The sequence below is a fragment of the Cydia pomonella genome, chromosome 8 (assembly GCF_033807575.1).
Source record: "Cydia pomonella isolate Wapato2018A chromosome 8, ilCydPomo1, whole genome shotgun sequence".
NCBI classification, from domain to species: Eukaryota; Metazoa; Arthropoda; class Insecta; order Lepidoptera; family Tortricidae; genus Cydia; species Cydia pomonella.
The window spans coordinates 3,782,089-3,926,267 of NC_084710.1; the positions used below are offsets into that span (position 1 = coordinate 3,782,089).

Sequence of the window (144,179 nt, forward strand, 5' to 3'; positions counted from 1 at the left end):
CGGAATGTAGGAAAAATTACAATAGGTACTTTTACCGCTGCCTTTTACCGCGTAAAACAATAAGTATACAACCATTGAATTATCTGATTTAAAATGGGTGTACCGCAAACGCATCGCGTTTAACGCTGCATCAATTGCATAAAACAACTGCGCGCTTAAGGGCATTAACCATCGCATGGCCATCTCGCTGGTCCAGTGCTGGGTCATCGTGTAGAGGAGCCATTAGCCGTTCCGATAAGGTCAGTCGGGCCAAGTCGGGCTTAGGCCAACTGTGCGTATCTTAGATGCAACCGATTTATTTATTTAGTATAAATTTAATGTTGACACTTGGAGATACTTACAAGTTTACACCTTCAAATTATATTAGTATTCTGACATTGGGACCTTTTATATCTCCAGATTTAATGTATTTATAACTATAGAGACTATACATCTCTGTTGTATTGTAGTAATTACTTATTTTAAGATTATTGTAATATAATGTTTACCCAGGTATTGGCTGTTGTATTTATAAATGTTGTTATGTATTTTTCATGTCACTATATGATGTTGCTATAAATGTTGTATTAACTTGTAAAAGAGCCCTTGAGGCCTACTTGCAGAATACATTTTTGAATGTCGAATGGGCCACGTGTAAATGCGTACGCACCATCGCCCCACTACCTTTGATGTGCGGACGAAAAACCGACACCGTGGCAATCCCATCGCCATCGCCATCCACCTTTTCTACACGCTGGCCCATCTTAGCGGGTCAGTATGATGGCTCATCGTGTAGAAGAACCATAAGCCAACGCCGTGATAATAGATGCATTTCCATGTTCAGATATTTGTAAGCACATTAGCCGCTCTGGGTGCGTAGCCAACGTGCCAATCGTTAACGATCCGTAGTGAACGAAACGCAACTGTCACTGTCGCACTAATATTGAAGAGTGATAGAGAGAGATGACTACACTACGTTACGGAGCGTTAAAGATTGGCACGTTGACTAAGCACCCTACTGTTGTCTGGGGGCCTACCGGGAAAATCGAAATTCGCAAATTGCGGGGATATTTCTCTTTCACTCTTACTAAGGCGTAATTAGAGTCACCTCCTGATGTCGACTGTAATAAAGGCATGCGTGACTTAAAATGTAGCAATAGCCTCTGCTTCGCCCGCGTAGCGCGTATGTCGCTAAATTGCCCTCACCCCCTCCCGCTTAGTAATTTCGTACTAAACTACCCCTTCAGGCGATTAAGTCAGGCAGGCATGTGTGCTAAAATTAGGTAATTGAAATCCGTCAAGGTGTGACAGAGGAACTAACATCCAAATATACTAATTTGGACATTTATAATACCCGTAAGGATGTTGGCTTTTGAGCTAAACTAGCTATAAAAAAATTAAATATCGGTTTGGCGCCTAACTTCTGGAATGACTTACTGTAACTTGAGTAGGAACATGTTCTAAAACTTGCTAATTTCAACTTTTTCACAAAGCAAAAAGTTAAACCCCAAGCCAGAGGCGGCGTTAGGCGTGGGCGACGTGGGCCACCGCCTAAGGCCTCGCAGTCCGAGGGGCTTCGCGCCTCAAATAAGTACCTATATCTCGGCAACGTAAAAAAAAAAACATTATTCCATGCGCCACCAGAGGGCCTCGCTAAATGTACCTTGCCCACATAATATTTTGGTCTTGCCCCGCCACTGCCCCAAGCGTCTATAACATTTTTCGGGTCACATAATGAATAAAAATTTGGCTAGGAACAACGTGTCCATGAACATTTTTCGGGTTGTCAGTAACACTTACAGGCTCCGGCACGCTTCAACGAAACGCGACGCGTGTTGAGTCGTATCAAATTGTATTATTTTCTATGAACAGAATCACACTATGAACATCCCGCGCGACATCGTGACATTCATGACGTGACGTCGTTGTCATTCACGAAACGTCATATACGGCCAGCAACTTAAGGGGAGAAGTGTTAATTTTTCTATACAAACGTTCTGGACAATATCCTCTCTGGATTTTGGCCATAGATGTTTTTTTTTTTTATATGAGTTGAAAATTACCAGTACCTGTGTCTGCACGTTTTGCTTTTTGCGATATTCGTGCTTCTATAAGAACTAGGTTACTTTAAAAAGCACTAAAAACGGCCAATGAATGCGCCGTAAATACACGCTTAGCATAGAGAATCGGCAACAATAAATGCAAAAATCAAAATGGTCAGACACAAATAATTTCTTTCTCATTCCGTTCCCAAAATTTCGTTATGATTGGTTAAGGTTTGGAGCTTCATATTGACCCTATTCAAATTATTGAAAAGGATGAAAGTTTAAAAGTAGAAATAGATAAGAAAATTGATGAGACCTTTCTTTAAAGGTTAATCAGTAGAGACATCCTTGAAGTCTCTTAGTTGTGCTAGGTTATATCAGGGATCAGGGGCATTGCTCTATGGCCAAAAGAGGCGGATACCCAGGGAGGTGGGCAAGCCCAATCTCGAGGTCAGTTTTGGAAGCTTTAGGGTGGAAAATAAACATTTTAAGGTTACTAGAATTATGATGTTGTGAAAATGATGACAGTTACTAAACTAAAATTACAATGTCACGGGAATTACTAGTCAAAATAGTTTTCATTTTTACGGTTTAGTATCTCAAAAGGAAAAAATGGACAGGATCATTTTCTTGTCCTTCCGTCTGTCTGTCTGGCGAGACCCTTATTCTCGGGGACGCGTGGGGGTATCGAGTTGAAATTATATATTATACTATTACTTTTTTTATAGGTAGTTGACAATAGGTACCATATTCTTGTAACTAAAATCGAGTTTACTAAACAGTAAATAAACACCGCATATTATGCCCTTCTCTGTGATCATAATAAATAAGTATGAAAGATGACTTGAACCTACATAGTAATAACATAGAATAAAAAACTTACAAAGAAATGCCCCATTTTTTCTAAAGTAGAAAAATCCATGGCCACCAAATAAAATTCACTGTAAACAAAAACAAAACGAAAAATCACTAACAAACAAATATAAAATAAAATTAAATAAAACTTAAAAAACATGAATTTATTTGGAAAAATACAAAGGGTAAGGGTCTAAGTAAATAAAAAATCAAGCTGTTATTTAAAAAAAACTCGTACCTAAAACTTATTAATATTTATGTCGATACTTACGTATGAATTTTAATCCAGCAGGCACCTTGTAGTTCCAGAAACAAAGCACTTTCCTTACTGTCACTAGAAACTATTAGCAAAATACATGGTGGAGCTGGAGCTTGAGCTCAAGTTTAATCGGTCCATCAATATTTTCACTCATTTTATCATAAACACCGCAATATTTTTGAACCATTTAAACCAAATTCATTCACAAACAGACCGAAACAACAAATCAATCAAGAGATGCGTTCCGACTTACGTTATAAACCGTCACTTATCATGTTATATTCTAAATATCCTTTAAAATAAGTTAATAGATCAAGTATGTATCATAGAATATTTTGTTGATAAATGCTACTTTAAAATGTGGCTTAAATTAATCATCACTTTTATAGTTAATATTTTTGAACAATCTTTGGTTTCTGACGTGATTTTGACGTGACGTGGATTTGCGTTTAATGAAACGAAGCGATGATGACAGTTTGCGAACGTTTAGAAATCAGAACGTCTAGAAATTCTACCTTTCTGGCAACTAAGAATTACTTAGGTACTTTTTCCTTCTTTTTTATCTTCTCTATCACTCTTTAAGAGTGAAATCGGTGAGTTTCTTTTTACTATTAGATAATAGTAAAAAGAAATTCACCGATTTCGATGTTCCTTGATAATCGATTAGTAGTTTTCTTAAAGAGCTAGTCGATTTCTGACTTATCGAATTGATAACAAATCATGCAGCCGCAGCCCTCCTCCCTCCCTAGTGATAACATTGCTGGGCGAGTGCGTAGGTGATGTGCGAATAGCCTAGGCTAGCTGTCTGTAGCTCTGTAGCGAGTGTAGCGGCTATCGCAAGTATCGCATAATCAGTTGCTACGTTTATATACCAGCAGGCTGACGTCCACTGTTTTCTTTTTATTTACACCCTTGTATTAAATTAAATCAAGTTTCTGTGCGATAACTTTACAATGGCAGAGAAGCAACTGAAAAACAGAGTTTGCATAATCGGTTCAGGAAACTGGTGAGTTTCAGTGTATCCAATAAATAATATTCATTATCTTTGTTTGTTTTTTCTGTGAAACTAATGGGCCGTGTAAGATGATTTTATAACCTTACGTTACAGTTGTGATGACATAACATGGATCGTTTATACACACTTTTATTTAGCCATGCGGAAATGCAGTTTATTTTTGACCTTCAATTACATTCTGCATTCTTGCACCTTCACATAACTTCTGCATGGTTAACCTTGTTTATAGGTCAATATAATAATAGCCAACTAAGTAAAATAATATTTTTCATTAAACAGGGGATCAGCAATTGCTAAAATCGTTGGCAAAAATGCGGCCCGGCTACCTAACTTTGAAGACACAGTTACAATGTGGGTGTATGAAGAAATTATAGAAGGGAAAAAACTAACAGAAATCATTAATGAAACACATGAGAATATTAAATATTTGCCTGGACACAAGCTACCTGAAAATGTTGTAAGTATTCTTTTTGTAATAAGCATTTACTATATCTGAATATGCCTCTATTGTCAAGGTGTTGGAGTAAGTGTTCAGATATTTTTGAGCACCTTGGCCACTCCAGTATATCTGATGGTGACTGTATGGTTCATATTAACTGACACAAACATTATTTAACCCGTTAACAGTAAACTTCAATTTTATATGGCAAAAATAACCACACTATAATAATGGTTTTAAACTTCATTTCAAAATGTCAGGATTAAATTTACCAAATAGCAAAGTAGCCAAATAGTTCAGTACACCATATATTTAGTATGGTATACTGAACTATTTGGCCACTTTGACTGCTACAAAGTATTTGACGCTGACTGTACATGTCATTAACTTACTGTAGGTACAGATTCAAGAACTTATTTACAAAATCAATGTGCCTAGCAGATTTATGTTAGCTAAAGTTTTGACAAAGTACAATTTTGCATCTCAGTATCATGTCACGTCTTATGCATCAGGATGTGTAATGTTGTTTCCAGTTAGAAGTGAATGGGTAAAGTCCAAGTTTGATAACCTCTAATTAGATTCTAATTAGACACATAACTAATTTGATTATTCGTTATTAATTGATGAATATCATAGGAACAGATATTCCTTTATGTGGCATACATCGTTTTAGAGTTGTTGTAATTATAACATTCTATTAATTTCTAAGAAAGATTTTTTTTTTAAATATCTTATTGTAATAACCCCCAGTATCTCACGGTGTTTAATATGATATAAATCATTATTAAATGGAACAGAGTTGCCTTTGTTTGGTATTGTTCGATTTTAAAACAAAACAAATTCAATTCTATGTTCTAATATCTAATACTATTGAATCAAATTTATGGTGCGCCGCTAGGAGGTTAAATTGCAAATGCACCCAGAAAATTACACTTGTTCTCACAAAATAACTAGTATGTCCCCATTTATGGCCTTATTAAGACCAATAGTGTTTATAAGGGGAATCAACTTTCTCTTGTTTAACTAATTGTATGGTATTTAATTTTACTAAATATTTTTTGTAATAGTTATATTATGAGCAATTTCCATAATAGTCATCTACCTACTAAGCTTGTTAGAATGTGATACAACAACTTTGGCACTATTGTCCCCTGGATAATGGGATAGAATGTCAAGAACAGAAAAAAAGTAATCAAATTTTTAACCTATTATCATATTGAGGCCTTTTTATTTAAAGTAGTGTCCAACCAAAACATGTTTTTTTGCCGAAACCGAACGAACCGAACGAAGGTGCAAACATGGCTTTAGCTTCAGATGGCTATGGCTTTTGTAGACTTGTTTAAATCGATGAAAAAATGTCATAAAACCGCTTTTATACACTTATGAATTGGGAATTATGTCTTCCAATAAATCAATTAATTTCTGAATACATAAATTAGTATATTAATATTGTTTTCCTACTTGTTCCCCAACTTTTGGTCTTTGTAACATAAAAAAAAGAAAGAGAGTACCATTTCGTAAATTTCGGCCGTTTTTGGCCGTAACCGAAACTACGGCCGAAACATGATTTTTGGCCGAAACTGGCTGAAACTGATACCGAATCTTCAGTCGGACACTAATCGACGTCGAAGATATGCTTACACTTTTACGCCGCGCCGTACTCCCTTGTAGAGTTTGTGCGGAAAAAGAAGAGTCGTGGAATGTATGGGAACCAATACAATCCATGACTCTTCTCTTTCCGAAGTCCGAACAGACTAATAAAGTGAAAAAATGTAACATTTTTTTTAAATTGTTATTTCATTGATCATTTCGAACACTTTTCTTCACAGTTAAGGATCGACTGAGCTCGTGATTCTGAGTACAAATAACATAAAAAATACTAAAAAAAGTATAGTGTACAACTTTAAATACCTAATTGTCTATTGATTAACAATAAAAAGTTACCATTCGACAGAAACAACACTAGTCCCAGGTTAACGTTCTAATTTCAAACGTCCGTTGGCACTGCATGCGTTCCGCGTATGCCATCTATTTCGGGCCTACTACCTTACGCGTTCACTGCCAATGTCGCTCAATACTCAATGTCTCGTTATGTAACTACCGGCTACGTAACTTATCTATTTGTATGCATAAGTGTGATTAAGATGAAGACATGTAAAAGGTAAAATGAGGTTTGGAATTTTCAATCTTATTTTACGGCAATCGAAAAATAAGACGTTTCCTCATTTCATGTGTTTTGAAGACGATTCAAGAATTAATTAGTTTTGATAAAGAAGAAAGCGATTTTGAGTTTACAATATTATTTTGAAATACCTACCAAAGTGATGTTCTCAGTGCTCGTCGACTTTTAATTTAATCTCGCACTTCTTGAAAAAAAAATAGTGCACAATAAGAAACAGTAAAAACCGCTTGGTACAAAATCCTTAAAGCTCGAGTCCGAAGTCCAAATTCCACTTGACTGGTTTATCTTATTATTTATTACCTTGCAGTGATTAGTAATATAATTACCTTACTATGATAACCCGCTAATCGTTTCATCAACATCAACATCTGGCAATGATATGCATATTGTAAAATGTATAAATTATGGACGACCAGTTTGGCCTAGTGGGTAGTGACCCTGCCTACGAAGCCGATGGTCCCGGGTTCAGATCCTGGTAAGGGCATTTATTCGTGTGATGAGCATGGATATTTATTTTGTTCCTGAGTCATGGGTGTTTTCTATGTATTTAAGTATTTATAAATATTTATATATTATATATATCGTTGTCTAAGTACCCTCAACACAAGCCTTATTGAGCTTACTGTGGGACTTCGTCAATTTGTGTACTAATGTCCTATAATATTTATTTATTTATGGACATATGTTCGGATTTTTGGCATAGGCACCATTTCAGTATTCTAGAGCATTTTTTTATACTACGTCGGTGGTGGCAAACAAGCATACGGCCCGCTTGATGTCTCCGTAGCTTATGTATGCCTGCAACTCCAGAGGTTTTAGTCTTCTTTTGGGAACTTAAACCCTCAACTCTTCGGTGACTTTACGGCCGACACAAACACCCGGCGGTGGGAGTTGAGAGGTTAATCGTTATTTCCAAGTTATCGGTTACATATAGGAAATTTCCTTGAAAGTTAGGAGTTAAACACAACTAGAAACTAATGTTTGTTTTATTAAAATATGGAGGAGTCGAGTACAAAGTACTTTTTGAGTAAGATAAACTATCTGCGAACTTTGTAAATAATCCATGAAATTGCAAATTTTGCGTAGGCATATTGGATAGCAAACAACTCGATTGTTATGAACTGATAAGCATAAATATTGGTACTTACCTATTAAGGTCTTAGTTGTTCTCGGTTTATTTATGCATGTCGGCATTTATATTCGTTTTACCCAGCCTCAGGACTAGCATATACGAGATACTATTTATCCTTTTTAACTTTAGCAATTAAGGAAGATACAGCTTATAGTATTTCTTTTAGCCTAGCCTAGGCTTAATTTGATTACAATTTTTTTTTCGTGTAAGATGATCCTCTTAATATTTATTTATATCTCTATTAAACAGTATTCTGCGAAACATATTTACATGTAATTTTTTAATAGAACTCTCTTAAAATCAAAATAAATTCAAAAACCCTTTTCACAAAAGTATTTTAAAACAAAACGGATGATTGACTCTGTGCGCGTCAGAGGTATCCGATTGTATTGCCACGTGACTGCTACATATGTGGACGTTGCGGAGAGTTTCCAAAAAGTTTCTCGAAAATTTCAGGAAAACGTCACAGGAGAAGTTTTCGAACTTTTATTATGTGGAAATTTCGCAATTTGGGAAATTCCGATGGCACGACTATTGACCCAGCAGGCACTTCACTTAGCTAATAGGTAGCTATTAGCCTTAAATAAGTATAGTGACTAGTAACAATTTAATTATCCATGCCCTCCTTTCCACCAGGTTGCCATTCCAAACGTAGAGGATGCGGCGAAAGACGCAGACATCCTCATCTTCGTGGTGCCCCACCAGTTCGTGAGGACGATTTGCTCCACCCTCCTCGGCAAGATCAAGCCTACGGCAGCGGCGCTGTCTCTCATAAAGGTAAGGTAGGAAAGACGCGGATATCCTCATCTTCGTGGTGCCCCACCAGTTCGTGAGGACGATTTGCTCCACCCTCCTCGGCAAGATCAAGCCTACGGCAGCGGCGCTGTCTCTCGTAAAGGTAAGGTAGGAAAGACGCGGACATCCTAATCTTCGTGGTGCCCCACCAGTTCGTGAGGACGATTTGCTCCACCCTCCTCGGCAAGATCAAGCCTACGGCAGCGGCGCTGTCTCTCATAAAGGTAAGGTAGGAAAGACGCGGATATCCTCATCTTCGTGGTGCCCCACCAGTTCGTGAGGACGATTTGCTCCACCCTCCTCGGCAAGATCAAGCCTACGGCCGCGGCGCTGTCTGTCATAAAGGTAAGGTAGGAAAGACGCGGATATCCTCAACTTCGTGGTGCCCCACACACCAGTTCGTGAGGACGATTTGCTTCATACCAAGTGGTGGTTTAAGTAAAGAGAGTACCAAATGTTCAAATATAACGTACAACCATCATTGGACCTTACGCATCTCTCAATTATATTACTACTACTAGTCTTCAATTAAGGAAAACGGTGTGTAATGTGTAATTGCAAATGCCGAAAGCTAAAAAAAATAATGTTTTCGAGACCCTGTCTTTTTCACGAGTTGGAATTTTTTAAACCAACGGCTACTTTCTATAACAGCTTGGTAAATTTTCTTTATTCCAAACGAAGGTTGCCTAAAAATATAAATTAATCCATACAACTGAATCACTTCCTACATTTTCAGAATACAAAATCTTGTAACGAAACTAGTGCAAAATATAAACTTTTTATTAATTAGTTGATTCATCTGGACACATTACGAGTGACTTCATTCATAAAGTGGCCATGAAATTTTAAATGTTGTGTATTTTTGTATAGTCTTAGTCTATCGATTTTTATAAAGATAAAGATAGTTTATTATTCAAGTAGGCGTATTACAATGCGCTTATGAACGTCAAATAAAGCTACACCAGCTCTAACCCTACACCTCTGACCCGAGAAGATTTAAATCCCCTCTCAATTAGAGGAGTGTATCCCAATATGGACCGGCAAGAAACTCGGCGGGACATATCTTCTCAAAACATTACATCTTATAATTAATATGCATTAAGTAAGAAAAAATAAAATTACTATAGAAATCATGCAATTACTTTTCTTTATAGAAAATTGATGAAAAAATATATAATATGTACCTCAAATCGTACAAATACATTGTTCTTACAAGTGAATCGCTAATATTGAAACCTTAGGAAGTAATGTGATTTGGCAGGGCTTCGACATAGCGGAAGGCGGTGGCATTGACCTCATCTCTCACATCATCACGAGATGCCTGAAGATTCCTTGCGCAGTGCTGATGGGTGCCAACATCGCTTCCGAGGTGAGTCTTAGTTATGTAAAGCAAGAAGCTTATAACCGAATTTAAACCGTTGTGTGTCACTAACATTAAGCTAATTGTACGGTTGAAAGCAGAGACCGCTACTCATGCACGGTTATTGTTTGATAATAGAGACTTAAGGCTCCCCGAAACATGTCGCGCGAGTCACTAAAAATACGTGAGTTAAACCGTAAAATTAGCTCAATGTCAAAATAGTATTTTATGCAATCGTTGTATAAGATGGGTGAAAAAAGGCCAATGGCGTGGGCTACGTTATTGTAAAGGAATAAGTCATGACCATTTTTTGACCTAATTTTTACAACGTTGTATACAAAACTTTTTCTACGACTACTGACTTGTATATAAAATACAAAATTAATTTTATATGCGTGGGATGCGTGAAAATGAAAAACATTGTAACTTGTATTTGATTGACGTTCACTAGACGGTGATGACATAAAAAATAGTTTTTGTAAGTTGGCAGCAATGCACTTATAAGTAGTTTGTGTTCGTGATTAGGCGTAGCTTGCTGGAGAAATTCGACTTTCTTGGATGGCGAAATAAAAAATCCGAAATTTAACGTGCTTATTCTTGTAATTCTAAATGCTTAATCTACGTGTACATGTTTCAAGGAATTGGGGTAGAGGGGGACAATATGTCGTGACGTAGGGTGACGAAGACGTATATCGGGCTCCGTATTGGCCGCGATATGTGTGACGCGACATACGCAATTGTATCGCTCCGCCCAAAGATGTCGCGGTGGGTCTCGTACGGAACATGCCCCCGGCCTTGAAAGATCTGGCTTTCAAGAGGATTCTTGAGCTTCTCTCCTCTCTTCATCTGGCTGAGACACCAAGGGGCAGATTTTGGTGTAAGCGCGTCTTATGATGCCGGATGCGGTACGGATGTCTGCCACTCTTGACACACCGTCTCTGCCAGGGATAGTCTTCACGATGCGTCCCAACTGCCATTTTAGTGGAGGCAGATTATCGTCCTTTATAAGTACCAGTGTGTCTGGCTTGAGGATTTCACAGTGGCTCCTCCACTTGGATCGCGTCTGTAATTCGGAGACGTACTCTTTGGACCAGCGGGCCCAGAAATGCTGCCTAATCTTCTCCACCATCTGGTATCGGTTGAGTCGATGAGCAGGCGCGTGCTGAAGGTCCTCTGAGGCGGGCGACGTCAAAGTACGACCGACGAGAAAGTGCGCAGGGCTCAGAGGAAGAAAGTCGTGCGGATCCGATGACATGGCGTATAAAGGACGGGAGTTCAGGACGGCTTCAATTTGGCTTAACGCCGTGCTAAATTCTTCGAATGTGAGATGAGCGTTTCCAATAACACGGCGTATATGAAATTTACATGATTTTACTCCAGCTTCCCATAAGGAACCAAAATGGGGCGCGTAAGGTGGAATAAAATGAAATTTAATATTACTACTAGTAGCGTAATCTATGATGTCAGGACTACATTGCGACAAAAACTTGGCAAAATCATGCATTAAACCCACAAAGTTCCTACCATTATCCGAAAATATTTCGTTAGGCTTGCCGCGTCTAGCTATAAAGCGTTTGAGAGCTAGGAGGTAAGCGTCGGTAGTCAGATCGCTGACAAGCTCTAAGTGGATGGCTCGCGTAACAAAACAAACGAACAAGCAAATATATGCTTTAACAGTTTGAGCACCTCTGCCTTTGCGATTCAATATGAAAACTGGCCCTGCATAGTCCACGCCACAAGTTAAAAAGGGATATGTAGGCGTAATTCTCTCCTCGGGTAGGTTTCCCATGAAAGGAGTAAGGGTTTTCCCTCTTAATCGCTTACAAATAACACAATCATAAAAAATCTTTCGCGCGAGGTTCCTACCACCTAGCGGCCACCAAGCATCGTGCAGTTCAAAAAGAAGGGCTTGAGGCGCGGCATGTAAAAGTTTTTTATGTTCGTGGCGGAATAATAAAAGCGTAAAGTGATGTTTGCTTGTTATTAATATCGGATGCCTTTTTTCGTAAGCAAAGTATTGCGAATAACCAATACGACCGCCGACTCGCATGACACGATTTTCATCGATAAACAAATTTAACTTACTTAAGTTATGCTTTGTTTTAATTGTTTGTTTATTAGTCAATAGCTTGTACTCATCTGGGAATGATTCCAGTTGAGACAGCCTGACCAATAAATTTGTTGATTCCCGCAGTTCCTCGACGCTGATACGGCCCGTACGCTTATTATTCTTATTGCGCGCGTTGTGAATAAAACGTAAAACGTAAGAAGTGGCGTGTATCATGCGCGAGAACTGAGAAAACCGCTCGAAGGGAAATAATGCCGCTTCTGTAGTAGCGGTAAGCGCTAAGTCTACGTTAGATTTAACCTCTGGCAGTATATCGTGTGAATCGTCCGAATTCGGTAGTTTTGGAATGTTTTTAGGGTCAAAATTAACATCCTGCAGAAATTCAGGTCCTTCCCACCATAAACTGGATCCAGCTAGGTCTTCTAATCGGACGCCTCTCGAAACTAAGTCAGCTGGGTTAACTTTACCGCTGACGTGGCGCCATGGAAGCGCTTTGGTCAGTTCATGGATCTCAGTGACCCGATTCTGCACAAAAGTTTTTAATAAATTAGGTGACATGCGCAACCACCCTAAAACGCAAGTAGAATCGGAATAAAATATGACGTCATCAAATTGGCAATTAATACTACGTATGACCTTGTCATATAATTTAGCACCTAGAAGTGCGCTGCAAAGTTCTAATCGGGGCGTACTTAGGACTTTAATTGGACTTAATTTCCCCTTTGAACATAACAATCGTGAGCATACTTCCATTTTATCATTTATTGTGCGAATATAAATGCAAGTGCCATAAGCAACCTGTGACGCGTCTGTAAAGATATGCATTTCTATGCGCGTATAATTACTGCTACCCATTACATAACGCGGCACACGGATTGTACTTAGAGTAGCTGATAACGCTCTAGTAAAATCATTCCAGGTGCGCATGACGTCAGAAGGGACTTCGTCGTCCCAATCAAGTTTGAGAAGCCATAAACGCTTGAGTAAGACCTTGGCGAGCATAATTGTCGGACTCAATAAACCTAAGGGATCATAAATTTGCGAGATATGTGATAAAATAATGCGCTTAGTTACTTTATCATTGGTTTTCATCAAATCAAGTTGCGAGTTAAAATAAAATTGATCATAGTAATTATTCCATCCTATGCCCAATGTCTTTGAATTGCAGTCTTTATCGAACGTTAGTTTAGTTTGCGCGTCAGACAGCAGTGCGAAATTAGACTCTAACGACGGCTCGCTAAAGTTGAATACCCACTTTCGTAACGGGAAACAACCCGATTGCAATGTTCGCGCGGTTTCATTGCATAATCGCAGTAATTCAAGTTTACCCTGTGACCCAGTTATCATGTCATCTACGTAAAAATCCTTGTTAATTATTCTTTTAACGTCGGGATCGGTGCATTCAGTGGCTAACTGTTTTAAACAACGGACACTTAAGAAAGCTGCCGACGCCATACCGTAAGTGACACGATTTAAACGATAAATTTGTATCGGTTCGTCGGGGCTGTCGCGCCAAAGGATCAGCTGAAGGTCACGTTGATTTTCTGCCACTAATACCTGACGATACATTTTGGCTACGTCCGCGCATGCCACGTAACGATGCTGCCTAAAGCGTAAAAGAATCGACAGAAGGTCGCCCTGGATTGCGGGACCTACCATTTGAAGGTCGTTCAGAGATGTACCAGAACTAGATGCCGCACTAGCATCAAAAACTGCCCTTAATCGTGTTGTTGTAGATTCACGAAAAATTCCATGATGTGGCAGAAAGAAATGTGGTGAGTTATATGAAGAAACTTTACTCATGTGCCCTAAATCGAGGTATTCGTGCATAAAGTCTGTATATAATTTTTTGAACGTTTCTGAACGCTGTAATCGTTTTTCCAGCGCCAGCAAACGACGTTCAGCTTGAGGATACGTTTCTCCTAGCATTTCGGGTGGCTGCTTGAGTGGCATGCTAACACAGAACCTTCCTTCGCTGTCGCGTGTAGTGGTGCGAACGAAATGCTCCTCGCAAGCCTTCTCCTCATCAGACAATGCGTCCCGAATGGTAGGTACCTCCTCAATCTCCCAGAACCGCCGTAATAACGAATCTGTTGTTTGCGTAAAGTTACATTGGATGTGGCCTTCAATGCGTGCGTTTAGATTGATAGGGCCTGCTACTACCCATCCAAATTCGGTATTTAATAAGTAAGGACCGTTACGTAGTTTTATTTTTTCCATCGTAAACAAATCCCAAAACTTATCACCACCTATTAAGATATCGAAATCTTTGTAATCTAAAAATTGCGGATCTGCCAGTTGTATATTATTTGGAATATCGAATTTTGCACAATGTTCATATACCACTGGCATTGATGTATTTATTTGCGGTAAAACAAAACAATGTAAATTTGTAGTGTAGGCGTTAATGCGCGATTTTATTTGGACATTGCAGGTTTGCGTACACTGCGTCACGGTACGCCCTACACCGCTTATTTCGTGAGTGGACTGTACTAATGGTGCGCCTAATAAATCACGTAAGGATTCTTTTATAAAACATCGTTGCGCGCCGTCGTCAAGTAGAGCGACGACAGTATGCGGTTTATTATTTTTATCAATCACGTCGATAAGAGCAGTTGACAACAACACCGGCCGCAAAGCCGGGCGCTGCGAAGGAATTCGCTGACAATGCGCATTGACCGACACGGCGGCGGCCGAACTGGATGCAGCAGCGGCCGAAGTAGGTGTAGCGGGGGCCGTGACGTCAGCGGGGGCAGGGACGCGAGTGCACTCATCACTAGGAGGATGGATAATCGAATTGTGTTTGTTATTACATTTGCGACACGGGCCGAATACGCATGACTCCACGGAATGACCCGCTCGTAGGCAGTTAGTGCATAACTTGTTGTCGGTAACAAACTTAAGTTTAGATTCGTAATTAGTATCAAGAAATTTGACACAAGAATAAAGTGGATGACTTAATTTACACATGGGACACGCGAATTTTGATTTGTGTTGTGATTTTTGTGGTTTGCTGTTGGTAGAAACATTGCAGTGTACTTTGTTGTTATTGTAATGAGTGGAGCTAGGAGTGTTATATTTTTTGCTTACTTCGTGCTTATCGCGTACACTCGTACTCGTACTTTGTGGATGTGATGCCTGCAATGTTTCTAACATATCTGCACGGTTTCTTAAAAACTGCAATAAATCATCCAATTTAATCTTCATCTGAGTGTCGCCGCTCGTAAGACTACTTTTATGTTGTTCCCACTCGCGTTCAGTGGTTTTATCGAGCTTTGACACTAAGATGTAAATAATTAAAGTATCCCATGACGATACAGGTTCGCCTAGGACCTTAAGAGCGCGTAAATTCTTTAATGTCGTGTCAATTAACTTTCGTAGAAGTATGTGCGATTCTTTAGGCAGTGACTGAAGCGAAAATAGTGCCTTGACGTGATTGTGAATCAATAATCTATTGTTATTGTAGCGATCAAGAAGGAGCTCCCATGCCACCGCGTAGTTACTTGTCGTTAGTTCGAGCGCTTCTATAACTAACAAAGCACTACCAGTCAGTGATGATTTTAGGTAGTGGAACCTTTGGATGTCACAGAGATCCTTCGAATTGTGAACTAATGATAAATAAATATCCCTAAATGCGAGCCAGTTTTCATACGTGCCGTCGAAAGAGGGGAGTGATAACACTGGCAGTTTAATTGCCTTCATTGTTGTGTTTTGCGAAACAGTGGGACTTTTGCTTTCTGTACTATTAAATTTACTTAGAATAGACTCGGCGAGGGCCTGCGCACTGAAATAACCATCCTCAAACTGTTCTCGTTGCGTTAACTGGTCTTCGAGATTCGATTCGAACACATTCGCTTCGATTTGAGTTTGAAGATCGTTAAATTCAGTGTACAGGCTCTCTGCTCCTTGCACGCGTAGTTTTAAATTTATTCTACAAGGCTCAGTTAAAGCGTCTAAGTTATCGCTACAGTTTTGAATGTGGGTTGCGAACTTTGTCAGTCTAGCCTTTATAATGCCACGTTTTTTAACCAATTCGCGAACATGCGGTTCAATTGTGGCCTCACAGATAGCCCTAGCCGGCGATTTATCGCGTGATTTGTTTGGTACTACGATATCACCTGGTCCCATTTTGGTTAGGATTAGTATAGAAAGCTGGAGTACTCACGTGTGGACTTTGGACCCTGATGCAACTCCGCGTTGTGTAGCGGCGAAAAGGTGTCCTAGGGTACCGGTCACGCAATGATAACTCGTCACGGGCTCACTGGAATTGATTAAGCACGGCATTAAGCAACTGAAGACAAAGGGGTTAGGTATAGGGTGGCTGGATGTCCGTACCGAAATATGCGCGTTTAAAATCGTTGGATATCCAGTTCTCGTCCTACTGGTAACCGCAGTTCCCAAATTAGCGCATCCTTGGGTGTCTTCTTGCTGCATACGCGCCTTCCGTCCAAGAAGAAATGTCGATGTGCTATTTCTCTTCCAAAGGTGCTGCTTCTCAATAACCTCTCAACTCGTACTCGACGATTGGCGAAGAAGTCGTTGATATATTTGGCGAAGAAGGACCAATATGTTCGTGATTAGGCGTAGCTTGCTGGAGAAATTCGACTTTCTTGGATGGCGAAATAAAAAATCCGAAATTTAACGTGCTTATTCTTGTAATTCTAAATGCTTAATCTACGTGTACATGTTTCAAGGAATTGGGGTAGAGGGGGACAATATGTCGTGACGTAGGGTGACGAAGACGTATATCGGGCTCCGTATTGGCCGCGATATGTGTGACGCGACATACGCAATTGTATCGCTCCGCCCAAAGATGTCGCGGTGGGTCTCGTACGGAACAGTTTGAAAACTATTAATATTAGGTTGCCACTCTCCCACCTAAGGCACAAGTGTTGTTATGAGGAATAGACAATATAGACTTCAAACCTACTAAATATGCTCGTACATTAATATTTATGAATGTATAAATGACAGATAACACTAGAGGAGTAGAAAAAGCTTATTTAAAGCACTGGAGGTTGCATGTTATTTTGAGGCTGAATTGATTCCCTACCTTGATATTATATTGCTCCCTTGCTCAAATGCTCATAACGTAAGCTACTTTCCAGGGGGCCTAGAAAAGGCGATAAACAACAAGAAAAAGTTACATGAAAAGTTACGTGACAATTTCCATAGATGATTTAAGTTTCGATTGGCCTTTTCTATCTATGATTGTCATCTTGGCCAGGGAATGACCTTCATGAAAAAGTAGACGTTGTTCCGTACACGGCGGTAACTTCATAACTCAAGAGAAAAAAAAAATGTTGTTCTATTTTAAGTTAAAATTTTCTCGAGTTATCAACTTTTTCCCGCCGTGTACCGTATGCGCGTATCGTAATAATTCAAGGTCAAAATTCCATGCCTTAAAGTTTAGTTTTAAGTACAACTCCCAGAGTGTATAATAGCTTTTTTTTAATGTGTCAATGAATTACCTACATACTGATTTATATATCAAAACAAAATGCTTATCGAATCGATTATTATTTTGTTAAATATTACACAAAGTTATTTTAGTATTTCGAGATATCTTGTGTCTTTATTTGTTAATGTTATTGAATCATGCAATGCACTTCGTACTATTGGACTTGATGAATGGAGTACAAGGTTTATTAAATAACATAAACCCCATATTGTTCTTTGACTCATGCGACCTTAATGGACTTGATTCGATTATTGTCATTTATTTTCCTCAAACGTTATTTTAATTTTCTATGTTTTCCTATAGGTTGCGTTTGTAATGTATGTATGTATGTATGTATTTATTAGCAAAGAATAAGTAGGTACAGTAGTGTCTTAGGTGGTAAGTGACAATTGGTTGCTTATTCTGCTATTTGTATTAAACAGGTTGTATTAGCATGCAACAATCTTAAACTACTACAAATCTGGCTTTATATCTTCAGAGAGGAAATCTTTTACACTGTAATAGCTTTTATCAGACAATAGCTTCATTAATTTGTTTCTAAAATCTATCTACAGGCAGTTCTATTATAGAGTTTGGTAACTTGTTAAAAAATTTCATGCACAAAATAGTCACAAAACACAACAGTTATTGGAATATAATGCTGTCCTGGTCCTGCTGTAATTATGAACCAACCTTCCAGGATCCCGTTGATTTCTGGTAGAGGCGCTTTCAGCTTTTGTAAATAAATACATATGCCTCTTTACAAACATGCCGATTTCTAAAATGTAATTCTTTCGAAAGATAGTTTGCATGTCTTGTACGAGTATGGGGCTAGATTACAAATGGCACGTATACATTTTTTCTATGCTACGAATGCAATGTTGAAATTCGTGCAGTGTCCCCACAAAATAAGCCCATATCTTAACAATGAACTAATATTACCTCTGATACGCGGCTAACGAACGGTAAAAACGAACACTTCATAAAAAAATGTTTCTCGGCAAAAGGAACAATAATATTGAACGGAATTAACGACCTTGAATTAATCACGACGATTACAGAATAATAATAATAAATGTTTATTAAGGCAATAGTACTTTACGATACAAGTGTGAAAAGTAGGAAAAACTCGTGTCGATTTAGAATCGCCGCTCGTTGCGAATTACTTCGCACGTGTATTGTACAACGTTTTACAGTACAAATGTCCCTTTAAATTTTCGACACACGCACGTATAGTGCTAGTTACCGCACTAGGGCGGTAAAGTAGCACCGTATGTACTGTAAAAAATATTACATTAAAAAAATTGACAGCTGTCTCCAAACTACGTCGAGCATTGGGAACTATTGATTGAACTAAATTTGAAGCTCACAGGGTTAACAAAATAACCAGGGGAATTTGTAACAAGACCACATCAGACATGTTATTTTTCAAACAGCTGAGGTACGTTGAAAAATGACATCTCAATACGATTTATATCTAACCTAAAAACTCAAAATCTCGCAAAATTGTGTGGAGATGACATCTGTCACCGTACCTAAGCCGTTTGAAAAATACTATAATATGATGTATATCAACAGGTCGCCGAGGAGAAATTCTGCGAGACGACGATAGGCTGCCGGGACGTGATGCTCGCGCCGACCATGCGCGACATCATCCAGACCGACTACTTCCGCGTCGTGGTCGTCGACGACGAGGACGCCGTCGAGATCTGCGGCGCACTCAAGGTAAGTGTCTCGTCAGAAGATTTTTTTTATGGAGGATAGGCAGACTTTTGACCAAGATCTCACTTGATGGTAAGTGATGATGCGGTCTACGGTGAAGTACGCTTATCTAATAAGATATCTATTTACTCTTGCCTTGAAGAGATCCAGATTGTACTCATGCGGAAACACAGACTCGGGCAGGGCATTCCACTCCTAAATCTACTAGTAAATCTGCAGACTCCGACCAGGCCATCCTGACATTTTATCCGACCCCGTGTGCACTCTTCAATGACGCGCACCCTATCGAGTTCAACGACTACAACAGGTTGGCAACTGCGGGAAATCTGCTGCGCGCTCAAGGTATCTTGGTTCACCCTTTTTTCAAAAATGGCATTAGTAATCTCTCTCTTCTTCACTGGCTCAGTGATCCAAACAGGATCTTGGCCTCTGACACAAGAGAGCGCCACTCTGCTCTATCCTGCGCCACTTCACGCCAGTTGGGTATTCCGAGGGCGAACAGGTCTTTTAGGACTTCGTCACACCAGCGGTATCTGGGACGCCCAGACGGACCTTTTCCACCCGGGTGCCCCACATACGCTCTTCTCACGGCACGATCCTCACCCATCCTCTCTAGGTGACCGAGCCAGCGGAGTCGTGTGGCTTTGATCTCGCCAATTATATTGGGCATCGCAACCAGCTCCTCTAGCTCCCTATTCTTCCTTATTAGTAATCTAATTACAAAAAATGCATATTAAAATGGCAGCGCAATTATAAGTTAGTAGTAGTAGAAAAAATTGGCTAGACTGTTATATCCTGACATTCTACGCGGGCGTGTGACCCTGTGTGAATATTCTTTTGGAAAATGTTAAAGCAGCTGATAGAAACCGTTTGGTACATTGCGAGTTTGCAAACTTATTTTTATACGCATATAAATTGCTTCAGTGGTTTATGTATATAAGTAAACATGCTCTGATAAATTCTGTTAGGTGCACAACAGAATTTTGTTGCCAGTAGATATTGTACAGAAACAAACAGCAAAGTTTGCACTGCATATGTTTTCATACTCATGTTTATTTTGCAATGAATTCTCATTTACGCAACTGGTTACTAAGTGCAAGTTTCAATTTCAAACCTTCCCCTTTGACTTAGAGTTTCAAATTGCGAAATCAACTTCAAAGTTAAAGGAGAAATTGTTCTGAAAATATATGTTGACATTGATTGTCATCATATACTAGGGTTGAATATCTTTTACTCGTGTCGAAGGAGTAGGTCGAATGACGTCATCGTGCAGTTTAGATTAGTTGACTGCATCGCATTGTAAATTATATAACACTTACAATAATATAATAATAGGGTATTTAAATGTGCTTAATTTTTTTTTCACACCATGCACGAAATACCACAACATAATAGATAAACGTAGACAGCAGTTAGTTTTAGATACTATTTCTATTTTATAATTCTTATAGAACTATACAAAGTAGGTAACTGGACCGTGACGTCATTTTATTGTGTTTCATATAAATTTCATAGTGGCAAATCGTTTTGACAGTTCGAAAAAAGAAACTGATTTGACTAGTAGTCAAATACGTACCCTATATCCCAGGTAACGTGAAACAACGCGTTACGTCATTATCATCTTCATCATCTCAGCCATAAGATTAAGCGTTACGTATTCTTTATTATTAAATGAGTAATGTTTGTTTATATTCTCGAAACGGTTTCATAAATTTTACAAAATTAAATCCACCAGAAAACAAAAATTAATTGTGATTCAGAAATTCTTAGGTGTTTTTAAACATTAATAGTCAATTAGAATTTAATAGTGAGATCAGAAGAGTTAAAAAGTTATTAAAGTCAATGCGCATTAAATTTACAATGTTGATTATTTTTGTGATTTTCGTTATCGGGTGTTCTAAAATCTGAAGCCATTCTTAAAATGGACGCGAAGTAATCGACAGTTTTAATGTGTATTGCATAAACTCTTTAAGCTTAGTTTAGACACAGTTGCAAATTTTGCACTGACCGGTTGTAACTGGTAGAAACAATTTATTCCAATTAATAAATTGTGCATGTTGCTACTGTTTCCTTTCAATCTGTCTGTTGTATTCCGCAGTCTAGCTGTCATTAAAGGTTTAACTTGCTTTAATAGCTTCTAGAAGAGTCTATTAGGTATAAAGCGATTTGAAATTTGCATTTCCATGTGTGACAAGGTAGCTTGGCTCATTTAACTATGAACTGGAAGATCTTCATTTACTTTTTTGTATGCAGATATAGTTCGTGATAGTGGGTTTCCTAAATGAGGCTAGGAATTCGTCTCTAAATACCTACTACATACATAGTATGTATAGGAATTTCAAGCATTTGACCATGTAATGAGCATTCCCTTGAGATTATATCAAATCAAGTACCTTGAACAGTAGAAATAGCATTAATTAATATTTTATTATATACCAGATAACAAGTTAGTCAGTTTTTTATAATTTATAGTGCATTTGACCTCTACTGACCCTTGACTATGCGTTAGAACGGAAAGATCCGTTTTCAGAAATAGAGCATTCCTTGTACTTCAAACAATAGATAATTCTGAGTCTAAACATAATTTGTGATGCAAAATACAATAGTCGATAACGTGACGGTGTCTATTAAATTATTATCACTAAGCGCTTGATAACTACATTATAGCGTTATTCCACTTTGCTTTATTGACGACTTGTGATAATGCAAACCTTGTGACATGGCCATGGCTGCCATCTATTTCGCTATACAGCTTGATAACTTCTTCTCAAAAAGGAGTACCTATCTGATATTGGTCAATGCTTGAACTAAATATAGGAATAGTTAGCACACTAATTTAAGTAAGATTGTAAGATTTTTGTACCCCCGTTTAAAATTTATGTACATTTACAATAGATACCCATTATGTGGTAAACAATTGTACCTTAGTGCAGGGTCTGTACACCAACATGTGAGCAATAGAGTTTCTTTTTTATTATAAAGGAAAAATTTAATAATTCATTGATGTGGGTGAGACTCAAACTCACGATTTCGAGATATGTTTAAATATGCAATATTTTTGCTGCTACCAAACCAAAAACGTTCTAACAAAACATATAATTAATCTGTTTTGTTTAAAATTAAAACAATGGTTTAATACCTTTGACGATCGGTCTGGCCTAGTGGTTACTGTCTACCTATGAAGCCGATGGTCCCGGTGCGAATCCCGGCAAGGGCATTTATTTGTGTGATAAACACCGATATTTGTTACTAAGTCATGGGTGTTTTTTATGGAGATATATAAGTATGTATTTATCTTTATACGTATGATCGTCGCCTAATACCCATAGTCCAAGTTTTGCTTTGTTTGGTTGGGACTAGTTCAATCTGTGTAAAATTGTCCCCAAATATTTATTTATCTTATATTAGAATTCAAACAAGCCGTGATAAAGATTGCTTGACACAGTTGAAACAATCTAGCGCTAATTAATGTGACTCGAGTAATACTTGAGTCATATTCTAATTTTAACGTCAGTATGACTCACGATAGTTTAAATTAACTTCTTAAATGAGGTAATAAGAACTGGCAGCTGTATTTGTTTACGTTTTTCTATACATATAATAAAACAGGTTAAAAACACAATAAAAACAAAATATATACAATGTATATGAGGGATGGCTTCCAGTCAACCTATTAGTAGTTCTTGTTATAACCAGGGATGTCACGAATGTGGCATTCTTCACATTCGCGAACGCAAATGCGAATCCGAATGTTCAGGATGCGAATGCGAATACGAATGTTGGGGAATATGTAGTTGTTATTATCTTTCCTAATTAGAAAAAAATCTGTTAGTACATAAAACGTGTTACCTTGGAACGGGATGTTATAAAGTGTTAAAAAATGCTGTCAAAATGCATTACTTGAAAATAGTTAGCGCGCACTGCCCATACGCGAGTCGACGAGACAGGACACGATCCGCCCACATTCGCATTCGCAAAACATTCGCTACATTTGATGCAAATGCGAATGTTTAAAATGATGCGAATATTCGCTTATACGAATTCGAATGCGAATATTCGTGACATCCCTAGTTATAACCGTTACTCGAAATAAAAAAGGCAAATGTCTTTGCTTTTAATTCTTGTGTTTGTATATATATTCCACTTACAGAAGGTCGGTAGAGCAGGAGTGAAGCTCTTCCTTTCTGTGCGTGAGTGACGTTTGTATGCAAATACGTGAGTTTTTGTCCCAAGTCAGCCTTGCCTGCAATACATTTTTTTTATACTACGTCGGTGGCATCAAGCATACGGCCCGCCTGATGGTGAGCAGTCACCGCAACTCCAGAAGTGTCACATGCACGTTGCCAACCCTAGAGTCAGACCAAAATAAGTTGGCATCGCTTTTGACTGCCCAGGCAGTGCAAGTGTTATTTTAAACGCCAAACACTTCTATAAAATTATGACGTTTACTTAACACTTGCACAGATTGGGCTATCAAAATCGTTTCCAACTTACAATTAGCTTGGTATGTCTCTAACACTCCGCACCCTCATTTATATGCCGGTCACAAATTGGTCTTATTAAAACATATTTCAATTTGTACAGAACATCGTAGCGGTGGGTGCCGGCTTCGTAGACGGCTTAGGCTTCGGCGACAACACGAAAGCTGCCGTCATCCGTCTCGGACTCATGGAGATGATCAAATTCGTGGACGTCTTCTACCCCGGATCCAAGCTCAGCACGTTCTTCGAGTCCTGTGGGGTTGCTGACCTTATTACCACTTGCTATGGTGAGTTATGACATATCTTTCTATCGATGTCTCAGTCATTTTAGCGATAGCACAGCTGCTGCTTTGGAGCTTCGGGTCCGCTATTCTACTTTAACCTAGTAAGTCCTTCCTATAGGACTTATTCAGTTCCATGAAATTTAAATCATATTCGATTGGAACAGAGTTGCATTTGTTTTGTTTTGCAACAAAATAAAATCAACTGTTTTCCCTGCACTATAAGTTCAAATTCCAGTAGTAGTATTAGGAGGGTAAGCATGTATTATTCCACTGTTGAGTACAGGCCTCTTCATTACGCACCTCTTCGGTTATTTTTTATTACCATCCACTACTTATTCTGCATATAATCTATGGTGTCCACACAAAGCGTAAATACTCGTAGTATAGGTACAAGTGGTACCCATATTCTTAACTTTGGGAACAGAACTGTCACCGTACAACACAAAAGTTAGCTGAACATTATTTTGACGACACAATGATGTAACTTCATTGTGTCAATTTGTGTCGTCTGGTATCGAAACACGTAAACGACACCCTTTGACCAGTGCTATAACCGCGAAAATCGAAGTTCGCAAGTTGCGGGCATCTTTCTCTGTCACTCTAATTACGCCTTGCTTTGGAGTAAAAGAGAAAGATCTCCGCAGTTTCCGCGGTGGGCCCTCAGAAGTCAGGGTTCATAACAAGTAAGGCGCACGATACTATTGGAACATATAGCGCGATTGCGTGCAACTGGGGCATTTGTCAAATTGTATTTTTTTTCGAACGATTATAGTAATAGCTCACGCAAATAAATGACTGAAAGCCATGTCATTTACATAATTAAACATCCTTCCGAAGAACTTTTCTGTATGCATCCAAATTTATAATGTCCAAGAAGAATCAATTGTAATAGAGAGGTAAAGTCAAGTAAATAACCGGCCAAGAGCATGTCGGGCCACGCTCAGTGTAGGGTTCCGTAGTTACTCTTCCGTCACAATAAGCTAAACTGGAGCTTAAAGTGTAGTAAATGGTACCTTTCACCCGAGTTAAACAAATAGGCAAATTTGCATAATCAGTACCTAATTAAAGTAAGTCTTTTTACTATGAAGGGAAAACTTTTTGCGATACCTCAAAAACAGCTTAACTGATTATGTCCGCTATAGTTTTCATTTAATGTCTTTCTTAAGCTCTACTTCCACGATTTTTTTCAAATTTTTTGGACCTATGGTTCAAAAGTTAGAGGGGGGGGGGGGACATTTTTTTTTTCTTTCGGAGCGATTATCTCCGAATATATTCACTTTATCAAAAAATGTTTCTTGAAAACCCCTATTAGAAATTCTTAAAAATTCACCCCCACTTTACGTGTAGGGGAGGTACCCTAAAAAAAATTAAATTTTTAGATTTTATTGTACGACTTTGTCGGCTTTATTGATTTATATATCCATGCCAAATTTCAGCTTTCTAGCACTAACGACCACGGAGCAAAGCCTCGGACAGACAGACAGACAGACAGACAGACAGACAGACAGACAGACAGACAGACAGACAGACAGACGGACATGGCGAAACTATAAGGGTTCCGTTTTATGCCATTTGGCTACGGAACCCTAAAAACGTGCCCCTTAGTTTGACATCCAGAACATATTGCGCAGTACTGTACTGTACTAAATTGTTAAACGTCAACTTTTGACAATCAGAGTTACCGCAAAATTTATGGACTTATGGAGCTGTACAGCGCCATCTCGTTTACCTGTCAAATTCGAAACACGAAATAGTCTTAGATTATACACATCTCATTCAATCAATGTGTCTTTGACAATGTCTAATTCATTGAAAATCAATAAACGTACATCAGGCAACTATACCTACTAGTACTAATGAAATAATGAGTACCACTTAACCATGTTTGTAAATTGGTTGCATTTATCTCTTCTACACAAGAGCAATGAATACGGGTTACCTTGTATGGTAATTTCTCTACAAATGACTCGTTTTCATTTCTAATGAATGTAGCTCCTTATCGGTATCGGGGCATAGGTTAGCGTGCGCTATCTTGTTCTTGTTACCTTACACGGGTATTTTATAGGAATATTACTAGAGCTCACTCTGCACTAGGGAATGCAATCTCGCACCAATATTGGCGATTCGAGACCTGGCACGAAAAATCTGAATCGAAATCTCGAACGTCAGACTTACGAGATCGAGATTAATCTTGACGAGATCGATTTGAAAGAGTAATTACAAACGTGTTATTTTGTTTTTTATTTTCCTATAAACTACTTAAGTTATTACGGTACGACATGTTAAATTTTGTGGATAAAAACAACAAGTGATATCGACATATAACAAAAAATATAATTCTACTTGAAATATACTGAGCAACTTACAAAAAAATTTTGGTACACAATAGCACTGCCTCAGCAACATAAATCTCAGGTCAAATAAATAACTCAAAACAAAGTAATTTACGCGTATTAATATTAAAATCTCGTCTGAGATCTCGAACATATTAATCGAGATCTCGATCGAGATTACAAAAATCTAGATTTCCTTTGAACAAGATTGAATCTCGAAAATTCGTGCGAGATCTCGCGAGATCGAGATTGCATTCCCTACTCTACACCGACTTCGCAAATCACAGAGTGAGGCAGTGCCGCCATGAACGTCAAATCCCTATGAAAATATGACGTTTACGTTGGCTAAAAAACTTACCCAATCCACTTACAATAATGGATATCCATCTTATCCCCTTTAAGGCCACCACACACTAGCGTCTTATGAGCGTCGGCGTCTAGTCAGCGCTATGGAAAATGGCGTCGCTGCGCGGTTGCGCCAGCGTTGCGTCGAGCAGCAGCCATAGAGTTGACTACACGCTGACGCTCGGGAGACGCTAGTGTGAGGTGGCCCTTACAGTCAAACAATTTGAGGCAAATAACCCATGAATGGAACGGAATATTTATAGCAGGAAAGTCAAACAACCCAGTCAACAAACATGACGTTTTACGAGTTTTTCCATTCAGTTTCATCGTATAACCATGTATGTAGTGTGCGTCTAGTACGCGTATCTCAACGGCGAAGTAAAAATTGTCATTACTGTAATTATTGACGCTGCGATTTTGTTACTTTCGAGAAATATTTTGTTGATACTAAGTCAGTTTAATCATGAAACGTCACATGTGTTTGATATGTTGAAATTTTGATGTGATGTTTTCTTATCAAAATTTGTTTCAGTATTTAGACGATCTTTAATGAAATTTGACATAATTTTGGTTTCTTTTTTAATAAATTATTACTCTCAATTTTTTTTAGTTATTCTAAAATAGTGGGTAGAATAAATAAATCACAATTTGAAATTATGAAATACAACTGTTGCCATAAAGTTAAAACTTTTACTTGAAAACGTAGCATTTATGGAATATTACATAAACCGATGTAAAACCATTCCCACAACTGTCACGGCTATCTAATCACAGATTAATTTTCAAATAGAATGCGACGTTCTCTGCAACCTCTGAAGGTCGATAACGGTTTAAATCCATTATAAGTAGCTTATCCTATATTACTGGTGTCGAACATGATTGTTATTATCTCGACGCTATTCCCATATGAATGAATGAATATATTTATTACATGTAACACATGGACACATATTTTTATTAGTAGAACTTACAAACTAAGGGGTTAGTAGGTACAGCAAACATTAATTTAAATAAAAACAACACTGATGGGGGAATGCAATCCCTCACAGTGCGACAAGATATATTATCAAGCACTTGGTAGAATTATTTTAAGTGTGATCCCTGGCTCTGGTTACACATCATTATAAAAGCCGCTTTAGACAAGTTTATAATGACCCTGTCCGTAAAACTGGTTCTCTTGGGTTCGAACCCTGGAATGTATTTGTCTGATTAATAGGTATAATACGGCTTAGCTAGTTTATAAAGTTCGATATTTTTTTTATATTTGCAGCGTTTGACGCCATTTCACTGTCAATTTTCATGATAAAATGCGTTGCTGTCGTTGCGTCTTTGCTGTCGCAACTAACCGTTCACACCGTCGCTTGTTTGTATTTTAGTAATTTTATGGATGTTATTATGTCGTAGTCTAGAACCCACAACACAAGCTTTTTAGGGTTCCGTGGCCAAATGGCGAAAAACGGAACCATAGATTCGTCATGTCCATCAGTCCGTTTATGTCACAGCCACTTTTTTCCGAAACTATAAGAACTATACTGTTAAAACTTGGTAAGTAGATGTATTTTATGAACCGCATTAAGATTTTCACACAAAAATAGAAAAAAAAAACAATAAATTTTGGGGGTTCTCCATACTTAGAACTGAAACTCAAAAAATTTTTTTTCATCAAACCCATACGTATGGGGTATCTATGGATAATTTTTTTCTAATCTAAATAGTTTGCGCGAGAGACACTTTCAAAGTGGTAAAATGTGTGTGTGTGTGTCCCCCCTGTAACTTCTAAAATAAGAGAATGATAAAACGAAAAAAAATTATGATGTACATTACCATGCAAACTTCCACCGAAAATTGGTTTGAACGAGATCTAGTAAGTAGTTTTTTTTAATACGTCATAAATGGTACGGATCCCTTCAGATAAGATAAGATAAGATAAATGTTTATTTGCAAGAATGTAGGTACATAGGTTACAAGATGTTAGGGTGATTATTCGGGTTTCCATTTACATTCAGCCATTTATTGGCGTGCAAAATTGTGTCGCATTTTATACACACAGTAAATAAATGTCAACATATCATAAGAGACTAATTAGCAATCATAACACTATCTTATATAAATTAGAAATACATACATCAAATTCATTTACAATTAATTATATGTCAAGTTACCAAATTTAAATTATAAAATCAATTAAAAATAAAATTATCATAGTATACAAATAGATCATGTTACATTACCAAATTTCAATTAATAGTCACAAATTTCATATAATCAAATGTTAATCTAATAGAAATTCATTTACACTATAAAAACACTTATCAATTAACCACTTAGTAAGCTCTTTCTTAAAGATTATTTCTGGTAATTCTTTGAATTTGTCCGGTAACTTATTATAAATTTTTATGCACATGCAGTAAGAGTTTTTCCTGTAAATATCTGTCCTTTGTAGAGGAATGTAAAGTGCATGTTTGTGCCTCACTTGACGTTTAAATACTTCTGAGCTCTTTTTGAACATGTGTGGGTTTGTCTTGACATGTCTATGGGCGAGTCCGACTCGCACTTGGCCGCTTTTTTGAGTTTATGGGACTAGATTTATTTGTATTGGATTGTTCCACAATATTTATCTCGAAGTCTTTCCTGCGGTGAGAGTGCGCTAAGCGATAAGAATAGTTTTATTGATAGACATCAATCGGTGCCGAACAATGTCTAAATCTGGCTGTCAATACGCCTTATTGTTCTATCCTTGTTTACCAGTCGGTAGACTTGTAATAATATTACCGTTGTAAATGTATGCAATTACGACCAGTTTGGCCTAGTGGGTAGTGACCCTGCCTACGAAGCCGATGGTCCCGGGTTCAAATCCTGGTAAGGGCATTTATTCGTGTGATGAGCATGGATATTTGTTCCTGAGTCATGGGTGTTTTCTATGTATTTAAGTATTTATAATATTTATATATTATATATATCGTTGTCTAAGTACCCTCAACACAAGCCTTATTGAGCTTACTGTGGGACTTAGTCAATTTGTGTAATAATGTCCTATAATATTTATTTATTTATTTAATTACAAGTTTAGATTTCTTTAAACACAAAATAATATAGTTCCACGCTTAACTCAATATGGTGGGTTTCTGTGGGATGAAGAAACCGAACACAGCGTTGTTCATACGGCGGTTATTCCAGAACTGATAAACACAATTACCCACACGATATTTTCATACATAGTTGACTCTACCCCAAGTAAATATATAACACTCGAGAATCAGGAAAACTGTTTGGTCCGAGCGAGTATCGAATCCGCAACATGTAGATGGTGCGACTCGTATGCAGGTTTTGATCGATTGCGTTATTTGATCGATCGATTAAATTGGCTGTACGTAGTAAGCATAACGCAGTAATCGCATAATTGAGCTTATGATACCCTCAGTTTCGGCAGAAAATGTACCTATGTGCAGTTAGAGATCAGCAGATAACTCTCAGGTATCAACCCTTACTAACGTTAGACGTTAGGGATGAACAATCTTATTCCTTACCTTCCGCTATCGAACATCGGTTTAGAAAGGCAACGACAATTCGGTACGCAGGTGCAATACTCGTATCTATTCTGTGCCGTCGCGTTCGGATTTAACAATTATAAACAATATGTGTCCATTTTCTCATCATCTTCCCGACCCGGGTACGTCCTTAAACTACGTCCAAAAGAGAGGTACGCTTTGTGTGGTAGGGAACAGCGCAGCGGATGTCATTCCAGATCTAGAGCAGAGCCCAACTGGGGAAGTACCTCCACCTTACAGAAAACAGCAGCCAAATAACACTAGACCCTACTCATAGTGTTGTGTTCCTGCCGGTGAGTAAGGTTGCCAGAGCTCAACGAGGGGGGGCGGGTTTAGGGTCGGCAACTTGCATGGAACTCCTCTGGAGTTGCAGGCGTACATAGGCTACGGAAACTGCTTACCATCAGGCGGACCGTATGCTTGTATGCCACCGACGTAGTATAAAAAAAAATCTTCCCTTTTTACATACAGGTGGCAGGAACAGGCGAGTGGCAGAAGCGTTCGTGAAGACCGGGCGCTCCATCAAGGAGTTAGAAGATGAGATGCTCAATGGACAGAAACTGCAGGGCCCCATCACCGCCGAAGAGGTCAACCACATGCTCGCCAACAAGAACATGGAGGCCAAGTTAGTATCTTCCGCTCTTTGTTTTTTTATCCCAGAGATTATAATAACAGTCTGATTACCCAATCTACCACCTAATCTACCTAATCTGTCTCATCTACTACCTAATCTGCCTCATCTACTACCCAATCTGTCCAATGCCATTTTAGCACAAAACGTGTGTCGTGTATTTGGGATAGTTTCCATGATAGGTCGACTCGTGAGGAAATTGACGCGCTTGATCCTGCCTTTCATTCCTCACTTTTCCTATTTATCGCACGAGCGGTAGTAATCGCGCGTGCGTTTACCTCAACCGGGGTACGTCTTTGCACACCGATGTACTTCGCGCGGCATGAGGCTAAAAATCCACAGATTGTAAATTGTTCCCCTAAATCTGTAGTTTATGATTCCTTGTTTTTTTTTAACGTTTACATCGCAATTTGCGTTAAGCTTTAATCCTAAAAATAATAGCTGAACGGTTTGATTCTGTTATTTTGAGACGATTTATCGAATTGCATGTTCACAAACATGCAGTTCGGTAGATCGGTCACAATAATCAGCAATCTAAACTATAAGATACTAACAAATATGGACTGTAGATATTGTTTGTCTGAGAATAAATAACTGTTATTTTTTTTTATTTTTCCGCGTTTATCCTCATTTCCTTACGTTCTGTATGGAGCCTACACCGAGCAAACGTTGTTAAAAACATAAACAATATACATACAATAGTATCCATACTATTAGTTGCATTGCATTGCCTCCATTATTACAGTAGGTACCGAAATAGTCGATCTTGGCGTGTATCCATGTAATGTAAGCGGAGGTCATTCGCCGTCGACAGGAGATTTAGCTTGATTGCATGATTGTAATACTTTACACGTAATAATGGATTTGTTTATCAAATGCCTTTGTCGACGTCCGATAGAATGTCCTGAATAACAAATCCACAATACATTATCATTTCGTTAGAGGCGTTTCAATCGTCGAGTGCGAGCGACAGACTTTAACTATCATTTCTGACCTTTGTGTCACTTAAATGCCATGAGTTCTTTATAGAAATTATTTACAAAAAACTGTGAAGTAGCCAATTGCTTTGTCAGAGTATATTTATTACTGTATTTAAAAAAATATCCCTATTTGCAGATTCCCCTTGTTCACGTCCGTGTTCCGCATCTGCCGCGGCGAGCTGAAGCCCAGCGATTTCATCGACTGCATCAAAAGCCACCCCGAGCACATGTAAGCTAAGCTTATATCAGCCACTTGTTTAATTCATACTCGCCTTACTTGTCATAGGAATTTAAACTTTATACGCAGGAATTAAGTTTCAAATTTAAATGGCAGCGCCACGGTGCAGCTTGCGGTCATTGGAGTTTCTCATTGGAGCAGTTACAATCTATTTAAATATAGTCTGCTGTCTTAAGCTTTTTTCAAACAAATCATAGTTGCATTTGTCCAGGTATGTTTTGTATTGTAGGTGGCTAGAGGCGAGCGACCATCAAGGGCGTCGTCTAGGGGTGGCAGGGGGCAGCTGCCCCCCTAGAATTCATTTATAGAATAAAATTAGTAACTAACCCCCTTATTCATAAACGTGTACTAAAGTTACGATGCCGCTGATCATCGTTTGTCCCTTTCCGACGTATTGGTATGATGGAAAGGGACAAACGATTATTAACGGCATCGTAACTTTAGTACACGTTTATGAATAAGGGGGTAAATGTATACTTCACCTCCTGTTGGCCATCAACTGGCGACGCCCTTGGCGACCATTGACGTTGCCATTTAAATATGTACTGTACCAGGTGTGTCATTAGGTTCAAATTGCATACATTATACCGTGCAACCCTTTACGCTGGCATTTAAATATGGGTGGGCTTTGTATACAGTTCAAGTTCCCTTGACTTTAGTAAGATGCTACAATCGTGTATGAATTATACATAAGCCATAGTCTACAGTAGAATAGCTTAACCGGCATGCATACTACATTACATGTATTAAGGTGTTGGAGAGTAGAGAGGGTGAGGTATTATTATTAATCGTATTAAGTCTAAGAAAAAATCTAACTTGAAATTGGTCAACCGAAATTGGTGGCTGTTAACTGCATCATATGTGAACGCGGCCGGCAAATCGTCCCACTTTGTCGCTTGCCATAAGGACGTGATATGCTTGTATGTTTATACGAATAATCTGACAATGTGTCTTTATGGCAAGCGACTAAGTGGGACGTTTTGCCGGCCGCGGTCACATAAGTTTTGTGGTAATCTAAATGTCAAATTTAAACTTTTGTTAACCAAAATTACCGTGTAATACGGAGCCGTGCAGCGCCATCTACCTACATCAGCTGTGAAATTCGAAGCACGAATTTTTCTTAGACTACATTTTTTTACTTAATAAAGAACGCTTAGCAAAAAAAATTTCGTACATTGTCTGAGGGCCTACCGCGAACCACGTTCGACGTGTTGCCTCTCTGTCGCACTAGTAAATTCGTACGTAAGCGGACAGGGAGGTAGGCTCCCTGTTCCTATCTATCGCTCGCGTCATTATATTGCTGTTCCGCCCATGACAGTGGTCAATGACACTGTGCGATCGATATAGCAATATTGCATATAAGGGTAGTCATATGACTATGAGCATGCGAGATAGGAACAGGTCAATGTACGAAATTCCTTGTGCTAAGGGTGGTTACAGACTAGCGTTTTGAATGAATGAATGAAAATCTTAATTCAGGGAACTAGTGGCCCATAAATAAATACCTTAAAACATACATATTATATTATAACAATATATTTTAAAACTAAACAATACAAATCACATTATGGTTGCGATGCATTACGTTACCTCGAGTGGGAGCCGGCCTCGGAACCGCCGAAATCCGACACTCTTCGGCCAAAACTCCTTCTTGTTGAAGGTCTAGACAAAAGCAGCAACTACGAGCAGTACGTTTTATACTAGCGTACGCGTATAGTCGTTAGATTTCTAGCTGGCCCCCAGCGCCTTATCCATTGTCTATTGTTAAGTAAAACCGCACGTGTCACTACCTGCATAAAAATGGTCCGGCCACTTTAACCGGTTATTGAATTAAAACTTCTATGGCAAATGAAATAGAATTCAAAATGAACAAATGGAAACATAATTTGCTCTTTCTTGTGTGCTCCCTCTACGGTTACTGAGTGTCGGCGAGTTGAACGCTACAGATCCAGTCTAAAATGTGTCCTCGAGATGCGTAACAAAGGCGCGTTATCGGAGAGCGCACCTACTCTGGTCTTTTGAGCATTGGACTGGCCCGCGCTCAGGTGCCAATTAGAATTATACGACCCTTTTTTGCGGGTAGTGGCACGTGCGGTTTTACTTAACAATAGACAAAGGATTAGCCGCTCGGGGCCAGCTTCAAATCGAACGACTATACGAACGTGTAAGCTCGTATAGACCAAAAGTAGCGAAAAAAACGCGCGCGTAAATACGCTAGTCTATAACCGCCATAAGCGTTTTTTCTTTATTAATAATTATTTGCCTGTATCTACTCTCCGACGTATGTATCATTTACAGGGTGCTAGTACTTAGATTTGTTGGTTATACGTACTTCGTCGGGATGACTGGGCTAGGTGCCGTGGTTATTGATTTGTGCTAAAGCCTCTGATATGATAGTGGTGGTGGTGTAGATAGTGACTAACGTAGAAAAATAAAGATTTTTCATTCGAGCGTTCACTTTCGAACCAAACTTTGGTTGTAAATTTTGACCGTGATGCAGTGATCGTATTCGAGCGTTGGGACCTCGCTCTCATGGGTACATTTTCGACAAAGTGGCTGTAGATTTTAGCAGCATGCTATTCGATATAGCCGGCCAAACAAGTTTGTCAGTAGAAAAAGGCGCATTTAAAATTTTCAGTGGGACGATACCCTTTCGCGCCTACGTTTTTTACATTTGGCTACGGCGCTGTTTTCTACAGGCGGAATAGCTTGACAGACAATAGAGGATACCTTATCCTCCTAATTCCCGAGTTCCTTTTAAAAGGAAAATAGAAGGTTCCAAATTCAAAAATGAAAAAATTACTCTCTATGTCTTAGAACTTTCTTAGGAGGATATTATTGAAAATGTCTTCAAAATCTACTGCCACTTCTATAAAATTGTTCACGAAAGCGATACGTCCCAAACGCTCCAGTAATAAATTAGCGCAGTCAAACAATAATAATTGCATGTTAAAATTGCAGCATCGCTATAGCCTTGCATACATGTCGTTGTAATTTATTGTATATTGTCAAAAATACGTAACATACATCGGGTTCTTATACTAATTTGATTAGAAATTTTGTTCTTTACGGGTTGGGGGAATGCCCACGTCATGTAAAATTGTTATGTACCTAGTTACCTACAGCTTTTGTAAGACTTTATGTCTGGGGGCCTACTGATACCGATTTTCTATGTTTAGGCCTTCAAGCTCCATCTAGCGAAGCTACTTTTTTAACGCTATTTTTGTTTGATGCTACACTTCTATTTTCTTGTCTGACTATACTTACTAATATTTTTGCTTTGCGCATTGAAATACACAGATTACCTTCAGAATGTATGTATAAATGATTTGTATGAGACGGTGATAGCCATAGCTCCAGTCATACGATGCGCTAATTGTTGTAATTTAAAGCATGTTGTATTATTTATAATTGTTACAAGTTACTGACATCTGTTGTTTTATAATATATGTATATGTTCGCTAATGTCGAGTAGGTAATATACACCGTGAGTCTACATAAACCGACAAAATCTAACCACGTGCCTATGTATGGGTTAATATTGTTTCGTTAAAATAGCGATAGCCTTGCCATATTAAATTACTTTTTAATGAATAGGTCATTAATAAATGAATGTGCGTTTCTAGTACTTAGGCTAAATGTGACATTTTGTAGGAGTAGGGGGCTATAAAAACTTAATGACAAGCGTTTGCTTGAAAACGGCATACAACATTAACTATAATAAAATTAAATAAATTAACCTATATTTACTATTTGTTGTGCAAACAATGCCTTAGGTCCAGTTGTAACAACTGACAACGAGTAGTGTAGTCATAGTAGTAAGTAGTAAGTGTGTGTTAATCTACTTTAGATTAAGATTTTGGCAATGAGGATTATCTTTTAAACGTTTTTATTTCTTAAACTATATTATGACTCTAAATAGGTAATATAAAATGCGCCCACTGCGGTGCCAGTTAGTTTTTTTTTTAACTTTGCTTGACACGATGTCGCGAAGTAACGTATCTAGATAATACTTGGAGATCAACTGGAGACGCTTTGTCTGTAATTTTCTGTACAAAACAGTCCGATTTTTGCGACGGACGGGCACGACAAAATAACCATGTCAGATAAACGTCAGTGAGGTCAAGGTTTTCCACAGAGGGGTAAGCTCTTAAGAGGAAAGCGGACGACCGATTCTCCATTCAAACGTAGTCCTCATTTTCCTCCCTGGATATTGACATTATGTAAAGTATTTTTACGGAATTTTACGTATTTTATTCATAGCTATGCCGGACCGTTTGCATTTTCGTTTTATTTAAATTATTATAAAAGTTAGGAGCGAATAACAGGTTTCATACAAATTTTTAAATGCTCCCAACTCTTATAATATTGAAAAAAAAAACGAAATAAATGAAACGGTTGGGCATAGCTATGATTAAAACACATCAAATTGTCTAAAAATGTTTAAAAAAATGTTAATATTCATGAAGAAAATGGTGACTACGTTTGTATGTAAAGGCGGTTTCGGGGCGGTCGTCCCCTTTCATCTTAAAGGCGACTCCAGTTATTAAATCCTCCAAGAGAAAATATTTCGATTACATATCATGCCATTTCAGTTTGTGTTCCAATTACGAATTGGAGTCTATGGTTTAATATTGTCGGTTCATTACGGCCCACGGTGTAGTAGTTTAATCAGTTACGATGTATTATCTGTCGAATAAGCTAACACCAAGCGTTATCTAGTTTCGGCGAGTATTTGCAACGTAAATTAACAAGCTCGAGTGCTTGTACATTCAGATAACATTTTATTGATGTTGTGAGTTCAAAGTAGGCGATAAGTACAATATTAGTAAATATTATATGTACAAAGAATCGATTATTATATCTTTACTATCACTTTAACTATACTATGCACGTTTTGCTTTATAAAAGACAAATGTTTTATCCATTCTTAAAGGTAGCTCCCACGTACTATGTGGAATAAAATATATTTTCGAGTAAACTATTTTTCATTAACCTTGTATTCCATGTTTTAGTCCTTATATGTTCCATCCTATATATTTAAGATCTAACATATTTTCATCCCTTTTTCCAGCACTACAAAACCTTTGCCCTAATCTTAGAATAAATGTAAAAATGGAAAAACCCTAATCTCTTAGCTTTGCCCTAATCTTTTGTGTGTTCTTGATTTATTAAAAAAGTCTATCTAAACAAGTTCTATTGGTTATATGCACGTCGTTACGTCACATGGGCATAAGGCGTTAAAATGACGATGGGAAAAAACTTTAAACTCATGCATACATTAATCTCCCGAACAGTCATTTCACGCAAAACTATCGTTATTAAAAAAAATTTGGTCTAATGAAACATGGCCAAATAAATGAAAAAAAATGTAAACGAAAAATCACGTGACGCGACAAGTGACACATTTTGTATCAATAAAATTTATAATAGGGAGTATTACTGCAATGTTCTGCCGCCAGAGTGCAGCACTAGCACCTATCGTAAACCATAGAGTAACTTATACATGCTGTGCCTTAAACTGATTTTTGACAAATTTTCACAGATAATAAAATATGACATTGATACATCAAGGCGGTTTGTTACCGGGAAAAGCGAAAACCAAAATTTAGTTATCTGTCTCTTTATCGCTCGAATATGCAAGAGTGATAGAGAGGTTTGACCCTCAGATTGTGGTAGTGGCGCCCCCTACGCAGTGTTCCTACGTAATATTCCCTATTGCTCGAACCATGAAGTCCTGTGTTTTTTTGTACCGAATGAAATAGACAAAAATGGGCAAAAGTTTTTGTATCTAGTGAGGATATCCGCCTAACCCCTCTTACTTGCATTTTACAGATTTGCTCCTAAGAATATTAGTATTTACTAACCGCTGTGGAATCAAGAAATTTACATTAACGTTTTTATATGTTGTACTTTTGATATGTTTTTATTTTGAGACTGTCACTTATGTACATGAAATGTTTTTAATAAATCTTTATTCACTGCCTCTCTTCCATTTTGTGTTAAATTGTAATTAAAATAATATTTAATATTTTTATAACTAACATTTTATCTTGCTTTCTCTTTTTTAATCCACCTTACCACCCGTCTGACACTGACATTCGCTAGCGTGAGCGTAACTTACTTTATTTGCATCTCGCTCGTACTGGCATATTAGTGCGAGCGAGATGTATAGAAAGTAAGTTACGCAGACGTTAGCGATATGTCAGTTTGACACTGACAAGGCAGTCATGGCAGGCTACCTTTTATAGCAGTAGAGGTTTTTAAAGTGTTTTATTTGTTGCATAAATTGCAACTCTCGACATCTAAGTAAAAATAATATCCGTTTTTCATTTATTTTGATGCTTATGTAAAGCCCGACCAGAAATATATGATCAAGAGGGCGCTGTTATTCTCATGTATAGGATGACAGTTCAGTTCAGTATGAAAAATTTAGTTCCAATGAAATTCCGCAATATGGCGCGTGATCATATATTTCTGTATCAGGCTTTAACTGGTCTTCAGTAGAAGTGGCCAAAGATGTAAACCGAGTACGGTAAAGCAAATTTATCAGTTTTTAATGCTTTCATATGTTATGTTTCTTTTATTGAAAAGTTCGTTCTTTATTTAATATAAAACAAATGTGAGCGAAACAGTATCTACGTGTATTGCAAATACATGACTTAACATGACATATTTTCAAAGTGTTCAAACTTAGCTCCAAATGTACCATCAATAAGGAAGCTAAAAAAATGTTTACACGTTTGGCGCCCTACATTAGAAGCCATTTAACATTATTTTTACTAACTTCTAGGAAACAGCAAGCGCCCAAATGCTCTCTGTGACCTGAATGAAGCTTCAAGTGGCACCCATCTGATATTCATCTGATATTCACCTGATATTCATCCGTCATCTTTGTTAGTCATTTATACGTTGGATCATTCCCAGTAGTTACTGCCATACCACTTACCCTAAGGTACAGTCGTGTTCATAAATTTTCATTCATTTCGTTCATTTTTTCACCTTAAGGCAATGGATTAAGGTGACAGGTACATATTTATGAACTTAGACTGTATAAATAATAGCAATTTGTGATGCAAGTTCGGAAAGTACTTAAGTAATTATAAACCAGTGGCAATATTATAAATATCTCTGGAAATTGATTTTCCGGACGTTTTCCGCGTCTAATAATGCATTATAAGAGGAAATATAAAAAGTGGTACAATCGTGTACATAAAGGGGTATGTTGACTCATAAAAAGGCACTTTCTGTGCCTATATGTTCATTTCGAGTTTATGCATTGAAAATTTTGTGAATACGCGTCGTTTAAATCGAAACGTACCTTTTTCTGTATTGTCACAAGAATAACACATAAACTAATTTTACGGTTTAAGCTCACGTGTTTTAGTCACTCGCATGACATATTTCGGAGAGCCTAGGTCTCCTTACTCAAGCACTAACAGTGCTAGCCGGCTAGACCGCCGTGCTTCGCGTACTGCTGCGCTTTGTTTTCGTTAGTGCTTGAGAAAGGAGACCTAGCCTCTTTGAAACATGTCACGCGAGTGAAAAAAACACGAGTTTAAACAATAAAATTAGTTCAATGTTTTCAAAAACTTTATTAAGGTAATAATCATTAATGTCATTATGTAGACCTAACTACTGGGAATAGTCCTAACCATCGAGCACGTGTTTTAAGAGTACTCTGTTAACATTAAGATAAATACAATACTGTTAAGTCCAATGCAAATCCAGTCGATAGATCATCTAGTCTATTGCATATGAAATAAGGTTTAATTTCGTTTATTCGCTAATAATGAAAATTTGGATATCGTAATGCAAGCAGAGTACGTCAAGTGATTCAAAGCATTGGCGACGAAATAGTACATTACAATACAAGTGAGAAAAATAGGAAACCTAATACTTATTTGCACATGTATCGTACAACGTTTTACAGTACATATGGCCCTTTAAATTTTCGACATAGTCATGTAATGTGTCAATTATCGCACTAGTGCGAAAAAGTAGCACCATATGTATTGTAAACGATATTTTTTGTTTACTCGTATATGTACTAAAAACTAAAAATGCAATATCATTTATTAACGAATCTTGAACGCATTGCTTTGAAAACAGTTTATTAAAATAAAATTAGGTGTCGGTTGGCGTAAGAGGAACATTATGACAATTAACAAATAAAAAAGTTCGTCTTGTCCCTGTGTTCCTCTTACCCCACCAGGCTTTACACAGTTGTTCTAAAAGAAGTGAGGCAAAGGTACTTAGAAAACGAGGAATGTAATTTCTAAATGCCTTCAACTCAATCGCATATTGCTCAGTGCACAGAAACTTGTGACGTATAATTTAGCACTATCTGTCTCGTCATTACTATTAAACAGAGACAACCAAATAATAAAAACTATTATATTAGGTGCACCATCTTAGATTAAAGTCTTGTGCACAAATCACACGAGGTTTTTTCGGCTACTTTTTTCGCGACCCCCCTCTTCCCTATCGAACCTCGCGTGATTTGTGCACAAGCCCTAAGAAGTTGCGCGGTGGTTTCTAATGAAAGGGTTTTGGGAGTAAAATTTGTTTATACTGAGTGATTTTCTTATGTCTAAACAAAGAGAATATAAGTAACTCCTTTGTCTATGGTCTGCCCATACTCTGAGGGATGAATATGTAGGTCATACTGAACAACTTTTACTATGGGATCATCCCCGAAAAGAATACACTACCTAAAATATGAATACACTACCTTAATATATACCTTAAAATATACAGGACTTTATTCCTGTATAGATGTTTTGGCACTTTTTTCGTATCGATATTTTCAGACGTGACCGTACGTATAATAATAAAAACCAGATACTTGCAGCTAAGTCTCTAAGCCTACCAGTCCATACCAGGAAGTCTACCACGAAATGTGAAAATTGAAATTTCGTGGTGGGCCCTCTGACTGTAATAACTTTTTACTAACGGCCTCACTTAAACGGTAAATTCCCCATACATCGTTGCCCCTCCCAAAATAAGATTTCACTACTTTTATGGCCTCGCACGCAAAGCTAGCGCCATATAAATTATATGGAACAAGACACCATCAGCGAAACTACTTATAGAAGTACAGAGGAATGTGTTTGTATTTTGTATGGATATTAGCTGTTTTTATTATTGGCTGTCTTTGCTATTTAATTGAGTGCACGTCTGTTTTGATTGTTTCTCACATTTCTTGAACTAATGTGTATTATGTTTGTCTGCTTTGTTTGGGAATCAAAAGTAATATTTTGTGTTAGAAATCAATACTAAATAATTGCGATAAACGACTTTATCGCTTTATGATATGGTTTAAATTCGACTTAGCCATTAAGCAGCTTTGAACTATGAACGATTATCGTGCAATACACAATTTAAATATTAACATTAATTCCAAGTTAAAGTCGATTAGGGTTAGATTAATCTCACTTTTATTCATTGTTAGGTACATAATGTACCTTATGTACTTTATATTATAGGTATATAATATTTGAAATTATGAACTTTATTTCAGATATCATTGAGTTAGTATCAAAAGAAGATATTGCATTCTAAATGTTAGAAAGTGTCTAGTATGTTTGCCATCATATCCTAGTCTTTGTTAGATTTAGTAATTCTTAGGTGTAGGTATTGGGGCCTTAGGTCTAGATTATATAATAGTCTAATCGAGGAAGTTAAGTCTTCTCTCGTTTAGTTATTTTGCAGTTTAATTTTTGGTTTGGGGGTGTTGCTAATTAAGAGCAATAGAATTAAAGGTTTTTTTGTCTTGTCTTGGCGGGAGCCTGGCTGTGCTTCCATATGAGAGACAACCTATTATTTAAGGAATATCCACGTGTTTCCACATTGAAATCACGGGAGTAAGAGGTTAGATAGAGATAGAGTAGCGCGTGGTTTCAAATCAATTCGATAAGTAATAATTACATAGGACTGGACAAATTGATAGGGAAAATGAGCTTGTCAGTAAACATGCTTTTGCTCATTGGACTATTATTACTACGTATAGAACCGGCACAGAGAACCAGTATTTTGCGCCATGAGATGTTGTCGGCCAACAAACTATGAAAGCGGAGCGTGAATCTCGCGACCTAAACGCGTAAGCGCCATGAATTTGATGGCGCTTATGACGTTTTGGTCGCGTGGTAAGACAGCTACATTGTTTGGTATAGCTTCTTTCTAGTATTATAGTAATAATAATCAATGTTAACCCTTGCCTTGCAAGCGTAGATAATGTAGGTAGGTAATTATACCTGACCTACCTTATTCATAATTTAATCAAATATCAAGTTCGTCGCTTATATTTCTTAGTTAAGTGCATGAGTCACTGTAAACATGTTAATTGTCAATAAGAGTGATCACGGGCTTTACTATAAAATATTCCAATGACATTTTCATAATTTGTATAAAACCATCATCACCAGTGAAGTCATTTTGTTGAATTGGAATGAAGAAAAACAGAAGCCTTGATAATTCTTAAAAGTATAATTACTTTTAAAAATTGCGATAAAGGATAAATAATTTATTTTCCAGGCTACGGATAGTTAGAAAATCGCATTGCTGTATAAGTTAATAGTCAAAATTGAAGAAGGTAAGATGTATCGGCAGGCTTCTGTTTTCTGTACCTAGTCTTGTCTGGTTCACGTAAAAATATTCCTAATTCATTTATCTATAAAGCCGTGTTCACATCGAATGCGGATCCGCACTTCAGTATACGAGGACATCGCTATATATGCGCATGACGACTTTGAACCTTATCTCATATGGTCATAAGGGTTACAGTCCATTATAGTTTGTGCCATCCTCTATTCCTCCTAATCGCTTACAGTACAAGCGTGAAACTTTTTAGTGGTGTAGTAGTTCTGTCTATACACATAAATGAGCTATATGCGCTAATGAATGTGTATGGACAGAACTACACTTCTAAAAGGTTGCACACTAATTGTACTATAAGCGATTAGGATGAAGAGTGGGGCGCCTCTTCGTGGATGGCATAAACTAGGAAGAAGAGTGGGGCGCCTCTTCGTGGATGGCATAAACTAGGAAGAAGAGTGGGGCGCCTCTTCGGGGATGGCACAAACTATAACTGTGTTAACGATGTCCCTATAAAAATAATAAAATGAAAGCCTAACCTACTGAATTAGTATTTTCATAGTAAATAAAGAATTTGAGATTTTTACGTGATCCTATTTTGTTATATCTACACGCAAATGTATTGTCATATTTTACATTATTACACGTTGCATTAACAATTTTTTCAGCCAATTGTTTTATTTATATCCGTAAATACGTAATAAAAAATTCAACAGGAATATCTTTTGTAGGTAATTCATTTAAAATAATTCCTTAATATAATTATTGGTATAATGATATAGTTTGTGTAGTGCGTTCTTTTATAGTCTGTCAGTAGAAAAAGCGGAAAATTTAATTTCGCGTCTTTTACTATTGACACAGTTCTTTAACAGACTATAGGTTTGCTTATCATATTATACTCTGGCACACCTAGTTTGTCAATAGAAAAAGGGCGCGAAATTCAAATTTACTATTTATGGACAAACCCGCGCGTCTATAATTTTTAAATTTGCCGCCTTTTTCTACTGGCAAACTGGTTGTACCAAAAATCTACCAAAAGCAGTTCATGTGAAATAGTGCTAGCAAAAGATAAAGGCAGTGTCAGTTTCATATATTTTCCGTACCATATTCGTCTCTGCGCTTCATAGAATAGATTGTGATTAACCCACTCAGTAAGTATCATACTTTCATACATATTTACTTTCAAAAATTTTCGGTGTCACACTTTCATGACCTTGTTCGTTCGTTTCTTATAAATTATAGTTTTAAGCTACATGGGTTATCTTACGATTTTTTTTATGATTTATAATCCTGTTCTATTTGTTTCTGTATACAATATCTTCCGTATATACCTTTCGTCTACTTTTTCCTTCAATTATTATTTTGCTATAGATATTTCTTCCTTCTGTTTATGTGCGATTTTAAATTACATGTTTATTAATATGACTATTTTTGCTTTTTCAGGGTAAAGTCGCAGTGAAGTTAGCAATATATTATTAGTGTAGGTATATATTAATTGACCAAAGATTTTAATCATATTTTCATGTTCAATATTATTCACAATTGTAGTTACTATAATAAACTGTACAAAGTAGTAATTTAAGTAGAAAATAAGGCCATTATGGGCTTTTGCAATAAAGACATATCTTGTATGATTTGTATAATGATATAGTTTTTGTAGTGCGTAGTTTTATTATATTTTTATGTGATAAATAATTATTAAATACTATTCAAGCCATTTTATGATAACATATATAATTAATAATAATTTATAATAAATCTTCTTTCTTAGTCATTTTCATTATTTTATATATGTAAAAATAAAACCAGTATATTTGTTATATTTATTTATTCTATTTAACCACCATACATTTTCTTTTCTCTAACGGCATATTTTTTATGTATCCATTGTAAAAATCTAGTGCAGTTATTTCTTTTTTCCCTACTATTCTAAGTGATCTAAAATATATGTATGTTTTATCTTTACACAGCACTCTTATTGCATTTTTCTTTTCGCAATATTCGAGGGAGCCCTCTGGTTTGCTTACACTACAACTATCTACAGTTTCATCTAAAAATGCGTCAAACAGTTTTAGCTGTTTGTTTCTAAACGTTGTCGTGAGTGGGTACAATCCATATATGGCTCGGTATAAGTTGTAGACCTCTGTCGCAGTCATATCTGACCATCTGACGTCACTGATGCTTTTATTGATCTTCTTGGCTGAAATAAATGACACGCAAGTTAATAAATAAGAAATAACTGCAGCGATATCATGGTCGCATTTTTATCCCCTGTCATGCCATGCGTCACTTTCGTACTTACATACTTGTTAGAACGTGACAGGCATGGTGACAAATGATAAAGAGCCGACCATCTTAGCTGCAGTGTTTAGGATAAAAATAAGATAAAGGCCAATAAATGCAAAAGTAACTCTGCCTGTAAAAGTACCTCTTCACGCTGAAATGAAAGGGTCTAGCCGCAATCCTATAGTGAAACTGCCCCTGGCTGAAATGTATACCTTTCTTAGAAGCGTTAATTGGTCTTATTATAAGATATCATTTTACAATATTTCAAGCCTGGAATCCCCTTGGTTTGGATAAAAAAATATATATACATAAAATCTTTTTTAATTTTTCTAAGCTAAACTAATGGTTAGATTTCTTTGAAATTCGGATTATACATGGCACTAATAGCACTACATATTCAAAAAAAAAATCAAGGTTCTAACTTATTTACAAAGGCCTAAAAAAATATATTTTTTTGTTTAAATTTTTTTTTTATTATTTACAAGAGGGCGACAACCTCAATTTTTAGGTATTTAATGCACAATACAATATTGTATGAAATATTTTTCTTTTATAAAAATCCATTTGTGGCAACAAGGTAAAAATGTCTTACTAATGCAGGCCATTCGACTTAAGGCGTCTGTAGGTTACACATTGGGCCAACGTATTTGGCTCATTGTGTACTTCCGCCTTTACAACCATTTAGTAGGTATCAACGAGCAGCAGCTAGTCGAGCAGAAAAATTGTTTACACTAAGTAGGTATATATTTTTTAATGCAGTATTGCGTATTTCATAATAGGATTGTTTACGTACAGCAATAGTAGATTACATACCGAGGCCAATAAAATAAGAAATGTCTCAGAACACATGTAATTATCGGCCGAAGCGAAGCTGAGGTCTATTATGACATACGCAATACTGCCTTAAAAAAATATTACGTATCAAAAGAAACTAAAAAAGTAAAGCACATTTTATTAAAATCCTACAATTTACACCTAAACATAACACTTATAATTACTCATCCTCGTCACTGTCTGTATTAATACTAACATTTATACCTTCGGTCTTGAACAGTGCACAGAGTTTATGGCTAGGCCGCGGAATTCTGGGTAAAAATCTGCCATACGACAAGAAATATATAATTGCCGTTCATGTGAACAACAACCTACTGTTCTAAACCCATTCGCACATTCACAACAATATTGATCGATTGTTTCTACTCCCGTCTTTTCGCCATCATACTTTATGAAGCATCTATATACCTTCTTAGACATACGCCAAGAATGTATCTGTATTTTACGGTTTTTTCCTCAACAACCTCAATTTTTAGGTATTTAATGCACAATACAATATTGTATGAAATATATTTTTTTCATAAAAATCCATCTGTGGCAACAAGATAAAAATGTCTTACTAATGCAGGCCATTCGTCTTACGACCATTAACCGTAAAATACAGATACATTCTCGGCATATGTCTAAGAAGGTATATAGATGCTTCATAAAGTATGATGGCGAAAAGACGGGAGTAGAAGCAATCGATCAATATTGTTGTGAATGTGCGAATGGGTTAAGAACAGTAGGTTGTTGTTCACATGTAGCGGCAATTATATATTACTGTCGTATGGCAGATTTTTATCCAGAATTCCGCGGCCTAGCCATAAACTCTGTGCACTGTTCAAGACCGAAGGTATAAATGTTAGTATTAATACAGATAGTGACGAGGATGAGTAATTATAAGTGTTATGTTTAGGTGTAAATTGTAGGATTTTAATAAAATGTGCTTTACTTTTTTAGTTTTTTTTGATACGTAATATTTTTTTAAGGCAGTATTGCGTATGTAATAATAGACCTCAGCTTCGCTTCGGCCGATAATTACATGTGTTCTGAGACATTTCTTATTTTATTGGCCTCGGTATGTAATCTACTATTGCTGTACGTAAACAATCCTATTATGAAATACGCAATACTGCATTAAAAAATATATACCTACTTAGTGTAAACAATTTTTCTGTTCGACTAGCTGCTGCTCGTTGATACCTACTAAATGGTTGTAAAGGCGGAAGTACACAATGAGCCAAATACGTTGGCCCAATGTGTAACCTACAGACGCCTTAAGTCGAATGGCCTGCATTAGTAAGACATTTTTACCTTGTTGCCACAAATGGATTTTTATAAAAAAAAATATTTCATACAATATTGTATTGTGCATTAAATACCTAAAAATTGAGGTTGTCGCCCTCTTGTAAATAATACAAAAAAAAATTAAAACAAAAAAAAAAAAATTTTTTTAGGCCTTTGTAAATAAGTTAGAACCTTGTTTTTTTTTTTGAAAATGTATTGCTATTAGTGCCATTGCCATGTATAATCCGAATTTCAAAGAAATCTAACCATTAGTTTAGCTTTAAAAAATTAAAAAAGATTTTATGTATATATTTTTTTTTATCCTAACCAAGGGGATTCCAGGCTTGAAATATTGTAAAATGATATCTTATAATAAGACCAATTAACGCTTCTAAGAAAGGTATACATTTCAGCCAGGGGCAGTTTCACTATAGGATTGCGGCTAGACCCTTTGGTATGGAGATTGTTTGAGGCCCGGGAAGGACATGGGATATTTTTTTATTAATCATCATCATTATCCCACGCAGACGAAGTCGCGGGCAGAAGGCAGAAGCTAGTACCATGTAAGAGCGCTTGCGCTCCTAACAGTACGCGGTTGCCGATTTAATAATAAATCAGTTTTTTTGTTCTAGCAGTCAAACATAGATGTCGCTCTGTAGTCGACGGTTCTCACTTATTATAAAAAATATATAGGGAGCGTTATATAAAAATATAGGGAGTGTCCACGCACTGTAGGGGCGAAATGTACATGCCAAGGTTAAGTTTCTAATTTAAGCCAAAAGATGGCAGAACTTATAACAAGTAGCGTGCGTAAACTATAGGGAGTAGCACGTGCTTTAACGTGAAGTGTCAATGTCAAGTTTATGTTTTTGATTTAGACCACAAGATGGCAGATCCTCTAATTCCCACTGTATTTCGGTCTTTTGGTAGGTAGGCAACGATTATGTATTTGAATTCAGAAATATCGCCCTGCTAAAGGAAAAAGTATCTGCAGGCGATTCATTCGGGGGGTGGCAGCCATTATGAGTAGTGAAATTGTAATCTAGCTAAACGTATAAAAAAAATATTATATAGATAAAATAAGAAATCTACCTCGAGCGTTTACATTCCCCACCTCAGATAGACCGTATCTCTTTTACAGTATCTTTAATTATAAGGTGTTAACAAAGTTCCACAAAAGTGCATAGTTGTAGAAATATATTGGTGTACGAAATTTTCAGGTATAAACCTATTCAAAATCAAATGCCACAGCCACATGCAACGATTTCCTGTAAACAAGGCGCAAATTCCTGGAGGTAACTATGTTCTAGTATCAAACTCAAAATTTACCCAAAAGTTTTAGGAACTAGAGGAGGCCGCGCTGGACTGAGAAAAATGCCAAAAATGGAAATCCCTTTTGAGAGCCGTATGTCCATGATGATCAATAATTGTAACACTACTCACGACTTGTCGCATATGTAAATGTATATCTACGGAAATAAGTAAGGGTAAGAAATACGTACCATAAGTGACACCTTCCTCACTCTGCGGCTTAGCATTAGCCAAGCTCTCCGGTAAGGTTCTCATACAGTCTACCAGCATCTCAGCACCAATTTCCGATAACTGCTCTGTCAGCTCTGGCAGCAAAATGTCTTTAGGCACAGGTACAGTTCTTTGGTTGATAATTTCACCTGGAAATTATTTTTTGAAAATAAATATATTGTGATATGTGTGATATGAAATAAATATGATTTAGTACCCTGATCTCATCACTACAAGATCTCATATGACCTACTACAGTAAATAATGTTTGCGAATGACCAAATGTTACAAAAGAAATCCCCATTATTATTATTTTTATTCTCATCATTTTCAAATGATCTGGTAAAATAAAATAAAAAAACTATCCATCTTCTGGCTCCATTATCAGGTCAGCATGATGATACCAGATTACTGTATAGTTATTTGAGAGTTTCAAATTGATATTGAAAGGAAAAGATAAAAGGAAAGGATAAAATCATTGTGCAAGCTTTTTGTAAGTTATTGCAGTAATACATACCCACATCAAAAATGTTAGGTTTGATCCTCATGAGACTGACTCCAGTGAGCTGGTCACCATGCAGTAAAGTGTGGATGATGGGTGCCGCACCGCGCCAGCGAGGCAGCAAACTTGGGTGCACATTGACCATGCCTCTGGAAACATTGGAGCAAAGACTTGACTATGACCAGACTATATGTATGCAATTGATAGGCACAAACTTTTGATTGTACCTACAAGACAAGTGGCATTCCACAAAAATGTTGCTAGCCTTTTACCTATGGTGGCAACCTGCCAATTTGTTAGCCAAGTCATTAAATATTACCAGACCAAAAATTTCCAGACCAAAAGTTTTACCAGCATTTTCAGAAGTATTAGAAAAATGGCATTTAATGAGTGAAGTATTTCTAATATTATGATCTGTATATAAATTCATATTCGGGTGAGCATACAAGTGCAATTGGTACATTAGTAAGTTAACACACTCAGCTTTAATGGCATGTAACATGTAAGTATTTTAGATTAAATCACTACAACTTGAAAATCTTGCAAATAAGAATTATAGCAAGTAGAAATCTGCAATTTCATTATGTATGTGTGTCTTGTACAACAAGACAGTCTTGTATTGTGCATTTATTACAATTATACATTTAAAAAATATTTCAAAGTTTTTGTTTTTGTAAGTATATAAAGTCACTAAAGCTGACAAACATATAGAGGAAAACTACTTACAAAGGGAATTTTTCTAAGACATGATCTCGTATTAGATGTCCAAATGCGACTATCAGTCCAATATCGTAATCCAATTGCTGAACATTCTGTAATGGCCATGGTATTGTTTTCAAATTCTCTTTCTGAGCATACTGTTCAGTGACAGATCGGTGCTTTGAGTTATTAGTGGTAACTAAATCGAGGCGGTTGATACAGTTTGCGGCTTTTCTAAAAGAGATAAATCTCATATTAAAAAACCAGCCGCTTGAGCGTTGCGATGCATTACAAATGCGTATATATATATAACCCAGAGGACACTAATTATAGTATGTAAGTCGCCACTAAAAATAATAACAAAGCACTAAATCGTATAAAAACTGAGTAAATTATCATGCACTGCACTTTACGTTTATTACCGGAATTCGTTTATCTTCTTCAAACTTTTTAATGCTATACCATCCGAACCGAAGAATAGAACATTATAACGAGAATTACTGCTGTAGTGATGGTAAAATAAGTGTTTTTCATTTAATAATCTTTTAAATAATCCAATTTTTAGGCTATACGTAAATGTCATTTTGTTTGACATTGACACTATTGACAGTAAACAGCATGCGAAACGTCAGGGCGACGTACAGTTCCGAAACCAATCAAAGATAATTTTATTTCTAGATTCAAATAACTAAGTATTTGCTAAGTATGGATGTATGATATAGTCAAATCAAGCTACGTTGGCAGAGATTTTGATATCACAGACTAGTAGTGTTATTTTAAGCGTCAAACTTTTATGAATTTATTACGTTTATTTAACCCTTGCATAGTCTGTGCTATCGAAATCACTGCCAAGTTAGCTTGGCTTGACTCTACACTCACCATAGTTTCCCCACCCACCTCGAAAATGAACAGCATTATGGCTATAGTTGGTCAAACCAATTTGTCAGTAAATAAGAACAAAAAAAATATACTCATCCTTTTCTTTTGGATGCTAGTACTAGTGTAAGACAAAGATAGTATGACTTCCTCTGTCTATGTTTGAAATGAGATAGCCCTTTGACAAACTATATATACTTACTTTACTCTTTGATTATGGCACGGAGAAAAATATTCGGAACGCACGTCAAAGACGTTCGAGGCAACTGACGAAAGAAACACACTTGTGTTTGCTCTCTCGGGCCGCGATATTTAAATACGGTGACAGTCCCGTGACGTATGGCAACCCTAGGTATAGGTCATAGAGGTGGGTTGCCGTAGCTTGGTAAGCATGTGAATACAAAATTAAGTCTTGCATAAACTGTGTAATACCTAAGACATGCTATAGCAATTCTATAGGATTTGTAGGATCCATCTGTAAGGATCATTATTTATAAATAGCTTATATTTTGAATATTCTCACTTTTATTTATGTCAAGCTTATAAAATAGTATCAATTGACTCTTACTTGTCACTGGTTTCCGCCATTTTGAATTGCTATAAAAAGGCGGTTAAGCAGTGACAAGCGGCCAGTTTGGCAGTGTCGCGGCCCCTAAGGCCTCGTCCCTGACCCCACTCACACCACAAGCTGTTACTGGCCCCAGGCGCGGCCAAACAGTATAGCCATGTTAAAAAAAAATAAAAAAAATAAGCGGCCAGTTCGAGTACTGACAAGTTATAGTGAAGACGTCTTGGAATATTTATTGTAAGTCGGTTGATATTATGTTTTCATCACACTTACTCGAAAAAGATTATTTCATGCAGGTGTACTGAAGTACAAAGGCCTATTTTGTTCCCGCCGGAGTTAAGGATTGTGAAAAAAAAAGCTATAACTCCCTAGGGAGTTATAGCCTCCGATGATATCTCTATACAAAAACTGAGAACGTTCTCGAGAACGGCGCAACTATAAGTATACTAACTAAATTTAATAAATAAACAAATAAATAAATTTATATGTTTATCGCAGAGCACCTCGCTCGAGTGTTTGATGACAAAATTAAACTTGTAAATTCATATCGGCTTCCAGTTCAATTCAATATAGCTCCCGTTGATTGTAAAAATAAAAATTCCTTTGCCATTCACAGTCAGTCTGCATTAAAGGACTTTGAAACAAAGGCGAAGTCAATAAATCAGATAATATATGGAAATCTATTTGCGCCTTGTTCGAAGATGTCGATAGATGTCAAATACCACATCGCCGACGGCTTTTATTTTATCTTCTTTACGAAAAGACAGGATAGTGACTGAATTACGTGCAGGGTAACGTCACCATTAACCAGGGGATCAGAAATCACACAAAATTGAACTCTATTAATTTGATATAAAGTTCAAAATATTTGTGGGAACATACCTTCATAAAGTCTTAACAAGGATTTATTTTATGTAACTATTTATATAGGCACGTTATTTGAGATATAATACCTTACTTAAGAAACCTTGTTTTTATAAATAAAATGCTTCCAACCCTGGACCCAACTCAATCAGACAGTCTCGGGAGCTTTCAGTTTTTATAAAAAAAAAGTTATCGTATTTAAAGGTGGAACGCTTAAATATTAAGAACTATACGGGAGGATTATTGGCACATCTGCGGAAGATTATCTCAAAGCTCTTGCTCGGAATTTAGGTTTCTTTACCTTACTAGGTTTATGTTATGTATTTATTTCACCGTTGAGTTAAAACTACTGATCCGATTTCACCGAATCAATAAATCCATCCTCTTTTATGATGTGAGTGACAAAAGATAGATTTTTCACCAGAAGGGGCAGGTTTTTTTACGAATAAATACCGTAGCTGCTTAGTGCTTACAGATACAGTTGTTATTGTATGTAAAATAATATGTACCTATTGTACAGCATGAACACATAATTTGCATTGTTAATAAATGACTTGAGCCTTGAGTTTTTAGACGTTTTTCGGTAATATTTATGACGGTAATCAAGCGCTTATTAAGCCTGCTGATGCAGTTAATTATGTCTGCGCTCATATCAGGTAAACTTTTTTCATTCTACCAGCTATTAACGCCCCACTGTACCTATGAATTGACTTGGGATTTCGTTAATAAAACGAAGATTAACATTCAAACAATTTTATTAAGCTCCATAGGTAGTTTTCTACCAAGACATTTAATGACTATATGTTTGACATCGAGAATTCCACTTATTTTCACAGAAGTTATTTATGCTCATCTTGAGCATAACGATTAGGTACCCTAGGTTTCTACGTCGGTGAAAATAAATTATACCTATCATTTGAATATAGTACAAGTGAATACATATAGTGTAATATAAAAATACCGTAGATACTCAAGTAAGCTACGCAATTTTATTTACAATTCAGTGAATAAATTACATCAACATATAGTGAAATCTTATGATCTAATTCTAAAGTATTCTAGGAACAGACATGGCGTAATTGGCTCAAAATATTCGTGTTACACTTCTTTCTACTACAAAATGAAATAAAAGTGACACAAACATAGATATATAGAATACTCTTTATTGGCACACCTCATTAAAAGATATTGATTAGGCAGACAATAGGCGGTCTTTTTGCGCTATTTTATTAATTTTATAAACAAGGTGTGAATCGGAATCCGCGTAAATCGAAATTTCGCTATCTGCCTCTCTATCGCTGGAATACGCAAGAGTAGAGAGACAGATAAAGAAATTTCCATTTTTGATTCAATGTTCGCCAGGCCTTCTATTATCAAAGAAATTGAAGTAAATCCCGCGTGAGTTACAAGCTATTAATTTAAGGACCGTCCGTTACTAATCTTCTTGTATTTATCTTTGATTATTACTGTTATTAGCAACATCAAGCGACAGATTGTATACCCTGGAGCGTTTCTGTTGACTTTGAGGAAACCTCTGTAAGTGTAAGGCCTGAGTGGGTGCTCGAATTGGACGGGGCGTGCGGGGTGCATGTTAAACAAATGCAAACGTATAGGAGCGGCCTTAGTGCACGCTGCTCAAATCACTCGCCACGCTGCACGCCCCGCCGAACGCTCCGCTTCAAGCGTACACTCAGGCCTTACACTAAGCGGTTAAGTACTTGGCTAGTTCCGTACACAAAAGATATTTTTAGAACTCGGTTACACACTGGTCCGTGCCTGAGCGATGGACGAGCGATGACCAGAAAGATAGAAAAAAAAAACGTAAAAATGATGAGAAACAAAACCAACATTTTACCCATATGCGATTGCTACTAAAGCTTTTGACAGTGATCTTCTGGATGATGGGACAAAACAAGATTCTTGGCGAACAATAATAAATCGCTTTCACACAATAGCCCAGATCATTTTAGATTCCATCAACTCTCATCTCAATAGTCCTTGCACCCTAGCGGATGCTGCCTTTGCGTGCGTCCCATGACTCGGGTAAAGGCAGCATCCGCTCAGTGTAGCCCTTACATTTCATTTCATTTCTCTACGTGTTGGCTTCGGCTCCGCGCACGCCTCCTAAATGTCTGGAATACCATTGTTCCGTGATGGGAAAGAAAGACATACAAATAAATAGGTGCTTAAATATACAAACACTAAATAATGAGGCAGTTTCTAATCCGTTTTTAATTTACATAGACGAGTACATTTGAAATTTTGAACGTTGATGTGTTGATATTTTTAGTAGTTTTACCTTGACTAGATTATAAATAATTCTACGGCAAAGGTAGGTACTTTATTGTGACTTTCGATAAATATAACCACGCGCTATTTTATTTATCTACTATTCTAAATATATGTATGTCAAATACAAATATATGTGTATGAAGATAACAGTGTGAGATGATTTTAGACCTATTCAGTAGAGTCTAAATGGTTGTATAAATTAAATGTGTATTATTTCGTGTTGGAACAATATATGGTATTTGAATCGTATAAAACAATGAAATCCATAATATTGTATTGTTTCAAGTAAGTAAATATTCTTTATTGCACCAACAATTTATATGTACATTTTACATACGTGTAAAACTATAAATAAATTTTAAAGGAAAATAGAACCAGGTAACAACAGGCGACAAAGTAACGACACAACACAAGTAACTAGTATAATAGGTACATAAACTATATTTATAAGTATTTGTTTATAAATGACTAATGTATTTGTGGAATTTGATACAAAAACATCAGAATTTGAATTATTATAGTATCACCCAAATATATTTAATATCCGAGATACTGTGTCAGTTCGATTGCCCTAATTTGTCCGACCGACCTTTATCCACCGACAGTATTTGCACAAAAGCAGGATGATTGGATAGTAAATTGGGCAATTGAACAGCCATTTTAGCGTCTATCTGGCATAAGACCACAGAGCTGAGGTACGGTCGAGTTCATTAACATATTTACAACCAACCACGTTCCGAAATAATATTTATAGTTGACTACAGCGTATCGAAATGAATATTATAGTTGAGTTGCCGAGTTACTTGCCGGTATCATATTGGGATACTCTCCTACAATTTAGAAGGGATTTCAATCTCCTTGGGTCAGGGCCCTAACCCCTAACCGGCGTAGTTTTATTTAAAGTCTACTTGAAAATTAACTATCTTTATCTCTAGTTGGGAGCCCATACATGAAAAGTACGCAATTGTAGCTTGGTATACGATACCTTAATTCAACCATTACAGTCGACGTGTAGTAAAATATATGTAGGTACACGACCTTATTGTTATGTCTTAGAGACGTGTAAATATATTTTTGGAATGTTTGTTTGGAAATATGTTTGTGAACTCGATTATAGTTACCTAATTACTTACATCAGTACCCCTGGTGTAAATTTATTCGATAGCGAAACGTGACGTACGCGTTTGCGTTAAGTCTCATTTTGTATGGGATTTTGAACAGCGCGCCAAGCGTGACGTTTTGGAAACTCAAAAATCTCATACTGAAGTATTTCAAAGCAGTAATCTGATAAGTATTATTGTGACCTTATCTGTTCGAGAAAATTTAGAGTATTTTTGATATTTCTCTGACATTCTGTATAATTTCGTGCGAAATTTAAGTGCGAAAGTGACGGGCATAGTGACAGGTGACAGTCCCATCATAGGGGTGTTTACTATCGATACCTTCTAAGTATACTGAGGCAGGTTCAAAATCGAGATTTTACAGTAGAGTGGTCCAAAGGTGCAACGGCACGTAACATTCGTACTTTTTTGTGTATTCCATAAAAAAAATGGTTTGAACCTTCGAAAGCTTTGAGATTCTCTCTAAATAAATGGAATTCTATAATAAATGGCAGTTTCCGATATGAAAGTAATTAAGTAACCCAAACCTAACCTTAAGTTAGGTAATTAAATAAATATCAGTCATGTCTGGTAAAACTTGTACGGATTCCAACACGGCAGTTGGCTTAAAATGTTCTAATTAACTTCACCGGATTTAACGCAATAATTATAAAGACAAGACTTTCTGAGAGTTTTGCTTTAATAAGAGCATTTGTCATTGTCCGTTAGTTAGTTAGTGTAATTAACTAGAATTATGATTAGTAAAAGAGCTATTAAGAAATGTACAACAATTAGGTACTACAAATTCGTCATAAATACCTAGGTACTAACGATACAACTAAATTAGCTGTCAAAAATTAAATAAATATTAATAAGAAATAAATATTATAGGACATTATTACACAAATTGACTAAGTCCTACAGTAAGCTCAATAAGGCTTGTGTTGAGGGTACTTAGACAACGATATATATAATATATGAATATGTATAAATACTTAAATACTTAGAAACACACCCATGGCTCGGGAACAAATATCCGTGCTCATCACACGAATTAATGCCCTTACCAGGATTTGAAACCGGGACCATCGGCTTCATAGGCAGGGTCACTACCCACTAGGCTAGATGTTGGTCAGGTCGTCCTAGAAATAGGTAGGTTTTAAGGTCTTAGCACATTGTTACAACTCAACAGCCACTCGACTCAAAATTAAATATTGAAATTAAAGCCTTATCTTGTATGTCCTATAGTACAATGTTTAAAATTTAGGTAACTGTCGGTTGGTCTACGCGTCGTCCACTCGTCGTCCACTAAGGTGAACCAAAACTGAGTTAAGTTGGTGTGGAATTGGTATAGTGTGCGAAGACCTTTAGGGTTCTATACCCCAAGGGAGCCAATTCAAAACCGTATTAGCCTAAAAATCATCTTTCCGCTTGATTTCACAATATGCATAGATAATTATAGCGCATCCACGTTAGCTTGCTTGTGGTTAAATTTTGGAAAATTTTGCTTGCTTAGTCAAGTATAAACATGAATCTAGTATGACTGGATGAGGCATGAGCGGTGGGGGGAAATGACCGAACGGGATAGTCTTATGTATCTTTGAGTAGTAGCAGAGAAAGCGCTATTATTGTTTGTCCTTGTTACAGTCTCATTTTTTATTATTCCTCACCGTAAATTTTAGTATGGTTTATGGTGGGCAACAAATAACCTGACCAAATTACGTAGGTTGTTTTTGGTATGGTGTCAGCAATATAAAAACGTGTTTTTAATTTTGTCGCATTACGTATGTTCTGTAACTCACGGGCGCACGTGGTATAGCACACCTATAGGATCCTACCATCTATGGGTATCAATATCACAATAAATAGAAAGAGAGGGATCAATAAACAACAACTTTGCGCAGTAAAACAAACAACTATTTAAAGTTCGAATACCTAGCTCGTGTCTCGTTGCGCAAACGGTACCTACTTAAATGTCTTTATAGTTCTCGATAATACAATTGCTTCTCAATTATTCCGCTTGAAGAAATGGGAATGCTTCACATTTTCATGCCACTTGAGTACTATCGAAGCACAGTGCTGCCGTTTACGGGCACCTTTAAATTGGCTCGTTCTGTACTTACGTGTCAGCGGTTCGGTTAGAAGCGCTCGAGTTCGTTACATTTAACGTGAATATGTTGTAAGTGATTTACTTAAGTGACTATATCGTGAAGTTCGTTTAGTGTTCTACTTCTAGACTGTAGATATATGGGGTGCTTTTTAAGGCCCTCTGTACACGGAGCGTAAGCGCAAGAGTCGCGTAAGTGTATCGTAAAAACGTTACGAGTACCAAGCGTCGTGTAGGTAAGCGTGATCGTTTTATAACTAATATCTCATTAGTTGAAATCATGTCGCTGGCGTCAGATTTCTTCGACGGATGTATCTACGATCTTACTTTCTCGTCAGATGAAGAGTTTTTATTGTTTGATTATGTCAGAAGTTTTGTTTTTTACACGTGTTACATACGCTACGCTACGCTAGGACGACGCTTCGTGTGCGGACTTGTTTGAAGTTGCTAGAGCTCGCAGCGCTCTAGTTCTACGCGCGTATTACGATACGCTTACGCGTCTCTTACGCTTACGCTGTGTTGAGGGCCTACCCACATTTTTGGTGAATATGATAATATAGATCACAATGAGCAATGAGCTTTTAATATGGGACCAACACCGAAATCATGAAAAAAATTGGCTTTCCCATAGAATATCAAACTGAATACATTTTACAAAAGCTATTCTTTTTTAGGGTTCCGTAGCCAAATGGCAAAAAACGGAACCCTTATAGATTCGTCATGTCCGTCTGTCTGTCCGATTATGTCACAGCCACTTTTTTCCGAAACTATAAGAGCTATACTGTTCAAACTTGGTAAGCAGATGTATTCTATGAACCGCATTAAGATGTTTACATAAAAATAGAAAAAATCAAAAAAATTTGGGGGTTCCTCATACTTAGAACTGAAACTCAAAAAATCTTTTTTCGTCAAACCCATACGTGTGGGGTATCTATGGATAGGTCTTTAAAAATGATATTGAGGTTTCTAATATCATTTTTTTCTAAACTGAATAGTTTGCGCGAGAGACACTTCCAAAGTGAAAAAAAGTGTCCCCCCCCCCCTGTAACTTCTAAAATAACAGAATGAAAAATCTAAAAAAAATATATGATATACATTACCATGCAAACTTCCACCGAAAATTGGTTTGAACGAGATCTAGTAATTAGTTTTTTTAATACGTCATAAAATTAAAAAAAATTTTTTTTTTTCATCAAACCCCTACGTGTGGGGTATCTACGGATAGGTCTTCAAAAATGATATTTAGGTTTCTAATATAATTTTTTTCTAAACTGAATAGTTTGCGCGAGAGACACTTCCAAAGTGAAAAAAAGTGTGTCCCCCCCCCCTCTGTAACTTCTAAAATAACAGAATGAAAAATCAAAAAAAAAATATGATATACATTACCATGCAAACTTCCACCGAAAATTGGTTTGAACCAGATCTAGTAAGTAGTTTTTTTAATACGTCATAAATGGTACGGAACCCTTCATGGGCGAGTCCGACTCGCACTTGGCCGCTTTTTCATAATTGTGTGGCTTGTTCCAGAGTAAAAATTACTCAATGTGACCTCTATAACCTTTAGAGAATGAATTCATCTCGCAATATATGGCTAAAGAATGAAAATAAACACTCTGTATATGTACCTAAGTATTACAAAATCTTACTCAAACTGTCAATAAAGAAAGGGTTTTATTCTATTATAATACAGCGCTTATAGTTTTCTGTATGAATAAATACGATTTGAGGGTAAGCTCACTATTTCTACTTCTTTGATGTGACATTTGAATTGTGAAAGTGACAAAGGATACCTACAACCCTTTTGGATCCGTCCAATACAATTCTGCGAGTCACATCACACTGTCAATATTAACACATGTCACTTTATTTCCTGCAAAACCGCACCTATATTCTGGCATGGCGTTTTACTTGACGAGAATGATGTAGGTATAACTTTTTAAGGGACACAATATTTTATGATTACTTACGACAGTATTTTGCAGTCAAAACGTGTATTTCTCATTCAAGTCTACCTATGAACATCTTAACAGTCGTACAGTATATATATCACATTGTTCAATCTTAACATCCTACTTTCTAAAACTACATGTTAAAAAGATCTGCTATAATTTAAGGTAGCTTAAATAATAGTGATATAGTGCTTTTTATTTATGACTATCTGACATAAGCTAAACATACCTATTAATAAAACCATTCTTTACATAACGACTTGTCAACAGCAAATGAAATATGTGTTAGTGGGCATTTACTAAGATCCACCCCATTCAGTTGAGTGCTGCTAGATTAATTTCATAATTTCACTGCCATTTAAAATAAACGTTATTCTCTAATGTATTGGAAAGTATTCAAACAAAACTTACAAATAACTTGTAAGTGAACATTCTTAGTAAAAAGTTTACTCGTTACACTGTGTCTCGTGTTTGATTTCTGAACATCAAATAGTGAATGATTTAAGAAATGTAAATCACTCAGTTACAAAACAATAGGCTCTGTATTCATAGATACAACACTCTTCGAGGATCGGCGGTGGAAACTCTTCTTTTTCGCAAACTTCGGTTTAGCGTACCAAGATGGTGGGCTTACGACACTGTCTTCAAAACTCTTCATACTAGCACTTCTCTGGGAGCCTTCCCTTTCCGAAACCCTGGAGGAAATCGTCTTCACGGTGCTGGGAGGGGGTTTAGCACTTTCCTCTGTATCATATGGAATATCCTTCATCTGGACCACTTCCACGTCCGTGTCGCTAAGTTCTTTACTCGTCCGCCTCATTTTTGAAGCCTCAGCCTCTGTATAACCGATTGTTTTAGTGTAAGTACTCATTCGCCTAGATTTGTCTCTGAATAGTAACTTCCTAAATTCCTTCCGGAACTTTGGGTGGGTGATTATGTAAATGAAAGGGTTTATACACGCGGCGGTCTTACAGAACAATGCCGGAATCATTGAAACTATGGGCGTAATTAAATCCTTCTTACCGAAAATGCCCATGAGCGCTACGATCGCGTAGGGGGTCCAAGACACGAAGAACAATGCAATTACAATTATGACTAGAGCCGCTAGCTTGATTTCAGCTTTACGTTTGACTTGTTCTTTGACGTGTCTGGAGGAGAGCCGTTGTTCTTGGTTTTTGGTTTGAACGTTCCTGTTACAGACGACAACGCGGAGTATGTTGAGGTAACAGAATGTGATGGTGAAGAAGGGTGCGACCCAAGCGGCGCAGAAGAAAGTGAAGATAAAGTAACGGGGTGGGAGTTCATCTGTCAGGTAGTCGAAGCTGCAGCTGGTGAGGTAGCCTTCAGGGACGTAGCGGCCGTAGCCGATGTCCAGGGCGGGGATGGAGGCGAAGACGCCGGCGTAGAGCCAGGCGCCGACGGCGAACAGGCGCGCGCGCACGGCGGTGAGCGCGCGCAGCGGCTCCAGCGGGCGTACCACGGCCCAGTAGCGGTCCAGTGCGATGGCGGCCAGAGTCGCTATCGACGTGGTGCCCGTCAGCCCGCCGACGAACCCGTAGATCACACATCCTGGGAACAAAATGTTCAATAAAATATTTGTTTAATTTCAGTTGCGTGTAAGAGTATTTGCGACATTGGTTAACATACTCGTAACAGACTGAGCTATGGTGTCAAATTTTAGAATTAAGTATTTTTACTAATTTTCTGTAATGTGGCGAAATTCTACAATTGTTAGTAGCGGATCAAGCCAATATACAGTACATGTACACCTGTGTCTTAGGTAGAATCTTGGAGAAACAAATTCAAAATATTGTATCCAACACCTACTTATGTAATGATTTCTTTGCCATATTCATATGCAAATAAATTATTAATTAATTAATTCATTTATTTACTTTAATATTACCAATCTCAAATTGATTTGTTGTATGGTCATTTTTATTATTTGTTGTCATTTTCTTTTCGCTAGATGTTGATAAAATTGGTACCTTTGTTTGAACAGCTCCTGATCCTGGGCGGAATAAATACTGAATCCCAATTTACGTAATTTTCTTTAGAGTTACAAAAATACCATAAATTTTCCTAAGAGGAAGATTTTGTAGGACATTCGGTGAAAATTCGCTTACCTAAGTATATTGTATAATATAGGAAACCCACCGAATTTTGATCAAAATCTGATAAAAAAAATTTACAACAAAAAGAATGGCCCTTATATGTTAGGTACTTAATAATGTCAAATGAAGTAAGATTATTAATGTTCGACTACCGATCCTAGTCCTTCATACTCGTCAGGGCCCGTACATTTCGTGCCGTTGATGGAAAAATGACGTCACGCTACATAGGGTAAGACTCCAGTTAGTATTTTCGTAATAATTAATCATTTGTCAACCTCTTGAGGTAACTAATATTATATACCTGACAATCAGTACAGAAACGTCAAACTGATTTTTCATCTTATTGTCACTGAACTAAATAACAGATTATTATATAAAACATATTTTTGATTTTCAACAGTATATTTTGCATAACAAATATTTATTTTTCTTCGTGTCAATAGGTAAGTTATCTAAATTTGTAGTGTTGTAAGAAAACTCCCTGTATGTTAAACTACGTGATCGCTTTTTTAATGTTGATCAGAAACTCGTATATTACTTACCAGTTTTCCCCAAAGCCGGTCCCAGATTGAACGAGTTGAATATGAAGACCGGTGTCTTAGCCAGCATGCAGAAGTCGCTCAGCGCCAGGTTGGCCACCAGGATGTTGCCTGGAGTGCGCAGCGTGCGGCATCTGAAATGTGCTTGTTATTTACTTAAGAACGTGGCTATATGTTTTATTTGGAGCAGTGAAATTGTTTGATGTTGTTCTGGTCTGTGAGCCAGGGAATATCAATTACACAGATCCCGTAAACATACAGGATACAGGTATATAACTGCAAGCAATATCATATTGAATTCATTGAATCTATGATGGGCTGATGGCACCAAGGTATTAGATCAATCTTTAGGTATTTTAGATCGTATTTTATTTGCTATCTGTGAATCATGTTAGAAGGCGACCGATCCTGACTTAACAATTTGTTAAGGTTTTCATTACGACCTTGGTTATGACATTCAAATTAGGAAGACATCTGAAAAAAAGCAATTCGGTTTGACCTCTATTCTAATATCAGTCGAGATTCCTTTTTGTTCGAAATGAAATATCAACTGATATAATTTTGACATATCTCGCATGTTAGTTTGTATCGAATGTTACGGAAATAGGCCCCCGACTCTAGTTTGTCTCTCAATAAAAAAAAACTACGAATGCGCATGCAACGCATGTCAATGCGTGAAAAAAAATTCATTTACCGCCATTTGACGTACAGTTTATCTTTTAATTCGTTTTAAGTATAAAATGAATATGTTTTGTTTTTAAAGTAACTATAGCAAAAGTTTCGTGTAAAATGAGCGATAAAAATATTTCGGTGACGCCACCACATGTCCGCGAGTTCTGCCAAGAGAGCAATTGCCCCAACGTTTATAATATGTGTGCAGATAAAATAGTGTATGTAACTGTACATAATTAGGCATAATTAAACACTCGTGTGATCCTTTTAAGAAACTCACTCCGTCCGTTTCTTAAACCCACACTCGTGTATTTTAATGCCTTTTATTATGTAGCAGTCACATAAACTACTATTAGATAATTATATATTCAATGTAGGTATGCTCCAAAATACATAGCTAATGCATTCTCGTGCACAACAATAATTTGATTCACCCCATTATTATAAATAGTGCTTCTGGGAATTTTCCGCAAATCGATAACCATTGTGCTTATTTTGCGTGAAGCGAGGTAGCGCTACTCTAACCACCCCAGCTCCTCCACGAAGCCTAGCAAAGTTTTCAGGTTGCTAACTGCCTCTCTTAGTGTGCACGAAGTCCCTAGGTAGTAAATATAGGTATCACGTATCACTATTTAAATCGTATTTTTTGCGATTTATTGCGTATTTGACCTTTCTTAATTAGTTATTTTATATTTACTTTTTGTGCAGTTCCTCTAGAGAATTTAATGCTAATATCATAAATAAAAAATATTGAAAATACCATATTCATTTTCTCTGCTAGTGAGGCAAACGTAAAAAACTATTCCACTGCTTATTTGAACAGCTACATATTTTTATATTTTCATCGATAACATCTACCCCATTTTCAGTGTAGTTTAAGTAGGTAACCTACTTAACCTCTACCACTGCGTATTAGAACATGTTCAAGCCCAAAGATGATACTTCGATAAGCGCCTTATCCATTCTAATGCTGAAATAACAACCACTTTACGGTATTACGGTACAGTAGATACTTTGTTCGGGTCATAAATTCATATAACTGAGGTCAAAGAAAGAGTCATAGTTAATTAAGTATTTGACTGTTTCGTTTCAAAAGCGAAATATTTGATGTCGAACATGTATTGTTATCTAGTTGTAGTTATTTATTTACATTAAAAAGACGTGATCCGTCAACATCCGATAAGATTTTTACAGTGCATACCTACATATATTTATAGACCAAAATTTTGTATAAAACAGGAAGAATTTGAACTATCATTAGATTACGATTCTGTTAAAAAAACTTTTGATATAATTAAAATTCAATCCAAACTGCCCCCGACGTTGCTACTTTGTGATAAATTAATTTATTGCACGCGATGTGTTAACAACATTAAGGTACATATGGTAAATTTACGAATATACAAGTTTTACATAAATGATTACTTCAATTGATACAATTTGAGGACACGTTTCAAGACGCAAAAAGTCTTTCATTTTAAACCTTAAAACCGAAAATAGTCTTACGTGACTCGACTATTGATTGCAAGTAAATTTCACACAATAAGACGTATACCGTAAGCGTAATTTATCATTGTAACAGACGACGTGTTATTACATCGTTTACTCAGTAAATATAACGAAAAAATATCCCTATGATAAATATAGCACAGTTGAATTACCAAATATTTTCTTGGGAATTGTAGATAAATACTAGAATGTACTAAATTGGGTAAGATGAAAACGTTGACGACATTCCAATAATGTGTATCTGTGATTTGTTTAGGTACGAGTATATGAGTATGAATAGAATACCCCATTGCTCCTATAATGCATGCATACAATATATTTAAAAAAATATCTGATTGCTCTAATTAAAAAAAGGAAGTGACCTTCTTCTTTTATTGTTTCTTAACATTGCTCAGCCCGTTACCATCATCCAGGTGAACGATTTTGTACAACCATTTGCGCTTAGGCCTACCAGTTGCTAATTTAAGCGTTGCCAGGTAAGTTATTAAACATTACTTCAGGTATTTTAAGAATGTTACCAACGTAAAATTCACATTTGCTTACACTATTGGGTATAATTATTAAAAAATATATATTTCTGACCAATAACCAATACAATCACAAATACTTTTAGTAGTTATATACAAGGTGCCCGTGACCATTGCGAGACATTTTAATTAAGCATTCCTGGTAATATTTAGAAACTAAAAGGGCATTTAAAATTTTCTGGATTAGGCCTAGTTTCATAGATAATTAAATGTTTTTCGAAATCATTATTTCGCCATAAGTCGGTACAAAACACATTTTTGACTGCGGTATTGCCACTTTGAGGTCTATTCTGGACATACCTATTGATTGACATCGAAAAATTAAAAAAATGTATTCGAGAAGTTACCCCCAAATAAAAAAAAACTTTTTAGTTGATTTTAGGTTATGTGTTTATCAATAAAATAGTACATTACGATACAAGTGCGAAAAATAGGAAATTCGAAACGAGTGGCGATAAATTAAAACACGACCGAAGGGAGTGTTTTAAATCGAAACGAGTTGCGAATTACCTATTCGCACATGTATCGTACAACGTTTTACAGTACATATGGCCCTTTAAATGTTCGACACAGTAACGTAATATGCTACTTCTCGCACTAGTGCTATAAAGTAGCCCCATATGTACTGTAAATTACATTTTATGTAGGTACAGGAGTGTTCAAAAAAAGAGAGAAATTTTTTTCTTGTCGAATTTCACAAAAAGTCATATAATTTTTTTTGCTTCTGTTGCCATCAGGAATGCACCATTAAAATATCTCGCAATGCTCACGGGCACCTTGTATTAATTAATGCCTAATCAAATACCAACCAAATGTATGGTAGACATTTGTTATTGCGAAGGTACACTTAAGCATACCTATTCTATTTGCACAGTTGGCTATAAAAACGTAAGAAGCACTAACTTCAACTGATATTTGTCATTTCCATCCGATAACGTGGTGGCGTCGAAAGATGTGGAAGTACAATTTACTGGTAGTTTTAATGTTTCTGTGTGTAAGGGCTATAAGGTCTAAAGAAGACAAGGCAGATGTTGTGCCAGAAATGTGTGGTGAAGAAGATACAGGGGTCGAGTTTTTGCCGAAAGCATTTGATCCAATAATTAACAGTACCAAAAATGTGTTTAAAAACGTTCTATTGCCTGATTCAAATACTACAGGTACGTTATAATATTATGTATTCATTTTATTTTTGTTTTTTTAATCCATAATTATTAATATATCTAAACTTTCATAAAACTCTTCTTTATACAAACCTTAAACCTACCTTAACGCTGTCAAAGTTTATCTCTTTCTAGCAAGGGACATACTATTATCAGCGACTGCTTCTGACAGTCGTTTATGTGCACCATTAGATTATTTTTTTAAGAACTTCGTTTTTTCCTTGCATATTGGACATATATTCATTTACAATAACAATATAAATAATGGATATATACATATGATTACTATAACTAGCTTATATCCAACATAGGTCCTTGAGGCATTGTACCCAGGATGCTGGCGGCATTTCCTCGTTGTATCGCAATACTGATACGTTGTGCGAGGAAGCCGCCAGCTCTTCGGTCACCAGTTACTTGAAGTAGCAACTTTAGCTTCTGGCCGTACTTAAGCATTACTCGTTTATCTTAAATACTTATCCGGACTTTTATCAGTACCCCTAGTGTAAATGTAGTCGATAGCGAAACGTGACGTACGCGTTTGCGTTAAGTCTCATTTTGTATAGGTTTTTGAACAGCGCGCCAAGCGGGACGTTTTGGAAAATCTCATACAAAATGACACTTAATGCAAACGCGTACGTCACGTTTCGCTGTCGAAAATATTTACACTAGGGGTACTGACTGCCACTCAAAAAAATACGCCTATTTTAACAAAAGCGATCCCGATTTCAGTTCACTATTTTCTCAATCGGTGCTCGCAAAGATAAAGACCGAGCACATTTTAGGTAACGAGCCGTAGACTTAACTCCATTTAAAATGGCTTCAGACTGCCATTTTAAAGCGGGTAGTCAGAGAACAACATCTTCGATCTTATTTTTGTACGTTCAAGGAATTCAGGACCATTTCGAACCTTGTCACAGTGACAATAGTATGCGGTCCCTAGCTTTCATATTAATTGTCAATATGACAAGTTACAAAATGGTGCTGAAATTAACTTCTTTGACTGTAACAAGATGGGGATTATAAGTATTATAACAGTTTTTTATAGCGATAAAATGTGGAAACCTATAAGAGGTGTACCGAAAAAAAACTGTGAACTTCAAATGAAAAAAAACTGATGCGATAGAGATGAAACATAGTTTTTTAGAATAACTACAATGAAAAGTGACTTTTAACTTAGATAACTGTCAATTTTTTTAAATTTGTTCTGTAGGAATGATAGGCAGCTTCTTCCTAGCTCATTCAGTGGCAGCTTTTTACGGAATCGTTTTTCATATTTGCCTGCATCAGCCCGTCACCTGCTGGAATTGTTAATGTTTTTTGGTTATTTCCTTTTCTCTTTTCATACACTTTTGATTTGAGCCCAATAATGCCTGTATTCCGGAACGTTCTTTCAGGCACATACATAAAGTCATTCAACGTCACACATATATAAAAGTAAGTAAGGTACAGGCGAAACCACAGAATATTTAATTTACAAAATACAATACAAAAATTCTTTATTCAACAAAAACACGTAAATTATGATCAAAGGGATGGAGTCTCCCTGTAAGCAAAATAAATGCTTGTGTTGGGAGACACCGCTCTTCCTTTGGTAACTTTTTTTAAGTATAAAGTATAAATATCTTAGGATAACCATATAAACTATTAACTAAACTAAACTAACTAAAGAACTAAAGGAGCGATAATACATTCTCTGAATACAGATAAAGTGCCTTACTGTACTAACAACAAACTATCTTAGAGATATTCTGTGTACGTGTGAGTGTATGTGTGTGTGTGTGTGCGTGTGCGTGTGCGTGTGCGTGTGTATGTGTGTGTGTGTGTGTGTGTGTGTGTGTGTATGTGTGCGTGCATATATGTGTGTGTGTGTGTGTGTGTGTGTGTGTTTGTGAAAGATTATCGTATTATATTCTCTGTCTCATCGTATGTTTTTGTTTTTAGCCAGTTTATTATGAGCTTTTTACACTCATGATGTGGTTTTGTGTGAATGTCTAACAGTTTATTTATTTTATTATAGAGATGTGAGGCTTGTATCTGGTATTGTGAGCTAGCAAATTTGGTTCTAATAGTTTTAGGTAGCATAGCTATGTTTGGTATTACTCTTTTTCTTTTACATTTCGGGCTAAGTGGCAGACTCTTGTGCTTTTTTAATGTTGTTTGTAGGATATACATAATTTGTTTAAAAAATAAATATTTTCATTTGTGTATTTGTGTGTATTTAAGTGCCATCAAAATGAGGTGTACCTAAAATCGGAACTCGAATTTAATGAAGACATCAAAACATTGATTTAATAGCTTTGCCAACTAAATAATAATCTTTCAAAGTTGTCGCAACAGTCCTGTGATTGAAGTTCTCGGTTAACAAGCGACAAGGTAGAACGCCTCATTAGGAACTCACTTCTGTTTATGAAACAGATATTTTACATTCAGTTTTACGGCAAAATTCATGATTATGTTTTAATAATTTGATATGGTTTTAATTTTATTTTGATACAATCTTGAGTCAAGGTTCAAGTTCAAGGATCAAGAGTCAATGGTTGAGTCAAAGTCAAGTCCACCTTTGTTGGGTGATCATATATTTTTGCCATGCCGATTTGTTAAATGAATAGTTATAATGCCGAGAGAAAAATACGTTGTACATTTTACTTCTATCCGATATCCGACATCGGATCAAAAAATGTGAAAATGCTCTTAATTGTCGTCAGAATACGCCTCACGATGATACGTCGACTTAAGATCTTAACCAGACATAGAAGTTTTTGTGGCAATAACGAGTGCTTGAGAAAATGAAACATCGACAAATATGCCATCGATAAGTCAGTCATAGATTAATAATTAAAAAATGTAACTTCTACTTGCTGTAAATTACCAAGAAATTTCAAGAATGCAAATTAATTTCGAATCGGACCATAATTTCTTGATTACATAAGTACTTACTTATATGAATAAAACGTCAAAAAATAAGAAAACTACCAATGGATGTATCAAAGAAGATAATAAAATTATAGAACGTGTTGTGTATTTCGCGGTAGCTATCTTTTTTATACAATGTTATAAATATCTATAACCCTATGGTGACATCGATAATAGATATGTCGATATTTGATTTTTCCTACTCCTCTACTGTTATCTGTCATTTATGTATTCATTAACACGAATATAAGAACATATATAAAAGGTTTCAAGAAAAGTCTATATTGTCTATTCCTCATAACAGCACTTGTGCTTTTAATCGCTATAACGTTACTGCGATTAATGGCTACCAACCTAACAAAATCAAAACGAATACAGTTTTAAACTAAGTGCATTGCTGCCAACTTACAATATATTCATTTGGTTGCATAGTAAAAACAATTACTTCATAAGTCAGAAACACGCATGTGACACCCGTAATATAGCAACACCCATAGACTACGAAGACCGCTTAGCGTTGCTTGTTAGTCTCCGTAGGCTACGGTGGCCAAAATCGAGAAAAAACTGTCCAAAAATTTAATTTAGCAAGTAGCAAGTATCAGGGCCTCATGAGTTACGAGAAGGTGTCGCTGACCGGCACACTGTGGGCTGAAATTCGGCTTTCATTGACATAGAAACCGAAGTTGTTATTTTTACGTTTTTTTGATTAAAATAGGTTTTGCCCAGCACTGTTATGGTAACCTATGAATTTTAGACGATTTGGAATGAAAATTGTGGAGTTACGATTTTTTTTCAAATTAAATGTATGGAGCAGGAACAAGAAATCATCATTACTCAAGAGCCGCAAAACAAACCGTAATATCCTCGCAGGTGGTTATACTACGAATTATTTGTGATTTTTTGGCATACTACATATATCCGCCACGGGTGCGGTTTTTTTTTTTAAATCATTAATTGTTTCTATGGAAAAAGCACAAAAACCAAATTCAACATTTTAAATTTTTTTTGATTGAAATGAGTATTGCTCAGTGTGTTTATGCTAAGTTATAAGTTTCACACGATTTGAGTTGAAAATGGTAGAGTTATGATTTTTTTTCAAAAAAAATGTATGGAGCCGGAACAAAATATCAAAATATCTCAAGAACCGCAACAAATACGATAATATCCTCGCAGATAGTTATGCTACGAATTATTTGTGATTTTTTGGCATACTACATATATCCGCCACGGGTGCGATATTTTGATATTTTGTTCCGGCTCCATACATTTTTTTGAAAAAAAATCATAACTACCATTTTCAACTCAAATCGTGTGAAACTTATAACTTAGCATAAACACACTGAGCAAAACCCATTTCAATCAAAAAAATCTTAAAATGTTGAATTTGGTTTTTGTGCTTTTTCCATAAAAACAATTAATGATTTTTAAAAAAAAAAACCGCACCCGTGGCGGATATATGTAGTATGCCAAAAAATCACAAATAATTCGTAGCATAACTACCTGCGAGGATATTACCGTATTTGTTGTGGTTCTTGAGATATTTTGATATTTTGTTCCGGCTCCATACATTTTTTTTGAAAAAAAATCATAACTCTACCATTTTCAACTCAAATCGTGTGAAACTTATAACTTAGCATAAACACACTGAGCAAAACTCATTTCAATCAAAAAATCTTAAAATGTTGAATTTGGTTTTTGTGCTTTTTCCATAGAAACAATTAATGATTAAAAAAAAAAACCGCACCCGTGGCGGATATATGTAGTATGCCAAAAAATCACAAATAATTCGTAGTATAACCACCTGCGAGGATATTACGGTTTGTTTTGCGGTTCTTGAGTAATGATGATTTCTTGTTCCTGCTCCATACATTTATTTTGAAAAAAAAATCGTAACTCCACAATTTTCATTCCAAATCGTCTAAAATTCATAGGTTACCATAACAATACTGGGCAAAACCTAGTTTAATAAAAAAAAACGTAAAAATAACAACTTCGGTTTCTATGACAATGAAAGCCGAATTTCAGCCCACAGTGGCCGGGCCGCGGCAGGCCAGGCGCGTAGCAAGGTATGCTCGCGCGTCTTGGCTATATACTTTTGCTTTGTTTACCTAAATTAAGATTTATTTTGGTTGACTCGTAGAAAAAATTATTGTATGCAACGTTGTATAAGTAGGTCAAAAAATGCTCGTGGCGTATTCCTTTACAATGGTCGCCTACGCCTTCGGCTTCGGCTCTCATTGTAACTCACGCCACTCGCCTTTTTTGACCCTTCTTATACAACTGTTGCATAAAATACTATTGTCAATCACTTTATTTTGCCACAAAAACTTATATGTCCTGATCATAACAAAATACGAAATAACCTTACAAAATTGTTAAATCAGAAAAGGCTTCCAACAGATTTATACAGCGGGCTACAAATTCTTTAACGATTACGTCGATTACATTTTACGCGCGCTTAGCATTTTATTTGTGCCATTAAATTTAATAATCTCTTTATCGGTTTAGGAAGCCAAGACGAGTTGAAAAGTACCAAGTGTGTTGGTGACGGGCTTCTGGACTTCATACAATGCGTGGTGGCCTCGAAGATAGAAAGTTTTCGGCAAGATCTTAGCCAGGTTGCTTTCCCCGAGACACATCCCGAGGTGTTTCGGCGGCACCACATGAACTCCAAGATCCAGAGCAGCCTTGAGGAGTGGATTAAGAAGTTTATCAAGGACATGGTTCCAGATACAAATTGTACATCTGATGAATAAACTTTTGGTGTACCTACATAAATTGATATTGAATTTAACTCACATACGCATATTTCAACTAAGTACCTCTTGTTGATTTTATTAATCTTTGAAGAATATTATATTGGTATCGCATATATTGTATTAAATGTACCTATACCTATCTACGAAATAGGTAGATAGGTATACTTGTGAATTATCCTAGTGTTCGATTGGCGTTAGAAAACTGTACGAAATTCACACATTTTTGAGATATATTCAAAATTCAAAATTATAATTATCTCGGCTTTGAAAAGTCCCCAATAGCCCCTATAATATGTAGGTACTCCAAATTGAACGAAAATAAGGAACTGCATTAGAACTTTATAATTTGATGTCAAGTTGAAATCATTTTAAAATTTCTAACGTTTTGAAAGTGGATTATTGTTGTTCTATGAAGTGTGCAGAAAGTGAATAGTGATACATTCCTGCACGAGAGCATTTTATATTACAAGTACATTTTTCAAGGTTTTTTACGATATAAGAAATTAAAAATTGGTTTTAAATGGATTTGTTAGACAATTTTGATATTTAACTCTCCATTCCATGATTAACTATACTTTTACCTAAATTGTTGATTGTATGTACATATTTCTTAAATACACATGTATATTGTATATTACTTTCCAAGTATTCGAAATGAAAATTAGTGTTAAACTCGGATGAAATTCCATTTAAGTTTCAGGCTATTAGCGTTCTCACTGCGCTCGAGTGCCAAACTATCTCAACAAATGAGTGCCTTTCATCCCTTGGTTAACAATCTATCTAATCTATTGTATCACTCTCAGCGCATGTCAAAATGATATTAAATTTAGCGCAAATTCTTAAATTGCAATGTCGTCCAGGCATAATCATAAACAAACAATGCAATATTAATTCAAATTTTAAACATTTTCATTGAATAGAGCTTGCTATCGAAGTTAATTTCCTGCCAAAGTCATGCTGCTCAATCTATTGTTAACTTGTAGAATTCCGAACCTTTTATTAAAAATGTTCTCCAGAAATTTCCTCTTTAACTTTCTTTATCTTAGCTTCATCTCAGTATTGATTTATGTCATATTGTCAGTAATGAGGTCAACCGATAAACAATAGGGTTGTTTCCAATTTTTTGAAACGCTTGTATTACGTTCTATATTAACTAAAAGTTGCCCTAAAATTCAACTTTTATACTAAAAACGGCTTTAAATATGTTAAATTAACAAAATATATTTCGACAGATGCTTTGGCGCCCAAAACGCTCTTTGAAAATTGTGTGACGTCACAGTTTACGGTTTGACACATAACTTCATACACACGTAGAAGATACGAACTGTCAACTGACATTTGTCATTTGTTGTTTATCGCCTAACTGTCAACAGTGTCAATCCGAGAGTTGTGACGTCATCAGAATCTGCAATGACGTTTCGAGTTTGGTCACGTGACGTGTGCCAAAAGATATTTTGAATTCAATATTTACTAAAATATGGTCATTACAGGTCTCCTAAAAGTAGTTTAACATGTTCTTATAATCCAAAAGAATTTATTGGGATACAATTCTGCCCTAAGATTTGTAGATGGAAACAACCCTATTCTCGCTAAACGGAAGTTAATTTTCATCGGTAATGATGGGTATTTAATTATTTCTACCTAATTAATGCTGGTTTGGGGATCTTGTCTAAAATTATTCGTCATTTGTAGATAATTATCTTATGTTGAGGATTTCTGCTTAGGATGGATTATCTCCTTAATTTACTGTCTCCGTAACGACATTTTCTCAAATTAATAATATTCCGTGAGTTAATTTAGACGAACAAGATACTATGTTCATGTAGGTCTTTAATCCCAGATAAGGTAGTTAAAAATGATTCAATTAATTAGGTATCTTGCGGTATATTATTTAAGGTATAGTATTTTTTTTAAATAATTATATTAAACAATTCTAATTTCACTTTGCATTTTGCTTTAAAGTTTGGAGGTGTAAATGTATTAATATTATTACAGAATAATGATATTATTTAAATATACTCTTTTGATGCGCGCACAAAACGCGTCCATCTTTTTATCAATTTGTCAAATATTGGCAAGCAGCGCCAACTTTAAATAAGCCTTATTACTGTTGAAAGACGTAATACAAATGGTCAATTAACAATAAGTTCACTTTCATTAGTAAATAATGTACTTCAAACAAGATCAAAATATTACTTTATATTACATGAGAAAATTATTTCAGTTTTATTTACACGCCAGATTTTGAAATTTTTGATGAAAAATACCGCACTTATTTTATGGAATAGTATGAATAGTATACGCACAGGTGTTTAAAAGTTTTTCTTTCCAGATTCATGTTTTCACTGCAGGATTTCTCCACATTGCCGTTTTATTTCGTGATTCTGTTTTTACCATCGTAATCTAGAGATTCTGAAGATTAATAAGATGTTCGTTTCAATCCTAAACGCTCCAGTTTGTTCTGGGCCCAAGTGCCCCAAGTGCCTATACAAAATCGACCATCTCCTTTAATTTGTTTGGTTTTGATACATCTCGATTCTAAAGATACCAACAACAAGACACATTACTTGCCAATACAAGAGCCATTACTTGGAGTCGGAAACCACTAGATATAAAATGTCGAGGGTCGCCATCAAAAGTTGGATACCCTTTCCGACCCGATGAGTTTCCCAAGTCTTCTCTTTGGGGTGCGCAGACATATTTTACATGATTAGTTAGATGCCGCACCGCGGTGCCGTTTTAAAACCTTTAACCTTGCAAGTTCCCGCGTTGTATACTACTTATACAAGTACAAATTGAGTTCGAGTTTAAAACTTTTAAAGAAATAATAAAATAAAGTTCCAAATTCAACAGCAGAATAATACCCCTGTGTCTTAATATGATATTTTTTTAAATTCTAAAACTTAAATATTTTTGAGATCATAAAAGATGTTTTTGATATGCTAAGTTTGTACTATTCTTTCTCAAACAAATAAAGTTTTCACTGAAACAAGCGTTTTCAATAAAAAAACAAATTATGCGAAAATAACCGAAAATAATCAAACGAGATTAGCATTATTAAAGCTGCGTTTTCACCAGAGGATGCGTAACGAGAGATGTGTTTGTTAAGAACAAATATAAAACTACACGCTGAGCGAGGAAAACAAATTGTCAGATGACAAGCAAAACCCACTAATGACCACCACAAGTATAGCCATAATGAACCATATTACTACTGAAATAAGGTTGATTTTTATTTAATTATATTTTAGTAATTAGCATACATCGGGGTTTTTAGTGCGGGAATGTTTTACACTAGTCAAAAAATAGATAAAAACTGTAAAAACCGATACTATTTTAACATTTCGAGCTTACTCCCCATTTTTAATTCATAGTTTGATAATTATTTTACAATCAACAAAGTTATAAATACACGAAATCATCCCCGCACCAAAAACCCCTATGTATGGTAATTAGTGAGTTTTGCTTGTCACCTGACGACATGAAGTGATTCTATTGGTGGTCTTAACAAACACATCCTTTGCTACGCATCTTCGCATATCTCTGGTGGAAACGCAGCCTAACAAGACTCTGAACCTTTTGATCAAAAAAATCACTCACTTATCTGAGCAAGTTAGCAAAAAGCAGAAGTGCTGGTACAAGCTAGCCAATACATACATACATGTAAATTGTAAGTGCAAATAAATAAACCTTACTAGAAATGTAACCGTCATGCGGTTACTTTGACAGCGTTACTGACGACGCATTTAAAGGTCCTGGGCATTAAAATGGTTAAGTTCTAAAATATTAATTTAATCAAAATCTAAAATATTAGAATTGATAGAGCTGTTTAGATATGGTCAAGTTCTCTGTATGGCAAGATTGGTGCACTTGTGTGGTCTATTTATATGTGTCCGTGGATTGAGTTACGTTGTTCGATTTTCTGCGTCAATGAGCACTTATGGATTCATAATGGCAAAATATGGTAAAAATAGAAATGCGTCGTGGTAGTACTACAGTAGACTACACTCATACTCATAGTTTATTGATAATAATGATAATGTAAATTACATGACTAATATAAATTAAAGGTAGATAAATATACAAGATTCATAAATTTGAGTAATAAATTCTACTAACAAGTCAATTATTACGACATTCTTACTATTATTATTATTTATTTAACTATTTCCAAAATTATTTATTGACAATAACAATATACATAATGGATATATACAGATGATTACTATAACTAGCTTATATCTAAAATAGGCCCTTGAGGCATTGTACCAAGGATGCTGGCGGCATTTCCTCGTTGTATCGCAATACTGATACGTTGTGCGAGGAAGCCGCCAGCTCTTCGGTCAAATATTTAACTACATATATTTTGAGGTCAAGTATTCCTCGACACTATAAAACGGCTGCTCAATAAGCCAAATTTTAGTTTAGCATTGAACATCGCCAGACTAGGCGCATCAGTCATGGATGCTGGTAATTTATTGTACACAGCGGGGCCCATGACGTGAACCACTGACTATGTGAGTAGTTTATGATAATTATGATATGTTTGACTATACTCTGTGGGGTGAATATGTACATCATAATGTAGGTACCACTTGTTCCACGATGCCGAGCCTGAAATAGCAAAAATAACACACATATTGGACAAGTGGCTTTCAAACAATAAGTTAGACTTACGGCCCGATTCGAAGAATGATTAAGACACGTTTAAGATCTTGGAAAGATTTGTAAAAGATCGTTAACTATACGACATGTCAAAAAATCCTCTGTGATCCCAATAAGATCTATCTACGATATTTCTAACGTTCAAGTGACATTGGTTGCCCGAATCGAGCTGCTTCGGTCAATTATACGACATACCATCGATATCTAAATGAGAACTTATCTAAACCAGAACTTATCGTTATCGTATCTCATTCTTCGAATCGGGCCGTGATGTTACTTAGTGATGTGACATTACTTTGAACTGTATAGTACTGGACACTGTGTAACATACTTAGGCTCATCAGTTAAATAGCTGCTCGCCTATAATTACATACATAATAATAATAATAGACCATCCCCTGTTGTATCATATTGTACGCTCCGTATACGTTACGTGTATCCCTTGCTTTTAGATTAAATTGTCTTAAAGGGGCTCTGCGCTATGGCTTCGGCCCCATGCATGCCAAAGGTCCGGGACCCCATGGTACCGAGATATTGTTTATTGTTTATTTATTCAGTTTACAATTGTACCTTAACAGCTAAAGCCACAGACAGCGGCACAAATACTTTCATACTTTGATAGTTTAGTTAATGCGCAACAAAACAAAAACACACAAATCACTTAAGATTTTGTTAAATACTGTACGCGTGCAAGAATAATATAGAAAAGTAGTACATCTTTCTGTAAATTACAAGTGCATAAATACAAATGAAAAAGTCATTAAAGTTCCCGTTTATTAAAATACGACTGTTTTTAATTCGAATACTCAACCCCGAGGGAAATTTTATCTCGAATAGTGTCGCTAACATAAAAAAATGGCAAACGCGAATTCAAATCAAACAAAAGGGTAGCAACATATCATTATTCTTAATAAGATTTTGATCTTACTGTTTTGTTGTAGGTACAGTCAGCACCAATAATAGCGGATGAAACAACGCACCAAAAATATCTGATATTCCAGATAACTTTTCCAAATAAAGATAATTCTCAAAAATTTACTTTCAAAAGTATATCTTTTACAGTCTAAATTGTTAGAATATAGAACCATCAACTTTTGTTAAGGTGTTACAGAATGGTAGATACTTTTGAAACCTTGTTGGATCCGCTACTTTTGATGCTGACTGTACCTATCGGTACAATATTTTTATAAAAAATAAATCAGAAAAAATATAAATAATAGCATAAAAGCCTAACAATTTTCTAATTCTTACACAGTTTACCTATAAACCTATTATGTCTTTATATTTTACTGTGATAGAGAAAATAAATGTATTTAACTCTAAACAGGAATTAGGAATTAAATATACTCGTAGATTCGTTTTTTTCTTTTACAGGGGTTGCGCCCTGTGCTAATATCTCCTTAGTAACTCCTTGTGCTAATTTATAACCGAGTAAGCGAAAGACACATGACTTAAAAGTCAATTCTACCAGCCAACATGAGGAAACAACTCAAACTTTGCATCAATTTACTCTACCACTCTCAGAATCTCTTTATTCTTTAAAAATTTATGAGAAAATTGCATTTTACGAACCGGTGTGGTAAAAAGTTATTGGATCTGACCTGTTTATGTAAATAAACTATTTTTGTATTTTAAAATTGGTAGAGAATTACTGTTTTTCGCTTAACAGTGTTTGCAATGATGAGTAAGTTTATAGTAGCTAAAGTACCTAGCTTGCTAACGAACAGATGTACAGAGAAAGTTATATAATAGTGAACCATCAGCACTCTAAAGGCACGGAACCCTAAGAAAACTAAACCACGTCTACTGAATATAAAAGGTTTATCTACAAATATTTTCGATATTTAATTTAAATGTAAAAATAAACGAAATAAAAATAACGTTCTACATAGAACAATGCATAGGTAAATAGTTACAATCTACAGAAATGTTTTTGTTATTTTTTTATTCCACGGAAATATCATACAAGGTAAATCACAAGGAATACATTTTTGCAATCATATTTTTCTTGTAGATAAGTCGATCTTATAACATATTTCCTACACATCTCGCTTCGCTTGATTGTTCAAAAACTGATAAGAAAGTTGAAGGGTGGCGAAGTTTTGAGTTATTTCCTTATGTAGGTTGGTAGAATTGACTTTTAAATGATTTTGAATGATAAATATTTAATAACTTTCATTGGGATTTGATTTGGTTTAATTTAGTGTTTTTGTTTCAAATTTAAAATGTTATTTTTCACTCAGTGGCAAAATTTGCTTAACGCTCGCCAAGCTTCTACTTTTCGAACCACTCGCTACGTTCGTGGTTCATTTTCGGAAACTTTCACTTTCACAGATATCAATATTAGCACGAATTTGCAACTCAAATAAAACAAAGTTCTTACTTACTCATTATCCGTACTTACCAATTACAAATGTCTCTGTCAAACTACATATATGCCCATACTTTGCTTTCCCCAAAACAAATATAACTGTAACTGTGAACCTGTACAAGTAGAATGTATTACTTACATGTAGCCCAGTTTTTACTGACGCCGAGCTCACGAAAATCTACCTCCACTCTATCCGCCCACCGATACTTAGGATGAGTTTTATTAGGTAAGTTCTGTCACTGACAGTTCAAAGTTCCTACTAACACACTAATGGCCCGATTCGGAGAATGATTAAGACGGTTTAAGATCTTGGAAAGATCTTTAAAAGATCGATAACTAAACGACATGTCAAAATTGACATTATTTCTAACTTTACGATATTTCTAACGTTAAAGTGACATTGGTTGCCCGAATCAAGCTGATTCTATCAATTATACGACACACAAACGATATTTAAATGAGAACTTATCTAAACTAGAACTCATCGTTATCGTATCTCACTCTTCGATTCGGGCCGTTAGACGTTTGTAAATGTCACTTGTAGATTGAATATTTTTTTTTGGCGGAATGGACCTAAACTAAACTCATTATAGTTTTACTTTTGGCCTCAGGAATGCATCGCAAAAATATTTCGTGTTCCTCGAGAATGCCTTGTATACTCGCTTCTCTATATTCTCCTGTTCCTGTTACTACGTATTAGTAGCGCATTTAGATGAATCTAATTAACAATTATTAGTGGTTGACATACGCGATTTAGTAGCAGTAGGTGGAGGGTGGTGTCGGGTATGTGGTCTGCGTGTCATGTACAAATTAAGTAGGTACCTAACCTAACCTAAGGATTTGAGATATGTATCTACATTTTACTATCAATATGGTTTCAGGTGGTAATTCAATAGGCATAATATTACTTCGACTTATTGGAAAAATAAACAATCGCGATTGTCTACTCCATATTTGATTTGCTAAATCAACCCCAAAACAACAATCCTTTGAATGCCATCATCTATTTACTAAAACTACCTGTAACTATCAAAAGGTAGGTATATATTGTGTAACTGGTATTCCTATTATGGTAATTATTGTTGGTATTATTATGGTCTTTTATTTTTTATTTTTTCTTATGTTAGGTTTTTTATAATATGTATATAAAAGTAAAATATAATAAAACTTACAAAACAATACAAAAGGTATAAACACATTATAAAAAACCTAACCTAGTATGCCATCAGCAGCGGGGCAGGGCCCAAGCTGCCGGTGGTCAGGGCCGCAGAGAGAGGAACCGGCGGACTATCCGCGCCGTGCTCAAGATCACCGCCTTCTGCATCTGTCCCTTGATCCAACCACCTAACGAGAGCCTCTCAAGTTTGGTCGAGCCTCTTCGCTATGAGACCGTCCGCTGAAACGACTATCGGGACAATGATCGTCGAATCAATATCCCACATTTGTATTAGTATTTGTATTTATTTATTTGCTGAATATGGATTTACAAAGGTGTACAATAATATATTTTAGTTAAACCATACTCTACTTAGTGTATCTTGCAAAATTTGAAGTAGGTATAGTCGCACTATAACATAAAATAAGATGAACATATTAAAAATAACATGTCTGATTAATTATTAACATTAGAAAAATCATGCAGCGATTTATTACAATTTCACATTTCTATAACTGTTCAATTTCATAATCAAAGTAGGTATTCATGTATGTAATAAAAACACATGTCACAAAGCCATAAAAATAATTTATTTTTAAACTTGTTGATTGGAAGGTCTTTTATGTCAGCTGGCAACCTGTTAAATATTTTTATGCACATATAAAACGAACTTCTAGCTGTTTGTTTGAGACAAGTTTTTGGCAAAAATAGTACATTGCGCTGTCTAGAAATACGGTCATTGTAACTTATCATATCACTGTTTTTTTTAAAAGTAAGTTTCATTAAGGCGAACAAAGAGAGCTATTTCAAATATGTACAAGGATGGTAGAGATAATAATTAATTTATTATTCTTTTGCATTACTGGCTTACAGGATTCCATTTCTTCCAGTGTGAGTTGGCTCTTATACATTTTTTTTGCATTATAAACACCCTTTGCACATCAAATGAGCTACCCCATACTATTATACCATATCTGAGTGTAGACATAATGTAGCTGTGATATGCCAGTAATGCTGATTCTCGAGATACTGTTTGTCTGAGTTTCCTCAACGGGAATATAATTTTATTTATTTTACTACAAACACTATCAACATGCACATTAAATGCTCATCCAAATCTATGAGCACATGGCGGTTATCTCGTGAGCCAAGTCTAGGTACATACTGGACCTGTCCTTCTCAGCTTTCACGAGATTCTCATCATGGGGGATGGTGATGTCGACGAGCACGGCCCGGCTATTAATCAATAAATTATTATGGTAATTGTTATGATTGTTTGCTTTCGTATTTTATGTATAATTCTAAAATAAACGCATAGTTGACAAGAAATATGCATATTTTCGTGTCAAAATTGATTTAAAAAAATTAAACGGGTTATTCTAAAACTGATTGACGATAACTAAGTCATTATATGATATCATTAGGTAAAGATAGTTTATTTTTCAAGTTGGCATATTATTAATATGCGCTTATGGCAGTCAAATGTTCCAATTTGTGATAATTTGGCAATCGCTGTAAGGTGCAAATTGTAATTTGAAATAATAGAATAAATAATAACAAATAAAGCTACGCCGGCTCTAACCCTACACCTCTGACACGAGAACGTTAAAATCCCTCCTAAATTGTAGGAGGGTCTTTCACACCACGTAACAATAGTGTTCCGGACCTTTCGGAGGCGTGCGCGGAGCCGAATTTATTATTAATATAACACAATAATACATTAACTACTATAACATCAAATATTTTGTCTTCAGGCTTATATATTTCCCATGATTCTAAATACGTATCTACATAATAAAACCGTTTATATACGAACGTGGGCAGGCGGAAGGCTGTAAAAGCTAACAAAGCTAGATTTGCTCTGATTTTAATAATTAAGCAGAAAAAGAGCATTTTGCAAGCGTTTATGCTTCGTTAATAATCTGCGCTTGATAGCAGAGTTTAGTAAGTATAGAAGACATACAATCTCCATCAACTTGTGTATAACGTGCCTCAGGGGTATTACACAAAAAGGTCTACTTTGTAGGGACGTGACGAGTATATTACGCGTATGCCTACCATAACCTTTTTGACGCCAATGACAGATATATCCGTACCGTGGGTCCACCGCCGAAGACGGATTAATCCGTCACAGACCACATCAACATAGATCTACATTAAAAACATAAGTCAACTTAACTACCAATATAGGTATTATATTTGGTTAGGTAGCTAAATAAAGGTAAAAATATGAGGGCTGAGGGCTGTTTATCTCTACAATGATTCCAACAAGACAGAACTTATTAAACTACCAGTATAACTTACTAAGCCACATTACTCATACGTAAGACCAGATTGCTCAGAACTTTAGCAAAGTTTAATTACTTTCATTAACGTGGCTGCTCCACCATTTCGTATTCTGTGAGGTACAAGCGTACATTTTAATATCTAAATTATGTCATTTTGCTATCGTTTGCGCGTGTATCTCGCTCATACTTGTTCGTATGTGTATTGGCTCGAGCGAGACGCTCGGCGAATGATAACAAAGTGACATTACTAGATATGAAAACGTAAGTTTGAATTTAAATGATAAAGGCCTCCAGATAAAACCATAGACGTGGGACACTAAAATACTCGTATGTACAAAACTAAGAAGTCTACAGAGACAAAACAAATATTGTAAACCCGAATAAAATAACATATATGGCACTGGCTGTACACATATTATATTACCTAATTTATTAAATGATTTGCCAGAAGATGAAAATATAAAATATTTAAATGGTAAACAAAATTATTAAAATGCACTTATTAAATCTAACAAAACAAGCTACTTATCCTAAGAATCCTACTATGATTTTTTATTAGATATAAGATATTAATATATTGTTTGATTTGTTCATTCAATACATTAAAAAAAGTATTTAATAAACTTAACCTTTAATTGTTTCGTTCACAAAAAATCTGCGAACGTATAAAGCATATTTACGTACAAAAATTAAGGAATAGATCATTAAAATGAATGCTTTCATTTTCCCGGTTTTTACCTACGTTTGATAATTATTACGCAATATTAATATATCTAAAGAAAATTCATCAAAGTTAATGGTTTCACTTGTATGTACGAGTAATAATGTCTTTATTCGTATTTTGTATTCTATGGAATTTTGATATTATTAAATTCTTTCACAGAAGGAACAAAGTATTTGTAATTCTGCACTATGTAAACAAGCTCTAGTTCTCAAAGAGAATTCTGATAAATTAAACTTAATGTGAAACAAGATTCTGCATATGTTAAAAACAGACTACACGAGTACAAGGGCACATTATTGTACATATTTGTAAGACATGTACTACCTACATAGTAGTTTCTATAGTAATCTAAATTGTATTTTTTTTTTCTTATTTAAGTAATGCATGTTCATTATGCGATGTAATGTTTTGAAAATATGTGTCTCGCCGGGTTTCTTACCGGTCCAGATTGGGATACCCTCCTCCGATTGAGGGGAGACTTAAATCTTCCCGGGTCAGAGGTGTAGGGTTAGAGCCGGTGTAGCTTTATTTGACGTTCATAAGCGCATTGTAATATGCCTACTTGAACAATAAACTATTTTATCCTTATCTTATCTTATTTTTATCGTTTTGAGATAAGTGGTAAAATGGTAATCACAAAAATGGTATGGTAAATGGTAAAGTCACAAAATAACGATCTCTTGTGATCGCGATCCTCAGTTATGAGGAAACGAGGAAGAAGAAGCATACAAATAAATATTGTTATGGTATTAAATCTTAGCTGTGAGCCTGTGGCCACTGTTGTAAATATATATTTATAACTACAAAATGCTATATCTTTTAAAATACCTCCAGCTTGCACTGAAAATCTTAAAGAGTTTTAAATTGAAAGGCTTTATGTGCTTAAATAGATACTTCAAATATGTAATTATGTAAGTAGCTCATATATTATTGCGAGATAATATTTTATCGTGAGAATCCTTAATTACCTAACAGTTTATTATATTATATATATTGGTACTTTAATATTAGATCGCAATTAATCTGAAATTAATAATCTTCTTAAATTAAGTTCAAGCAAGTCCAAATAAAGACAAATGAATGTTCTTCTGTATAAAAAAAGATTTTTTTACTTAAAAGATTTCGTTTGACTTTGAGAAAAGGTCCTTTTATTCTTTCTCAGATAGCGTAATGAGTCTTAATGAACCCACCAAAGGTCTAAAAATAATTATCTTTAAATTTAATAACGCGTTTCGTTGTCCAAAATGGCACGCCGTTTGCCATTGTCAAAGTTTTGGCGTGAGGGCTTCAACAAACAGCCGAATTTGAAACAAAATAGGATGTTTCCAAATTGAAACGAAGACTAATGTCCCCTTTCAGCGTTTAGCTTCGTGACAATTGCCACTTTAGAACCCAATGACGAATGTAAAGTTAAACAATGAAAAACTTTTCGTCGTGTTGTTTGAGTGTCAGCGTTCTGATAAATTATCCAAAGGTTTCGTTACTAACATTCGCATGACGATTAAAGGTTTCGTATTTCTCTTTTTAACTGGGTCAAATGCGAATCTGAATAGATCCACATTTTTGTGATTTTTCATGTAGATACTTCAAACTTATTTCGAAGTTAATGTGATTAGATAGGGGTTTGCAACTTTGCACAGACCAATTACTTGGGTTGCTTTGCATTCCCGTTTCACGTGAATATGTATGTTTCATTTCAACTACGTATAGGTAAGCGGAACTCGTATGTTAATATCATGCTAATAAATATGTATGTTTCAGAAAACTCGATGTTCAGAATGTATTAGGAGGTAACTTTGTATATACGTAGCAAGTGTAACAAAACCGTGCGCGGTTATCTGTGGTATCAGTGCAAATAAAGTGAATGAAAACAAACAAAAAAATGTTCTACCACAATATTCAATTCTTAAAAAATACAAATACGTGAAAATGTGGATACAATAAAGTAATTAATCTCTGGTTCCAAAGGTAAGTTACGAACCGATATTATGCATCGGTATTTTTTTAATAAATACAAATTATAGGACATTCTTACACAAATTGACTAAGGCCCACAGTAAGCTCAATAATTTTAATTTAATTTATTTGATAATTTTAATGTAATTAAATTGATAATTTTGATTTAATGTAATGAATAATGTTAATTTAATTTATCCGTATTTTTAATTAAATTTAATTTATATTTTAATTTTATTTTTTGTAATTTATATGTAAATATTTTGATTGTTTGTTGTTTTGTGTTTTTGTATTATGGATCTTGTCCGAAATAAAGGCTTGTGTTGTGGGTACTTAGCCAACGATATAATTGTATATAATATATAAATATGTATAAATCCTTAAATACATAGAAAACACCCATGACTCAAGATCAAATATCTATGCTCATCACACAAATAAATGTCCTTACCAGGATTTGAACCCGGGACCATCGGCTTCATAGGCAGGGTCACTACCCACTAGGCCAGATAGGTCGTCATTATTTATGTCTGTCCATCTGTTTACCAGCTAACGGCCCGATTCGAAGAATGAGATAGGATAACGATAGTTCTGGTTTAGAAAAGTTCTCATTTAGATATCGTTTATATATCGTATAATTGACAGAAGCAGCTCGATTCGGACAACTGATGTTATTTTGACGTTAGAAATATCGTAGATAGATCTAATTGGGATCACAGCAGAATCGAAGTAAACGTCAATTTTGACATGTCGTTTAGTTATCGATCTTTTGAAGATCTTAAACGTGTCTTAATCATTCTTCGAATCGGGCCGTATCGGTATGAAATGTCCAATGTAAAGTAAACCCTAACCCCCTTATTCATAAACGTCTACTAAAGTTGACAAGCCGCTAATAATCGTTTGTCCCTTTCCGACGTATTGGTATGATGGAAAGGAACAAACGATTATTAGCGGCTTTTCAACTTTAGTAGATGTTTATGTATAGGGGGGTAAATGGCTAAACAATTTAAGTCCATGACTGTACTTAACATTACTTACTTTGTTATTATAATTAGGAAAATAGAAAATGTTTAGTAATTAAATAAGATATTTTTCATATACGGAAATGAAGTATTTCGTCAACATATCGTTTACATGAAGTATATTATTAAGTAATTGAAACTATAGGTAACGCTATTGAAATCGAAGATTAACACATTCACCGCCAGGCGCGGATCCAGCCGTCAAAAAAGGTTGTGGTCACAGCCACCCGAAAATCGGCCAAGTGCGAGTCGGAGTACGAACTCACTCATGAACAATCATGACTCAAGAGTCATGATCGTCGTCGTTCATGAAAGATCATCATCTATCGATCTCAATAGACTGTGAAAGTGTTATCTCACAAGACTATAAGGGGGTACCTAATGATTCCCCCACCTATTTTTTGTAGATTAATGATTTCGCCGAACATCGTTTTGCAGAGGGATTTATTCGTACCTAGATGCAACTTTTGGTAATTTTGGTTTCACCAAAAAAAATTACCAAATTTCATTTACCAAATATATTTTTTGCAACTGTACATTTTTCAATCAAACTTTTCCTATATACTTATTTGACATTACCATTTCCCTAACAACAGTTCAGCAACATTCTAGACCAAAATGTTTCACTTGATTTAAAAATGTTTAACAATTTTAAGTTTATCAAACATGTTTAGTCTATTTTTATTTATTTTTTACAACAACATAAAAACGACTGTTGCCAAAAAAGCGGGCTAGGTTAGAACTGCGACACTCTTAATAATGAACTCTTGTTAGAAAAGCAGGTTAGGTTAGAACTGCGACCCCCTAGAAAGGCAAACGGTTGCCGGAAAAGCGGGTTAGGTTAGAGCTGTGACCTCCACAAAAACGAACTGTCGCATAAAAATACTGTGTGGTTAGGTTAAGTTACTATTTAATTGAAGTTAAAGATATTTTTTTTGCTATATATAAAAAAGAGACAGCAACGTATTAAAAATGACTAAATAAAGAATTTATTTCTCAATAATGGTTTGTAATGTTTTGATTTGATTTACGTACCTATAAATTTGGCAAGTATATAATTCGAGGAATAAAAATGGTGACAAAAAATTTTGAAATACGGAAATGTCTAAACAGTGTTTTTCAAAAAGTTCTGATGCAAAACATTTTTATGCTATGTATTGAGTTGGGAAATGATTATTTGATGTTTATGCTTTTGCGATAAATTCTTTGGAAAATGAGAATCAAGCCAAAACTTTTGGTCATCTTTTGGGTCTTTTGGTGGTGTTTTTTTCTTTATTTCTTACTTTCTTATTTAGCAAAAAACTTGGTAATCCGTTAGTAATCTAATAATTTTATTTGGCAGAATAATCTGTCCGATTAAACAACTTTTACTCGAGTAACGTTTTTTAAATTTAATTTCGAATAAAGTGACAGTTAAATTATAACAGTTTAGTCAGTAATTTAGAAATGGCGGTACTACATACATATTATCGGCGTATAAAGTAATGTATCGGAAATCTCAAGCAATTTATTGCAGTCCATGGAGCCGTTTAGATAGATAACTACGCTAAAATACAACTACGTCTGATAGTTGGCATTATTTTTAGAAATTTGGACTAATATTTGTAAATGATTCAGGTTTCTAAGACTCGTTAAGCTAATAAATAATTAATTACAATTATTTACTAACATTACAATTGCCCCTGTAATGTTAGTAAATAATTGTTATTCTTGTAAATAAGTAGGGGTCAGCTGATATTAACATGCTCGATTTTTTTTATTAATACAAAAAATCACTCTACCTATCGTGTTTCGATCATGGTTTTCTCGGGTAATTGTGACGGTTACCAAACGATTACTCTACGAAAAGTAAATCTGCTTATAAATGTTATGCCAAATTGCCAACTGATTACTCTGCGTAATGAAATTCTGCCAAACAGTCGTCTGCCTAAGCGTCTGCGAAACAAAAATCGGCGTAATTTTACTTGGCGAATCAATATGGCACCCTATTAGGGTTGTGGGCATGCCCATCGTGCCCACAACGGTGGATCCGCCCTTGTTCACCGCTGATCTACGGTCGTAGCCGATAACATATTATTATGTTTCCCGGTATGTAGAGGAAATGCTTCGTAGAGGCAAAACGACAACGTATCGTGATTAGCGGTGAACGGGTTAAGCAATGAATAATAATCATACTTGGCTTACTGGCATTTTCAGTGGCGATAAAAGAGTTACATAACCTATATATATATATATACACTCTAGTGGAATGTTCCAATATCGGTACGAAAAAGTGAATTGACGTTTCTGTTAATAAAATTCAGACATTGACATATGATGGAGAATTTATGTACACATTGTAAAAATTTGCCCAATAAGCGCTTCGTACTTCTATTATTAGAAAGAACTCCGCAGAAGTAATCATGAATATATATTTTATGAAGTAATCTATGTGATATAATAATGAAAGTAAATCAATTAATTATTACTAACAAGATACATTAATTTCCAGGCTCAGAGCTGTGGCAAAAAGTCCCGAAAATTCGAGGAAAATGATGATGATGAAGTACCTACATTTATTTTAAATTTGTACCGCATAAAATCCGATTCAGAAACGTCAAGCTTACGTTGTGTTACGCTTGTTAAGCTGGGTCTCCGGCCGTTCTCTCAAGATGTGACATGACAGATCCCAAGACATTTGTCCGTATTTACACCTCTTTCCCGAATATAACAAACAAAAGTGACGCCTCCATCGGCTTTTTTCTATGTACTTATCTCCTTAAATTGACAAAGAAATCTGGGTTAGGCTTACTCCACCTATACTCTATATCTTTAGGTATTTAAATAAAAGTCAATAAAATCAAATGGCTCCGAGGGAAATGAGGGTAGATAAAAACATTAACTTTACTTCACTGATATGTGTTAAATTTGTTCAATATCAAAAAGTGGCGCCATCTAATAGATCAAAGGCCAAAGGTATGGCGGCATCGTTTTAAGCGATGGCGCCACAACCTTCAGCCGATGCCCGGTAAGATGGCGCCACTTTTTGATATCTAACAAATGGCGCCACTTTTTGATATCGGTGAAATAATAAGGATCAAAGTCAAATGGCGTTCTAAAAGTTTTAATCATGTGTCGAATGATGGCAGTAAATTTACTGTGGATACAAAATGTAACACCTCTGGAGTTGCAGGCGTCCATAGGCTACGGTGACTGCTTACCATCAGGCTGGTCGTATGCTTGTTTGCCACCGACGTGGTATATTTTTTTTTTTCTTTGACAATCTACCTCTATTTCAAATTCTCTTTGATTTTATTTAAATACCTAAATATACAGAGTATAATATATAAGTTGGATAAAATATTTAAAAATATTCATCATATAACCGATTCCAAACATAGATCAAAGTGAGTAAGAAGCTTCACTTCTATCATTAACTAATGGTTAATTTTAATTATTTAATTCAGCGTCAGCGTTAATATTTACATTGGAGAAGATTATTAAGACTATCACTCTAAACGAATTATTGCTAATGACATTCTTGGCAACTCCACCTTGGTGTCATATCTACGAGTAATGATGAAGAACTAATAATAGTTCATAGCAAATCTTGGATATGTACTTGGATAATCACGGTTGGTTCAATTATGTTTAGCCATGATTATATGTATATGAAAATTGGTGTGAAATTAGCAAAACTTGGGCAGGTTATCTCAAGAATATAGTATTAAATTAAAATAAATATTCGTTTATTTCAGGCCGTAAACATTCGTACATTTTTGGACAATATTGAGTAGCGATTTTATGTATAATTTAGAAATTATATTCTTAAAAACACTGTACATTAATAGTAGTTTATGTGACTGCTACATAATAAAAGGCATTAAAATACACGAATGTTTTAATGCCTAATTATGTACAGTTACATACACTATTTTATCTACACACATATTATAAATTTTCTATGAAATATTCACAAACCCAAATTACAGCCTCCGTTATGATGCCCTTGCCAAATCGTTGCTCTCTTGGCGGAGCTCGCGGATGTATGGTGACGTCACCGAAATATTTTTATCACTTATTTTACACGAAATTTTTGCTATAGTTACCTTAAAAACAACAAAACATGTTCATTTTATACTTAAACGAATTAAAAGATAAACTGTACGTGAAATGGCGGTCAATGAAAACTTTTTTCACGCATGTAGTTTTTTTTTATTTCAGAGACAAATTAGAGTCGGGGGCCTATTTCCGTATCATTCGATACAAACTAACATGCGAGATATGTCTAAATTGTATGCAATTGGCATTTCATATCGAACAAAAAGGCATCTCGACTGATATTAGAATAGGGGTCAAATCGAATTGCTTTTTTTTTTCAGAGATGTTCCAAATTTGAATGCATAACCAAATCGATTTTGATGTAGTTATTAAGCTATAACTACATTATCACAGATAAGAAATTTGTTGTAACAAAACAGTTTATCGTAATGTTGGCCATTATTTACGGATTTTGAAGGCATCATAGAGGGTTTATGATGTGTGTGTAGATAAAATACTTTACAGTACATATGGTGCTACTTTACCGCACTAGTGCGAAAATTAGCATATTACGTTACTGTGTCGAACATTTAAAGGGCCATATGTACTCGTATCGATTTATCGCCACTCGTTTCGAATTTCCTATTTTTCGCACTTGTATCGTAATGTACTATTAATAGATCTTCTTCTGTTTCCGAGATTTAACTGTTTGAAGATGGTTTTGTAATTAGTAGGTATCACTTTGTGTTAAATATGTGTCACGTTTTTAGTCTTCCGTAGTAAAAGCTACCTATAGAGACATGTTCGCCAGTGTATTTTCGCTTCAGCATAGCATTTCTTAGATAATTCCTTCAAAAGAAAAAAAAGGTCTTCGAAATGTATTATGATTGAAAAATAATGATCGGCTCATGGGAGCCTGGGGTCCGCTTGGCAACTAATCCCTAGTGGCGTAGGGTCTAGTTTTTACGAAAGCGACTGCCATCGGACCTTCCAACCTAGAGGGTAAACTAGGCCTTATTTATTAGGATTAGTCTGGTTTCCTCACGATGTTTTCCTTCACCGAAAAGTGACTGGTAAATATCAAGATATTAAGTGGTACGAGCCGGGGTTTGAAACCGCGACCTCCGGATTGAAAGTCGTACGCTCTCACCGCTAGGCCAGGCGCTTGATAAATAATGATTCATTATCTAAATTCTCTTTAAGATTGTATTTGTCCTTTTTATTGAGCCCTTTTTTTTATACCACGTGGTGCAAACAAGCATACGGCCCGCCTGATGGTAAGCAGTCACCGTAGCCTATGGACGCCTGCAACTCCAGTGGTGTTACATGCGCGTTGCCGACCCTTTAAAAACCTGTACACTCCTTTTTTGAAGAACCCCATACTGTATACCCTCGGGAAGCCCTGATATTAAGTTAATATTTCCGAAAATGATCGCTCTAAAATTCCATAAAATGTATTCCCTTCTTCCAAAAAAACTATAAGTAGGTCATGGATGGACTTGCTTGGTTGAGTTTGAAATGAGCATAAAACGGTATTTTGTTTGCAAACACAAACATTACGATCACAGTTAGGCAATGACAAATTGAGACGAAATGTTCTGCGGGTTCCTTGTCGTATTAGGGGAAACCTACATATCTTATGTTGTCCTTAACACGATTTATTTAGTTATCATGACTTGTGTATATTCTGTACTCTGGTCTCGAAAGGGAAAGCTCAAAATTAAACAACTCGTTTAATTATAAACAGTAGTTTGTTTATTTGGCTGTACTTAAACTTCACACAAATCATCTCAAAAACACAAAACAAAATTAATATCTTATAAAATCCACGATAGACAACCGTTCGCTAGTTGTAGAAATAAAAAGCTACATCTACCGGGAAATTGAGTAACCATATTTACTTAGGCGTTTTATACAACTTGTTTACAAAATATGGTTTAGAAAACAAGCACGGCTATCACGCTTGGGTATTACGAGACATAAAAGCAAAAGTTGTCACTTCAGTGAACAAAAGTTAACAGCTTTTGAGCATATGAATATATAACGATTTTATCTCACCAATAAATAGAAAAGGAGTACCCTACCCCTTTATGCGGGTAAGGGTTCAAACAGAAAATTAGCTTTTATACCCCTTATCTTTGGGTATTTTCGCGGGACATACGATAACCTAATTGCTTTATATGGCCATATTAATCCTATTATCAGTGATAATACTCATTATAAGCCAACGGCCGAAATGAATTTTAAAACGATTTGGTTTCTTTTTCGTAAGAGGAAATACAGTCTCTATTGTTTTCCATAAAGGTTTAAGTCATAATGTATTGTTTGTCCGCATTGTTGTTAATAGTCATATTTTTTTTAGAAACACGGAACTTTTCAGGATTGCCATAAAACAAACCTAACCTATCTTTGGACGACCGGTCTGGCCTAGTGGGTAGTGACCCTGCCTACGAAGCCGATGGTCCCGGGTTCAAATCCTGGTAAAGGCATTTATTCGTGTGATGAGCATGGATATTTGTTCCTGAGTCATGGGTGTTTTCTTAGTATTTAAGTATTTATATATATTTTATATATCGTTGTCTAAGTACCCTCAACACAAGCTTTATTTAGCTTACTGTGGGACTTAGTCAATTTGTGTAATAATGTCCTATAATATTTATTTATTTATTTATAGGATAACCTTACGAAAATCCTGAAAAAATAACGGTTTCAGAATAATGACTATTGATAATCTGACAATCATTACATTATGACTTTCAATAATTATGTAAAACAAAGGGATACGGGAAATACCAGCTGAGCGCCTTCTCAGTTTTGAGAATCTTAGGTTAATATCTCTGTCGCGCTGACGGAGGCGACTTCTAATATTAGTGCGATAAAGACAACTGCAGCTTAAACGAAAAATGCTGTTGGTGGCCAGACACCCAGACTAGTTTGGTAGAAATTTCTTTTACTAGTTTTTTGGTGTCTGACGACCAAGGACCGAAAGTTTCAATCGTATGTGCCGCAAATACATAATTACTTTTCAAAAATGCATATTTTATTTATTTTTTAATAATTAGTCAGTTTTGCTTGTCACCTGACGATATGTACGTTCAAATTCACTTCAACGTTTTATTATTTCTAAAAGCAAAGTTTTGCAGTTCGCTGTTCATATTGCCGTCTTTCCAAACTCTCCAACAAAAAGGATTGTACATAGATGACAAACAATTTTGCTTAAGTGTTTTCGCAGGGGAAGGAAGCAGACTGGTTCATACTGTTAATGCTTTTGTGTAATCGCCCATTCTACCGCTGGGCACAAGTTTCCTTTATTTTAGAAGAGGAAAAGGGACTATTTTTGGGCGTAAAAATATTTAAATAAATTTAAAATGGAAGGTATAATTATATCAGACGTTAATCGATAAAAAAAGAATAATTTATTCTAAAAACTAATTCAATCGGATGAAATATGTAGAATCCGAATCCATTCTTTACGGCACTGTTGGTAGCATGATAAATAACATAAACATTTATGTATAGAACCAACATAAATATGTCCTGTTAGTCATGAATTATGTATTTAAAGGCACCCGACCAAATTTATAAGTAATATTATTATATTACTAGGTATTTTATAGGTAATTTCTTTTATTGAGACAATCGCTTACTCGCATAGTTGGATTTGTGTAGGAATAGGCCCTTAATAACCAATTTAGATTTATTTCTTGCGTAATTTGATTAAGCAGATATCTAAACAAATGTATGTATCCCTTCTCGATGTTTATCCCGTATCGAAATGACAAGCTCTCCTGAGAACATCGTTTTCCCTTCGAAATATCGCAATGTTTATGATTATAATTGTCTACTTGTCTAGTTACGAACACGTGGTGAGTTTATTCGTTAATAAGAATCAGATTTTACGATAGTTGATGACAATTTCATATACGAATTTATGCAAATGCATAAACAGGAATCATATTCAAATCTAGATGATTAAGGTTAATGATAACCGTGTGTATATAACAAGGTTTACGAGTTGCATTGCATTAGTAATAACTCGTCACCGTAATGAAGGTTGCCAAAATAGTGACTAGCCACAGACAGTTATAAATAAGTACTGTAAAAGAGCGTGTCAATACTGACCTAAAATACATTAGGAGCACGAGAGCATTTCCAGTAGTTCCCACCAGCATCATGGCAATGTAAAGTATGCCGAGGATATAGTTCGAAGACGGGTCTGGCGGGGCGAAGTGCAACCAGTGGCTGTTGATAAGCAGCAAGTAGTCATCCGTGAACAAATAGTTCCGCCACAGCTCCACGGGCCATCGCCTTTTAAAATCCTCTATCAGAGTATTTTCATCAGTGACAGAAGACTCCGACAGCCCCAGTCGCCTGACCGGATTTCTCGGTTCCGAGCTTCTTTTACTCCGCACAAATAAATCTTTGTTGTACTTAAAAACATAACACCATCTTCTACGCTTTTTCCACTGTTTCAAATGGTCCAACGAACACAGGAAAAAATCACCAAAGTAATTGCACTGTTTGTTTTCGAGTTCGACAATTGCACTCGAATTTTCACTTTGTTCACTTATTAGAAGTTTTTTTTCTTTGGTTTCGGGCACGGTATTTAGATTGACGCACTGTGTCGTTATTAAGATTATTATAAATTCGATGTTTATTGCTTTTGACATTGTTTGAAGAGTTTGGGAGGCATTGGAACGCGGGTGCGCGAGTTTTCCGAAGAAACGGTTCCCTTAAAGCGGGAGATAGGTACGTGGATGCCGACGGCGGCTCACCGACTGAGGGCCGCCGCACTGGACTGGGACCACATTAGAGCTTCCCAGTAATAATGCCATCCACATAATTACTACATTATAATATTAGACTTTATACCCAAGTTAACATCCAGCCAATAATGTCATTAAGATATTTTGAACTGTGTATTTATAGTATAATACTCGTATATATATTACTCGTTATATATAAGTAAATATGTATTTTTTCAGTCACGTTGCAATAATGATTTATTAACCTATTTTGTATTTAGCTCGATATTTAATTAGCTTGCTTTTCTAGTTTATTTGAATGTCAATCTCGTTCACTTCCTCCTTCTTTAGACGAGTATTATTTCGATAATGGCAGTGGGGAGACACTAGAGCGTTCGGGTATTCTCGGCTCCGCCGTTCGGCTCAGCATTGCTCTGAGTAATAATTAGGTTTGGCACAACTTGACGTCCCTTTGCGTGCACAACCACAGATAAGATAATGACTTGAATTTTGACAACCCTAAATAGCCGAAAGGGATTGTCCCTTAATCGCTGTCAAACTTCGGTTTTGTGGGAAATGTCATTTCTGTACGGTAATACAGTCAGCATCAATAGTAGCGGATGAAACAACGCGCCAAAAGTATCTGATATTCCGGATAACTTTTCCAAATGTAGATAAATATCTAAAATTCACATTCAAAAGTATATCTTTTACAGTTTAAATTGTTCTACATAAAGAACTATTACTTTTTGTTAAGCTGTTACAGAATGGTAGTAGATACTTTGGAAGCGTTGTTTGATCCGCTACTTTTGACGCTAACTGTTCTATTAATTATTCTCTGATATTATGATATATTAGACGACTAATCAAAAGGCTGCCATGATTCCCACAAGGTACAAGGCTATCCTCGGGAGGATCTAATAAGTGTAGGTTTGAACCTCAAAAAATGTCATACTGCATGAGTTACAATTACATCATGTTAAATGACAGGACGTTTTACACACTTTTTAGGGTTCCGTAGCCAAATGGCAAAAAACGGAACCCTTATAGATTCGTCATGTCCGTCTGTCTGTCCGATTCTGTCACAGCCACTTTTTTCCGAAACTATAAGAGCTATACTGTTCAAACTTAGTAAGTGGATGTATTCTATGAACCGCATTAAGATGTTCACACAAAAATAGAAAAAAAACAATAAATTTTGGGGGTTCCCCATACTTACAACTGAAACTCAAAAAATATTTTTTCATCAAACCCATACGTGTGGGGTATCTATGGATAGGTCTTCAAAAATGATATTGAGGTTCCTAATATCATTTTTTTCTAAACTGAATAGTTTGCGCGAGAGACACTTCCAAAGTGGTAAAATGTGTGTCCAAAGTGGTAAAATGTTGAACAAGATCTAGCAAGTAGATTTTTTTTTAATACGTCTCAAATGGTACGGATCCCTTCATGCGCGAGTCCGACTCGCACTTGGCCGCTTTTTTTTTCATTTCATTCTCTTTCAGCTTTAATTAATTTGTTCAACCAATTAGCTGTGTAATATTTAGCCCCAAGAAAACTTTTATTTTATTTTCCTTTGTGTTAAACCAAACGAAAAATGGAAATATCTGTTCAACATCTAACCAAGATTGTGAACAAAAAGTTTATAAGTAAACGTGATTATAACCTCATGTTGGCAGGTATATGGTTAGGTTTATTCAACGGCGGATTTTCATTTTGCCCCTTACCGATCTAGGGACTCATTTTTCCATTCATTCACTACACTTATACAGAAATTGTACAGGAAAGCATCAGTTTATATGTACCCAAATCATGTCAACCTATCTCCTGAAATAAAAATAACTACGAGATCAAAAGTCACGACGAGAATAATCCGAATACTTTGAAGTGTGCGGAATAATATAAAATTCATAGGATTCTGCAAATGTCTGATTTTTTATGATAACATTCAATGTAAGATTTCATATCGACAATAATGAATTGAATTGAATTGAATAACGAAGGCTGACATTGTTATAGGTAGTTTGTTATAGCATTTTTATTATTATTATGAGGCCATATATCGTCCCACTGCTGGGCAAAGGCCTCCCTCTTATTCTTCCACGTGTCCCTATCCTCGGAAGTCTCCCACCAGTCTCTGTCAAAGGCGTCAAGTTCGTCCCGCCATCTCCGACGAGGCCTACAGTGGTGACGCCTTATTTGTAAACTCTATTTTATTGAGGCTTTAGGTAATGGTTTTTGTTTTCAATCTCGCATCCATTAATTTAATTAAGTAAGTGTTTGCACAAAAAATAAACGCTTGTTCTATCAATTTATAATTAATACCTATTTTCGCATTGTAAGAAATTGTGTCGGTTGTTTATCCACATAGCTATGTATTATTAATTATACTTAGGTAGTTTGAGGTGAATGTGAACCAATAAAAGAAGCTAATACAATACAAGCCGTGTAATAAAAAGAAGGAGCCCCTATCCAACCGTGTTCGCGTATTAGCCGAGACGGGTGCAAGGTATACTAGTGCTACATTCCCAGCCCGTTGGGTAAGCTTTGTTATATTGGCAAGTGGCAATTTTCTCGTAGTGCGCTAGACGTGAAACATAGAAGTTAGTTGGCATGTACAGGGATAGATGTAAATAAATAAACATAAATAAAATAAATAAGGGGACATCTTACACAGATCAACCTAGCCCCAAACTAAGCAAAACTGTACTATGGGTACTAGGCGAAATAAATTTTGCTGTTTTCCGAACAGGTCTGAGGACAGATGGATTATGAACCGCATTTTATAGGCAACATACGTTTTAGCTTGTCGTTTTACATTACTTTTGGTTATCTCCGAATTTAAATGTATACCTTACTTTTATTAATACTTTATTTATTTATTTGTCGCAAATTGCCCGCGAATTTGTCTACGATAATTATTTTAGCCTCGTTTCTAATCTCATAATCCTGTACTCTTATTTTATTTTCTAAGGGAAACGTTTCTAGAATCTTTAACACAAATAGTGATTAAACCAAGGTGTTAAGGACTCCTGTAAGCGGGACATGGACAGTTTTGGCATTGGGACCGACTGTTGGGAGAGATGCGCCGAAATGAGACCGGATTGGCGTCAATATGACTGGCTGGAGCACCTTAAGCAGAAAAGTCTTCGTCGTGCTCTACCACCTCCTTCGGACTCACGATTTGTGTGCGATCGATGTGGAAAGAAATGTCGCGCTGCTATAGGACTTTATATCCACCAACGGCGATGCTCAGCCCCATAAACCCACAAGCGGCAACAAGCATCTACAACAGATGGTGTGGCCAATGATGAATATAACTATGAGTGTCCTAGTCTAAATATATCTTTCTTTTTATTTATCAGTGCCTCGTTTAATGGAAATTTGAGGTCTCCGGGAAATATAGCTACTCGTATATTTTTTTTTATAAATGTAATAGGACAAAGATAATTAATAATCTACAAAGAAACTGTTATTGCCTGGTACGCTCCCTTATACTTTTGATGTTAAGGTTAAAGTTCACGAGATTCAATTTAGAAATATTGTACCTATCCAACCAAAAGCATTTTCATGTAAGATGTTGCCAAGACGAAACCATAATGCTCGCACTGTCAAAAAGTTATCAGTACTCCTAGTATAAATTTTATCGACATCATAACGTGACGAACGCGTTTGCGTTAAGTCTCATTTTGTATAGGATTTTGAGTTTCCAAAACGTCCCGCTTGGCGCGCTCTTTCTAAATCTAATACAAAATGAGACTAAACGCAAACGCGTACGTCACGTTTCAAAATCGAATTTATTTACACTAGGGGTACAGAGCTCATGTATAGCCAAGCTTTTAACTTCACATACTCTACACCTTAGTCAAAATATGTGGATTGGCCGTTTCGTTACTACAAGAGCTATTGTCTTTGTGTGAATAAATTTTTCACCACCAAGCCCATGTGACGGTAGTGAAACAAAAGTTCCATAAATCATGTATGAATTAAGTAGGTACAATTCGTATGTAAATCGTAAAACAAGCTTGCCAATTTTTGAGTTATGTACCTAACGAGCACGTAAGTTATTAGAAGAAAAGAGACGACATGGCTATGATTAATGACCAAATAAATACTGACACCTACTGACTACAAGTAAATGTCATTCGTGCATTCAGATGATTTCATCAGTACCTATCTTCAGAAGAAAAGTGATTTAGTAAATATATTGTTTCACGAATCTCATTACTGCAAGCTGTGGTTTGAACCTACGAAGTCCAGATACCTTAGCGCTAGGCGATGATGATGAGTTGATTATGATGATGATTATCCCTCATTAGGGGCATAGGGCTCGCAGAAATAAAGCAATTTAACGGGATCTTCAGCGGTTACTTCTAGCTCTTTCCAGCCGAGTCCAGTTAAGAAAGCCTCTTTCTTAACCGTTCACATTTTTAAAATAATTTTAAGGTACTCGTTTGTACTTATGGTTCGAGTGCTTGGAAATGGAGACTTAATGTGTCGAAATTCTCTGAAATTAGTCGCGCGTGAAACGTGAGTAAAGCCGTAAAATTAAATGCCTAATGTAATGTTAGAATAGAGTGTGTAACAAAAGTTTAAATTTGATCAGTGCTGTTTAGAAGGTACTTGGGAAATAAGTCTGTGCACAAAGGGGTGACAATAATTGAAACTAACGTAATGCGTAAGGCACCGCCATCTATTAGCTTCGCCTTTTCCGCTACGTGCTCATTGCTCAATGTACTTTATGTATTGCTCATGCTCGATTTAAATTGGTCCTCCATTTTATTAATTTTGGATGCGAGGTATGAAAGGCAAAGATACATTCGTCAGACTGCCACCATTACAAATATTAAAAAAAATATTTCATAAAGCTTTTTAATTCGTATTTCTTTGGAAATAAAATGTACAAATAGCCAAAATTTGTAGAGTAAATATATATTTTAATAAAAATGCTACTTCGGTCCTCTGTAGGATGCCTAACTATACGGTCACTTCTGAAAATATAGATACGAAAAAAGTGCCAAAAATATGTATACATGACTTTATTGCCCATATATTAAGGTAGTATCGCTTACCATCAGGTGATCCGTCTGCTCGTTTGCCTCCTCTACCATAAAAAAAAAGTGTTTACATATTTTTGGCACATTTGTCGTAGTGATATTTTCAGACGTGACAGTATAATAAAACAATTTTTAAAATGTCCATTACTCTCTGTACGTCAGTGACGCCAGCGAGGAATAACGCCAGAATTTATGAGCAAGTGAGATGAAAATGAAAGCCTATTAATCAAATTGCAGCATATTTTTATGAAGCTTATTTTAATCTTTTGAACGCCAGGAACACCTAAAGTCGTCGTTACTAGTCGTGCCCACAGCGCCGAAGACAACTATGTATAAGTATTATGGCGGACGCTGTCAAAGTAACCTTCCCACTTATGAGCTGCCTTGTACCCGGGACTTGCTTTGGCGTTCGAGTGATGTTTGTGTTTATGACACAAAGCGTTCAAAGGGTTAATTAATTAATACATGGTTGGAACACGACAAACCTATTGGCTATGTTGTACGTCAGTGACTGACGGGTCTAGATCAATTATAGCCATTATAGGATAGTTGCAATTTGCAGGTGACAGACGCATTACGACCAGACGCAGAACTTACTAGCACGAATATTTTTTTTCCTAGGGACGGATAATAATTCGATGAATTAGGTTTACTTATCTTATACTAGGTGAGTAGTCTATTACGACTAACAACTGAGGCAAAGTCTTCTTACCTATAAAAAGACAGACATTATGATATCGTCGACATTATGTAAAATAAAACTAGAGATATTTAAATACAATTTTTTTAGTAGGTAGTTAAATTACTTTTGCGAAAGTAGGCAAGTGAGAAAATGCCCGCTTCGTAGATTGCATCAAAAGATTTTACATTTTAGCCAAAATAAGTTGTCAAAATTCACTGAGGAGGAATATTGGCGAAAATACTATCAGACTTAGTAATAAATCTGGCGCCAGCTGTTTATCGCCGAACTGAAAGTAAAATACCTAACTAAGAAATCATTCATGTGATATATCCGCACACACAGACATACTGGCTGCGCTATGATCCGATTGCCTCCAAATATGAAATATGCCTGCCGATAAATCATATCGATCTAATGCCCTTAGCACATGGAGAATAAGCGTAAGCATCTCGTAGGCGTATCGTGCAAACGTCACGAGTACGAGACGCGTAGAGTTCTGCGCACGATGCGTCGCGTAAGCGTAATGGTTTATAAGTGAAATCTCATTAGTTTACGCTTTGTTTTTTACCAGTATTAAGCTACGATTGACGCTTCGTGTGCGGACTTGTTTGAACTTGTTCGTGCTCGTAGCGCTCTCGTTCTACGCGCGTATACGCGTCTTTTAAGTTACGACGCCGTGTGCTGAGGGTCTAAGTGCACCTAAATGGTTGTTCTGAAGACAAGATTCGATATAGTGTTGGTACAGTCAAGGTATTAAATGAAATAAAAAACAAAACTAAAACAATATTTAATATCTAAAGCTTTTTACACTCTCGATGAATATAATATACGGACGTCGGATCGGAAAATATGTATTAGTTTTGAGTGTAAATTACACGTTTATTGCGTCCAGAAAATATATATACACGATATAAATAAAATATTTTAAATTACGATATTTAACTGAACCATTTTTATGATATTTTTAAATACGAGTACCTATATCGAAAATTGTATTATTTTTTCTCTAGGTTAAGTTATATTTTAAGATTTGTCTCGCCCTAGCAGGGTCCATGCTGTACTTCATAATGTTATTATTATATGTGAACACCTTGTAATACCATGGTTGGCATTAAATAAATGATATGATATAATAAATATCGACACGGACAAAGTGCTCATAATATGTATACACTAGCTAATGTATGTGCAATAAGGTCGTGTATATTTTTGGGACTTTGTCGGGGTCAATATCTAATACCCTGACTGTATCTACTTCATTTGTAGTACTTAGGAAGTTTAGATAACAATTTGATTGTTATAATAAATTTCAATACAATCGGGCCAAGCTAAATATGCATGGCATTTGTAATGAGAAAGTGTGGCAAGCATCATTAATGTCTAATTTCTATGAAAATATGACGTTTAAATGATGTTTTAATTTCTCATGCTCTGAAAGGGGGTCGATGTTGTTCTAAAAAGAGTGCAGAAAACGATACTACAAAAATACGTTTCTGCTCTATAGCACTGTCCGTGTCAAAAGTGACGTTTTTGTTTGAAGAAACGTCACTTTGACATATCTAATCCATATCGCGCGTATCTTTAGCAGGAGACTTTCGGTTCGAGCGCCATCTTGATAGCCTCGTGATTAATTCCTTTGTTTTTTGCTCGTAATATCGCTAGCTTATTATACAGAAAAAGAATGTGGTAGTACATGTGCAGTTGAATGAAAAATTAATCTTCAAATGCGTTTAACCACCATTTTGGAGTCGTCGGCCGGTAGTCCGCGTGCAAATTGTAAAGTCCAGCTATCGCTTTAAAAAAAACTAAAAAATCACCGTACACTGCCTTGTACTAACCGTACAATTTTAGTCGTATTTAAAACTCCTAATACCTGGATACTGGCGAAATAGTCCCACTAGACTGAAGCCATAATTTTCAAAGAATGAATGAATGTATCTTTAGCAAATTGTTTGACGTATCTTTATTTTATATATAATTCGAATCGGGCCGTTATAAAGGGTTAAGGTATCAATTTATACATTTTTAAAAGTTTATAGGAAAGTAATATAACTTAAACGTCAACACACGTATTTTATGGGTTCAAAGGGATTTATTTAAACCTCGAAATAGGGGAAGGAAAAGAAAGGTACGTGACAGGACCCTTTACAAACACTTTTGGCGACTCGCATTGGGTCACACGGAAGACATTTTCGTTTCCTTCACAAAATAGTAATCAGTGATCACAATGTTTCTAATCTTCTTATTGAAAAGTAAGATGTGAAAACACAAAGCCGTATTTTTAATTAGCTAGATTAAAATGCCGTTTGCAGTTTATATTGTGGGGTGTTCATTGTTAAATTCTCTTTCATAATACTTTTACAGGTGGGTACCCTTAGTTTAGTCTCGTGAGTATGTTTGCTAAAGGTATTTTAATTTTAGACTTTGATCTCCTTTTTTATACCTTTAATTAACATCATTATTAAAATCAAACTCGTTAATTATATTACTATCAAACTATGTTTTACTAATAGAGCCTTTGAAATGTTAAACTTTCCAATAACATCGCCTTGGCAGCGAACCATTCGTCTGGTTTAGTTAGTAAATTAGTTAGGTTAGTTAGTTATTTAATAACTTAGTTAAGAATTAAATTTTAAGTTTTTTGGTTGGGGACTGAATTTCAGCTATCTCCCTGAGTCTCATCCATTTCGGTTATTCGCGGATGGTCTAAAACGCAAAATGACTAGTGTAATATTTTGCCTATATCGCTTTTATTCTACATCGCGAACGGTCTAGAAAATGACCACTTTTTTATTTCATTAGGTAGGTTAGGTTTGTTAGTTATCTTCAAATGGCTGAAGGCCAAACCGCCCAGAATAGGAGCCCCGCGGCAGCAGGGCTCCGTCGACATCGCTAACGTAAAGATAAAACGACGAAAATGATGTAGGCATTTTGCGTTCTAGACCGTTCTTACACTAGTATTTTGCGTTTTAGACCATCCGCGAATAACCCGTAAATATCTTTTTCTTTTGTTTTCTTTTTTTTATAGATTTCCACGGTTTCCATTTAGAAAGAAAATGTCTTAAAATATAACTGCACAGAGCATTGCTGCTGAGATTGTAGGTAATTTCCTAGAGTGACATTCACTTTAACTTGAGTCATATCGTCTTGACATTACGATCGCATCAGCATGCATGCCACGGTTACAAATATAAAAGTACGCGAGCGAGATGTTTGTCAAGTTATATCAAATATAGTCTTGACGATTATTTTAGCTTTAAGTTTCAATGTAATATGTGTGAAATGTAATGTAATGTATTTGTGAATATTTAAGTTGTGTTTGTGAATACTAAACAGCTAGGGGCTATTTGGTCTTGCGTGTATATAGTAGAAATATATTTAAGTGTTACATGACATGACAGAATGTAGTCTATAAGTGCGTACGCTGTTTGTCTTGTATGTTATGTTTATGTGAATAAATCATTCATGGATTCATTCATTCAAACCAAGTTTTTTTTTTTTTGAGTTTGGATTCGACTTCATAATTGCAGGACCACCCAAGACCTTTTAGCCTTATCTTCCTATTACCAAATGACCAATTATATATAAGACAATGCGGTCGTTAATTAGTTTATCTTTGAAATCAATTTGTTAAAGTAATTAGGTTCATAATATTGTCTTCGGTTACCGCGATAGGTTAAAACGATGTAAACGGCAGTGTTGGCCGAAACGTTACAGTACAATTTTATTACTGTTTGCGACGGCACAATCCGTTTACAATCAGTACAATTACTGATTGTAAACGGTTCAATTTGTGATGGTTAATGGTTAATACCATTAACCATCACAAATTGAACCGTAAACTGTAACCGTCCATTACGGTTTTCGGTTCAATTTGTAATGGTAAATGGTCAATTGTAATTAATGTTCGGCCAACACTGGTAAACGGATTATATGGCATATAATATAATTATGTAATAACGTTTCGAACCTTCTATATTACAGCGTTCGTGGTCAACAGGTGGTAGAAAAGTGACATTAGTTGCCCAAATCGAGCTGCTTCTGTCAATTATACGACATACAAATGGTATCTAAATGAGAACATATCTAAACCAGAACTTATCGTTATCATTCTTTGAATCGGGCCGTAGGTTCAGGTAGGGGCATAAATAGTCGGATATTAGTATTACCTACGATATCCAGTGGCGTGCCTAGAGTTTTGGAGTAGGGCAAACCGAAAGATATGTTTTCCTAATAACTGTCCAATCTTCACTGTTCACAGTCAAATGCATTTGCTAGCCTGTCGAGGCGAACTAATCATAACGCACTAAGGCCATAGGTACTACTAGATAGAAATTTACAAACATATCAGCAATTATATACTTATCTTTATCGCGCTAGATAAATTATATAAGTCGTCATAGCCAGAAGCATTCCAAACATTAATATCGTTCGAAAAAAATATGCATGCGACTGATTTCTTTCGCGTGCAAGTGGCGAAAATTTGCAACACGCTAGCGCCGTGGTCCGAGCGCTGTGGCTTGAATTCAATGATATGAGTTATTTTGGTGCTTTTATAAATAATCGCGATTTAATTGATCTTATCACTACGTAATTTCGGTAAGGCAACTAAGGCAAGCCCGGCTTTTGGGCCTGTATACCGCCATATCGCATTACAGGCTTTCAGAGCCGCGTAGCACCGGGACGAGCGTTACTATTTCCTATATGAACTCACCAGGCGGGTTTATGCCAGCATTTCTCAATCAGTAATGTCAATTAGATTGAGTTAGGGTCTATCTAATAAAGGTTTTATTCTGGTTTTACTTACGTAAATATAGCTAATCTATAGCGAACATTGATTTCAGAAATTCAAATAAGTACAATTATTTTTCTAGATCTGAGAGTCTACCACCTAAATCGAAGTTGTTCTATCTGCCTCTCTATCGATCGAATATACAAGAGTGATAGAGAGACAGATAACTAATTTTTGATTTACGCAGTAGCCCCTCTGCTATTCTAATACAGCAAGCAATAGAGACAGAAATAGGCCGATTTCGTTTGAAGTGCGCGGTTATAGTCTGATTGCGATATTGGGGATTTGAAACTTTTATGATCAACGAGGGAAATATCTTTTTACATTTATTATTTTCTAATCTTAATTAAAGAACGAGATGAATAATCACATGAATTGTGACTTGGCCTGGCCGGACCTGCGGGGCAATTTTAGAAATCGAGCGTTGGATTACGTCACTCGAAAATTTATCAAAAACGGCAAAATAGGTACTATTTTTGTAATACGTGTGATAGAAATTGGGAATCTAGTGGTATTGATTGACTACTCCCTTACAATTGTATTAGTAGAATTTAAATGCCTAGTAGGTAGTGGAGATAGTAGGCCGATCAACTTTTTTTATGTCATTGAGAAAGATTAAAAAAAAAACTTATGAATTCTTATTAGTTTTTGACGTAAAACTTAACTGATTTTTTATATGCGAATACGAGCCGCGCATAAATATCATTATTTTGACAACTTTTGCTGTTTATGAATAAATTTATTAAGGTTTTGTGTAACCCGTGCGAAGCTGAGACGGGTGGCCAGTAGCCGATGATCTGGCATCTGTGTATTTATTAAACGAAAATCTGTTTAAAACATTAGATCAAAGCTTTATCAGTTGACTTGAGGGTTAATTAAATGTAAACGTGGGTTGTTTACTCCAATAAATCAAATAGGTATCGATTTATTTTGTTGGCTCTTGAACTTTGACTTAACGATGTCATGAAAAAAGCAATAACTATTATGGGTAAAACTTGTGGTCGCTTTTATTGGTGATATGTTTTTTTTTTACAGTGAAGAAAGCCGACTCTAATTTTACAATTTGTAACGGTTTTGATCATGTCTTGATACGATCTTATAGATATTTCACGCTGATTGGTGAGAGCGAAATACACTGGGAGTCGTATCGCGCTGCACTGCACTGTGAGTCCTTTCGAGTTTGTATCATAACAAGATAACAAATTATTCATCAGAAACGTTTTGAGAAAAGCACTATACAAATCTACGCCGGCCGCGTATATCTACTTGGCCTGCAAGCCTTCGTTTCCCGGCTTCTATAGTAATGTATACAATACAACACGTTTTTTTTTTCAGAAGAAGAGGAGAGGCAACACCTACTCTTTTTGATTAATTATTTTCTATTCTATTAATCAATTGTTTTCTTTAAGCTGTATCTTTTATTAAGGTGTATGACATACAAAAAGAAAGAGTCATTTTGGTATTTCATTTGGCAATATATTCAATATATCTCCAGAAATGGTGTAAAAATAAAAAAAGAAAGATAAAAGTAAATTGATATGGGCAATAAATAAAAAGTTATCCTAACTACATGTGATCAAGCACATGCTGAGAATAAATGGAACGGCTGTAACTGGAACCACGTCTAGGCTCAACAAGTCTCCATTAAAATAAATAAGTTCAAATGAAAGTCACTTTTGAAATCCTAAGAAATATTTTAGTCTGCTGCACACAAAAACAAAATGAGTAGTAAATTACACTAAATCGCATTTGCCAGATTTATTTGGTGACACGTCTGTTCTGAATGAGGCCTATTTAATTACATTATTCTGTTTCTCGCAAGTGTGAGAATCAAGTTGGTACTTAAGTACCACTTATTGTATACATGATGTTTATTTAGTCACCTGCAATAATTACGGGGTGAATATATAGGTCATACTGAGCAACTTTTAGTATGGGATCAACCCCGGAATCCCGAAAAATATTTTTTTCTCTCCCATAGAAAATGTCAAGGTTTTTCTTTCTTTAATAGCCTGTTTGAGTGTCCCACTGCTGGGCAAAGGCCTCTCCCCTTGATTTCCAAGGTTAGACAGCCAAAATGTATGAAACAGCCAAGTTTATTTTCTCGATTTCGGGGTTGGTCCCATAATAAAAGTTGCTCAGTATGACCTATATATTCACTCCGTAAATTATAGCAGGTGGCTAAATAAACATCCTGTATTAATCTTGTTAACAAGACAAGACTCAATGTATAAGTATTACTGTCTCCCAATTTGTGCCGCTGTGGCTTTAGCTATTAAGGTACAATTGTATACTTAATAAATAAACAATAAACAACAATAAGATAGTTTAAATTACATACGGTAAAATGTGCCTACTTTGCTCCCCACTGGGTAATTGTGCTCCAAAAGTTTTATATATGAAAACTATATCAAAATATTATTAAAGCATTACAAAATAATAGTGGTGATGGTCTATTTTAAATCGATATTATATCAACATACCCACTACAATATAATACTTAAATTAAATATATTTTCTAAAAATAGACCACCTCAATCAATGCACTATAAAGGCATAACTAGCTCTGACGGCGAACAGATATGTAATTTTTTCAATTATCATTTTCAATCTGTTTTTGAAAAACCTAGTAATGTACACCTGGGTGACATAACAAATATTCCAGCGCCTGATTGTATTATCGACTTAAGTACAGTAGAGATTAATTACAACATAGTTTTACAATATTTAAAAACAGTTAATGTCCATAAAGGTGCTGGGCCCGATGGCATTCATCCGCTTTTAATAAAATCTTGTAGTTCTACACTTGCAACTCCTGTCACCATATTATATACTAAGTCAATTAAAGAGGGCATTGTGCCCAAAACTTGGAAACAAGCATGGGTCACTCCTATTCCCAAGGGTTCGGTTAGTAGTGATGTTGTTAATTACCGTCCCATATCTAAATTGTGTATTATTGGTAAGTTGCTCGAAAAAATTGTTACAGATCAATTATTTGGTGTTGTACGTCGCCATATCATTCCAAATCAGCATGGTTTTTATAAGGGTCGATCTGTTGACAGTAATTTACTAACCTTCACTGATGAAATTTATGCTGCAATGGACGATGGCCATAGTGTGGATGCTATTTATACTGATTTTTCCAAGGCATTCGATAAAATTTGTCATTATACGCTATTATCTAAGCTTTGGAAACTTGGTATACATGGCGATCTCTTTCGCTGGATTAAATCTTACGTAGAAAACAGAAGTCAGGCGGTCGTCTTGTTGGGCTATCGATCTCAATGGATGTCTGTTGGTTCAGGAGTCCCTCAGGGCTCTCACTTGGGTCCTTTGCTCTTTACTCTTTATGTGAATGATATAACTAATCACATCCAGAACTCTAAATTATTACTTTACGCAGATGATACAAAGATTTTTAGGATAGTTAAAAATATCAGCGATTGTGAAAAGCTACAAGATGATTTAAACAACTTAGTCAGCTACTGTGAAATAAATAATTTGTTTCTTAACTTAGATAAATGCAATGTTATCACCTTCTCAAAAAAGAAAAATGTAATTAATTATTCTTACAACTTATCGGGTAAAACCTTAAATAGAGTAACCGAAATTAGAGATCTTGGTGTGATTATGGATAGCAAACTTACTTTTATCCCACATATTGATAAAATGCTGACAAAATCATATAAACAGTTAGGATTCATAATGCGTGTTGGGAAACCATTTAAAAGCCGCTTGACATATAAAATTCTCTACAATAGTTTTGTGCGTAGTCACCTTGAATTTTCTTGCTCAGTGTGGAAACCTTTTTACAAAGTACACATCGACAGAATTGAGCGACTTCAAAAAATATTTATTAAATCACTGTGCTTCAGGACTGGACTAGCTTATACTGCTGACTATACCGATACCTGTAAACGTTTAAATATTCAAACTCTTAGTGACCGTCGAGATTCCACTGATTCCGTTTTGCTTTTTAAGATTTTCCATTCACAATTAGAAGCCCCTACTCTTTTACATAAAATCTGTTTTAGAGTTCCGCGAAGACGTGAGCGCTGTTGTCGTAAAAGAAACTTATTTTTTATTCCACTCAGCAGGACTGGTTACGGTGGGAATGTATTTATCAAACGCGCATGTAAACTTTTTAATGAGAATCAAAAACTTAATGATTTAGACATTTTTAACTGTTCACTAACACAACTTAAGAATGCATTTAAATATTGATTATAACTGGAATTTGTTATTTGCTTAAATTTAATGTACTACGAGACTACGATGTATATGTAACTTATTTTCTGCAGACTTATCAAATCACTGATTTACATATTTCAAGTATTTGTTATTATAAAATACAGATTTAAGTATTTTTGTTTTTTGCAATAGCCACGAACCTGTTTATATTTTATTTCTACATATGAAACTATAGGTCTATTTATTGTCTATAAGTTTTGATCAAAAATTGTGTATGACTGTTTGTTTCTAAATAAATAGAAAAAAAAAATATATATATATATATTTTTTTTTTTTTGGATCAAAGCGAAGGGAATTTCGAGAATTGTTCGGAAGTATATTGTTACTAGAGAACACATTGAGATCAATATGCTAATATAATATAGTATACGCTGTTGTGTATCAATATTTTTCGTGTCAAGTTAATTATTTTTTGCAGGATTTCTCCAAATCACCGTTATATTTAGGGATTCTGTTTTCACCAATATAACCCGTTCATGGCCACGAACCGCCGAGCGTACTTAATACGCCAGACCAGCTTATATTATGGGTTTCGGCCTCTCGGGCCTGGAGCGCACGGTAAATAAATCGCCGCTTATGAAGCCGGCCAGTTGAACAACATTATGCAAAATTTTCACTAACAACTTTTTTTCGGTGCCTATCAAAAAAATACAAATTTTTGCAGTTTGTAGGATTAAACATTTTTGATCTTTACAAGCTTTGAGAGTCAGACCAAGCTAAGTTGGCAGTGATATTGATAATCCAGCCTGTGCAAGTGTTAAGTAAACGTCATAATTTCATAGAAGTTCATTCAAGAAGGTCGTTTGGGTGAAGCAGGTTCGGGGCCAGTTAATCTAGCAATTATAAAGATTAATTTAATATATATTACACGTATACGTTGAATTTCACGAGGGGGGCCAATCGCTTGAGAAAATCGACGATCTCCTTTAATGTCAGGTAAACGTCCCAGTGCTTGACATATTAATTCCCAATAGTTGACAACTTAATACCCTTGCTGTCACATCTATTGCTAATAGCGTAGGTAAGTTTAAAGCTGACATGTAGTGGGACAGTGAAAAGCTTTCGGACTATTATATATAGAAGAAATAAAATTTCCATCCAGTGAGACCCATTTTAATTAATTCTAGTTGTATTTTAATCTGAAAAATGTTATTTACGCTTGGTTAAGCAATTTACAGCTTTACAAAGATTTCTGTGTAATGGCGCATGAAACAAGAATTTAATATTATACAATTAGGAGCAACTGTGCGAAATAAAGCTACTAAAACGTACATATACTAAATGAATTAACTTAACTACTTATTGGGATACTAAATTGGTCACAGTACCCAATATATTAGGAGTTGACCTTATTTAAACTATATTTCATTGAAATATTAATTATATAACTACTTAGATGACTTTCAATATAAGTTAAAGATAAAAAAAGATTAAAATATATGACTATCAGGGCCACCTTACACTAGCGTCTTTTGAGCGTCAGTGTCTAGTCGGCGCTATGGAAAATGGCGTCGCTGCGCAGTTGCGCCAACGTTGCGTCAAGTAGCAGCTATACGATTGACTAGACGCCGACGCTCTAGAGACAAAATTTTTAAAAACTTTTGTGCAATATGTTTTCGCTCTTAGTCCTACTTCTCATAATACATAATTAAAAACCGAAAAAAGTCAAACGAAGAGGCATTTCCACTCTTAATATTTATTTTTCATAATGATAACATTGAGGGAGAAAAATGGAGACTACGTTTTTGTGGAGGAGCGGTCGTTCACTATCCTCTTAATAATAATATATATGTATTCGTACCATCAGCCTTAAAAGTGCATGGCGACTTTATCAATGAATTCATTCATTATTTCTCCATGCAATTTCGCTGCTTACCTACTTAAACTTAAAACTTTTACCTGAAATACATGAACAGGACGATGACGTTTCCCCAGCACCCCGCAGTGGAGAATAGCAGATAGATGCATCCAAGCGTCTTCTGCAGCCAATCAGGGGGCGGCGCAAACTGCAGCCAATGCTCATTGATCAAGTCCAGGTAGTCATCGGTGAAGTATCCACTCGCTCGCCAGCGCGCCACCGGCCACATCCGCGTGAAGTTACTCACAAGTACAGCGTGAAGCTCGTGCTTTTCGGAACCGTTCATTTTAAAATCCTCATCGGCAACCCATCGTTCGATTTCCAATGTTTTATTTACGTCACGCTTGTGCCGAAATTGCATTCCGACTTGCCGATAACCGCGCAATAAACAAACATGTCGAAGCGAAAAAGGATCTTTTAAATACGCTTTTCCCGTAAACTGATTCTCGAGGTCTCTGTTGCAAAAAACGATCACGAGGAAAAATTTAAATATGTAAATCAGTTTCATTTTCATCGTTACAGCGCTAGACGTCTGCTTGGTGGGTTTGATAAATCTTTTATGGACAGAGCTCGGACAAAACTCGCTTCAACCAAAGCGCTTGTAGACTACGATACTCTAGGGACTGCTTTAGTTCTACACTTAAGTGGATTAAAGTGGACGCTTTGAACAAAATCCTTACCGCAATTGCTAATAAAGCCATTTATTAGGTTGATTGATTGATCGCATATTGGTACTTTATGCAATTGGTTTCAATCTACTTACTTAAATCATTCCTGACTAAATTATGTAGTACCTATCTGTTTCGTCAATATCCAGATAGCTAGTATTGATATTGTGCAGGTCAGATAGCTTTATATTCTCCGTTGCGAGGCAAATATAAGCTTGTGCATTATTTATTCGATTTTGGATTTCGTACTGGCACATTTAAATACATACATGATTAGGTTGATTAGTATTACACATAAGGGGGACATTCATAAGAAGAAAAGAAACAATATCTTTTAGTAATTCAGAAATCGTAACTATTGATGCAGCATTATTGTGGTAGAGAGATATGTACCCAATCAACTTTAATGATTAGGTAAAGTTAAAACTGAACAACACGAACCATGTTTGATCATCTCTGTAGTTATAAATTGTTTTAGTTATTCCTTTAGATCAACTATACTGCACCGAAGTTGCTACAAAACTTACGATGGTTTATTATTCAGCACTGAGCTTCAACTTAGGTTATCCAACACTACTTCCAAAGTGTGAGGTTCAAAAATAGCTTATTCATTCATTACGTAACATAATATTTCTGATAATAAGTTAACTTTCGTAGATAGAACATCGATATGCGGTACAAATTCTCCTCACGTGTGAACTTTACCGCAGAAATAAAATAAGTAAGTTGTTAAGCTGACTTAAGTAGGTAAACAGAGGGCCTACCGCGAACACCGAAGTTCGCAAATTGCGGGCATCTCTCTCTTACTCCGATTAAGGCGTATTTAGAGAGACAGAGAAAGATGCCCGCAATTTGCGAACTATGGTGTTCGCGGTAGGCCCTCTGGGCTGGTATTCAGTAACAACTGAACTGTGCGTCGCACTTTATAGCATTGGAGTGTACTAGAGAGCGAGCGAGTAAGCCCTGCCATTACGTTACGTTTCGAATTAGAAAATACATTCGAGAATAGTGTACTAGGTAATGTACTTCGCTAGTTTTGAAACTTGTGAAGCTAGTAGACACTAGGGGGGCCGTGATCGATAGCCTGAGGGGCTAACGCTAACATCGTATATCGAAATTTTGTTCTGCTTTTCGAGCAACAGTGAGGCAAACAGACGGCTGGAGCAGGTCGAGAAGATATAACACCTATTTGTGCAACAAGAGACAAGGTTCTTGCTGGGAATTTAAGATACGGTAAGGCTCGAGGTGCAACTATGAGCTTATGTGGTACATACAGCTTTTTTCCTCATGTCAGCAGCTAGAATAAAAGAGACGAGTATAAAATAAAATAACGACAATACATTTGTATAGTAGACCAGCGCAATATTAAAAAGTTTGTTTTAGATCTTGTAAAAGGTATGAGAAAACAAAAACATTCCTCATAAATATATATTGTCTCGTTACAAAGTGCACTTGTTGGAGGTAACCTATGAAATATAATCCCACACAGCTTGTTTTTGTCTGGCATAAGTATATCCCGCCTCACAAATACATGTTTTATCCCTAATCTATTATGTTTCATCCCACAGTTGGATGAACATCGTTTCGTTGCAATGACAAGCCTGGCAGGGTTAAAAGGAATGGGCTTAAAGGTCCTTTCGCAAAGTACGTTCTTCAACTTTGTCCACCCACATCAATTTTGTTTTGCACTAGGTATAGTTCTAGACATTGATAAAGGGTAGAAAATAATTGAGAGTGTCAATAGAAGTAAGCAGATACTCGAATAGTATCTACAGCTACATTACTGACATTACTCTGGTGACATTACTGCTGCGGAATGAACGCGCCCGTTTCAAAATGTAAATTTTTCTACTCGTTGACTGTAATGGTTGAATACCAAACTATAATGGCGTACTTTTCATACCTACACTGTAGTCAACTAAGAAATGACCAATCACGTGCCACCGCGCTCCCACAGAAAGTACAAAATAAAAAAAATAGAATATACTAAATTTCGGTTTTCTTTTATTGAGGTGTGCAATAATGAGCATTAAGAGTATTTGTATATTTGCAAGAACAAACTAACCATGCAAAACCTTAGGAAGTTAAAGTTGGCTCGATAGGCAAAAATCACGAAAACATCTAATCTTCATTTATTTCCAATTGACAATTAACCATTACAAATTGAACCGTAAACCGTAACGGACGGTTACAGTTTACGGTTCAATTTGTAATGGTTATGGTCAATTGAATTAACGTTTCGGCCAACACTGCATAGCAGTATAATAATTATACTTAAATTATTTAAGTATAAAATAAGATGAAAATTTTAATCAGAATAATACAAAAAGTAAAATCCTGCTCGTTGGCCAAAGTTTTCTTCCTTCCTTCCTTATACTTTCCTGGCTTTGCGCTCCCTCTTAATTACCTAGGTGCTTAACCAACGTGCCAATCGTTAACGCTCCGTAGCGTAGCGTAGTTAATATTCAAGACTCTAAATACCAGGGGGCGTAGCCAACATGCCAATCATTAATGCTCCGTAGCGAACGAAATGCAACTGTCACTGTCGCACGAATATGGAAGAGTGATAAAGAGAGATGACTGCGCTACGCTACGGAGCGTTAATTATTGGCATGTTGGCTACGTGGGCTGTTGTAAACTGCACAAGTGACATGTGAGAAAAAAACACGTTTCAAGATGGACGACACACCTCTCCAAAAGATATGTATATTAAAAAGAAAATAAACCATACTTCCAGTAATGGGAGGTAACATTTTTGTGTAAATAACGCCATACTTATGTTCCTTACTCATTAGGTAAGAGATTTTTTGACGGCCCACATTATCAGCGCGATATCGCGGTAAGTAGGTATGACGTATGAAATTATGTATCTGACTTTCATATTGCTCGTTAGTACGATGGAGCCGACAGCGATATGATGCTGACGTTATTCATAAACAGGCATGTATCTATCTATGTATGTATTTTAACTGGATCAGGCATGAGTTGTGGCGGAAATGACCGAACGGGATAGTCTTATGTATCTTTCAGTAGGAGTAGCAGAGAAAGCGCTATATTGTTTGTCCTTGTCATAGTCTCACATGTCCTTCCTGCCTACTTCTAAAAAGTCCTAAGTGACGTAAACGTTTGTTGCCCACCGTTTTTTATGGCGGGCAACAAATAACCCGACCAAATTACGTAGGTTGTTTTTGGTATGTTTTCAGGAATGTTAAAACGTGTTTTTAACTTTGTCGTATGTTCTGTCCGTCACGGGTGCACGCATATGGCACATCAATACGATCCTACCATCTACGGCTGCAGGTGATTTTGTTCGAATACCGGTATGGGCATAGGTATAAATATGTTATTGGAATAATTGGATGTTTGGCAAAAACGAGGAAGTGGAATACCAACCGCCACTTGGCCGACGACAGTCGAAAACGTGAAAGTCAGAATGGCGGGTGTACCTAAATAAAAATAATTGAAAAGCATACCATACTTTTGTACCTAACTTGTACTATTTAGTACCTCCATTAAAAAAAATTATACCTCACGGTACGTAAAGTTATCATCAAAAAACAGTACACCCGCTCCTGACAGTCAGAATGGCGGGTGTAGGTACTTTATTACGCTATATTCCCGTGGTTATTGATAAATTCTATAAAAGCCAAATTTTTGTACCTTTTTTGTACCTTCACATTCATCTTAACCGATTCTCGTGAAAATTTGTGAGCAGGTTCGATAGTTACATAGATTTTTTATCGTTTCGGTTTTTTGAACAATTTACAAATTGACGAAAATTGGCACATACTTAGGACTTAAAATCATGATGCTGTGATAATGACTCAACGATGTAAGTAAATAAATAAAATAAATAAATATTATAGGACATTACACAAATTGACTAAGTCACACAGTAAGCTCAATAAGGCTTGTGTTATATAATATATAAATATTTATAAATAGTTAAATACATAGAAAACACCGTGTTTTTATTTTACATTTTTTAAGTTTATCGTGAGGTCACAGAGACACTACACTTGTATTTTCCCATTTTTTCTAATCATTTTACATTTTTGCGGGCCATAACGGCATAAAATGATGTTTCGACATTCGACCGCCAAAACTCGTAAACGACAGATGTAATATCTCGCAGGACAATTGACGGCCATGTGTAGGGATTCGCGGTCATCGGGTATATTGTCATGGGAATTGAAGGACCATGGCCGGTTCTAACGACCCGGAAATTGTAAGCCCTTGATAATTAACGTGAGATCGTTGATATTTTACTTTATGGAAAAATTCGAAGACTTTGGAGAATGGAAACACTGTATAATGCGTGTGAATATGGTTGTTTAACATTTAAATATTGGTATATGCTGTCTGTTTTTTTAAGATCAAGTACGCCATGGCGAGAGAAATCGGACAGGGTATACTACTAACGTAATAGGTAAATAGGTTATATGTATATTAACGAACGAACACGAATGTCACGTCATCTAATAGGTACATACCTATTATATGATGTGATATTCATGTGATGAGCATGGATATTTGTTTCTGACTCATGAATATTTCTATGTATTTAAGTATTCATAAATATTTTGACCTAGAATTTCTTTTTGTAATTAATGACAGGAGATTAATTATTTGTCCATATTTTAGTTTCGTTCTCTTAACTTGGGTCTTATTTATTATTATACCTTATTCTCTATGATTAATATCTTGAAATGATTTAAGTAATGGTACATCTTCAATGATTAATCATTTTACGAATAAATAAATCACATAGAATGGAGCAGGTGTTCCTTTAAATTAAAACTAACTCTCGATCAGTCCAAATATTATGCAAAATGTATAATTTAAACTATATAATAAGTATATAGTTTTATAATCAACGAATTAACTATTATATTAAGTATAAGGAGTGTTGCCCGGTGGAGAAGAGTAGGTATGGAACATTGTAACTATTTCAAAGGGCCTACCGCGAACTACTTTTGGCGAGTTGCCTCCCTTTCACACTTACGTACGAATTTACAAGTGCGACAGAGAGGCAACACGTCGAACGTGGTTCACGATAGGCTTTCATTTTAGCTACCGCATCATTCTTTTATTGGCGCCGTATGCTCATAACGCCACATTGTATACAGAAAATAACGTAAACCGTCAAACTCAGACCAAGGCCTTGAAACTATTTTGAACTGTGCAACTCACAAACTTCAAGTTAAAGTTTGTACTTAAAATCGCCATTGCTGAATTTAGACAAAACACAAAAGTATATATATACACACTGTGATATTGACACAAAAAACAATGCATAATGTTAAGAAATTACATTGAATTTAATTATTTTGCTTGAGAACAACTATTTTTAATGTATTATAGTGTATTGGAATTATATGAATTATTTGATTGTTTTTAACGACATACCATGTAATGCACATATTACTTTATGGTGAATAAATGAAATGAAATGAAAATGAAATATTATTTCTAATTCATTAATCCCAAATAACAAGTATGCTTTATCAAGCTTCAACACGGAGGAGTTTTGGCCGAAGGGTGTCAAGTTTCGCGGTTCCGCGGCCGGGTTGTGTAATGCATCGCAACTCTCACAGCCATAATGTGGTTTGGTTGATTTTCATTCCATTTTATTCCATAAAACACCCACAACAATGTTGGGTCAGCTACACAACACGTATAATTCCCTACATTCAAGATAAAGAATTTAATAACACTCAAGTTTCAGTCCTTTTATAAACTGGGCAATAAGGAAGCAGAAAATGGGACTCTCGACTAGGGTTGCCAACCGTCCCGCTGTACGCGGGACGTCCAGTTTCTGGAGACCTAGTGTATGCCTCCGCAAAGGGTCCGCTCGGGACGCCGATTGTCCCGTTTTCAGGTTAGTCTAGATTCTAGATTAAAATGAACTAAAACTGAAACGAACGTTCAGTTGTAAATTACAATAGTTTGAGAACGCGTAATTTTAATCGATTTTAATTTTAACCTGCTCGCTCGGCATTGCTCTGCCTCCTAATTAGAAAGTTGACCTGGTTTAAATTTTCAAGTCTTTTAATACATTGACGGCCAAATACGAGTACCTTACCCAGTTAGGTCGGGAGAAGGTGTCCCGCATTTTATACCAAAGTCCCGCATTTTGAATCCAAGTCCCGCAATTTCATCCCAAATGTACCACAAATCTGTACATTAAGGTTGGCAACCCTACTCTCGAGCAAGGAATTGGAATTTGCCTGCGCAACAAAAGCCGCAACTTACACGATACTTTTGTTTGTATTACGTCTTTACGAGTAACGTTTTTTTTTTTTTTTTTATACTACGTCGGTGGCAAACAAGCATACGGCCTGCCTGATGGTAAGCAGTCTCCGTAGCCTATGTACACCTGCAACTCCAGAGGAGTTACATGCGCGTCGCCGACCCTAACCCCACCCCCCTCGTTGAGCGTACGTAACAAGAAGGGAGTGTATTCGACGTGACCCAGGACGTGGGTTTTATGCTGTTTACTACTTCATCTACGTATTACGTCAACTACAAGATATGATATTGCAGCATATGGGAGCTTGTGGGGCCACACAGGTGAAGCGGGACTAATTAAGAGGGAAGTGGAGGACCCGTACAAAATCGCCTTTTGATACAAACGTAATAGTCCTTATTTTCCTCTCTTTTCATATTATTGAAAATATTTTGACATAATTTGTTGTATATCAACCACAGCTATGCCCCTAATTTTTTTTTTCGAATTTTTAATTATCCGGCCTGGCCTAGTCGATAGTGACTTTGCCTATGAAGCCGATGGCCCTGGGTTCGAATCCCGGTAACGGCATTTATTTGTGTGATGAGCAAATATCTACATATTTGTTTCTGAGTCATGGGTATTTTCTATGTATTTAAGTATTTGTATATTATTATATATAGGTATCGTTGCCTTAGTGCTCACAACACAAGCCTTCTTGATCTTACCGTGGGACTTCGACAATCTGTGTACGAATGTCCTATACTATTTATTTTATCTACATACTAGAGGCCTTATTGGGATTAGCCCGGTTTTTTCACGATGTTTTCCTTCACCGAAAAGCGACTGGTGAATATCAAATGATACTTCGTACATAAGTTCCGAAAAACTCATCGGTACGAGCCGGGGTTGCAAGTCACACGCTATTACCGCTAGGCCACCAGCGCTTTTTTTATACGTATCATAAACCCCTCTATGATGCCTTAAAAACCCGTAAATAATAGCCAACATTAAGATGAACTGTTTTGTTACAACAAATTTCTTATCTGTGAAAATGTTGTAATTGCTTCATTACTAGATCAAGACCAATTCGTAATGGCATTCAAATTTCGAACATCTCTGAAAAAAAAAGCAATTCATTTCGATCTCTATTCTAATATTTATTTTATTTATTTTATTTTATTTTATTATTCAAATTAGTTACACAGCATTACAGTATTACTACTAAGGCACTGCGAACTACAAAACACATTAAAAAAAATACGAAGATACGAGATAAGTAAAACAAATAATAACAAATACAATTTAAACATTGGATTTGGGCGACGACGTAACAGCGTGGCTCCGTAGCGTCGTCGTCGTCGTCGGCGTCGTATATCAGTCGAAATGCCTTTTTGTTTAACATGAAATGTAAATTGCATACAATTTTGACAATCTCGCATGTTAGTTTGTATCGAATGATACGGAAATAGGACCCCGACTCTAGTTTGTCTCAGAATTAAAAAAAAACTACGAATGCGTGACATGCGTGAAAAAAGTTTTCATTTACCGCCATTTTACATACAGTTTATCGTTGAATTATTTTTAAATATTAAGTGAGTTTGTTTTGTTATTTTAAAGTAACTATAGCAAAAGTTTCGTTTAAAATTAGCGATAAAGATATTTCGGCGACGCCGCCACATATCCGCGAGTTCCACCAAAACAGCAACGATGCCCCAACGTTAGCTGTAATTTGGGTTAGGGAATACATCATAGAAAGTTTATAATAAGTGTGTAGATGAAATAGTGTATATGAATAAAAAAAAAAAAAAAAAATCTTAAACCCACTCTTGTGTTTTAATGCCTTTCATTATGTTGCAGTCACATAAACTACTATAATTCATTTATTTCCGCCAACTACAAGACGCAGCATATGAGAGCCACACAAGCGCACCGGGACTAATTAAGCGTGAAACCGCTTGCTTTAGTTGCTTCCTCCAGTAATATGTACAATAGTAGATTGTGTCACAAGGGAGCAATATGACATATTTACGGCGAAGGCGTACATTGAATCCCTCACTAGGGCAAGTGTTAATGTCCAAGGTGGAAATAATTTTGCTACCATGTGACACATACTTCTTTTCGCATCATCTACGAGGAAAATAGTATGTTTAAAAATAGTTTATGCAAAAAAAAAATAACCATGCACAGGACCGGGATCAGTGGCGAGCAGTAGTGTTGGAGGCCACGACACACTTTGGGTCGCTGCGCCAGAGGAGTAAGTAAGTAAAAAAAAATAGTGTCCTAGAATAGAAAAGTGCTACTTTGATCTCTCCTAGCAGGGAATAAAAGATCTTTTCCGAATAGGTGTCGTGAAAAATAGTGTTCTAGGGGTGAAAGTAAGATGTTGTATTTTATTTATTTTAACTTAATTGCACAATAAATGCTTTTGCTTTTTGCTTGCAATTTAATGCTTTAAGGCATTTTCTACCAGTCACCTATAGAGCAAAACAAAAATTCTTGAATATGAGTGTAGTGAGAAAAATAATTCAGAAAATATAACAACCATAGGCTATTTTGGACAACTTTGAACAATTTTATATGGACATTGACAACACAGTATACAGTATATATATAAAGGTGAAGAATGCAACTGAGAAGTGCTTCTCTTCTCGCGTTAAATTGCAATTATGTCATGATTTCGCACTCTTCGTTAAATACTGTGGTGTCTGTTAAAGGATACCTCAACCGTCTATATCTTGATTTCGATATCTTTATTATTCATAGATGGTAGGATCGCATAGATGTGCTATGCCGCGTGCACCCGTGAGGGACAGATCATACGCAATTAAAATTCTATGAAATGCGACAAAATTAAAAACACGTTTAAACATCGCGGAAAACATACCACAAACAACCTACGTAATAATAAAAAAATATTGGTAACAGTGCTCAAAAAAAGCATGCAGGAGCAATTACCCTCAGCACGAACCAAACCACCAGCTACCACACCTAGTAGTCTGCTGGTAGCTTAGGTAGCAGAAAACTTTGCACAGTATAACCGTGTCACCTATTGAATCTATCAAGTATTAAACAAAAATCAAACTTATATCTTAACTATAAGATATATAGTTGTAGATTATATACTCTATAGTTCAAACTATATAGTTTGTATGGAAAACAAACGCTTGCGCGTCCTATCTCCATGCCACCGCCATCTAGCGAGCGTTTTGCATACTAATGTCTAATACATGCCATGAAACTGTGAAAAACTAACGCCTGCGCGATCTAACTCGACGCTAGCGCGATCTAACTCGACGCTAGCGGTATCTAGGGAGCAATTGGGTAAACTTTCCGTATTGGAAGTGGTGTTATGTTACAATATACGATAAGTTGGATGGAGTTGTATGGGAGGTATGGTAAAACATATTAAACAGGCCAATTCGGGTTTTAGTTATTAAATCTCATTCCAATATGATACTGATCTGATTCTGATCTGTCAGTGTCAAAAGTGACGTTTTTGGTTGAAGGTTGACATAATGCGCAATTCAGCACTTCAGCAAGTCCTCTAAAGGAGATGATGTTAGATCCATGTTAGATCAATATCATATAATTTTGTTTAGTTAAATTGGCCTGTAAGTTACTCTAAATTCATTGAAAACTTGATACTTATAAAATTTTATTGCAAATAATTTTCGTAAAGTTCGCTTGAAACTTATTACCAGGATAAATAAATGGGTATCTTAAACCTAAAAACATAAATTAGATTATAGAATCGAGACAAATTATCTTTCGTTAACTTTAATTGGTTTTGAAGCTTTGTGACGTCGATGTGGAAAAAAACCATCTATCAGGTAAGACCGTCTACAAGAACTTTCGTCGCTTCTAACTCTTGCGTTTGTATTTGCACACATACTCCACTGACAGAAGGAGCAAAGCTCTTCCTTTCTGACTGTCTGAGCGAAGTACCTATGCAAGAAATACGAAAGTTCTTGACCTTCTTCACACCCAAAAATGTTATATGCCTGTCTTCTCCCCATTCACCTTATTCTAATAAGTACCATCCTAGAATCTAAATGGAATTTCCTCCCGCGGACGCTCCGGCTGTGGTTTTCTCGAGGGACTACAGTATGGGGTCTTTCAAAAAAGGAGTGTAAAGGTTTTTAAAGGGTCCGCAACGCGCATGTTGCACATCTGGAGTTGCAGGCGTCCATAGGCTACGGTAACTGCTTAGCCCTTGTATAAAAAGTAATAAGACTCATGTGATATTTCTGTGACGAAAACCTATTTCCTGGATGAATGGCATCAAACTGATGTCTTTTTGCTATCACACACCCGTGCGTCTCGCTCGCGCCGTACATGTGGATAATATACACGGTGTAACATGAGGAAACCGAAAGATTTTAACAGTGTATTCCTGATCATATTTAGAGACTAAAATGTCATAAAAACTTTCTGGATTTCGCCTAGTTTAAGAGTTAATACCTAAATATATTAACTTTTTATGCACAAATTTAACATTCAAAAAAAAAAAAAAAAATACAAAACAAAATTTTTTTGGCGAAATTTCATAAACTCATATAACATTTCTCCTTCTTTTGGCCTCAGAAGTGCATGTTTAAAATCTTTCGGGTTCCTAGTGTTACATCGTGTATATGTGGTATGTTGCAGTTATCCTATGTATGTAGAGTGAGCTGTAACTTTAATAGCCCGGTTCATATTGTTCATCCAATTACGAATGTAAGTTTCTTAACTTTAGTGTACTTATATATATTATAATTAACCATCCTAAATCTTGTACTTTTTTTACAATCGCCATGCTTAGGTTGGAAGATGGCGTTTTGTCGAAAAAAACTAAAAACTTGAATAACTCGAAAACCTACTAAACCTACGTCTAGTTTAAGTTTGCGGTTAAAGTAAGGTGGGGTAAGACGAACATAGTGTATTTTGCTCGGGCAAGACAAACAGTATGAGGATACCATACAAGTGTTTGCCTTGTCCCAGTGATAGTCTTACCTTATATTAAAAATACACACTGTAAATCAATAAATTCTAGTCCTTCAGATTTTATTACCGACCCCTTATCTTCGTACCGGCTCGTTATCTTTATAGAGGTAGTAAATTGACGTCAAACCCAAAAGATAATTCAATATTGATGTTTGTGCTAAAATTCGTTGAGCATTATCATTAATTGGTGTCAATTTTCTCCAATCACTGTCTTCCAGTAAATTGAGATGATCGATTCGGTTCGATGATATTCATTTTATTTCAAGTATTGTTTATTTATTCGAGTTAAACGATAACATAATTTATAAGTTTAAATCGTAAATGTTAAATTGCTATTAAATAAATAATTATACCTCAAACTAATGAGCCAGCAATATGAAAGTTAGACAACTAAACAACTGTTATCTGTTAAATGATCTGCGCAAAATCACATTGTGTTCAACGATTTTATAATGAGATCATTTACCCTGTGCTGCTGAAAGTGTACCTAAATTATTATGGATTAAATAAACAAAATATCAGTAAGTGTGTGTATCATTGTTATGGGTAAGGAAAACCAGGACGATGGCAAAGACTAGCATAGGCAGCTTAGTCCAACTAGAATTAGAAATGAACCTCACAACACTACAAAAGGCTAGCATATTTGACCAGTGTGTCCTACCAGTACTTACTTACGGAGCGGAAATCTAGGTCTTTACAAAAGAAATCTTGCACAGATTACAAGTAACCCAAAGAGCGATCGGAAAGAAGAAGGGCGGAAATCTCACAGGAAAACAAACAATTGGCTTCGAGAACACGGTAAAGTCACTGATGTAACCAGGCGAATGGTAAAACTAAAGTGGGAGTGGGCTGGGCATGTGGCCTGAACAGATGGCTCACGGTGCAAGAGGCTGGTAGAGTGGAGACCTTGGGGAAAGTCGCGCCCAGCAGGGAAGCCAAAAATGCGTTGGTATGATGATATCAAGAGAAAAGCCGGATCGAAATGGGTACATACAGCGCAAACTAGACCCGAATAGCAAACATTGAAGGAGGCTTCATTGAAGGATCTCTAAGATTGGAAAGTGCTAAGAAGAAGACATAACAAAATATATAAATAGCAACATCAACAATGTATATAATAAGGTCATAATTCTTTTTGAGTCTACCTAGCCAAGCCACAAATTCTGCTACTAAACTATGAATTAAAGTTATTGAATTAACTTTTACAAATAAGATAAGTGTATAGAAAGTATTTATGAATTTCAAATGCCTAATGATTATTCAATGTTGTAATCTCTTGTGTAACCGCGTGTATTTAACTTAAAAAAATGTTTGAAAAAGGATTAGACTGACGACTCAAGACTGGAAAGTCTTTTAAGCGCAGTGTGAAACTAAGTCGAGTTTTTTTAACTTACGGCCCGATTCGAAGAATGAGATACGATAACGATAAGTTCTGGTTTAGATAAGTTCTCATTTAGATATCGTTTGTATGTCGTATAATTGACAGAAGCAGCTCGATTCGGGCAACCAATGTCACTTTGACGTTAGAAATATCGTAGATAGATCTTACTGGGATCACAGCGGAATCGAAATAAACGACAATTTTAACATGTCGTTTATTTATCGATCTTTTAAAGATATTTTCCTACTCCTCTACTGTTATCTGTCATTTATGCATTCATTAACACGAATATAAGAACATACATAAAAGATTTCAAGAAAAGTCTATATTGTCTATTCCTCATAAAAGCTCTTGTGCTTTTATAAGCTATAATGTTACTGCGATTAATGGCTACCAACCTAACAAAACCAAAACGAATACAGTTTTAAACTAAGTGCATTGATGCCAACTTACAAAAGATTCATTTGGTTGCATAGTAAAAATAATTACGTCATAAGTCAGAAACACGCATGTGACACCCGTAATATAGCAACACCCATAGACTACGAAGACCGCTTAGCGTTGCTTGTTAGTCTCCGTAGGCTACGGTGGCCAAAATTGAGAAAAAACTGTCCAAAAAATTAATTTAGCAAGTAGCAAGTACCAGGGCCTCATGAGTTACGAGGAGGTGTCGCTGACCGGCTGGCCGCGGCCCGGGGCGGGCCGGGCGCGTAACAAGGTATGCTCGCGCGTCTTGGCTATATACTTTTGCTGTAATTTGTTTACCTAAATTAAGATTTATTTTTGTTGACTCGTAGGAAAAATATTGTATGCAACGTTGTATAAGTAGGTCAAAAAATTCTCGTGGCGTATTCCTTTACAATGTTCGCCTACGCCTTCGGCTCCGGCTCACATTGTAACTCACGCCACTCGCCTTTTTTGACCCTTCTTATACAACTGATGCATAAAATACTATTCCAAGAGCTTAAACGTATCTTAATCATTCTTCGAATCGGGCCGTTAGTCTTGTTAGACCAGAGTTCTTACAAAGTCTTCACGCAAAAATAGTTAGGTAGCTACTTGTTCGTTTTTGTAACAGCTTCTAAGCTAATATGGTGCAGGCGGTGCTAAGGTGCCATTCCCGCTGCTAACTTAGCAAGTCAAAGTATTAGCCAAACCACATTCTTTTAATCCCCTTATTCAAAAAATCTTCGTTAAATTTTCTATCTTTCTAACAAATACGAATGTCAGAATAACAATTAGGGACAAAATATTGTCAACAGCGTGTTAGAATTGACAGACATTTACGAATAATGCCATATATATGTAAATATTATAGGTATGTGCGCATCACATGTCTGTGTCTGTGTTAATGTGCTGTATTATTTCTGTATTGAGGAGTGCAATAAAGAGTATTTGAATTGTATTGTACGACATTCTAAAGATTTTTTATTTGGTTGACGCCTTACGCTGTGTAACTTGCGTACCTAGTATCAAAATACTTACATGAGAAGGCTGCAACATTTTAATAATATTTATAGAAGAATAAGTCTGGTTACGAGTCACAGTCACACATTGTGTTTGAGGTCTCAGGACCGTCAATTGAAAACATTTCAGTGTGGTGGTACAAGAAAAGAACCGGACAAGTGCGAGTCGGACTCGCTCACCGAGAGTTCTGTACTTTATAGTATTTCTTGTTATAGCGGGAACAGAAAAGCATCATCTGTAAAAATTTCAACTGTCTAACTATCATGGTTCATGAGATACCTACAGTCCGGTGACAGACGGACAGACAGACACGGACGGACAGCGGAATCTTAGTAATTTGGTCCCGTTTTACCCTTTGGGTAAGGAACCCTAAAAATGTAATTTACTGAAATCAACAAGCATTAAACATACTAAGAGCGATAGCACAGCGGTTAGGGCGCGGGCACACTGGCGATTTGTGAGCGAGTTGAAAGCGAGGCGAGCGAGTTGAAAGCGAGGCGAGCGCGCAGCGAGTTCGCCGCGCGCGCGTAATGTGTTCGCCGCGAGCGCGTAATGACATACTGGGATGGGACAAATTGGCAAAGCCGTGACAAAGCCCCACAGCAATAAGCTCAATAAGGCTTGTCTTGCGGGTACTTAGACAACGATAAGTACCCTTAGTGGTTACGGATCTCGAGATCATGTTACAATAGTTGATCTGAAATCTGGACTCGCTGCGCTCAAGTCCTATTGAGAATAATCTGCCTGGCTAATGAGGTCTTTAGCTAGAAAGTCCTCAGGAAATTGTCTCTCGGTGCTCGGCTAGTGGTAAATGATCGTGTTGTGCCTCGTTCACTTAATAAGTATACCTACATTTTATGCTTGATAAAGATTCAAATTTATTATCTCTGGGAATTAACTTACCTATATATGGACTAACTAGTTTCATACCAAATTTCATCAAAATCAGTTCAGCGGTTTAAGCGTAGAAATCTTGTTCGTTGCATTGCATAGAGCGTCTTAAGTGATGTCACACCGTACCGTACGTCGTAGTTGTAACCAAGAGGCCAGAGTTGGGCGTAATCAATTACTTTTGGATTTAAATTACACATTACATTACAGTAATTATGATTCCTTAGTAATCGATTCCTCTGGTAATCTAAATTACTGTAATCAATCCCGCCGATTACTTGCGTAATTGATTCCTTCGGAATTGAATATATCTAACTACAAGTGTAATCGTGATTCCTCGGTAATCAATTACTCGAGTAATCTGATTACGTAATATTATCCAGACTAAATTACAATTACTTAATGTCAAAATAATTTCCTTCGTTCTTATCCCAGAAGACAAATACATTTTATGTGTGAAACTGTATAATTACTGTAAAATAATGATTATTTAAGAATCCAAGATGGCGGCCGTGCAGTATGCCATAAAAGTCGTCATGGATGTCGTTTTATAGGTTTTAGGGAATTCAGATTTCGAAAATTTTCAAATGGGCATAATTTTCGAAATCTCCACTCCCTAAAACCTACTAGTACTAGTACTAGACATAGTGCATGGCCGCCATGTTGGGTCATCATTTTTGAAATCTGCACACCGGATACAAATAAGATGCATCTTTATAGTAAATCGAAATGTACTTTTACGTCGGTACTCAGACATATAGCTTTATTTATAACAAAGTATATTTTGAAGTAATCTGAAAGGAATCAAGTAATCCATAACTGTAATAAGGAATCGACACTGATTCCCAATTACTAGTAATTGTAATATTCCAACAGATGATTCCTGATTCCTCAAACGTAATTGTACTTAGTAATCAGCTAGTCAGATTACAAAGTAATCTGGGAATCGGTAATCAGATTCCAAAAGCAATTTCGAGTAATCATGGAATCAGGAATCAAGTACGAAATGCCCATCTCTGCAAGAGGCACATCTATGGACTTATGAATATGTTACACGATACATATTGTAAAGAGCCTTATTTCGTGATCAGTACCCCTAGTGTAAATTTAGTCGATAGCGAAACGTGACGTACGCGTTTGCGTTAAGTCTCATTTTGTATGGGTTTTGAACAGCGCGCCAAGCGGGACGTTTTGGAAAGTCAAAAATCTCATACAAAATGACACTTAACGCAAACGCGTACGTCACGTTTCGCTGTCGAAAATATTTACACTAGGGGTACGGGTTTAAAAGGTTACTTATAGTTTGAAGTTGGAAATTACTAATGTCAGCTGCTGTTGCTATTCCCATAGTAACCGAACAGTCATCGTATATAACGTATGAACTCTCGTACCGTGAATCGGGATGATGATACCAATATCTAATAATTTATAAATCGAAGCGAGGCGAGGTGACGATCCCATCCCCCGCTGGTTTTACCAGTGCAATCAGTCAACGCAAGGCAGCAAGCCAGCTGTTGGGGAGTGTAGCTACTCCGAGCGGGCGAGTCAAAATAGCATACAATTTTATTAGGCAGTTGTATGGTTTTTTAACCCAAAGCCCAATATTTAGTCCAACGCTTTCACCCAATACATATACAAGAAATTCAATAAATATAGAACATTCTAGATTCCATCAACTCTCAATAGACTTTACAGTTACACCCTAGCGGCTGCTACTGCTGCGTGCGTCCCATGACACAGGCAAGGGCAGCTTCCGCTCGGTGTACCTACCTCTTTCATCTCATTTAAGTGTCCAAGTAGCCTCTAGGTGATGGTTTCAACTCCGCGCACGCCTCCCTTCCAATTGCCACTTTTATTGCAATTGGTTCTATATAGACAATTGATCCTCACAAAAAAACAGGCCCTCTTTAGGCGAACGCTTACTTCCTTGAGCAATGCGATGAAATAGGAGTCACGGGAGGCCTAGTTTGATATCAATTTGAATTTCAGATACAAGCATTAAAACTCTGTTAAGTTTATATGATCCTATTATATTCATAAATTATGATATGGTAATTACAGATTCCAACTCAAATAGCTTTTAAATTTGCTAATAATTTAAGTGAGAAAATTACCTCTTTTAGAGGTTACATTTATTACAAAAAGGGTTTAATTATAGGTTTTAATTAGTTTTATCTGCCTGTTTCCCGTCTGTAATAAAATTTTACAGGTTTATTAAATTTAAAGGTTTTTCTAGTGTTGTTTGAAACAAAGGATGTTTTTACAAGTTTTGGTCATATTTCACGAGTCGAATATGTGGGTTAAATTAAATGACTTTTACTTGCGGGACAACCCACAAGAACAAAAACAAAATTGATTCGATATCCGGCGCCTATTTCACCAACTTGATCATTGAGCGCCTTTTGGCTGTGTTCCACATTTTTCGGAATGTTACCGTCAAACTCTATTTCTACATAATCCCAAACATCTTAATGAATATGAATGCCATCTTCATCATACATTTCCACGTCCTATAGTTTTCCATTCCCTTAAGTTTTTCCATCACGTATGGAGATGAGGAACTTGTACTGGACGCTATTACTGCCGGCAACGGCCCATATTTGAATAAGCATTGTGATGATATGCATGTTTCTAGAAGTACTTATTATGTCTAACCACTAATTAGGTACTTCTAGAAATATAGCTGTCTTAGTAATTATTTATATACATTAACATAGCTGTAAGTGCATACTAACATATTTATGAGTCTAAAGTTACTTGAATTAAATTATTTCGCTTTTTGCGCTCAATATTAAAAACAAAAAAAATGATTAGCTGCATAATCATATAGGTCGGTAACGCACACGTAACACCCATGTAGTTGATGCGTCCATAAGATACGGTCACTGCTTACCATCAGACGGGCCGTATGCTTGTTTGCCACCGACGTGGTATAAAAATATTTTTTTTTATGATATAGGAGGTAAATGAGCAGACGGATCGCCTCAAGGTAAGCGATTCTTGCTGCCAATGGACACCGGCAATACCAGAGGGGGATGTAAATGCGTTGCCGGCCTTTAAGATAGGAGTAAGCATTCAAATCAAATTTATTTCTTTTAAAAAAGAATCGGCATCTAGTTTTGAAGTCGCTAACGTCACCTTGTAAGAAAGTATCGACACTAGTACGAGGGTTGGGGGTGCAAGTTCAAGCTAAGAATGTTCTCTTACTGGAGTCGTCTATGTTCCGATTCAAGCCGCTAGATGGCATAAAAATCAAAAGTCCGATAATCTGCTTAGAAACATTGTTTTGTATTGTCAGACTATAAAAATAATCCATCTTGAGCATGTTTTGAGCTATATTTGATTCGATATCCAGATTTAAATATCTGTAATGGTTTTGATATTGATATTATACCAAAGCTCACTTTTATTGGTGCGCGCGAATTACATTGCTGTCAAACTCGCATAGTGACATCGACAACTTTTGTCGACTACAAAATTAACTTTAACATGCATACATATACATGGATGAATGAATACCCCTTAGTGTAAATATTTTCGACAGCGAAACTTGACGTACGCGTTTGCGTTAAGTGTCATTTTGTATGAGATTTTTGACTTTCCAAAACGTCCCGCTTGGCGCGCTGTTCAAAAACCCATACAAAATGAGACTTAACGCAAACGCGTACGTCACGTTTCGCTATCGACTAAATTTACACTAGGGGTACAGATTCACTCAAGTTACTGATAACTTTATTGTTACTTACTGATAACATTGTTTTCTGCTTACCTCTCCTACACTAGCTACTTTAGATTAAAACATATTATTATCAAGGTAGGACACTCAAGGTCTATTAACACATTGCTTATTATTACATTATTTTTTGTATAAGGCTGTTTGTTGCCTAAAAAAAAAAAAACATATTTTGGTATAGAAGCAGCGAACGTATCCCAAATTACACAACACAACACACACACAGCTCTCTCTGTATCATATCTCAAATATCATCGAAACCGATTCAGTTATTGGTTGTGAAGAGCTAACAGACAGACATAAGGAGTTACTTTCGCATTTTTAATAATATCTGCCCGCGACTTTGTCTACGTAAAATTATTTCCATATTACTTCCAAAGTAAATTCCGACGCACTTTTCACCCCCGGAAGGGATGATTGCCGGCATAAAAGCTAACCTATGTACTTTCTCGGAACTCAAACTATTTATCTCGTATCCCATATATATCTCGCTCGGTTCGCTAACTCCTTACTCACGGCACGGCACTACCAGAGTGTGATCTGTTTGCGACAGGGATAGGAAGGCTGATATCTGAGTGGAAGGGAATGCTTGAAAGGATGCAAAACAGATATTAGTAGATGTAAGTTAGTTTTTAATTAATAAATAAGTAGTTTTTAAGTTATGAATCTACGTAACGCTTTGGCGTAAGCTGTAATGTTATGATAACTTAATTCAATAAATAAATATCAAATTTCATTTAAATGGATCCAGCGGTTACAGACTGAAAAGTTAAGTTAAGAGGTCGCTGTTATTCTCATGTATAGGGTGACAGTTCAGTTTAGTATAAAAGATTTAGTTCAAATTAAATTCCGCAATATGGCATATGATTATATATTACTGGTCAGGCTTTAACTGACATTATAGTAGACGCAAACCAAACTGACGACCGAGGTCATATCACTATCTCTCTCATCCTATCTACGACCAGGCGAGTGTGAATGAGAAGTTTTACGACCCCGGTCGTCAATTTGGTTTGCGTCTACTATAGTAAGTATGGATGTGATTAGGTTATCTAATAGTGATCTAACTACGACAGAAACTTAATTGAACCAATTATTAGCCAATTTTGAGCGCTTCATTAAGCAACCACCAAATTAGCGTTTCAACAAGCACATTGCTCACAAATTGAAATTATTGCCAGAATTAGACAAACTCGTAGGCAATTGGAGGAATTAATGTATTCCTAATACCGGCGGGATAATGCCGAGCACGCAATCCGCATTAACACGTTCACTGCTGCCTACGATATATTTACCATTTTTACCAATAACATCTTTTCGAATCTATTTGTATCATTTAAGCTCTGTTTCCTTAGGATAGCGGTGCTGTCATATAGCGGCCGTCTCCATATTAAATACGGCGAAATATGTTTTTTTTTTAATACTATGTCGGTGGCAAACAAGCATACGGCCCGCCTGATAGTAAGCAGTCTTCGTAGCCTATGTACGCCTGCAACTCCAGAGGAGTTACATCATGCGCGTTGCCGACCCTAACAACCCTCCCTCCCCTCGTTGAGCTCTGGCAACCTTACTCACCAGCAGGAACACTATGAGTAGGGTCTAGTGGTTATTTGGCTGCGGTTTTCTGTAAGGTGGAGGTACATCCCCAGTTGGGCTCTGCTCTAGATTTGGAATGACATCTGCTGTGCTGTGCCCTACCACACATTAAGCTGGACGACATTCACAATGCCCATACCTCTCTTGTGGACGTAGTTTAAGGCCGTACCCGGGTCCAAGTGTCTATATTTATATAGTCTGTGACTATATTGTCTTATAGTAGTTCTGTCTATACATATTAAGTTAGCTATGTTTGCTAATTAATGTGTATAGACAAAACTACTATTTACACAGCTAAGTGCACTTGCACTATAAGCGATAAGGAAGAAGAGTGGGGCGCGTCTTTGTGGATAGCACAGACTATAGTTTGGATTTGAAATGATGCGCGATCATGCTGTATCTGTAGCATTGTTTGCATTTATGCCGTTAAACACGCAAAAAAAATACCACGTTATTAGTCATATCCCAAGGGCTGCTTTTGTGACCATCAAAGGGCAAAAAACGCGATGCACATTAGCGGAACTATTTATAAAATAAAAAAAATCTCAGACAATTAATACAGTTCATATTTATTAGTATCAACTTACAATCTCTGTTACGTTACCGTGCAATAAATTACATAAAATAAATTAGGTAACTTTAGATGAAACACTTTAGATTGCTGATTATTTTGGCCGATCTACCGAACTGCACGTTTGTGAACATGCAATTTGATATATACCTTAATCGACGTCTGTTATTTGCATCATTATTTATGTTATAGATTATTATACAGAACATAACAAAACGAAGGCGCAACAGACAATAAAACATGTACATATTAATTGTAAGTACCTATAAAAACTTGATCACATTTGATTCATGGACAAAAACAAACCAGAAACAGGCCAATTTGAACGAACACTGATATCAGACTGAGATCTTTCGAACGAACACTGATATCAGACTGAATTTCGACAACTCGATAGGGATAGTACCAGGGAGAAAGGGACGGTATGATTCGTCTCTCAATTGCTGTCAAACTTCGGAAGTTCGGATTGATATATCAGAAGATGTTTCGTACATAAATTCTAAGAAAGTCATTATGGTAGGAGCCAGTTGGAACCCGTGAATTTCGGTTCGAAAGTCACACTGCTTACTACTAGCTACCAGCGATTATTAGCTAGGTACATACTTATCATTATCATCTATATAATACATACCTTCCGTCCAGCGGCAGATTTCCAATTTCGAAATTTGAATAAATCAAATCCAAAACCGTTTATTTTTATGAAAAGATGAATGCGGATTTAATTTTTTTGATAATGACATTTTATAAATGTCGACCTTCGCTGTATATGCACTCCAAACTTTTCCGCATATTCTGAAAATGCAATATTTACGCCTTAGGTACTAAGGGAAAATCCGTTGTTGTATGTGTGTGATTTGTAACACTCTGTCTGTATACACTGCTCTGCTCACCAGCGATCCATTGTCACTAATCAATCCGCAGCACTCATGAAACTAAAACACCCCCGCGTCTCCCTCGCATGATTCGCGTTCAAAAATTATGAGGAAAGGGGACGGCGGTTTCTCCATACAAACGTAGTCCCCAAATTTCCTCTCTGAATATTGACATTGTGGAAAATATATTTACATAATTTGATGTATATTAACCATATCTATGCGACGTTTGACTTTTTTCGCTTTTTTGATTATCGTAAAAATTTTGAACGAAAAACAGATTTCATAAAAATTCTTAATCTTATTTTTTTTATTAGCCTATTTGTGTGTCCCACTGCTGGGCAAAGGCCCTCTAGCTTTCCAATCCTCCCTGTGCCGAGCAAGGTTCCGCCAGTCCCGCTGAAACGCATCCAAGTCGTCCCGCCATCTTTTTCTTTCATCTTATATTAATAAATTTAAATCTTACACGTAGGGGCATCGCTGTGGTTGATATACAACAAACTGTATCAAAATATTTTCAATAATGTTAATATCCAGAGAGGAAAATGAGGTCTACGTTTGTATGAAAAGGTGATTTCGCGCGGGTCCTCCACTTTCGTCTTATTTGAATTTGAAATCTGCCGATGGACATCATGTACATATGATCTTAATCCATCATTAATAGCGGATGGTAGTAACGTGTCAGGATACAATATATGTCTGATGAATAATGCATATTATGAGTGATGTTATGTTCGTTGATTCATCACTGACCAATACGGATATGATGGCTGCACTTAAATCGCACTCATTTAAAATGGCCTTATTTCTTAACCGACCCTAGTGTAATTTGGTGAGCAGGTTTGATTACGAGTATTATACGTTTTTCGTCAATTCAGTTTCTGGATTTTTTCAAAATGGCAGCGCCCTTGGGTTCGCGAGGTCACAGGTCTAAAGACATTTATCACACATATCACAATGCAGCTATGAATATAAATAAGTTTTTGGCAAAAAAAAATTTGGTACAAGCCTTTATCGATGAAGCGGTGGTGGCCGAGTGGATATGACGTTCGAATTTCAATCCAGAGGTCGCGGGTTCAAACCCCGGCTCCTACCAATGAGTTTTTTGGAACTTATGTACGAAGTATCATTTGATATTTGGGTGAATCAACTTTTTTTGTTTTGTTATCCTGTCCCGTTGTCCAAGGGACAACAGTGGCACAGTTTGTTTGAAGAGACGTTGTATGCCGTTCTATTAACATGCTTAGTAGGGGGCCCATTATGGACATTGGTTATAACGACCACAAAAACGCAAGTTTGATACATTTAAGTACCATAAAATCAGTATTTCAATGAACTTTTGTCCCCTGGACAACTAATCGTAACCATGGCAACGAGTGACGCTAAAAAGTTGATTCTCCCATTTACCATTTGCTTTTCGGCGAAGGAAAACATCATGAGGAAACCGGACTAATCCCAATAAAGCCTAGTTTACCCTCTGGGTTGGAAGGACAGATGGCAGTCGCTTTTGTAAAAACTAGTGCCTACGCTAATTCCCGGGATTAGTTGTCAAGCGAACCCTAGGCTCGTATGAGCCGTGGCAAAAAAAACCAGGACAACTCAATCAGGAGGAAGAAACACAATTAGGTTGCGTTGTTTCATCACAGAGTTCCTATGGCCACCCATTGTCTCCATCATCAGATCAGCTCGATGGTATCATAATATTGCATTGTCACCCGACTCGCAATCGCAAATCTGAAAAAAGATCAAATTTAACTTCCACGATTTGACTCGCACTAACTAAACTAACCAACTAACATAATTAAATATATAAAAGCTCGTAAAACAGTCTGCAATAACTAAGAATGTGGAGCAAGATTTTAATTTTTGTCAAAATCTTGTTTGTAAAGGCCTTATTTTGTAAACCTCCAATATTGAGATAGCCAAAAACGATTAAGCTTAATACGAGAAATTTCAATTCAGCTTCAAACTACAACATCAAGTTGGAGCAAATAAAAGTTCCGTTTGCAAACCAAATTTGATCGTGCGATTGCATAAATTCCACCAAGGTGATGATACTGCGAAGTTGGCGAAGAGAAACTTGGACCACTCGACAAAGTTACAGAAGTTATGTATTTAAACTTAGATAAATTCTTGAAGTTCTTTGGTTCATAAATTATTTAGGAATTAATAAGCTGGAAGTAACTACTTAATGGGATTATTACGGCAGGTACATTTCGGTATTTGGTCGAGTTATGGTGATACTGGTTAAGCTCGAAAATTACAAGTTGCTTATGTGTATACAGGTCGCGCAAATTAGTTACCTAATTTGCCGATAGATGGTGCAGTAATCAATTATAATTATTATTTTTCAGCTCAGAACTCTTTCGTGTACCTACATATATATACATTGTGTATAATTGAAAGTATGCACCCTCGGTGCGCGAGTGAAACTAACTTGCATTTGACCAGTTTTTTTTCTTTTAAGTCTTTTTTGTTTATGGTAGAAGCTTTTATCGCTGACTGTACTTTTTATGCTACAGGCAACTAATACTCATTGAGATATTTCGAAAAAACCGCTACACAATTAGGTTGCGTTGTTTTATTACAGATTTCCTCTCTCATACCCTTACCGGGATTCGAACCCAGGCAATCACTACTCACTAAGTCAGACCGGTCGTCTAATCATCGGCATACATTGTATGTGAAATTTGGGTGGTCAGCTGGCTTCGGGAGGGGGGGGGAGACAGCTGACACCCCCCCCCCCCCCTGCCTGTACCTACCTACGCCCATGACCGACACACAGACTGCGGGACAGGTGAAACAAAATAAAAGCTTGTAAAGCGTCTTCAGATTATATTTTACATGTTATAAAGTGCGCTCCATACTGAGAGACACGTTGTTATAAAGTGTGCTCCATACTGAAAGACACGTTCTAATCTAATATAATCTAGTTTTCAGCTCTGCGAATTTGCAATTTCGCTAAAACGTACATCTTTTCCCAAGCAGAATTAGCTACCTTAATCTGTTTTCAAAAATATTATTTCTCCTATACATTTGCTGATACATTCCTAATCTGAAATTAATTAAAAAAATATTTCGTTATTCGAAATTTTGACATCTAAATGACATACTAATTTCTTAGTGTGTGTGTGTGTGTGTGTGTTAACAACAGTCTTCTTCTACCTAGCGTTATCCCGGCCTTTGCCAGTTTCCCTTTACGAGTACCACTTGGCTTTAGGAAACAGTTCCGTAACTTTGATGCTTAAGTACAGACACAGAGACACACAGAGCTCAAACCATTGATATATACAAATGTTATAGAGATGCAGTATCTCTTCAAGTGGCATAAATAATTTTAGAGTTGTTGGAATTTCGATTTTATTGCAATTAATCAAATTTCAAATTTAAATGACGTAATCGGACGGGAGCTGACGGTCTACCACTTCAAGGGTTAAGAAATGAGGTTTTATAGTAGACTGTTAATCAAGGTATGCATGGCACTCATTTCTGGCGAGGTAGTTTGACGCTCGAACGTAATTAGAGCGCCAATAGTCCGAGACTGAAATGGCGCCTTTCACCCGAGTTAAACATTCTTACTTTTCATTTCGAATACGAGAAAAGTAAAACAAATGTGTATAAAAAAACATGACACATCGATTCGATCGACAGGTACATAATCGATTAGTTTTTTATTGAGGGAACTTTTTATTATTAATCTTTACTGAATGGAAATTGTATAATAAATCCATTTAAAACCAAATTTTAATTTTTTATCGTATTAAATAACAAAAAAACTTACTTTGAAAGAAAAATGCTCTCGTGCATAAACGTATCACTTTCTACACACTTTTTAGAACAACAATGACCCACTTTCAGAGCTTGAGAAATTAAAAATATATTTTGCCGTAGCCCAAATAAAAGGAACAGAACATTACCAGAAACAGTTATATTCCTGCGGTACATTACTACGCATGCTGGACTCAGACTCACGCTTGAGCAGAATCCAAATATTTGTGCCGTAACGCAAATAAGCGGCAGACTTCGTGTTAAAAGAATAGAAGGTTGTCGACCTGCTCCAGCCGAAACAAAGCTGGGGTTCGACCTAATAGTGTTTGTCGCTTCTTTTATGTATAAATAGATGTTTTAATAATGTTTTCCTCTAACGTGTTTCTAAAACTATACCTATTATACACGGTGTACCATGAGAAAACCGAAAGGTTTTAATAGTGTGTTCCTGAACACATTTAGAGATTAAAATGTCATATAAACTTTTCTGGGTTCGCCCTGTTTCAGAGTTCATACCAATTAAAAAAAAAAACATCTTATTGTAACTTAGTGCAAAAATTATGGGGCGTAGTCTAAATATTCATAATGATAGATGTCAAAAAGTAACAAGTAACCTTTGCAAAAACTAGGTTTAAAAAAAAACGTAAAAATTAATTTTCAGTGCCAGTTTTACCAAAACATTAACTTTTTATGTACAAATACATTCAAGAAATTGTCAAAAAAAAATTTTTTTTCTTGCGAAATTTACTTAAATTCATATAACATTTTTTCCTTCTCATGGCATCAAAAGTGCGTGGTTAAAATCTTTCGAGTTCCTCGTGTTACACCGTGTATATACATATATTTTTTATTTCGCTTTTAGCGACACTACAGCATTCACATATTTGCATACCACACACGAAGAAGCTATTCAGTGAGGTAAAATATTGTAAGAGTAGAGTAGTTAAGTGGGTATTTTACCAGTGATAATAAGATTAACAATCCGTTTAATTTCTTAATTTAATCGCGTGTGACTCGCAACATCGCTTGTACAGAGTTAAATAAATTGGTTATTTGTATGACACTAGGGAGTAATCAATTTTATAATCCACTTTATTTAATAGAAACTATGGACACTGATGTACAGTCTACATCAAAAGTGGCGTATCAGAATATGCGGCAAAAGTATCTGCTACCCCATCATACTTTCCAAATAGATGTATACTTATCTCGATAGTTCGCGTTTAAAAGTATCGATAACGGTTTAATTGTTCTACAGGCTGTTATTTTACTCACCTGCAATAATTTACGGAGTGAATATATAGGTCATACTGAGCAACTTTTACTATGGGACCAAACCCGAAATCGCGAAAAAAAAATTAACTGTTTCATACATTTTGGCTGTTTGACATTGACATTTTGTATGGAAGAGTAAATTTAAGTTTGCGGTTAAATAAGAAATACACTGTAGAGACGTGTCTCTTTTTGCTAAGCTATCAGAGAATGGTAGATACTTTTGACGCATATTCCGATCCACTACTTTTGATTGTGACTGTACTTGTACTTGCTCATAAAATAAATGCGGGTCAATTTTCATATCAGTAAAACATGCATTGGCCTTAAATTAGATAATTAATGTATTCAATTTTGAAGAATTAATTTGACGACCGGTTTGGCCTAGTGGGTAGTGACTACGAAGCTGATGGTCCCGGGTTCAAATCCTGGTAAGGGCATTTATTCGTGTGTGATGAGCATGGATATTTGTTCCTGAGTCATGGGTGTTTTCTATGTATTTAAGTATTTATAAATATTTATATATTATATATATCGTTGTCTAGGTACCCTCAACACAAGCCTTATTGAGCTTACTGTGGGACTTAGTCAATTTGTGTAATAATGTCCTATAATATTTATTTATTATTTATTTAATTTATCAAAGGATGAAATATCGCAGATATTTGTAGTAACTTAGATGAAATAATTAATATTTTATAAGGAGTTATGTTGCTGAATTCCATAGTAACATATTACTCGTATAATAACGATGATGATTTTTGTCCGAATAGCAAACCAACATAATATAAGTAGGTATAGCAAAGCATAACAATTTTTATAAATTATCAAACCAAAAATGAAGAAATTCAAGATGGTGACCGCTTTATACAATTTTGACTTTAGAACCTTTCGAATCCTCATATTTTAATTCATTTTATTTTCAATAATACATCTCACGTTTTTAAGTTTTTATATTCAAGAAGATGCCCATACTCTATGCTTTTAATGTCTTAATACGTACATTACGTTGTCATATTTTACCGTAAATCGTATTTACGGACTCGTCGACTAAAGCATACTTAAGCTATAATGGCTAAAATATACAATTCAAGCTATTTTCATAGGTTACCGTCTAGAACCCACTCAGCCCAAGTACTCTCGTTACGTAACATTTCTATCCAATGAAATGTTTTGATACATGCATACGTTGAGAATACTTCAGACCATTTTAAGAAAGGCCTTGCTCTAATTTCCGTTTTAGACAACGTCGGGGGTGCTTGGTTAATACTGGCGGGACTGTTATGTTTGTTATGTATTTATGTACTTAACAACTACACAGAATTTCAAACAATACACTACAAACACTACATTAATTATATATGAGGTAAGCGGTGGTGGCCGAGTGGATCTGACATCCGACTTTCAATCCGGAGGTCGCTGGTTCAAATCTTGGCTCGTAGCAATGAGTTTTTCGGATCTTATGTACTGGAATATCATTTGATATTTACCACTATATTTTCGGTGAAGGAAAACATCGTGAGGAAACATCGAAGAAATTCAAAGGTGTATGTGAAGTCTCCAACCCGCCAGGCCATATTGATTATGGCCTTATAGCCCAAACCCTCTCATGCATGAGAGGAGGCCTGGATGCCTACCGCGAAAATTGAAGTTCGTCAATTGCGGGCATTGTTCTCATCTCAGTCACTAATTACGTCTTAGTGAGAGTAAAAGAGAAACATCCCTGCAATTTGTGAATTTCGATTTTCCCGGTAGGCCCCCTGTTCCCAGCAGTGGGACGTATATACTCCAAATTATTATTATGATTATATTAATTATTATTAATTTATGTACGGCCGAGTTCACTAGTCTTTGCATGCCAACGTACTTACCAAAATATTTATAAAAAAGGTTGGTAAATATACTCTACGTGTTGAACTTAAGAACAATATTTGTAGTACTGGACTATCATTGGGTGGTTTTATTGTACGTTGAATCCCGCTACTATCCAAGCTGACAATGTCAGTAGTAAAGCAAGTAAGTATCATCAGAATACATACAGCAAGTATCTTCAGTAGGCACTAACGTACATACATCATAAACTTCACAAGCCAACTAGCGCTAGCCGGCACACTCCAGCCACGGATGACACCGAACTAATATTGGTTTAGGATGTTTATGTTATCGGACTTCAACCAGCACCTACTTCTGTTCGGCTAGTATGTTCGGACGGCTAGATTCAAAATTAGTTCCTACTGATAAGTATCCTACTGAGATTACTGCATACTTTAAGTTTTGATGCACAAGTCGAAAATTGATACCGTTTTAACCAGCTACCGCACCGTTATTAGCCTATTCATACTCATTTAATTCATAAAGCCACATATCAAAATAAAATTAGATTTACAGTTAAAAAAAAAATTGATTTAAATTAAATCAAAGTTAAATTAAAATTACAATTAAAATTAAAACCAAAGGCAATTTAGATGTCTTAAATAAAATTAGAATTACTGTATAATTTTTTTTTTCTTACGGCAGCTATCATTTACAAATTCGGCATTATTTCTTGTTTATTTATTTTATTTATAAGATATTTTTACCAGCCGTTGCACATATGAAAGTTGTGCGATTTTTACAAGCTTTTATTTAACTTGCAATGTAACATGTACGTGTGTACGGGTCAAATCTTACAAGCTAAATTTGACCCCCTTCCCGTCTTCTGATTGACCTGAAATTTTGCACACATAATTATGTAAATCGGATGACAATGCAATATTAAGGTGACATGGAGCTGATCTGATGATGGATACAGGAGGTGGCCATGGAAACTCTGTGATAAAACTGTGGAACTAATCGTGTTTGGGGTTTTTAAAATTATCTCGATGAGTATTCGATGCCTGTGGGAAGAAAAGTACAGTCAGCTTGTACCAAATTTTTTTTTATTTTTTTTATTAAAAACTTATTAAATAATAGGTCACATATGTAAGAATATATCCGCTTAAGCAGTAAATTTAAATATTTGGCTATGGAAACAGTGGAGACTGAATCTGTGTCGGCTTAAAGCCTAATTGGCATGAAGTTGCCAAAATCCTTTTTGGTTCACTGACTGGGGCCCGACAAAGGTCCATCGTTGTTATTATTTTTAATTTTTCTTATGTTTAATATGAAATTGCAGTTTTGTTTATGGTATTAGCGAACATAGATGTAAAATTTTAACTCATTTAAACTTATGAAGGTATGAAATTTGGAAAGCAGACAAGCTTAAGAACCGGGCTTTTTGGCGCAAGGTACCTTACATATGTAACGTAATTTAGTCATATGTTTGCATTGAAATAGTTATTTTTGATACTAGTAAAAATAAACATGTAAACATAATTAATAAGAGTCACAAAACTCCACTAATGATCACAAAACATAAAATGTCCTACTCGCCAACCAGTTCCTTATTATTATATATTACGATCAAATGTGTACTCGTAATCTCCATAAGCGAGTCACGCGTTGCTAAAATCCCATCACGCGTCTCAAACTTTTTACCCCTACACCGACCTCGTCCGAGCCTGTCCTGATTTCCACTCACGTACCCTACACATTAAATCAAATCACCTACTTCCATATTCTACGCATTCATTGTTTTTAAATGACTTTAAGTTTTATATTGGCATTACTACAATGCCCGTTAATTATATTCTTGCACAATCTCGGCGCGCCCGGCGTGACTGACGTTACAAAGGAAACCCTTAATGAAAGAACTTTTAGAATAAATCTGTCGGGGAAGAGTGAGATAGTCGGCTGGTCCTGAGGCTTCCGGCAGTTAATAACTCTGTTTGTAAGGTTGTTCCAAGATAATAGCTGTTAGCATGTTAGAAATCATGTTTTAAACACATATTCATCCTTATTAATAATAGTAAGCGCTGGTGTCTTAGGGATAAGAGCGTGCGACTTGCAATTCGGAGGTCGCGGGTTCAAACCCCGGTTCGTACCATTGAGTTTTTAGGAACTTATGTACGAAATATATTGATATTTACTAGTCGCTTTTTGGTGAAGGAAAACATCGTGAGGGAATCGGACTAATCCCAATAAGGTGGGCAAGACAGACCGGACGGTCGGTCGGTCGGTTCTATATATATGTTAATACTGACAAAATTCAAGTTTTTGGTCTCGAAAGATCACCGGGTATTTAAACAATCACGTGACGTCTCAATTGCGACCTCCAAAGTAAAATGTCTCCAGCATTGAATGGATCCATTTGATATCTTCAGACATAGTTGCATTATACATTATCTTACCCTAGACCTTGTTTTATTCCGACGATTCGTCCGCTAGCCGCATATCAAATAGTTCCATTTTTATGAGAACTGAATCCTAATAATTTGATGTATCAAATATCAAATATCAAACATTTATTCAGCAAATAGGCCACAGGGGCACTTTTACATGTCCATTTTTACAAACAATAAATTAAAAAAAAAACAATTACAAATATCGAATCTATGAAATAATAAATATTGTATTTTAGGCAATCTTCGAGAAAGCATTATTTTAAGGTCGAAAAGGATCCATAATGTTCATTGATTTAATATTAATCTATGTTAAACCCTTTGGCGTCAATCTATGTATGTATACATTCGAGCGTAATGCACACAGATTGTTTAATATCAAAAAATTACATAAGTATGTTCAAAACCTGAATGCAGTTAACGACGCATATCGCACGACTTTGTATAATTAGTTAAACCACTAAAGGCTACCCCACATCTCCCGAGCGTCGGCGTCGAATCAACTCTATGGCTGCTGCTTGACGCAACATGAATGGATGTCATTCCATACCTCCCTTGGGATTATGAGAGGCCGCTTCCACCTTTCAGCTGTGGGGAGGTCAATCCTCGTCGTTTTGTGGACGATGTGTGCTGCTGGTGTTGGCCAGCTCATCGCTACTGATCGTTACCCAATCCCACGACCCCTAGCTTGGCGATACCGTTTGAGCGGGGCCAGGTTTCGGGGCCGCGGTGAAGGCGACCAGTAGCTTAGCTGGCGTGTGCGGCGTGCAGACGCAACGTTGGCGCAACTTCGCAGTGACGCCATTTTCCGTAGCTGACTAGACGCTGACGCTCAAAAGATGCTACTGTGGGGTGGCCCTAAACTAAACCCCTTGATTCGCAACAAGCCTAGTTTCCTTTCTTAGCGTTGCTGTGCGTTGGAAGGTATGCTACTTCCATTTGTAAAAAAAAAAAACTAGTTACTTCGCTGATTGGTGAAGTTAGGTCCCTATTAGCCAATTTCGGTCATTTCTGGATGCTTTACATGCAACCCGCTTTGAAACAAAGTATCGGTACAAAACAAAGTCTACGATTTGGCGTTCGCAAATTTACATAAAATGTAAGATGCTTTC

General features: G+C 36.1%; 4 protein-coding genes across 4 annotated transcripts; 2 read left to right on the forward strand and 2 right to left on the reverse strand.

The window, feature by feature from the left end:
• The first annotated feature begins 3,903 nt into the window (after positions 1–3,903).
• Positions 3,904–32,126, forward strand: LOC133520257 (glycerol-3-phosphate dehydrogenase [NAD(+)], cytoplasmic). Its single transcript, XM_061854636.1, has 8 exons — positions 3,904–4,144; positions 4,433–4,610; positions 8,543–8,683; positions 9,963–10,070; positions 19,148–19,294; positions 23,876–24,059; positions 30,754–30,907; positions 32,030–32,126. The coding sequence occupies exons 1-8, from the start codon at positions 4,092–4,094 to the stop codon at positions 32,124–32,126; spliced, it is 1,062 nt and encodes a 353-aa protein (XP_061710620.1). The 5' UTR covers positions 3,904–4,091.
• A 12,414-nt stretch (positions 32,127–44,540) lies between these two features.
• Positions 44,541–50,508, reverse strand: LOC133520249 (methionyl-tRNA formyltransferase, mitochondrial). Its single transcript, XM_061854629.1, has 5 exons — positions 50,261–50,508; positions 49,866–50,072; positions 49,155–49,288; positions 48,619–48,786; positions 44,541–44,927 (listed from the first exon to the last, which is right to left on the reverse strand). Exons 1-5 carry the CDS (start codon positions 50,431–50,433, stop codon positions 44,560–44,562), a joined length of 1,050 nt encoding a protein of 349 aa, XP_061710613.1. The 5' UTR covers positions 50,434–50,508; the 3' UTR covers positions 44,541–44,559.
• Positions 50,509–52,883: 2,375 nt separating this feature from the next.
• On the reverse strand, positions 52,884–95,550 carry LOC133520240 (opsin, ultraviolet-sensitive-like). The gene is made up of 3 exons (XM_061854617.1): positions 94,112–95,550; positions 62,251–62,381; positions 52,884–61,163 (listed from the first exon to the last, which is right to left on the reverse strand). Exons 1-3 carry the CDS (start codon positions 94,657–94,659, stop codon positions 60,118–60,120), a joined length of 1,725 nt encoding a protein of 574 aa, XP_061710601.1. The 5' UTR covers positions 94,660–95,550; the 3' UTR covers positions 52,884–60,117.
• On the forward strand, positions 65,631–72,312 carry LOC133520254 (uncharacterized). Its single transcript, XM_061854633.1, has 2 exons — positions 65,631–66,112; positions 71,537–72,312. Exons 1-2 carry the CDS (start codon positions 65,908–65,910, stop codon positions 71,782–71,784), a joined length of 453 nt encoding a protein of 150 aa, XP_061710617.1. The 5' UTR covers positions 65,631–65,907; the 3' UTR covers positions 71,785–72,312.
• Positions 95,551–144,179: the final 48,629 nt, after the last annotated feature.

Excerpts from the sequence above, each read along its gene's own strand:
- LOC133520257 (XM_061854636.1), top strand. The coding sequence starts at position 4,092 with ATGGCAGAGAAGCAACTGAAAAACAGAGTTTGCATAATCGGTTCAGGA. Across the intron at positions 4,611-8,542 it reads ACAAGCTACCTGAAAATGTT|GTTGCCATTCCAAACGTAGA; the intron begins GTAAGTATTCTT and ends CCTTTCCACCAG. Across the intron at positions 19,295-23,875 it reads AGATCTGCGGCGCACTCAAG|AACATCGTAGCGGTGGGTGC; the intron begins GTAAGTGTCTCG and ends CAATTTGTACAG.
- LOC133520249 (XM_061854629.1), bottom strand. The coding sequence starts at position 50,433 with ATGTCAAACAAAATGACATTTACGTATAGCCTAAAAATTGGATTATTT. Across the intron at positions 49,289-49,865 it reads GTCTTAGAAAAATTCCCTTT|AGGCATGGTCAATGTGCACC; the intron begins GTAAGTAGTTTT and ends CAATGTTTCCAG. Across the intron at positions 44,928-48,618 it reads TGAGGAAGGTGTCACTTATG|CCAAGAAGATCAATAAAAGC; the intron begins GTACGTATTTCT and ends CATTTATTTCAG.
- LOC133520254 (XM_061854633.1), top strand. The coding sequence starts at position 65,908 with ATGTGGAAGTACAATTTACTGGTAGTTTTAATGTTTCTGTGTGTAAGG. Across the intron at positions 66,113-71,536 it reads GCCTGATTCAAATACTACAG|GAAGCCAAGACGAGTTGAAA; the intron begins GTACGTTATAAT and ends TTATCGGTTTAG.
- LOC133520240 (XM_061854617.1), bottom strand. The coding sequence starts at position 94,659 with ATGTCAAAAGCAATAAACATCGAATTTATAATAATCTTAATAACGACA. Across the intron at positions 62,382-94,111 it reads GTGCTCCTAATGTATTTTAG|ATGCCGCACGCTGCGCACTC; the intron begins GTCAGTATTGAC and ends AGCACATTTCAG. Across the intron at positions 61,164-62,250 it reads ACCGGCTTTGGGGAAAACTG|GATGTGTGATCTACGGGTTC; the intron begins GTAAGTAATATA and ends TTTTGTTCCCAG.